This window comes from Agelaius phoeniceus, chromosome 11, assembly GCF_051311805.1.
Source record: "Agelaius phoeniceus isolate bAgePho1 chromosome 11, bAgePho1.hap1, whole genome shotgun sequence".
Lineage (NCBI taxonomy): Eukaryota > Metazoa > Chordata > Aves > Passeriformes > Icteridae > Agelaius > Agelaius phoeniceus.
Genome location: NC_135275.1, coordinates 16,534,828 through 16,645,445, shown reverse-complemented (window position 1 = coordinate 16,645,445; position 110,618 = coordinate 16,534,828). Strand labels below are relative to the sequence as shown.

Genomic DNA, 110,618 nt, shown 5'->3' with positions numbered 1-110,618 from the left:
CAGCGTAAAGCAAATAATTCTGCTGCACTAAAGACAGCTCCAGGGAGGGGAGGGGTGATAGTAGAAAGTTACTTGTTGCTATAGCACTAGGATGTTGTGTGCAAATTGGCAGAGTCCCACCTGATTGCTTTGTTTAGCTTCAAATTGAAAGGCATTAAGTAATCACATGAACTGGGGCCATCTCCCACCCCTTTGTCAGAGAGGCTGGGGGAGCTGAGCTGAGGGGTTCCTGAGCTTGACAGCAGAGAAATACAGACCTGGGAAAAGCTGAAGCACTGTCATTTCATTTCGGAGAGCAGAAGCCTGAGGGATGAGGAGAGGGGCTGGAAAGGAGCAGGAGGGAGGGAAGGGGGCCTGTGACACTCTGCCATGCTGGCATCAGAGGCCAGGGTCCCTCCGGCACCTCAGCAATGCCCAGCCTGAGAGGGGCAGGTTCCTTTTTGAGAGGATAAGTTTTATGTATCCACTTGGCTCTGCATTTCATAGCAGGTGCTGCTCTCCACAGAGTGGGACTGGGCTCCAACTTTTTATTGGTGTGGACTCCAACTCCCAAATGCTATTTACAGGGAAATTGAAGACCGCCTTCAAAATTAACAATAGATGGCTATAAATCTTACTCAGTTACTTAGCAACTAACACAATAAAATCCTAAGGTTAAAAGGAGAAGGGTTATTTGGAGATACCTTGGGGAGCACATAATGGCCATTTGCATTCCTGGGTGGGAGGACACAAAAAAAATTCCTGGGATATTTACAAATGAGTGTACTGATGAAAGAAAAAAGGTGCAATTACTCAGTACCGTTTTAATCAAAATACCTCAGAACAGAGAAATCGAACAAAAAAAGTAATAGTCAAATGGCTGTGATAAAGAGCACTGAGAAACTGTATGATCTCCAGAACTTGTAGAAGGGCTTGTTAAGTTGCTAAGCCCACTTTGTTGCCATTTGTGACATTTGAAGTGTGTGTACTGCAAAGTATCCCTGTAAGAAACGTTCAGAGTGAATCTGACCATTACATGCCTGATGGAATATGCCCCAGAAAATCCTACGCAGCGCAAAAAAATTTTAAAACCGAAGTAACACAGCATGATTCATCCCGGCCTGGGTTCCTGTTATGCACAGCACAGATTGAAATTCCATCTCCCCACCTCAAACTGGGGTTGGTGCACAGCCTTTTCTGCCTGCAGTAATTGCAAATCTGGGAGCTGGAATGAGTGGAAACACTGAGAACTCCTAAAAGACCCTCATGGGGGCACATTTACCCAGGAAGAAGGAGGCTTGGTGGAGGAACGATGCAGTAAATTAGAGGTGTAGTCCCCATCAAACTCCTTCAGCAGCTGTGGCACTTAGAGGTATTTTTAAGCCCTCCTTTTGCTGTTCGAAAGGCTTCAGACAATAACTTCCTAATAACAGTGAGACATTTATAACCTTCACGGTACTAGATGGAGACAGGGCTCATGTTGAGCTGTAATTCACCTGCACAGGCTGCTGGCAGGAGGAACCACGAGGGGACTGACTCGGTATGTAACAGCCAAATTCACCTTGACATCACAGAGGGGAGAAATGGATGGGTCCAGCATGAAAATGAGAGCTGCTTTCTGCCTTACTACACTGCTTTCTGTTGGTGCTACCCCTGCCTTGGTGCTGATGGTCAGGGCTGGACTGTAAGAGGCAGAGGGGTGTCAGAGCTGATGGAGAGAGGATGAGAGCTTCCTGCATGTGGGTATTTTGGAGGTGATTTCCTGACATGAGGCACGGTTTGCAGGATAGAAAAGCCAGGGGCACTTTCCTGGAAAGACTAGCAAATTTTCCTGGCTTCACACTCAAAACTGTTTTGTCTGCCAGCTAACTTCCATCCAGAATTACTGGACCAGAGCTGGAAGCAGACTTTCCATGGTCTTTGGTGGCACAAGTTGTCCCCATATTTCCCATCCCCTGGTTGCAGCTACTGCTGTGGACCTGCAGCTCCTCTTCCCAGCTGGTAAGGACTGCCCACTGGGCTGGGACACAATCACTGCTGCTATTGCACATGCTGGTGTCCCACATGGGATGGAGGTCACCAGGAGAACAGAGCCCTAATGACAGCTCTGCCCTGCATCCCAGGCTGCCCTTCTGCACAGATCTATCCCATGCCAGTCCCTGTTCCACCTACCTTGTGACCAAAAGCTAACACAGGAGCTGTATTATACCTTTCCCTGAGCTCTTTGATTTTCATCGTAATTATTTCTGTAGTATCAGGTACAACAGGGAGCAGGAAGCAAAGAGCATCCCTGTCATTTCCCTCCTCTTGGCCATCCACAACTTCAAAGGGAAGGGAAATGGGTCCAACTCAGTGCATGAATGGAGCAAACTGGGTTTTAAACTGGTTTAGTCATTAGAAGGGCTGGAAGGAGAGTCAGCTCTAGGCAGGTTTGATTGAAACAGAAATGGGAGGGGAAGATCACGTATGGAACAATTTAAGTGACAGCAGAAACAATAATTTGTCAGCCAAACTGTCTAGCATGTATTATACATGTGTGTCTGTTTCTGAGCCTATTTGACAGCAGTATCTGACACCCCCCACCTCCAAGCTGAGTCTGCCTCCACTCAAGAGGAAGATCTCCATGTCTATAAAAATAATAATGCAAAATACCCTTTTGAAAGTAGCTCTTGTGGTAGCACAGGTAGGGCTGGAGCTGTGTTGCTGTCCCCTGCCTACCCAGCCATGCCAGGATGGTGCATCATCCCCTTTGCACATGGTGAGAACAAGGGAGTGGGAGTTTATTTCCTGAGAGATCTTTACTCTTGGCAGCTTTTCTGGGGGAGGAAAGAGAAGAGGAGCATTCAGGCCAATGAGATAATGTATCCCCTCCCTTTCCCAAATGCATCCAGAGATGATGTTCTGGTCTGGCTGTTTCCTTATAGAGAGGGAGCATCTGAGCATCCCTAAAAGGGGGGATGGGGTCCTCCCAAAGAGCCTTTTGTTTACCCTGGATGTCTCAGACCAGAGAGAAATTGTGGATCCCGTGAGATATTTAGGTGAGCAGGAGTCCCTAAGGACCTGACTTCACTGGGGTCTGTGCTACCTGAACATTTTTATGGCTCTGCATGGACCTGATTTCCCCAGATCCCTCTGCAGGCACAGCAGAGCAGAAGCAGTGAGCACTCCTCACCCCTCTTATCTGCATTTTCTGCACTCCCAGGCTGAGCCCTCATCTTCCCTCTTCTGAACACACTGATGCAAGCCTTGATGCTCAGAGCCTCCCCTGCCTTTTGCTTGTGTCCCCCCCTGTGCTTGCAGTATCTGCTGGCATGAGCCTGGAGGACACAAGCATGCAGGGTGACAGGGAAGTTTGGTAGCTTCATGGACAGCTTGGGAGGGGACCAGCCAGCCTTGTTTTAAGTAGCAATTTAGGACTTGCATCTTCATCAGAAGACTGGAGCTGTGATTCAGTACAGCCACACCTCCAAGGAATTTATCCTCCAACTTTGACTTACATTTGCTGTTTTAAACTCATAGCAGATGTCCTCGCCAGCCCTGTTATTGAGGGCGCACAGCATCTCTTGCAACAGCAGAGCAATTAAAGAGGATTTGCAGGTCACCTTTAAAGCATCTCCCACAGCACGTTGAATCTTGTTATAAGTCCTGTATCCAATACTGCTTTTATTTCGGCAGTTTTAATTGGAGTTTTAAATATTCTGAACCTTATGCAAGACACCCAAAGTGCTGGAGATTTTCAGGCCCTCTCTTGCATGACACCCACTCCCTGAAATCCCATTGTCCTTCTGTAGAGCTAACAGTAACTCAGCACCCTGATAATGCATTAGACACTGGATACAGGCTAGAGGCTGAGATGTTTCAATATGAGGTCAAAACCCAGTCTGCAACCAGTTGCCCACTGTGTGATGAAATGTATACTTGGAGAGATTGCCTCTTCCCTTGAGAGTTTATAATATATTCATGCACCACTGTATGAGTTGGAAACTGGGAGAGAAACCAAGAAGGAAAATGATGAGGAAATTCAGCAGAAGGGAGCAATAGAGGGAAGGTTGGAGGGATTTGGAAAGGTAAAAATAGCAACCACAGAAAAACAGAGCAGGGAGCATTCAATATTTTCTCAGTGCCATGAAGAAAGCATATGGAAAAGGAAATTTTCTCCATTATAAAATTCTCCATGTGGAGGGGTTTTCATTTTCCTTAGGTTGGGTTTGTTTGTTTTATTTGGGTTTTTGTTTGGTTGTTTGTTTGGGGGTTTTTTGGTTTTTTAAGGAAGTACAGTATTTATGGTAGGAAAGAGTGAAAATCTCCCTGAAACTTTTTGTCTGAGACTCTTCAAAAGGCCACCTCAGCTCCACAGCTTCCAGCCTCATTTCAGCCTCCCAGGGAAGAAGATATAAGAGAAGAATTGACAAAAATGAGAACTGATTAAATGGAAAAAAGAAATTATCAAAGGGTTACCATTTTAACCAGCTGTGAGGCAGCAAGGCGAGGGAACAAAGAGGCAGGGAAGGAGGGGAAGGAGCTGACAGGATCTGCAAACAACCGCAACCCTGGGTGAAGCTGTGAAATGCTAATGGCGAAGCCGCTCCAGCCCCACTGGGGAAGATTTTCCGAGGAGCCCTGTGCTCTGTGAAGCGTTTGCTGCTCCTCCTCTCCCCACGGTTCATTTTGCTCTGCCTTGTGCCAGATGTGCTGTTTGATTGCAAACCCCAGGGGCACGGGGTGGGCATTGCTTTTAGTGCACTGCATGTATGACAAGGGTGGGCTGATGCATGGGCAACCCTATGGCTCCCAGCCCCATGAATCCCAGGCTTCCAGCCCTCCTGGCTCCACAGATCCTAGGATCTCAGCTCCCAGCCCCATGGATCCCAGCTCCCAGCCCTACAGATCTCAGGATCACAGCTCCCAGCCCCTGGATCCCAGGATCACAACCCCACGAATCCCAGGCTCCCAGTCCCTGGATCCCAGGATCACAGCTCCCAGCCCCATGGATCCCAGGTTCCCAGCCCCACAGATCCCGGGATTATGGATCCCAGCCCCATGGATCCCAGGTTCCCAGCCCCACAGATCCCAGGATTATGGATCCCAGCCCCATGGATCCCAGGATCCCAGCTCCCAGCCCCTGGATCCCAGGATCACGGCCCTGCTGGCCCACACGTAGCTGCGGTAGCACCGTGAGCTCGGGGCTGTAACAGGTGCTTTGCGTCCCACTCCAGCATCTCAGGCCGCAAACATACTTCCTATGACAGTGTTTCTCCTGCACCCTGCTCGTGTTTGTGGATTAAACCTTTCCTCCTTGAGGAGGGGATCCCCGGCAGGAATCCGGGATGATCGCTCCGTGCCTGGGCCAGTGAAATCCCCTGCACAGCGCAGGTAACCTCAGCGTGCGCCCTGCCGAGCCCCAGCTCTGCCCTTGGGGAGCTAGGCTTCTTTATCGCTACCCAGCTCTGGAGCCCAACGAGGACATCGCGCTGCCCACTGCACACCCGGCCGAGCGCGGTGCTCCGAGGGCGGCCAGGGCCGGGCAGGGCCCGGGGAGCGCGGTTAACCCTGAGGGGAGCGACGGCAGCGGGGCGGGGGAGCCGGTCCGTGCCGGGGCGGTGCCTGCCGGGCTGAGGGGCGGGTGAGGGGCGGGAGCGCGGCCGAGGGGCGGCCGCCGGGGGGGCGGGACGGGCCCGGACGGGGCGGCCGCTGCTGCCGCGCACTCGGGCAGGGCTGCGCCGGGCTCCGCGCCGGGAGCGCTGCCATGTTCGGCCGCGGCTCCCGCAAGCGGCTCTCTAGCCGCTCGGTGAGTGCCAGGGGTTCCTCGCCCCTCGTTCCCCGCCCCGCTCCGCTCCCACCTGTGGCTCTGTCCCGCCGCCCGCTCCGGCTGCGCCCCGGCGCCCGGCGGGTCCCCGCCGCCCCCATGTGCCGCTTGCTTGGGGTGCGTCCCCGCTCCAGCCCTTCCCCTGCCCTCTTCCAGCCGTGAGGGTGCCTTTTCCCCCGGGCGTGCCCCTTCCCGATCCCTCCGGTGCCCGTTCCCGTCGCCCTCGTCCCGCAGCCGCCGCTGACTCTGCTGTTCCTTGCAGCTGACGGCGTCGGGGGAGCCGGAGCGGGGCCAGCCCTGCAACACCTGCGGGGACCAGTGCCCGGGCTTCGCCCTGCACAAGTGGAGGTAAGGCCCGGCCAGACCCCCGATTTTCCCCGGCCCATCGCCCCCGTCCCCCCACGCCGGGTCCCGTCGCGGCTCTCCCTTCGCGGCGCCCTCCTGGTTCCGAGCGCATCCGGGGTGCAGGTGTGGCTATTTTGGGAGGGCTTGTGTTAGTCCTGAGCGCGTTGCCCACCCGCGGTGGGGGTTTTGGGGACACGGGTGGGCGACCCCCACACAGGTATGCCCGCGGCCGCCGCCGGTGCGGGGCGCAGCAGGATCCAGATGCGGGACTGGGGTAACTGGTTTGGCGATTACCGACTCGCAGCTTCCCCAGTGCGGTCAGGAGCTCGTCCTGCTGCTCCGGGTCATGCCGGGGGCTGAAGCCGCCCTGTAGGGACAACCTGGGTGGGGTGGGGTGGGAAGGGAAAAATGGGGCTGAAGGGGTTCTTGCGGTCTGCACCAAACCGCTGCGTGAAACTCCGGCAAAAATAGTATTTTTGGTTATTTCTGTTGTCTTTACAAAGATGGTATTTCTGTCTCTTTACGAACCTGACAGTGCCGGTGCCTGATAAGCACAGCAAGCCCTGGCCTTCTCCTGGGTCAGTCCCTTCTCCCCCTCCCCATGTTCTGCTGTCTCGAAATGAGTTCCTGCTGATGTGCGATCTGGGACTCGGTGATATTAAATCTGGGCTGTGGGCCCTGGGAGCTCTACATAGTCTTAGTAGGCCAGGGAGCCCTTGGCGACCTTTTAACCTTATTTTTCAGGGTATACCCTTTTCTCCAGCATCTGCTGTGCTTGGCGTTCCTCCCAGCCTCTGCCCTACTTCTCTCAGAGCTGTGTCTCACCAGATTAAAGCTTGGATTCAGAGCAAGGATGGGGATTGATATATTCCTGTTGAATTGTATCTTAACGTTTAGCCTTGCAAATCATTGTTCCCTTTGGCATTTGCCCCAGGGTGTGGTGGGACGGGTTCCATAGGCTGAGGTCTGCCCTGAGGGATGCACAGCAGCAGGTGGGGCTTGCCCTGGTCCTCGGGCTGTCCCGGATTTCCTCGTGTCCCTGCAGAGCCACTTTGTAATACTTAAAAGTGCCAAGGAGAACTTTCAAATGCAGGATAAGAAGAAAAGCTGTGGTCACCAACAGTATTTCTCCCCTGCTCCAAGGACTTTTGAGGTGCTGTGCTTCATGTTTTTATTTCTACCCTGCCCCAAGGACTTTGGAGGTGCTGTGCTTCACGTTTCGTAATGTTACAGAGTACAACTGTACAGTAGCTTTTGAAGGATTAAGTGAATTTTTATAGGATCCCACCAGAAGCCAAATGGCCCAGCAGAAGGGGCACACAGCTGCCTGGGGAGTGTCAGATGAGAGGGATGTTGCAGCTCTTTTCAGACTGTGCCCTCTGCATTGGCACACTGTGCCTCTAGGCCACATCCTGCCAAACCCCATGTGCAGGAGGAGCCTCCACCCTGCCAGGACTACCCATAGCCCTCTCCTTTGCTGAGGACCCCCAGACCTGGGAGAGGATTTTTGCTAAAACAGTGTGGATTTTTCCAGCAGCTTTCTCTCAGGAGAGAAGTGCTTATGTCCCTCGGGGCAGGAGAAGGATGGGGACCCTTTGGGTATGGGTGGGGTCAGCTCCCAGAGGCATTGCAGCTTTTGTGCTCCAGGGTTTGCATCCCACTGAGCAGGTTAGACCTTACTCCAAGTTTCCTTACACCAGGACTCGATTAGCTGAGAGCCCTCCTGCAGACGTTCCCATTTAATTGCCTTGATGTAAGAGTAATTACACAATTAAACCAAATAAAGCAGTCTATTTGCCAGAACACAATAGAGAGGAAATTCGTTCATTTTTCACTAGGCAGTGGTCTATTAATGCCAGGAATAGGTAAGCAGACAAATTATCCCCAATAGTTTGTAGGTTGATAACATGCTGAGGAGCCTGTGCCCTCTGTGCAGGAGATGTTGCAGTCACTGACTGGTGGGGCTGCTCACCTGAACGTGCAGAATGAGACTGAAAGAAAACAAGAAAACAAGGTTTTGCAAGGAGATCCTCACATTAGGGGTATAAATCCAGATCAGTTGACCTGTAGAGATTTGTAAGGCTTTTTATAATCCTTTGACAGCAGAGTTTTGCTGATAAATGTAAATGGGGTGGTTTTGCTTCAAAGATGCAGAGTGGTGATAACACTTTAGGGAGACAGAATTTATAAACTTGCAGACACTGAAGCCATTGCTGAGGCAGGCATTGTCTATACCTAATTATGCTGGACTGTGTATTTTCTACTTACCTGTGATTTTAGGTGTGATCTGTGCAGGCACTCCCTCAAGCAAGCAGATTGCTTTGTTAGAAGAGGAAGATTCCTGTGTTCCTATGTTGCCTTAACAGCCACTTTTCTCAGAGATGGCTCTGAGCGTTTGCTGAATTTATCATTCCTGGAAGCACAGGCATGCTTCCTGAGACAGGGAAACCTCTTGAAAATAATTTATATTCTGCAGAACTGTTTTCAGAATAAGCCTTCTCTCTACTGCAGGTGATGTGCAAAAAGAAGATGAAAGGGGATTGTTAAAGAATGAAATAACATCCTTGGTTTTTGAAGTTTGTTTTAGAATCTTCGTAATATTGCTCTGAAATTATAATCCCACATTTAAGGTAGTAGGTGAAATTATCCTGTAGCAGTGTCAGTTTATTTAATGCTAATGTGGTGGAAGCAAGGAATTGAAAACACCTCAATCCAGCTAGAGCCTACATCTTACTCCATCAGAGCTCTCTTCTGCACGCCACAGATCTCTGCCTCTCGTTGTGAGGCAGAAATTCAATTTATAGCTTTAAATCATTTAACCCTAAAGAGGAAAAAGTAAGTGGTTTTTCTCAGAAGGTTTGGGGGCAAAGTCCATGAAGACACAGCTATCAAACTATAACCAGGAAAATCCTGAATTTCTCATGGGCTGAGCAGAAAAATGACTCCTTCCTCTCGTCTCATCACTTTCTGCTGTGGTGGGTTGTCAGCAAAGTGCCAAAGGACAGAGTTCATTTGTGTGGGCTCCAGTCTAGAAAATGGAAATGGCGTGTAGGTAACCAAATCCTCATTAATAAAGGTGGCTTTGCGTGGAAAAAGGGAAATCAAATTCAATAAAAATTGAACTCCTTAGGAGCCCGGTTGCTGTTTTCTAATCAGATCTGCATTACATTAAACTGTGTGCCATTCAGCTTGTTAACAAGCTTTGGCATTAAATAAAGCTGTCACTGGAGTTTGGTGAATGAATAGCCATTAGCAGTGTCTTTTGCATAATGTCTTGCAGAGAAAAGCCTTCGAGAGAGGTGGTCCAGGAGCAAGGAAGGGAATTTATAACCTAGTGCCGGTGCAATTAGTGTGAATATGCAAACCTTAAAGGTGACAAATGGTTCGCTTTTGCTGCTGTTAAGCTTACTGTGAAGAACTAATTTCAGATTTACTCCGGGTGAAGTAAAATTACAGCCTTAGTACCCTCCGTTAAAATAGCTGATCCTTCGTGTTGGGAGATTGGCATGTGTTTAGCACACGGAGCCATGGTTTGTTTGCTCCTAGAGAAAGCCAAAATACTCTTGCAGTTCAGCAGACCTTGCTGTTCCCTGCTCCCTGCCTTCTCCAAACCCACCAACTAAAAAGATAGAAGCAGGACATGCAGGTCTCAGGATGGAGTTTGAGCTTTGGTGTGAGGAAGGGGGATGTGCCACCTGGTTTGCAAAGCCTGCAGAGGCAGTGGCATACGGCTGGTTTCTGAGGGAAGGAATTTGGATGCTGTGACAGAGAAGACAATTTTAAAAATAGAGTCTGAAAACCTTTGGAGAAGTCTTTGTTGCCATAGTTATTCTTCTGGTTTGCAGAAGAATTTGAAAAGCAGTAATAAACATGACATGAAGACAAAGACTGGTTTGCCAGGGTTTTAGTTTCAGTGTGAGATTATGTCTTACATCTTTTCTTGGAGCATCTTTTTCCTTGCATACGTCACACAGTCTTTGTCCTTTGGAATCACATTTTGCTGAGGAAGAGATCTGCTTCTCTTCATGCATTGCTGTCACACATTGTGCTCTTAATATCAGTGCTGTGTGTTTGTGCAGCACACAGTGCCTGGCCCTTGCCTTTCAGGGCAAATTTATGTCACCTGATGTAGTATTCAGTAATATTCCTTATTAACAAATTTTGCTGCATACAGTTGGTTTGAGCATTTGTTTATTTATTTCCATAACTCAGCATCTTGCTGTAATCTACTGCAGTTAGTCCTGCTGAAGTCTGATCTCATCCGGCCTTTTTGGATCAGGGAGTGTCTGCAAAGACAAACTTCTCATCTTCTCAGGAGAGAGCTGCCTGGAGATCCCAGGTGATCAGCCCAAAGGGTTGTGATTGACCACTGGATCACAGAAACCTATGGACAAGGAAAAGAGATGCATGTCATGAGACTGTGACCTGAAATGGGGTAGTGGACCAGACGCCCTGTGATGTTTGATGATGTTGGGTGATGATGCACAAATTGCTTTGCAACTCCCTTCTCTGCCTTGTTGACTGTAGGCAGGGAGTTGCTTGTGGCAGTGGATGTTTGTTTTGTTTTGTAGGTTTGTTTGTTTAGTGCCCAGTGCTCTGGAGATTGCTGTGCACAAGAGCAGCAATCTGTGTGTTTGAAATGAGCGACAAATTCTGTGTGTTTGCAGCCTTTGTCTGCATTCCTAGGGCTCTGATCCTGCCCATAGGAGGTGCACCCCAGCAGGCTCATCCCTGGGTGCCTTTGGGTCTCCAGTTTGCTGCCTAGTTCCTCATCCAGAGAGCAGAAACAATAATATTTGTAACGCAGCACATGAACGAATAACACCGAATTCTAAAGCATTTGTTTCTACTTCCAAAAAAAAAAAAAAAGTACAGATTATTGCTTCCATATGTTTTCAGCATTTCTCATAGGTTATGTCTCTTGCACACACACACTCCCAGCTTTTCCCTGGCATGAATAACAGGCTTTGTGCCTCTCTTCTTTAGGATTCAGATATTCCGCACTTCCTTGCATGTTTATTGGAAAGGATTTGGAGATGTGAGAATAGCAATGCCTTATCTTGAATAGTCTGATGTTCCTATCACTGCCATGGTGAATTGTGCTAGCCTGGAAGGTTTTAGAAAATTCATCATTTTGCAGTTGGGAACCTGCTGAAATGGGCAAAATTCAGCCAGTGCAGGTCTAGCCCAGTGCAGATCCATCAAACACTCCTGAGGTGAGTCCCCAAGGGACTGCAGAGGGCTAAGGCTGCTGCTGTCCCTAGGGGACCTATGCTTGTCCCTAGGGGTGGGCAGGAGTCACCTGCTTCCCAAAGATATTGTCACCCTGGCAGAGGGGATGCAAAAAAAATCAAAGGCTGGTTTTATTTGCTGATGTTAAAGCCTCTCACAAAGCAGTTGGTACCATTAGCTTGTTTTTAATTTATTTTTTGTGTGCTTATTTGGTCACAGGTTCAGAAAGGAGAAGCCACTCCCTGCCAGGTTCTTCAGTGGCAGTCAGTGCCCTTCAGCCCCTGTGCCCAGGCTGGTTTGGTGTGGGTGGCTGTGGGCACTGGTGCTCAGCTCAGGGGGATGCTGCACTGTGCACTTGGCTTGGCATCCATGACTTCAGCTCTCCTATTTTCTTACACCTGCAAGATAAACACTTGTGTAAGTGTTTGGAAAATCAGGTCTAGTTTTTGGGAGGCTTTTCACCCCCATGGTAGTAGGGAGAGCAGGGATAATGAGTGATGGCTCGTGCTGCTCCCACTGTTCCAACAGCATCTCTACCAAGGGGTGTCCAGGCCATTGCCATGGGGGTTTGGATGGATTGTGGTGTAGGTATCAGCTTTGCCCTGCCCTGAGACTATTCTTTTCTTAAATGTTTAGTGCACAGTTACATTTAAGGAACTCTCAACAATTTTTTCTGACTTGTGGGTTCCATTTCTTTGTGCCCTGCTGCTGAAACAGCACTTGAAACAGCACTTAAGACAGCCAAGACTGATAAGGTATCCTGTTTGTGTTGGCTGGGAGACACGGTATCCACATTACCAGAGCATTACAGTGTCAGAGGCAGTGTTGTCCCTGGCAAAAAGCCTAAAATAAATTCTTTAATTTTTTGTATGCAATGTACAAAAGAGCAGGTGAGGTATGTATTTGTTTCCGGGCAAGCCCAGGGAGCCTGTTTGAAGTCCTTTACAAGCCACTCAGGATTGTATTGCAAGCACTCAAAAGCAGTTTGGACACTTGTTGATTGAATTTCAGCTGAGCACAGAGCCCTGCTCTGCAGCTGCTCTCACTGGAGCTGCTCTGCCTGGCTCCATTGCCACTGAGCTGCTGGCAAAAGCCAGAAAAGCAGAATTTCTCCTAGGGAACGGGCAGTGTGGGTAGATTTTATGTCTGTTTTGAAGTGGCCATGTGCAATTCTATTTTTATGAATGGTGTGAAAAAACACTTATAAGCTGTTGAGGGATTTGGGCTGATTTTGTGGGGTTTATTCTGTATCTGGTGTGATTGTGAATTACAGTGATGATGGATAGCTGTCGGTAGAGCAGACACACTGAATTCTGAGTTTGTATGATATTTTACTTCTAAACAAATAATTTTAAAATTTGGTCGGGATGGTTTTTTTTGGCACTAATTTTTTTTTTTTTTTGAAAATAACTACAATTGCTTCTTGGTATGCAAAAAGTAGAAATTTACCTGCCTGGCATGAGCCAGTGGGGTTTGCCATCCCAAGGGCAGAATTTGGCCAGTGAATATTTTGCTGGCGCCTCAGCCACGGGGCTGTGCTGCCGGACACTGGCAAAGCACAGTTCCCTCATGGAGCCTTTTGAGATGGATTTGCCCAGGAAAGACCCACAAAACCTGGAAGCAGGATGGATTGGCTTGCACTGGGATCTCCTAGAAGCAGACAGCTTTGGATTTGGAAGCTGTGAATTAGTGGGACATGGTGAATGATTTTATAGCCCAGTGCCGCTGGATGTGTAAGGTCCTGAGCTCCCTGTGCATCCACCCAAGCCCAGGGAAATGGATTAAATCACTTGTTGAAGCCTCTGCTGAGCTGATGAGAGGGAGGAGGTGGGAGATGAAGAGTTGCACTGGTCCTGTGACATGCAAAGCTGAGCTGTCACCCCCGCTGTCGCCACCCTCATGCCCTTCCCGAGCTGTCCCTCAGGCCGCTCAGACCCGCGCTGCGTCCCGCTGGAGCGCGGCCGTGCCGTGCTGCGTGTGGCCTGGGTCGGGCCGGCAGGAAAGCTCCTACTGCTTTATTAGAGGGTTTGCAACAGGCCTTTGTCACCAGCGTGCTGTGGCGTGGAGGAAAAAGCTGCCAGCCAGCGCTTTGGTGGGATAAAGGCTGGAAGCCGGGATTCCCGCTGGAGGGGCCGGGCGCAGCTCTTGGCTGACGCCCACGGAGCGCTGCCCTCCTCTTTGTTGCTCTCGGCTGTTGAGAGTCTGTTCAGTGTTTTCAAGAGTTTTTCTTTGTTTTTGTTCTTTTTCTGTTTGCCTTTAAAAAGTCAATCTTCAGTCTTTTAGCCTTTTTCAAAGACATTCTCCCCACCTCATTCCCCCCGCCCAGTAATCCATCCTTATTACACCAGTGAGTCACTCTTCAAATAATGAATTGCGTTTTCATTGTCTGGCTCGTAAGTCTATCACCGAGTTTAAGGATGGCCGATAGTATCAGCTGAGACCTTTGGCAGCTGGCTTTGCAATTTGTGGTGCTCATTTGGCTATTTGCTTTTTTCTCCAATGAATAATCTCCCAGCCGCGGTGGTGGAAAGCCGGACCCTTCCTGTGCTTGTAGCATCTCTGCGGTCACTATCTAATGTTGAAGGAATTTGTAACATTAGCAGAATTGTCTGATGTGAGGAAAACTAATTTCAGAGTAAATCTCATGAGCATGGCTGTAAAGAACATTTTTCTCATGCTTGCAGACCCCAGACATGCATCAGTACAGTCCCAATGGCCAGAACCTTTCTGAGTTCCCCAGTGCTTGGGTCAAGAGGTGTACAGAAAACTCAGGGTGCTCCTCTCTGCTGCTGGAGAGGCTGTGTCTTCCCACGTGTGTCTCCACTCTTCACAGGACCCTGATACCAGGGCTTATCACTTGGAGAGCTCAGCGAGACAATTACTATTCTCACTGCAGAGCGAGACACTTTGTACTGAGCCATTGCAGCAAACGTTTCATCCCCTATCCATTGCCCTTGTGTGGATGCTGCCGCTGCGGTGATAAAAAACATAATGGCTGCTCTTGCTGATAAGGGGAGTGTGTGAGTGTAATTATTGAAATCCCTATGCAGAGCTCTGAGGATGGATGGAGAGTCCCTCTCCCTCTGAGGGGTTTCTGTTGCTCTGGAGCCTGTTGGGGAGAGCGCGAGCCTGCAGCTCCTGGCAGCTGAAGTGGGAGCTGCTCGGACACAGCTGTGAGCAATTAGTAAAGGATGTCTTTTCCCCTCCCTCCACTTTCTTTCCTCCTCTTCTCTTTGAAACCAAGTCACAGGCTTCAGGGAGTCCAGAGGAGAGCTCAAGCAGTTCAGGTTTGAGATGCTCCTGGACCAGCTTGAAGGTGGCCACTGCTCAGTGCATTCACATTCCAGCAGCAAGGTGAAGGTCTAGGGATCCAACCCAACCTTGCAGGAAGCATACTGCAGCCAGGGAGCCAGAGATTATTTAGATCAAGCCAACAAAAAAACATATTTCCATGGCAGCAGTAACCATAGGAAACCTTCTCAGCATGTCTTGGGTGGTTCCTGTTCTCCTGCCTTCATCTGTTTGCTTTGCAAGCGTAGCAGTGGTTGCAAGTGCCCCTGGTGTTACCAGGAGTGGCCCATGAGCCCTGCTGTCCCCAGGGGCTTGGCAGCCACACCAGGGGTTGTGTCACTTCTCCTTGATTTCTCTTTTGCTCTAGTTGGTAAAAAGATGCTTTGAGAGGCTTCTTTAGATGCCATAAAGTCTCAAAGCCACCTCTTTACCTGGTGTCAGCTCACAAATGTGCATTTGATCCTTAAATACCCAAGGCATAAAAGCGAATTGTCTCCCAGGGTCCAATTCTTCTTCTTTTCTATAGCGTCTTAGAAAGATACTTTTATATTCCCTCTGGCTCAGCTAGTGATGCTTGGCCTTCAACCAAGACAGGGAATCTAGGACAAGAATCCCTGAATGCTCTTAGAAGAGCAAGATGAGAAGTTATAAAAAACCACAGCATTTTGTTGGCAGAAAAAATAGCTGGTAAAAGATTTTGTTTAAAAAAATAATCTGGAATATTTTTGATCAGCTTCATGTGGACACATTTACAGGAGGGCGTAAGAGGAGGCTTGTTTTCCTGGGTAGTGCCTCCTCTAGGAAATCCAAGCTGTGAAGTGAATACAAATGCTGGAAATTGAGAGGTTTTGCAGTGAGTCACTGGAAGGGATGAGGAACCAGTTGTTCTGGTGTGATTGTGCTGATGACAACCAGCTCTTTGACCTGCCAGGGACAGAGTGGCTGTGTGAAAGCACCTGGGGGTTTGGGCATCTCAAGCCAGCACCCAAGGGTGCTTGGACCCCCCTGTCCTCCTCCCACCCTCCAAGGGCAGTGTGGAGGTGTCCTCACGGAGCTCTGCAGAGCAGATGGGCCCTGCTTGCAGTGCCAAGGTATTGCACAGAGACAGGTTAAAAAAAGATGTCTCCTTCTGTGGGAGCGTGACACAGAGAGGGAGAAAATACCTCGTGGTGCCAGTAACCGGGGTTTTGGTGCTCCTGTAGCAGACAGTGCTGCTCTGACCTCTCCAGGCTGTCGGGTGCTTGTCATGGCAGGGTTTGCTCTGTGGAGAAGGACCTGGCTGCTCTTTGACCCATCTGCCTTGGAGGTGGAGCCCTGTGCAGAGAGGCTGCTGGGCTTGGTGTCCCCTGTCTTGCCCTGACTCTTAGCAGATAATTTAATCCCTATTTTTGCAAAATCCCAATTCTATCAGACTTCTGCTTGAAATTACACATTTGAAGAAGTAGCAGCAGGATGGGGACAGGCTGATTCCCTTTCTCTTCTCACCTGTCAGTGGGAGCACTCATCACATTGCTGTGGCTGGGCCCTATTATCTGCATTTGGTGCCATAAAGGCCACGTGTCTAAAGTGCAGCCCCTTTAAATGTCAGATGTGAGAAGAACTGGGACATGAGAAGACAAGAAAAGTTAATATTCTAAAGTCAGGTTTGTGCAGCGTAGCTTGGATTTTTAATATCAAGTGCATAATTTATTACAAGGTGTAGCAGTTTGAAATACATATATTTGAATATGTTTTAATATTATCTTTCCTTCCAGTAGCAGGAACAATGCTGCTTTACAATAGAAAAATGATTTCACATTGCCACGTGACAGTTTCAGCTTGTACCTCTAATAGATGTGTGATCTGCTGAAGTGTGAAGGCTATCTGATAAGTGCCTGAATAATAAAGCTATATTGTTTGTTCTGATCTCCCTTTGTCATTTTCAGGTATATAAATAAAACATTTTCACATTGGACCCTGTGCAGTTCCAGCCCAGACTTATTTACTTTCTGCTGAGGTAACTTGGAAGAGACATGAATCTTTTAGTGTAACAGGAGAAATCAGGTGGCATCATTATTGCATGTTGAGCTCAAAATGATCAAATGTAATATTAATAAATATTTTCCTAAGAAAAGTTATAAGTATTTAAAGAATATTTTTAAACAAAGAAGCATTTGTCTCATGTACAGCAGAGGGCACTCGGCATCGCTGCTGCACTACTCGGCTGCTGCTCCAGCTGCCTGAAGGGGAAAACAATCCCTGTGCTTAAATTATAGTTTGCAGAAATGAAATACTCTGTGTGTGTTTGCTTATACAGGGGTGTGAGTGTGTATATAAAAAGACACAGGGTGGCGTATATATAAAAATAATCCCAGCACATAATGTAAAACTTAAATATTCGTAGTGGTTGCTGAAGTTAGGTGAAGCACATGTTGTGTTGATTAATGCTCTGCCTGCTGTTGTGCTGAGCTTCAGAGGGGACTGAAGTGTGCTGAGAGGAGAAAATGAAGAGGCCCTGGCTAGTGAAGGGTTGCAATCCTCATCTTCTTGAAGGCACAGAGGCTGGCAACAGCCTAGGATGCTGGGAACTGCCCTAGCAAAGGAAAGATCTTGAAAGATGGATAATATTGGAGGGGGCAGAATTAAGAGTCCTTCTGTCTATAAAAGCAGCAGATCTGGGGGCTTGGGTGTTCTGTGCTGGAGTTTGTAGTGCTGAGGTCTCATTCCCAGCAGCACCAAAGCTTGTGGAGTTGCGAGGCTCTCGTGAAAGTCCCTGAGATTGTTTTTATCCTTACTGTAGGAGTTATCTGTGTAAGGAAATTTAAAATACTGAGGTTTGTGCCTGAAGCAGGAAGCAGCCCTAACCCCAAGGATGCTGTGGAAGGGCTGGATGCTGGCTGGGGTGTTGTTAGTTGGAAGATGAAGCACTTGCTTGCTGGGGAGGGACCCCATCCTGGAGGAACAGAGGTGTGTGCTTCATGGTCCAGAGATGATCACAGAGATTGATGCCATCTCACTTCTTTAATAATTTTTTTTTTCCCAACAAAAATGGACTTTTTAAATTTTTGTTCCCTTTAGCTAATTACTCAGATACTGCCAAGGTACTGCCAAGGTGTTTTTCTAGTTTAACTCTTAGTGCACCTTGTGTTTTTCTTTTAAGAGGGAATAAAGAACTCCAAAGCCAAGTCCTTGATCAGCTTTTGGCTGCATTGTAATGCTGTTGAGGTACTCTGGGTGGCTGGATTTTGTGCCATGCTTTGGTTGATGTGTTTCATGGTAAAATCATATGATGCCATGCCGAATTTTCAGATTTTAGTAATTAATTCAAGAGGAATTCAGATTTCCTCCTGTCTCCCCCAGTGAGCTGCTTGCGTTGGGCTTAATCTAAATCTCTCAAAGCAGGGCTCCTGCAAGAGTCTGGAAGTGTCAACGCTGTTGTATAAAATATGGGCCTGGTAACAAGAATGAGAGGGCATGTGGTTCAAGATAACCAGTTTATGCAAAATACACAGCTGGGTGGATTTTTCTATAGAGAATCTGTGGTGTATAATGATCAGAGAAATATGGAAATGCCGGAGGGGCTTTATAATAATGGGTGCTAATTATGATGAAATGGATTTGGGTGGTAGGGAGTAATCCAAGATTACAATAGTAAGGGTTTTTTTAAAGTAGCTCCTGCTATTTGGGAGGGCAGCAGAGCTCCTTGTTACATGGCTTAAAACAACCTCTCCATGGGATTGTCACAAGCAGCGTTTGTCCTTGGCTGGTTATTTCACAAGGGCTTGGTACAGCTCAGACATGACATATGTGAGTAATTTCAAGGATACAAGCTGGCCCACGTGCTGCAAAGCACCTTCTCACTAGGATAAAGATGCTGTTATATCATTGTGCCTGGATAATTGCTTTCCTGGAGGTGTCACTGGAGCTGGGTCTGGGATAGGGCATTTTGTCCCATTATGGTGGCTCCTGGATTGGTTCCTGGTTGTTTTGGGGCTGTGAGAGCAGTATGGTGCTGCCACCACCAGTTAGATGCTTCTGCATCTGCTGGTGGGCTGGGAAGTACTGGGAGAACGCTGCTGGGAATGAACTGTTGCAGGTCTGGGATTGGGACCAAGAGCAAGTTGTAACAGCCCAGCCTGGAGCACAGGATCCTGGTTCTGCCCTTCTGGCTACAGGTTTTTGGGCAGGAGCACATGTGTAGAGCCAGGCACTTATCTGCTTGTGCTGCTTGGCTTTTCCTTTCTTGTAAGGATTTGCTGGTCTTTTTTTCTGTGCTGACCATTCCACAAGGCACTGGACTTAGCACACAGAGTGCCTCAGGTACTTGTCTCCTTGGGAAACAGTGGTTGTGAAATGTTTTGTTATTGTTAACAGAGATGTGGCAATGCAGAGCTTGAAAAGCTGCACTCATGAATTATCCAGCCTTGTGCTGGAGACCAGCAAGCCTTATGACTCACCTTAGCCAGAGTCAATAGAAATGAAACTATTTAAATACACAATTAAAATATGTTGTTATGTTAGCATGTGGACCTCCATGCAAGCTTGCTCTCTAACTAGATCAATTAAAGGACCCCATGGAAGAGATGTAGGAGGCTGGTTAAAAAAAGAAATCCCCGTCTTAACTGCTTGTTTGCTGCCAAGTAGATTTTGGTCTGAAGTGAAAGGCATAAAGGCACCTGGGTTTGGGGAATTTATCTCCACTTTGGGACTCCAAAATCTTGTAGGCAGTGAGAAGAAATGGGTTAAAAAGATGCTGCATGCTTCCTTTCAGGGGATGAAATCCAGCTGCCCTGTGTGCTGGCACACAGTGCCCGAGCCCTGGTAGCAGAGAGGGTTGTTAGCCATGGCTAGCACATCATTGTGGTTCAGCTCCACCACCTCCCTCAGCTTTTCCAGATGATCCAGGAGCTTGAGTAGTTCATAAAAGGAGTGAGTAGCCAAATGGACCAATAAAAGGAGTTTGTGGAAAGGCCCAATATATTTTATGAAGAAAGAAATGGATCCTCTAATGCGAGGGTTGTGTCTTGTAAAATTTTGCAGGGCTGCAAGTGCTGTTAAACACTGCCTCCCTGCTCCAGCCACTCCTTGGAGCACATGCAGCAACTGCTGAAACTTTCCTTTTGACCTGAACTCTTCTGAGTTTGGAGTGAAATCCTGACCTTGGGAAAGTCATGTCATGAATTTCCCAGGGACCAAGAAAGTGGTCATCAGTGCAAGACCTGTGATAAGAGTCCTTGAATAAAATTTGTCTGGCCTTTGTGGGATTTTTTTAGGCAAAATGAAACAAAGCTTTACATCTTCTTAATGCTCTTTGATGGCAACAACAGCAGCTGGAAGGCCAAAATTTGGCCTGACCATGGTTATTGCTGGGAAATGCCTTTGTGTGATCCAGGAAAAGTGAAGCTGTTTGGAAGTGAGCAATGAGTGAATTTGCAGAGTGGGACGCTCTGTGCATGCGTGGTGCTTCCAGTGATGGTAACCCAAGGAGTGAAATTTCAGCCCAGCACAGGGGGCACACGCAAGGGTGATCAATGATTTAAATCCCATCTCCCCCAAGCTGTTTAAAGGGTTTGAAACTGGCTGTGGCACAGGGAGCTGGGGTTCCCTGCCAGCTCAGGTGGCATCATCCATAGCTGCAGAGATCTCATCTCACCATGCCACCCTGAATGCTGTAGGATGGGGAGACAGCAAGTGAGGCACAGCATCACTGGATGTGGCATTGAAAGGATGGGCAGAGAGCTGCAGGAAAGTAGAAAACAAGGATCTTGCTGCTGATTCATTGTGTTCTGTGTCTGCAGCTTTGATTTTGATGCTAGCCAACCTGTGAGATTTTCAACTAAACCTTTTTTAGTATTCTCCTTAAGTACTTTGAATTTATTCCAATGGACTGCAGTGATGTGGTGGTGTTCAAGTCAGGCTTGAGTTTCTTAAGTGATAAAAATTTGATAACATTTCTTCTGTCTTGGCCCTAAAGAGCAAAGCTTCAGAGCTCAACCAGTCTTACAAGATTCCTGTCCTTTTGATCCAACAGCTTCTGAGGATGGTTTCTGCTGCACCCAGACTTTAAAATAGGACAAATTCCCAATTTCCAACCTGCAAATTCCCAATTTCCAACCTGTAATTAAAATTTGGCTTCAAAACCAATGTCTTTGGTCCAAAATGCTGAGCAGAGACAAATTTTGGGTTGTGTCCCTCTGCAAAATGACCACAGAGACGATGCATGCAGGTGTGTGGCCTTTCACTGGGCCAGCGATGGGGTGACCCCAACTGCAACCTAAGAGAAGAGTCCGAATTTTAGGGGAATGGCATTACATTTCTCAGTCACTGGAAGTCTTTACAGTCCAGGGAGGATTACCTTTGGAGAGGATTTGGTCATTCCCAGTTTTGGGGGACTAGCTTTGCTGAGATCTCCTCACTGGGAATGCTCAGCTTCCCTTCAGCTTTATGGGAACACAGCAGCGTGTCCTCTTGAGGACAGAGATGCTCAAGAAAAGGGGCTGTGGGACTGAATGAAGTTGCCATGCTTTTGGCTACCAAGCCCCTTCCTGTGAGCCTTCTCAAAGGCAAAGGTTGGGTTTTTCTGCTGGAGCTTGGCTGCTGCTCTGACTTTCCCCACGGCCACCTCTTGAGGGGATCGATGGTTGGTTTTGGCAGGAACTGTTTTATTTCGTGCTTGGAAACACAGTGATCTCAGCTGTGTGCAGGTCTGCGTGAGGCTGGGTATTAGAGCTGCTTTGATGTCTGCACTCTGATACATCTTAAGGCAGCTCAGGATGATTTTATGCAGTAGCCCTAAGGTGCTTGCATAGAAAAAGGTGCTTTAGAAATGTAAATTCTGTTTGAGGACAGATTTTTCTCTGCTGTTCTCTTTCAATTCAGGATGAGGCGGTAAAAATGTAGCATTTAATTAAAGTTTGTAAAGGTTTGGAAATGAATTGCCATAAACATAAAGGATGTAATCAAATGTCTGCCTAATCCCCACCTTAAGGGCACATTAAATGCAGACAGAGTATAATATGTTAGAGACCAGGATTGAAAGGCGATGAGGATTTGGGAGTAGATCTTTTTTACCTGAAGCTTATAAATTATTTCACTTCAGGCTTAGGGATTTAGACATCTACGTACAATAGAAAGCCACGTAGCAGCCCAATTCTCAGTCAGCACAGCTGGCATCATTCTACTGAGTCATTTCAGCTACAAATCCTTACGGCACGGCCCTGTGACGTGGTTACAGCGCAGTGTCCTGACGGAGTGTGGCATGGGAATCATTCCTCGGTTCATCACTGAGTTGGGGGCTGCTTCTCTGAAGTCAACAGGTGATTAGATAAAAGCACCTAACAGATTTTCATTGTTGAAATAGAACAGGATGAAGAAGGGGATGTGGCATTGCACAGTGTCAGCTGGGGAGCTGGGCTTACTTGGCTGCAAGATGCCTTCTGCCGTCTCCAGCTTCAGTCTGAAATCCAAAAAATAAAATAATTGAACCAGTTTTTATCATGAAAAACTCAGCAGGAACCAAAGGCTGTTATCTCTCTGAGATATTTTTTTACCTGTGACATATTTTATTTCTCTCTAGAGAAATAAAATCAGGACACGTTGGAACTGTCTGGCTCCAATTGCCATTCCCCCCGTATCCGTGGGAGCTAGGCATCCCAAAGATTTGCTCTTCCCTGGAACTGCTGGATCCTGAGGCTACCCTTTAGCAGTACCCTATCAGCAGGACCATGCCATAATTTTGGTTTGCAGTTAGTGATATTTGGCATTGTTTGGTTTTGGGTAGAAACCAGGCTATGTTCTGTGGTCCAGCTGTGATTCCTGTTGTCATTTGTATGGAAATCAGGAATATTTCTCTTGGTGGAGAAAGAGCACAGAGGTGTCACCAAAACCCCAGCTAGACCCATGTCTTGTGACACTTTGCTGATGGCAGTAGAGCTTTGTATTCTTTGGGACCGAGGCTTGAGGGTGTGGGATGGAAAGGGCTGCAGGGAGTTGGCTCTCATGGACTGTGGTGGAGGTGGTGATGACAACCCTTAGAGGAGCAGAGGTGGTGGTAGGGAATTGCCCTCGATGGTAGGTAGCAGCAAGGAACCAGCAAAGGATTAACTCATCCTCTAAATGACCAGGAAGAAAAGAGCCTGGACTAAAGGGAAGGGGCCAAAATACTGGTGGCAGAGCTGAAAGTAGCCTAGTTAAAGGTAAAATCAGTCCCATGTCTTATACTGCAGGGCCCCATGGAAACGGGGAGGGCTTTCTTTTTCTGTTGAATTGGGCTCTATGCCAGGTGAAAGAAAACATTTTCCCAACACCAAATGGAAAAATGCAAGGCAGACATCTTAAATGAACTGTTAAAGGAATAGAGCCGTGAAAAGAATGCGTTTGCTGTGCACTGGGGTTATGGATTTAACAGATTTTTTACTATATGCGACCTTTGCAGTTTGTAAAAAGTGGAATCTGCTGCAGAAACTCAAATTGTACTCAAGGCTGAAGGCAAACCTCAGGTTTCATCGCTGTTCCTGGCTTTGCTCAGGAGGAATGGACAGTGTATCTCTGTCCTCCTCAAACCTTGCTGTGATTTTCCTTTCTCCTTTAGCCCTCTCCTTGCTCTTTCTACAGATCATTGGCAGTTTTGCTCGTGCTTTAAAATAACCCAGGCTAAAAAGTGTGATCTGCATTTCAGCGATTTTTGATTACACCCACGTCCTATATTTATTGCCGTTTAAATCATCTATGTTAGTTGGAAATGTGTTTCTTTTGAGCAAGGCAAAAAAACCATGACTCTGTTGCTAACTGTTGCTAAGGCAAAGAAGATATTTATTCATCAGGGCACTTCTTCAGTACTGCAAGGATGGTAGCCATGGAGGAGTGGAAGGAAAAGAACGGTTATGTATTTAAGCCCTTTCTGTTATTGTTGTTGGCCTCTTGCCATATCTGCTGATGGTCAGCAGATGTCTTTTTTCTCCCCTCCCAGCACTGTGCATCTTGGATTAGAGGTGCAGTTTGGGTTATGGTGCAGGGCAGCTGATCTGAGGAGCCTGGTGTGAAACCCAGAGGGTCCCTGGGATGATCCTCAGGGCTTTGGAGAGTCCACGGTCCCACAGGTGTTACGAGGCTCCCATGTTTTGTAGCTCTTTCCCCTCAGTCTCTCCAAAGACACTTTCTACTTCCTGGCTTCGGAACGTCCTTTTAAAAAATCTCATCAAATCAAAGCCACCAAGAGCCAAAAATGATGCACATGGCTGTGTTCCCTCCTGAGCTGCTGCTGGGGGATGTGCGGCAATGCTGTTAGCTGGCTCTTGCCAAGGGAAGAGGTTTTCCTTTCAGCTGTCATAGCAACAAGAAAATATTGTTTTGATGGGGATCAAATTAAAAATTAAATTTGTCTTTTTCCTAGTAAGCAAATTGCTCACTCATGAAAAATATAAATCACTTTGATCAGGGTAGATGTCTTTTTAAGCACCTCTGTGGATTTCCAAAGTGAATTCTGCAAGCGTCTCATGCCACATTATGTCTCTGCTGGGTTTATTAGAGTGTCCCATGAATCTGAGCTTTATTTAACATTAGACTTGGGTTGAAAACCTCCTTGGTAAAACTTCCTTGGTGCTTATAACCGGCCAAAGCATGTAGGGGAGAAGTGGGAAAACAGGTCTGAAAAGCTTCTGGAAGCAAAAGGAGTGACTTGTCAAATGTAGCATTTCTATGTTTTCAACTAAAAAACCAGACAAGCAGACATTAGTTTGGTGGTTTACAAGATGCTCTGTTTTTTGGAATGCAGAGGTGAGCATAACCTGAGAGTGGAGAGGAAGGGGTGAGTCAGGTAATTGGGAGTGTCTGGGACAGTGCTGGGAAGAGAACAGTGTGATGATGTCTTGCACATGTTCCCACACCCATGTATTTGCAGTCTGGGGACTTTCTAAGCCATGGTGATTTCCAGGTATCCCTGGATGCCTTTCTGTTCATAAGTTCCCTTCTTCCTTTGAGCCCACATGGACTTGTGGCACCACAGCCTCACTCGCCGTGGCTCAGTGCCCCTGCAAGAGGGATCACCTTGCTGAGGGTGCTCTGAACCCAGGTGACTTCCTTCAGCAAGGTCACACCATGCAGGTGGGGAGGCAGAGGAGGGAGAGGGAAAGACCTTCCCAGGCTGCCCACAGGTCCTTGCCAGCACCAGAGCTGCACTGATGGCCACATTTCTTCTCAAAGCAGTACTTGGAAGCTCAAGCAAATTATATCTTTTCCCCTGTTGGCTCATAGTATAGCAGCAGTTGCAAATTTATTCAGCCTATCTCATTCTCTCATCAGTTTTATCTGTAATAAAGATTCCTAACAGATAAGGAAGAAGCTTTGTGGTTGGATGAAAAGCAAAAAAAGGAAAAGGGTTTTCTTGGAAAGCATTTAAACATTACAGGCATTCTTCTGCAGAAGTGAACAACCCCCTGTCCAATGTTGTGCAAGTAATTGGGTTTGTTTTGTTCAAAAGACATCCTGGTAGCTCAGATGCTTACATGGTTTGTGAATGTAACCAGGTTTTTTGACTGCATGAATGACTCTGACCTGACATCTGCAGTGGAATACAATGTATTGAGGGCTGCAGAAGTCCGTGGTGCTTGATTGAAAATGATCTCCTAGACTGTGGTGACAGAGGGAGGCCAGGAACTTCCTACACATTACATGGGGTGTACAAAGGCCAGCTGTCTGTGAGAGGGACTGTCCTTTTGGCCGTGTCCCTTCAGCTGCTCTCAGTACAGGCTCTGGCTCTGAGTTGCCAGAAGCTGGGGAAGAGGGAGAAACCATCCAGAAAATAACCATTTTATACAAGTGACTGGTGGGCTTTGGGACATCTGAGCTCTCCAGGTGCCCAGGCCTTGGTGCAAAAGTGCTGACTTTGTGTAATGACTGTGCCACACTCACACACACTCTTGCACACTCAAATACACTCACACACACAGAGTTATGCACACACTAACACACAGACATGTTCACACACATTTTCTTCTTATATATTTGAAAAAGCAGTACTAAATTACATATATAAATGGCAACATCTGTTGCAGAAGCCTGGTCCAGGCAAATTACTGCTTTAGAGAGTCGGTGCAGATCCTCCTGTGATTCACTTCTGTGCTTGCCAGAGTCACATCATACCCACAGTGCTTTTTTCCAGCTATGATAGGTGTGTCTCTTTTCTTTTACACCCACATCAAATTCCTAAAATAAGAGGAGTGTAAAAGGGAAAAGTAACTGGAGTTTATTTTCCTCTGGAGTCCATGGGGCTCTGGAAGTTATTATTAGAGGTGAAGTCATCACAGAGGAGGCTGTAGCCCTTGGGGAGGGGTGTGGGCGATGCTGTTCTTGCAGAAAGAGGGGTGGTGGCAGCAGTGGAGTCCTGGGCCAAGGGGACACAGGCACCAGTGGGAAGGCTGGAGAAATCCCTGCCTGCACCTTGTCCATGTCCATGATTTTGGCTGGATTGGAGACACTCTCCTGCTCTGTGTCCCTCCTCCAGTGTGGTGGCACTGGCAGCAGAGCAGAACTGCCCTGGGTGCTCCAAGCTCCACCACGTCTGCAGCACCATCCCGTCACTGGCATAAAGTGCCCACACCACTACGGTAGCTGGATGGAGTTGTTCTTTATTTTTACTTCACATAAAAGAGTTGGATCCTTGTTACCTAGGAAACCAGCAGTCCTAATTATAAGGAGTTTGATTCACTGGATGTAAAATGCTATATGATTCTCCTTTTTCCCTTTAAAAAATAGGAATTAAAAATGCGTTTCATAAAATGATAAACCCGTACCTAATGTAAGGTTAATCTTGAATGTTTTCTGTATGAGTGGTGTCCTAGAAAATATAGAAAATGACAGTTCTGCTGTGTCTGTAGTGGTGAGCCAGGCTGTGATCAGCAATACCATCCTTTGCTACCTACTGCTTGTGCTGAACTATGGCTGCCTTCAGGCCAGCACTGAAAACAAATCAAAGTCATTGCATTCTCTGTGATTTTCTTGATGGGTTGGGTTTGGTTTGGTTTGATTTGATTTGGGGGGATTTTTTGTTTGGTTTTGTTTGTTTGGTTTGGGCTGTTCAGTTTCTTGGCCGTTGCATCATGTGCAGCACAGAGAGGAGATAAAGCCAGAGGGCAGAAGTGAAAATATCTCCTGCCGGGAACTCCAGATTGCAGCGAGGCAAAGAGCTCAGCACTGCTTGGTGCAAAAAGGATTTAAGTCTGTGCAGGGCTTATGAATAGCCCCATTGAGCAACTGCTGGACTGGAAGCTAAGCAGTGGCTAAAGTGTTTTGCCAGATCTGCTGGAATTTGCATTTTTCAGACAGCAGTGAAGTAATATTATGGTTTATGGCAAAACAGGATGCGAGTCAATATGTAAATGCTGAGTAAAGAATGCTGCGTGTGTGCAGAGTGGCCTTTGCAAGTGGTCTCAGAGTTCATCCTCTCCAACCCTCTGTCCTTTGAGGGTAATAGCTGAAAACTGCAAAAATTAGGGAGCGTTTTCTGCCTTGGCTTTCTGGCTTCCTTTACTTGAAGCATACACCAAGGGGACCATCCCATGCCGGTCAGAGCATTGGCTGTATTTGGGTCAGGAAGGTTACCAGGAGGGCAGAGATTTGCACATGGAATTTATTATTTTATTCCATTTTTAGAATGTGCTTACTGCAGTTTAAGGCTAGAATTCATCTTGTAACACAGATATTTAAATCCAGGCCTGGAACCATGGCTAAGAGGAGAGCATTTAATACTTGCTAAATCCCTATTTCAAATAAACATGTGAGAGAGCAGCTTTCTGGTTTATTGGTGAAGAAACAAAGCTGATATTTTAGAATGTATCCAATTAAATTCTGCAGAGTGGGCTTTCATGTGAGGATAAATACATGTCCCTTCAAGCATGAGAAGCAGGGACTGATGAAGAGGTGTTTAGCTGTAACTTCATCATGGTTTTGACAAGGACTTTTTCCAGCCCTGGGTGTGGTCACTGATGAGTTGGGAGCCTGTCTTCCACCAGGGAATGGCTGGCATGTTCTGGTTATATGGCATCATGGAAGGAGCAAGGCTCATTGTGTTAAATTTATGCTTGGAGTTGATGGTCTTAAGGGTCTTCTCCAACCTAAATGATTCTGTGATTGCCACCCTTGGTTGGGTCTGCATCATATGGGTGAGAAACCAATGTGGGAATGGGTGGGTGGGTCACAGCAGCTCAGGGACTTTGCTGGGGAAGCCTGGGCTGCCTTATGGTCTCTCTGCATGGGCTGCACCCTCTGATGCTCCAGCATCCCTCTGGCTGGGTGGCACACCCTGGTCTCTCGTCAGGATGCTCCTCTGTGGGAGAGAGTGACTGAACAACCTGGAGAGAGGGAGTGCTCTCTATCCAGGGCAGCCCAAGAGTGGTTTGATGTGTTACTGCACTTCACTGTTGTGAGGATGATCAGTACTGCCAGACACTCTTTTAAGGCCTCGGGGAATAATTTGGGAGTGGGGAGGCAAGCAGCATTCCCTGTTTGCAGGAGTGGGATGGGTGCGTGCACCATACCTGTGTGCAAATAGGATGAGAGAGCTGGAAACCCCAAGGATGCTCATTCTGCCAATGGTTTTCAGTTAATGGGGTCCTGATATCTGTGATTATGTGGCAAATTGTGTGCTTAAAGTTGTATGCATGAATGGTTTATCAAAGGCAGCAGAACTGACTCCTTTACTCAGTATTAGGTGTGTGTTTCAGTGCCTTGTTGAATTGTAGAGAAAGCAGCTGACCCCAGCCAGGACTTCAGCTGGGCTTTTTCTGAACTGAAAGAATTTTTCAGCCTTTTAAATACATCAGGATTTTCACAAGACATCCATCTCTGGTTTTAAAAACCCATCACCATAGTATAGCCTATCAATGTCTGACAGCTGTGACCAGGTAAGAATTACCATGTCTTGAAGTGAATTTATGAAGCCACAAATTACCTTTTACCTATTGAAAATTAATGCAATGCTAGTGGTTTTGAACTAACACAAAGAAACCACAGTACTTTTTTCATTTAACAGTCAGCTTGTGACTGATATAATTTTTAATGTACACCTCCCCAAATGTTTGGAATGTATAAATATATATTGCACATTAAAAAAATTATAAAAACTATTAGGCAAGAATAGCACATTAAAATGTATTTTACATGTTTTTCTTAGGCTCAGTTGGCCATATGTTAAAATAAACTTCAGCAATGGCAACAATTCTGGTTTGAGGTTGTCTTAATAAAATAGTATGTGGGTGGTAAATACAAGCAGATACAGTTCTGCACAGGAATTGGGATTCAGCTATTTTATATGATGGTTATCTAAACTATCCCCACTGAGTAGCTTCCACCTGCACCATCTAGGTTAAGAAATAGTCCTCTTCCCACTGGAGCCAGCAGGACCTCTCCAGTGGTATTGGTAGAATGTGCTATTGCCAGGGTGCCTGTGGGGTAGATGGAGCTGGGCGTCCTCAGGGGCATGGTGCAGAGCTGCTCCTCTGAGAGCTTCTTAGAGCTCCTGCATCTACTAAAATCCTTGGTAGATACAGTACTGGGACAGCAGGCAGGACCTGCAGGGCTGGGTGCCTCAGAGAGGCTTTCAGCAGGTGCAGGGGCTGGATGCAGGCACTGGGAGCATCCCACCCTGTTCTCCAGTATGACATGGAATGCTTGGAATGGGGAGGATGCCAGGCAGGCTGGATAACAATTGCATTTTCCCTTGACACTGTAGTAGTGAGGTACCATGCAGCAGAAAATGAACAGTTAAGGCTGCATTAAAGAAAGTGAGCGGTGTCCTGGTGTCACTGTCACCAGTCTAAGGGTCAGGATGGGGACTGGCTCTACCTGCAGTTAGTTTGGAGTCCATGCCATCACCTTCTCTGGTGTCCCAGCCCCTCTGGCTCCCACCTCAATGCCAGACCCATCCCTGTGCTATTTATCTTCACTGCTCATCATTTACTTAACTTTGCATTTACTCAGGATTTAACTCTGCAGCCTGTTTTAATTGGTGGGGCTGCAGCGTTGTTGTGCTAAACTCAAGACAGATGGTGCTTGATCAGGGACCACACACAGAGACCACAGAAATGGTGCTGGCCAGTCCAGCCAAGCAGGTCCTGTGTGGATACCGGTGGGTGGGAGCCAGCCCCAAGTCAGGGATGCTTTGCTGAGCTGCCTTAAACACCACATGGGGGGAGGCAAAGGGAAGGGGCCGTGCTGGATACGAGGGAGAACATCGCCTCCCAAGCTCACCCACCTCTGTTTGCCCCATGGAATGGAGTTTTTTGTGGGAGAGCCTGCCAGGTCCAGCTCCATCACCTGCATGGGGAGCTGTCATTTTTGCTGGAAGGGCCCTGCAATGCAGAAGTGCTCTCTTCCCCTTGCAGGCAGAGCAGGGAGAGAGGGCAGGGCCAGGCAGAGGCTTTCTAATGAGGTGATGTAACTGTGGCCAGCTGAGCATTAGCTCAGTGCACCAGTTGCCATAGTTGCCATGGCATCTGGCACACATTGGCACAAGGGCTGGGATAGCACTCTGCCCAAATGCTCAGTTTGTCTCATTGCTTGGAGCCCAGGAAGGGGCACAGGGATGGTTCTCTACCAGGAGATCCCAAAACTTGTGCTCTTCTGCAACACCTGCCCCAGGACCCCTCAGGGCATCACACATCAGCCCAGCCTATGTGGCTGTAGTGGTGCTCAGGCAGTCACTGTGTGTCTCTCTGCAACCCTGACAACTCTTCCTGCTGTCAAGCTGAGGGCAAGGAAGGTGTAATCCTGGCTTCAACAAGGTGAGGCTCCTCACAGGACTCTCTCAGAACTTGCTGGTAGAAATTAAAGGGAAGAACACTCCTAAGGGCTTATGAGGAGTGGTGAGTGAGCTGGGGGCACTCAGCCTGGAGAAAAGGTGGCTCAGAGAGGCTCACTCTCTGCAGCTCCCTGAAAGGATGCAGGGAAGTGAGGGTCAGCCTCTTCTCCCAGGCAGCAATCAAGAGGACAAGAGGAAATGGGCCTCAAGCTGCACTGGGAGAGCTTTGGATTAGATATTAGGAAATACTTGTTCTGAAAGGACTGTGAAGCGTTGAATAGGCTGCCCAGGGAAGTGGTTGAGTCATCATCCCTGAAGGTATTTAAAAGCAGAGTAGAAGAGGTACTCAGGGACATGTTTTAGTGGTAGGCTTGGCAGTGCTGGGTTCATGGTTGAACTTGATGATCTTGAAAGTCTTTTCTGACCTAAACAATTCTGCAATTCTATAAACCTGTTCTCTCCTCGAGATGATGACAAGCACAGTGGGCACATGTCTGTATGGTGCCTGCTTTGCAGCTGGGCTTTTTTCCCAAGGTGTGTGGGTGCCCTTTCTCCTGCCCATGCACCAGCTGTTGGAGATGTAGGACAGAGCATCCTGAAGAGATGGTCTTGCAGCTGAGAACACGTGTTGATGACCTCAGACTGTGAGAGGCCATGATTCACCAGAGCCCTCTGATGAGATTAGAGATTTAACCACTTGAATTTCTTGAGACCTCTGAAGCAGGAAGAAGCCACTAGTGATCAGACTTGTCCTCTCTTGTCCAGTCCTGCAGGCAAGCAGTGAAGCTGGTGGACAGTGGTTTTGTGACTGCCAGGAGAGCCAACAGAATGTGCTGACCATGTGAAAGTGCAGGGTGGTGCAAAGGCTTTCTCATCTCCCTTAAGGAAATTGGTTTGCAAGTAGAAACAGTTCTGCAATTAGAAGTTCATCTGTGTGTGACTTGGTTGTAATAAAACACCTTCACACCTTCCTTGGACTAAATGCAAGGTAACAAATGCTGGGATCCTGACGTCTGGATTAAGGGTGATTATCACAGGATTTCAGGAGAATTAACATGACAGTAAAATCAGAAGAAACCCTGGGAAACAGTAAGAAGTACAACAGGAGAAGACCCATCCTGTCGGTCTGCCAAATGGCTGAGTGCTTGGTGTGGTCCAGTCAAAGCCTGGGAAGGGGGAGCAGATCCAGAGCTGTGGACCTTGGACACACACTGGATGGGAAAGGCAGAATCAGATATCTGTCTTGGGGTGTAACTCCCCCAGCATGAAATAAAATGCAGTCCTGAATTGTTGGTTGTGCCACAGCCAGGGTGCTGTTATGTGCATTTTTATGAGGCATTTTATCTAGAAGTGCTTTTTCTCTCGAGGACCCTTTAAATTGATTTTCCACACCAACTTATTTTTATAATTGCATCATGTTTACTGATTCTGGCTCATGAACTTGTAACATCTGAAGGCTGTAACTGCGAGGCAGCCAGCCTTTCTGGGGGGGCTGCCTTGAATAAATACAGCACAGAGGAACAGATAAAGCCAATTAATTAGCTTACACCCAGCCTCAGTAACGAAGTGTCTCACTGGGTGTTTATCCAGGGAGTTGCACCTTGCCCTGGGCTCTGCCCAGGGACAAGCAGAGGAGAGGTTACCTTATTTCAGTCAGCTGCAAGTCTGCTGGTGCAAGATGAAAAGCAGCAGAGTGGAGCCAGTGTTCAAAGCTGAAGTCTGAAATCTCTAATAGAAATAGAAAATTGAAGTAAACAGAGTAAGGAAAAGAATCTTTATTGAAATTCTGATAAACAGCTGAAGTAATGCAGATGAAAAGTGAGAGATTTTGTTGTCATTAGTGAAGTAAACAAGGGTTAGACAGGATTTTAAATAATTTGACCTGTAGATTTTTTTCCTTTTTTTGTACTAAACTCATTTGAGTTGCCCAGTCAGTCATTCAGGGAATACCATTTTACTGGGGAATATTGGTTTTCATCACATCAGCTGCTGATCTGTGGTGCAAATCTCTTGCCATAATATTGTAACTACCATTTCACTCAATTCCTCTGGCAGGGTTCCCTCCAGCTGTGGGGTAAAATGGTGACAACAAAGCAAAAAGCTGTCCTGACCTTGCCACAGTGGACATTACCCCTCAAAAAAATGAGGCCTTTTTAGAACCTCTTGGACTTGCAGAAAATGGGTTTGCATTTAGGGCTGGCTCATGGTGCGTTAAGAGCCTTCCCTGGCATTGCAAGGTGCTCGGAGCTCCAACAGCTCCCTGGTAACAAGCTGGGGTTCCCTCTGACTTACACCCCATCAAACCTTCCCACATTTCTCAGATTTTCTGCCAGAGTGTGGGTGCAGAGTTTCACAGGCCTTGGTTCAGGTGTTGCACTCTGTGTCTGTCATTAATAAACAGGATTTACATAAGTAAGAGGGTGGAGTACTGCTCACAGCCCTCATCTGGTGTAGAGTAGCTCTCCACTGATAAACTGTTTATGTCAAAGAGGGGAATAATGTTTAAGTGAAATGGATAAGCAAATAGCTGGATTTGGCAAACAGATGTGAGAAGTGGAGTAGAAATCAAAGTGTGTAACAATAGGTAAAATATTGTCAGGATTCACTGTCTTAGTTCCCCTCTCCTCTGGTCCAGTATCTGGGCAGACAGAAGGAGGAGGCACATGGTGACCTGCCCCACAGCAACCCAAGCAGCTTCAGGGGGGAATTTCAACCCATACTGAACATTGCTTTAAAATCACTGAGAAGCAGGAAATTTTTCAACAGCTTTAAGAACAACATGTTGATGGCAACAAAGCAAGGTTTTAATAATGAGGAGTGGAGAACAGTGTTATACTCCCAGGATCTGTTGCTCTAACACACAAGTTTGTACTGGGATGCTTTCCTAATGTGATTTATTACCAGCCTTGTTATTACATGGCTTTTCTAAATGATATTTTATTAATTCCAAGTGTTTGTTTGGTGCCTTTGAAATAGAAGAGAGCCAAATCTGACAGTTCGATAGTTTGACATTATTTATTGAGATCTCTGTACTCTGGTTATCTCTCCCTCCAGCTCCACAATGAGTTTCTTTACCCTGAATAGGGGTTTATGTACTGCACATGGAAGTACTATAAAAACTAAAACAACTTTACCTTTGTTTTTCTTGCTGTCTGAGCTCCAGCCTCACAGTCCATCCCAGCCATCCACAGCTGGGAGGATTTGGAGGGGGACAAAAGCAAGGTGTGGCCATTCTCATTCAAATTCTTTTCTAAAGTAGAAGGCCCCATTTTGCATCAATAAAATACCTTATGCTTAAAAGATAAATCTTGGTACAAAAGAGACACAAATTATAGAAGAGCTATCACAAAGGCTCCTTGGAAAAATGTAAGCAAGATATATGTGTGCTATAGATATACTGTGTGTGTAGATACTATTCTTTTTATTCTGTTTTATTTAAAAAGAGAGGTTTTTTCAATCTCTCTTTACCAGTGGTGTGGTCTCATCTGGAAACCATTCTTTCAGGCCTGCATCCCTACACAACAGATCACTATTTTGTTGTTTAATATGAGCCCAGTTCCCCCGGGCATTCAGTATATCCAGGCGCTGGATGTATTTCTTATCATCTATATTGCCTCATTAATGCTGCACAAACTGACCCTGTAGCTGTGGAGCTGCTTTTGTGTGCCTGGTGTCACCTCCTGCAGCCAAATGAAGGCATGTGCCAGGGAGCCCAGGTCACAAATCTGGGCATGCAGTGTAAAAATTTACAGGGCTGTTAACCACCACGGCCTAATTAAAGTTGGACTCCCATTTTCTAACCCTCTGACCCAACAGATTGCTGGAGGTTTTTTGTTTTGCTGGGTTTTTTCTTAAAAAAAAAATCAAATTAAGCCTCAGATGAGAAGCCTGAAGTTAGGGTACATCTGTGATAGCTGCAGGGTCACTGGGTGCTGGCCATGTAGACGTACCTTGGAGGCAACTGGATGGGGACCATGTGCTTAATTTGAGGTGCTCATCTGGGGCCCTTTTTTTGGCATCCATGGCACTACACAGGTTTAAATGAACCCCAAACAATTCTCCTTAAGGTGGAATGACTTTTTTCCAGATGTAATAGAAGTGAGAACTTTTTCTGCTGATGGATAGGAGAACATGGAAAGTTCCCAGTGCAGCTCAGTGTGTCAGGGTGAACCCCACTCCTCCAAAAAGGAGGAAAGAGAAGTCAAGTCCATATGGAAAGCCCTGTTGGAACCAGGAGGAGGGGAGAGGTGTGCACGGGCTGGGCATTACTGAAATCCAGCTGGATTTGTTATCTCAGTGAAGAAGCTTTTGAGCCTTTCTCTGTGTTTGTCTGGGAGGAGTGATGTGCACCCAAAGAACCATAGAAACAACAAATAACAACGGCGGCACTAAATGGCTTGCTCTAATCAAAAGCAGACTGTTGTGGTTATATTTGAGCACTGTCATTACAAGAAACTCTATAATGAGGGGTTTTTTTCATTTTTCATTTGCATCAGATTCCCTGTATTAGCATTAACATCCTTCTGTGGAGCCCAAGGTATTTACAAATTCGATGGTGCTGCTTCAGTCTTGTGGGAAGGTTTTCAGTTCTTATTTAAATCACCCAAGACAGTTACACTAGGCAGATTGGAAGCATGAACTATGTGGATAATAGCACACATAAGCTTTGCTGTTGATGAGTGGTCTGTAGTCCTATGCCTTTGGAGACCTAAAGTACTGATACATAACATATGTAATATATATAATATGTCTATTGACTCACTGTGTTGTGGCTGTGATGCCAAATGCCCAGAGCATCTGGGAAGGTAAAAATGGACCATCCTTCTGCTAACAGCAAGTGAATCTTTGTTTTCCTCATTTGATTAAACCCCTCTTGTAGGAAACTTTGGATTTTGATAGTTGATAATTGGGGTTATTCGTAAGAGAGTGCTCTTACTAATTGAAATGTGAGTTGCCAGAAGTACTATGCTTAATCTTCTCTTTGTAGAGGGAGAAAATATATCTCAGACTCGTGTTGATGTTCTGTAAGCAGGTTCTGCTGTGGCATTAATTTTGTTTGCAAACAAGAAGCATGTTTATGGTGAAAGGAGTCTATCCCTAATTGCTTGGCATAAAAGCGTGGCTGAGGATTCATAGTGGGTTGCACATCCTCACCTCACCACAGTGCCTCTGCTTCATGATGACTTCACCTCCATCTCTGACAGCTACTTGAAAGCAAACTGTCCATCAGCCTCAGCCTCTCACCTCACCAAGGGGTGAACAGGGTTCATATCTGCTCCTGAGTCAGTTATACCACAGATAACCCCACCTTGCTGGTGCATTGCATGGATTTGCAAGCCCTAGTACTGCAGAGGTGGTGGCTGAGGGTTTGATGTTAGGTGAGTCAGCATCTAAACTTTGCCCACATCCTCTGAAAAAAGCTGTAAAAAATAAAAAAGTGTACAAAAACCCTGGGCTGGTCAGTCTGCCAAGGGGTTTCGCAGGGGGGTTTAGTTGAGGAGAAGGTAGTGGCTTGTAGAAATCCCTCCTTATTTCTAGGGACAGGTAAAATGTGGTGATCCATATTGATTTGCTGTGGGTTAAAGCCTGGAATAGCCAGGATTACTTTCTTTGGTGGAGGTCACAGCACACAGAGGGCATGTGATATCCTCCAGTAAAGCACTACAGTGAATCTTTAAAGGAACATTACTAGTATTTTAAGGACTTCTTACAAGTGTATTTGTCCATTTCCTGAGCCTAGTTATATCTGATGGACCTTTAGAAGCAAGGAGACTCAGTGAAAACATACCTGAGCAGCATGGGGCTGCCTTACAGGAAAGGACAGAGCTGCTCTGAGGTTTCCAGAAACAAAATTTAATTTAATGGCATAATTTCTAGGGATCTGTGTTGGGACCAGTCCTGATTAATACTGGCCAGTCCTGATCATCTTCATTGATGATCTAGACAAGGGGATTCAGTCCACCATCAGTAAATGCCACCAAGCTGGGAGCCTGTGTCAATCTGTTGGAGGGTAGGAGGGCTCTGCAAAAGGACCTGGACAGGAAGGGGAAGTTTAGGTTAGATGTCAGCACTGAAAGAGTGATTGGGCAATGGAATCATCTGCCCAGGGAGGTGGTGGAGTCACCATCCCTGGATGTGTTTAAAAAAAGAATGGATAGTTTAGTTATGAGAGGGTGTTAGGTTAGGTCATAGATTGGACTTGGTGATGTCAAAGGTCTTTTCCAGCTTAGTTAATTTTGTGGTTCTGTGATTCCACTTGATCATTTCCCAGAAAACAAACATCTCTTCTTGTTTCTGCATTACTGTGTGATCACTCCATCTTGCAAGGTCATCCCTCATCAGCAGAGACACGGGGTCAACACCCTGGACCAACATGTCTGTACAATTTAGCACATGCTTAAACTGAGAATGGAAGGTCTCCTTTTCAGGTCAAGATACTTCTTTAGTTTTCAAGTATCCAGAGAGTTTGCAGAGTTTTGGAATACTTGGATTTTGTGTCAGCTTTCATTCTCTTTGGCATCCAGATGTTAATTATGGATGAACCAAGCAGCGTTGCTGATGAGCCCATTCCCACACATAAATGCATGTGAAGAATAAATGAGTATCTTGGCTGGAGCAAGCACACGTTCCTGCTCTGCTTATATGACTCCACATACCTTTGAAATAGATTCAAATCCACGTGTCACCATGTCACCATATGTTCTCAATATAGTGAGCATGTGTGTCTTGGGAGAGGGAAATAATAGAATCAAAGTGCAATTCAGAGCCAGTTGTTGTTGGTCCAACTTCATTTATCGTCATCATCATCCTTATCAGTTGTGATTCTGACTGTGGGCTGCTGTTGGGCAGATACTGGCTCTTTTGTGGTTGGTGTGTTTGGTCACAGTGCAGCTATTTTGGCACAATAACATGAACTGTGAAATTCCTTTTTCATAATATTGTTTTTCTGCTGTTCATGTGTATGGCGTCTTGGAAGTAGAATGTAATTTTGCACATGATATTTTACATTGCGGAGAAGTAGTCCAAGAGTATTTGGTATTAACAAGATGTTTTTTAATGGGAAACATCTCTGTAGACACAGACTCAAGTTTTCATAGCTGTCTTTTCAGTAACTACCAGTTGTGTGCTCATTTAAGCAGATGTGTCTCCACCCATTCCCTTCCGTTTGTGTTTATTAGGATGATTTGTTTGCTTGCGAAGCTTTGAGGATTTCAGTCAACCAATTTGCAATAGGAAATAAGCGAATAATAAACTCTGCAGAAGTTGGTGCGTGATCTGTTTCAGGTACAGGGGTTGGTTGCTAACTGTTTTTTCAGACATGAGCACAGCCGAGGCTGTTGCACACAACAATATCCTGCTGCACTTGATTTTTTCCACTGCCTCTTCCTGCGTGCACAGACGTAGCCAAGGTCCAAGACGCACACGATTACTCACACAATCAATTCCCCTACCCCTTGGGCCAGCTGGTTGGACTGAGGTACCTTGCATGAACCCTTCTTTTCTCATTATTAGTTGGTCGAAACATTGACTTTGTATCCTGTGCGCACATAGTTTTGCAGCAGGCTGCCAGTTCAATACCATTCCCTGCTCTTTGAAAGATTTGCAAGGTGTTAACCATTCATCAGACATTTACTATTGAATTCTGTGCTTGTTCAAAGTTCCCAGCAGCTGTTGGCTTTGAATCTCCCAGATACACATTGCAGAAACCACTCTTTTCCACAGTAATCGTTGTAGCAGGGAATATCTTGGCTCCAGCTGCTTTCCAATGCTGTCACTGCCTCGTTTTGTGCTTTGGCACACGTGCATTTTGCCACCTGCTGATATCTCAAATACTGTTTTGCACACAGGTGGACAAAGTCCTTTTAGAAATGACTCTAGCACTGTTGTATTCATCACAAGACATGAAAATTCAGCCTTTTCCTATATTGTCCTTATACATCATAGTCTTCTGTTGGGTTTTTGAAAACCCACTGTGCAGTGCACAGTTGGGCTATCAATAAACATGCTCGACACTTTCCTGCAGTGGCTAGAGAATTGTGTTGAATGTCTCTGTAGATTTCACGTGGCTTGATAAACATGCTTAGTCTATCATCCCTCCCTCTCTGTTTCCTGCCATGATAATTGATTGTAGAAACCTTAATAAATAAATTCAGGCCAATCCATCAAATAACCAGCTTGAAATACATCGTGCCTTTCTCTCACTTGGCAAACAGATGCCAGATATTAGGGCTGCAAGTCACAAACCTGAGTGAATTTAATGGGGAGGTTCTCATCATTCCTAGGGCCTTTGCCGAGAGTTGTAAAATAAATTATCCTCATTAATTTTAATATTTCATGAAATCTCACAAAGTGATGGCATTCTGGGCAGATTAATACAAAAGCTATAAAATTCACATGTGCCATATGTTATCTGAGCACCAAATGGGATGCCTGGGCATCAATATCCTTTTAAATTTGGCTTCAGCAGTGATTCATTACATTGTCCCTGATGAGAGCCTTGATATTGCGAGTGACATTATTTCAATGTGCATTTGCTCTGTGCAACTGGTTATTGGACTGGATCTATGAAATCCCACCACACGTGGTGTTTGCTGGCTGTTCAGCTGCCTTGGTCTGCGTGGTGGCACAGTACCACCAGTGAAGTCTCATTCACTCTGGGTTAAATAGCTGGGCTCAGTTGGCCACGTAGGTGTTTTGGTCCTGAGCTCTTTGACAGCTGCTTCCACACTAATGAGCCAGCTCGGGTTTCTGCATTAAATCCACCCTTACTGTTTTGTTTTCCTGCTTGCAGCCTCCCCAGGCTCCTCACATTTAGCCCTGGCTAAAAGCAGGTTGGTGTCCTCTCTTGGTCCTCCTCACTGTAAAGTTTATTTGGGAAGTGCTCTACCCAGTCAGCATTATCAGGTGCTGTTCGTAAAGTTGCAATATTAAACACAACTATACTTTGGATATTCCTCCAGTGTCTGTGCAAATGTCTGTAAAAGCGGTCTGCCAGCTGAGTTTAGGGGGTTTTATAATTATTACTTTTTTATTCCTTCCTTGGAAACCCTGGCAGCATTGAGGCTGGACTGTGCCAGCATAGTCACAGGCAGTGCTTGCTACCTGGCTTTGCATTTTGCCTTCCCTCTCCTCGGATGCTGCATCTGTTCATTTATCTCAGAGCTGTCCATCATTTCTGAGGTCTCAGCCTGTCTCACCCAGACTACTTTTTGGAAGGGGGATGCTGTGAGGAGCCTGGTCATTTTGGCATGCTGGGCTCCCCCACAGTGCCTGCATCCTGCAGCAGCAGATCCTGGGTCCCTGTGCCAGTGCCAGCCCCACCGAGGTGGCCAGGATAACTTACTCCAGCCACTAGCAGCAAAACAATGGTGTGGTTTGATTGTGTTCACTTGCTGAGAAGTTAAACCTGTCCCTCAACAGGGATTTGAGATCCACCCTTGACAGAGATGTTTTTGATTATAATTGTCTTAATGCACTTTTAACCTGGAGGTTATTCTGCAGCTCACAGAATGGTTTTTAAAATCCTGTCCCATGGGCTTTCCTGTGTGCTGGGGATTAGTGCCATTACAAGAAGCACAAAACCATGTGGTTTTTTCTTCCTCTGTTTGCTAATATTTAACATAATGGTCTAATGTGCTAAAAATAGCCCATGCTCTTCCTAAGGCACCAATACAATTTATTTCCTAGTCAGTTTTCAGTTTTTCAGGCTGCTGCATTTTCTCTGAAGAAACAAGTTTTCAGAGAAAGAGCTGCAAAATAAAAACCAGATATAGTTACTATGTAGGAAAGAGGTGATTAGTTGGCAACATACTTAGGTTTTTGTAGAAATGAGCCATGAGGTGTCAGTCCTTAGTGGAAGTGTAGTTGCTGCTAGACAGTATTTTATACCCTTTGCATGCTGATTTCATAGCACTGTAGATGCCCAGGGATGGTGTAAGCAGACCCAAGCCTTGGCTGCTGTGTACGTACAAGAGAAAACAGAGCCCAGCACGCTGGGTTGGGCATAAACTGTGAGTTTATGCCTGTCTCTTGGATACCTCCTGAGAGAAAAGTCAAAGGTACCCAAAAGCATCTAATCAAGGCAATCCAGGAGCAATTAAAAGCCTGCAGGTGTCTGTGCTGCAGAGTGGGTGTGGGCATTGATGAGGAAAGGATTAAGAAGCTTTCTTAAGAGAAAGGCACCAGGACTGAGGTTCAAAATAGAAAAGATGTTAATGTGGGTGAGAGCATTGCCTCCTGCTGCAAAACATGCCTGAATCCCAGTGCAGCCCCTCGCTGCCTCCTGGCTCTGGGGAGAGAGGGGAGAAGCTTGTGCTGGGAGGTGAGTGGCAGCTCTATTCCTCATTAGCCATCAGAGAGGAATTAGCCATGTCTGGGATCTCACTCATCCCCTGGGCATTCCCTGAGCATCCTGCTCCCCTGGTGTCTTTACTAGGCAGTGGCTGCCCTGCAGTGATTCTCTCCTCCCCAGGCCTTCTTTGTCCCCTTCTTGGTCCAAGATGGGCAGGCAGGAGGCAAAGACTGGCAGGACAAAGGCAGGGTTAGGCTTTGTGATAGCACTGCCGTATCATTCATTGGTGCTGGGCAGGCAGCTTGCTCACAGGCAGCTCTCTGGAGGGAATAGAGTCATCTGGAAAGCTGAGGCACACATTTTTCCTGTGCTGCATGACAGTGGGGTATCACTTTAAATAGGTTTTCTTGATGCGATTTCCACTGTTCACTATCCCCTTGGGATTGTGGCGCGTGTGAGGCAGGCGGGGCAGGTTTCCTAGGAGAGAGACAGTGCAGCACTGTGCCTGCTCACCCCCCTGTGTCCCCAGGGCCACGTCACTGCTGTCTCACTCCTGGCACAGCACTGTGACATCCCTCCCTGGCATAATCCGCCCGCGGTGCTGGAAACCTCGGGAGGCTGGGAGAGTGTGGAGAGAATAAAAAGATGCAGCTCTAAAAGGGTTTTAGGGGTGTCACTGTGCCAAACCCACCAGGGCTGAGCAGGAGTTCAGCCCAGACCCTAGCACAGATCCCTGCTGTGGGATGAAGATGTGTTGTGGGGGTGTTGAGAGGAGACTCTCCAGCAAACAATGTGGTTTCAAGAAGGAGAGGGGGAGAAGCCATCCATGGGTCAGGCAGCCCTGGCTACCCCCAGAGCTGTTGGAATTTTTCATCCTTCTCCCTGTCCAGGGATGCTTGTTTGGGTTTTCTGGTGGGTCATTCCTAGCTGTCAGGACACTCGGGGGTTAATCTCAGCATTTCTCCACTCTTTCAGCAGAAGGACAGCAAGTCCTTGCTGTGTTTTGTTTTTAATCAGTTGGCCAGTTCAAGTAAAGCAATGTCAGAAAAAGCATCTTCCAGTGACAATATGATTAATTTCTTCTTATGGAAAAATAACAAAAAGAGTTGGGTATTTCCCCCGCCCCCCCTTTTTTTTTTTGCCATTACCTGGAGATGGTCTGACAGTAAAGAACCTATGATTAATTGCACCAAATGAATTATAATAGACACCATTTTTGGCACCATCTGTATTTCATATGATTTTGTTGTTATCTCATTGGCTCCATGCAGAAAAATTATCTCCAAGACCACTGTAAGGAATGTTAACTTCCTTTCCTTATTACAGATTGATCTTTGATATCTGCTTTTCTTCAGGAGCTCTTTTATTCCCACAAGTGATACAAACCTTTTGCTGTTTTCCATATATTACACTTAAATAGTTCAATAGCTTTGGAAGCCCATATGGGAACATTTAATAAAGACTCAATGATTGCTGTATTTTGAAGGTTATATGATATGAGAAAATCATATATTGTTTAATAGTTGAATATATCTGTGCTGTTGATTTCAGATAAACCAATATTTTTAATAATACTGAGAAATGATACCTTCTTTTTGTTGTTTATATCCACTAGAGTGTGAATATTTTCCCTTTTCCCTGGTTTCCAGTTAAATGGATTTTCAGTCTCTCTGAAATTTCTGCCCAAGTCTCAGCAATATTTGCTTAAGAGTAATCAGAGTATTACCCAAATCTCTGTTCAAAGCAACAGTGACCTTACCAGTGGTAAGCAATAATTGGATTCTTTTCAGAGCTGTAGTGAAGATTCACTGTAATAACAAGAGAAGAAATACCAAATGATAACACCACTTGTCTTCAGCACTGTAAGCCACAGCACTTTCCACAGGATAGTTTTAATATCTTAGCATATTATGGGTACTGAGTGAGAAAGGCAGATCTGGGGAATAGATGCTGCCTTGCAGTTTGGGGTGATGCATGTGTTTATGGCAGGGGAGTTCTTTTATTATAAAATCCTTAAGGTTGGAAAAGACCTCTAAGATCACGAGTCAAATGGTTAACTCAGCACTAAACCTTATCCCCAACAACATCCACATGCCCTTTTGTAAATTACTATTATTATTATCAGTATTGTTATTATTGAAGTACTTTTGTCAGGGTGTGATGCTCTCTATGTGTACCCAGGGCAGTGCTCACCTGCCTGCAAGGTGAGTTTCAGCAGGTGCTGCCTCACTCACACAGTCACAGCCCAAAACACCCTCCCTTGGTGGCTGGGACACCTCCATGTCCCCAGTCCCTGCTCACACAGCCTGGCCCCGGGGTGCAGGAGCAGCATTCCCAAGCAAATGCCAGTGGGGTTTCTTAGAAGACAAATTGGAAACCATTTGGGAGAGCAAATCCATCCCCACCCGGTGTGGGGTGAGCCTGATTGCCTCCCTCTCTGCTTTTAATTGTAATGAATTATCTGGCTCAGCACAGCGGGGTGCTGAGACTCTTGGCTGAAACTTGTGTAATTCACCTAAGTGTTTACATAAAAGCCAAGTAAATGTTAAGCTTCCTACAGATTCCAATATACATGAAGCCTTGTTTGTATTCAGTTTGAGAGACGGGGGAAGCAAAGCAGCCCATATGGCTGTGCACTGGAGCAGGGAATGTGTGTGTCTGTGCATACACATGCACAGGTCTCTTGTGGCACTTCAGATCAGGGTTCAGTGGTGGATGTGGTAGTACTAGTTAGTGGGTGGACTTGATGATCTTAGAGAACTTTCCCTACCTAAATGATTCTATGAATTGCACATGTTAAAATAAAAATCTTGACCTTTAATTTTCCCCTGGAGTGGGTTTTGTAGTGACTTGTCTGCTTACTCCACCAAAAAAAAAATTCTGTATAATTTTGGTTTATTAAGAGAAGCTCAAGGATACAGGGGAGTTTTTGCCTGTTGACCACTAAAAAAGAGACCTGTGCCATCAAAGCCACCAGTGTCCTTTGATGTCCTCCCATGTGCCTATATCATTCTTGTAATTACTACAAACGAGCCTCCTGCAGCCCAGGCTGCTGTGTAATTCTAGCCGAGGCTGCTCGCCAGATGGGATCCTTTCTGGGCAGCACCTTGGCAGTGTCTGTCCCCACACTGTGACAGGAAGCATGTCACACAAGCAGGATGAGATGTTGGTCCTGACCTGTGATGGCACCTGGGTGTGGAGCAGAGCTCCCTCAGCCTGGCTGTGCCCTGGTGGGCTGAGAGGTGACCCCTGGCTCTGACACAGGCTCTGCCCTGCAGAGCTCCAGCTCTCTTGGCTTCCCCTTGACGCGAGAGGAGCCGAAATTTGTGATGCTGTGCATCAGCCAAGCCCTAGTTATTGTCCTGATGAGGTCAGGTTTGCTTTGAAATAACCAAGCCAAACCAGGCTGTTAGAGATTTTGCATTAAGATAATTCCCTGGGCACGGTGCAGCCAGGAGATCTCTGTACCTGGATGTAATTTATTTTTAGAAGGCATGTTTAGGTGCATAATGACCTCATTACTGTGCCAGTTGCAGCCCTGCGTGTTTAGGAGTAGTTAATTGTTTTCATTCCCTGTGCACAGCCCTTTGAGTGGATAGGGTAAAAAAGGGAGGTTGTGTGATGGGAAATAATAAAGAATGCTGAGGCAGAAAGCAAAGTGCTTGTCTTGAAGCATCCCTGTAAGATTCCTTCCCTAAAGCATCCCAATATTCAGGCAACTTGCAGTGTTTTGGAGCCCTTTCCTCCAAAGAGGAGAGACAGCTCCTTCCATTGCCTTCTGAGGAGCCACAATTTTTTCCTCTCAGGTTTTTCTGCTGAGAAAAAAATGTTTGAAAGGCAACCTGAGCTCCCTTTCATCAAATGTCTGGAAGCTGGGGATTGAGGAGGGAGACTGAGACAGTGTGCACACTGCCACTTCCTAGCTTCTCCCCAGGGATTTCTGTCATGTCTGCTTGCCAAAATCTCGAGGTGTCTCTGCCTTTTCCCAGAGAACCCCCCCAGCAAAGAGAGTAGCCAGCTGCACCCTTCCCTCCTTCCCCCTCCCAACCTCATCTCTTGTCTCTTAAGTTATCAGTCGTTATCATCTCTTAGGCAACAAATGGGACAAAATTCCCTGAGAGAAAGGGGGAAAAAAAAAAAGGGAAAAATCCTAACATCTCCTCACTGCTCCTTTGGAGGAAAGAATGTATAAAAGCAGGTAAAATAGAGAGGAAAGGAAGGGGAAAAATACTTATGTTTCTCTGGCAGTGGTTTTCTAAGGAGCCTTGATTATTCAGCAGCAGTGGAAAAAAAAATATAGAAGATGTAAATAATCTTCAGGATTATGCTAAAGCCAAGCTTCAGTCATTTTCCTGGGAAAAAAAATGCATGAAGTCTGTGCGTTTAATAACGATCAACCAGAATTTCTCTAGGGCTTCTTATATTTTCATTAAAAGGATCAGTTGTCTTGAAGAGAAATGGTAATTCTGGTATCTACAAATACCCTTTGGTTGGGAAGCATGTGGTTCAGGTTGGTGTGCTTCTGTGATTGGACTTCTTCTTCCCCTTTTCTTTTCGTTGTACTAATGTACATTCACATCCATGGTTACACACTGAAGTGATCAAAAGCAAAGGGTTGGTTTATCATGAAATGGCAAACCAGGGCTGTACTTTGTGGTGCAGGATGTATCAAGATAAAAACACAACATGATTTTTAGCTTTCCCTGTGTTTATGTTTGCTGCCAGAGGTACTCAAGTGATTTTTCAATGTGTATACATTACAGTCAGGTTTTCAAAAAAGAATTCTAGTATCTGTTGAAATCTATACAGGATCTTACCCTGCTGGGCTTAATTTTAGACTATTGAGTTTATCGTTCAAGTAGAAAAAAATGAGTTTGTTGTGTGTATTTAATCAAGTGCAGCAAAAAAATTTCACCGGCATCGTTCATCTTCACAAGCCAATTTTGATTTCTATTTTGTAGAAAAACCCTACCCCAGTAAAATGAACTCATTTATTGTGCAGATCTGATGGCACCAAGATTACAGCTGCTGGCAGGTATCGGCTGGTTTATGGGGACACTCCCCATATGGATTTTTGTTTTTATGGGCTTTCAATGTTGAGAACTGTGTGTTTAATCACTGCAGAAATGCCGGGAGCCAAGGATTTAGGGATGCTTGAAAAAAAGGGAAAGTGCATGGCGTTCCCATTGCAGCTTCCAAAACACGAGATGTGCTGCAGATGCCTGTGGCTGCTGGATCACCAGCAACTGGCAGGGTTTAGGATGCTTATGCATCCTTAGGCAGCTTTTATCCTTCACATCCCTTTGCCCTTCTGGGAAGCCCCATCTATGGAAGAGGCACTCATCGCTTTTGTGGTGAACCCAGGTGTGGTGAAGCAGTTGACACGGGGCATGAAGGGGTTCTGTGGTCCTTCTCTGCTCAGCTCCTCTCCATTCCTCAGGCTCTGGCTGTTCCATGGAGTGCGGTACCTGAGGTGATGAGAGGAGGGTGAAGAGGGGAATTGTCCTTCATAACTCATGGCAAGGAACCACTTGGGCCAGCAATGAGTGCATCTCTTCTGAGTGGGGCACAGCCAAGGTTACGCTTCTCAGCAGACAAGGCTGCAGCTGAAGCTTCTCTGGGGGGAACCCTATTGGCTGCACTACAGAACATTTTAGTATTTAATAAATACTTGAAGAAATGTCATGATTGCCAGTTTGGTGGCGCACGGGTAGTTGAGAAGGTACTTTGGCTGTGGTAGTGGTCACACATGCAAGCAGCCAGTGAGGTGCCTGGCTGGCATGGCCTGAGCAACAGGCATCCTCATGTGGGCAAATTTTGGGCAGGCAGGCATGAAAATCCATGTCCCAGGAGTGGGGTTAGTAAAAATACTTGGCTTTGTATCAGATAGCCCTTTGTGTGTGGGAGAGGCTCTGATTTATTAGTGCAAGGGCTTGTCAAGGTGGGGCAGTGGGGCTCACATTGCTCACAAACAAATTCCGGTCATCACTACTCAAACACCTGTCTGGGGTTTGTTTCCAGCAGCCCTTAACTCAAGAAGCAGCTTCTGTCCCTCCAGGTTAAGACATAGGTAAAGAACTGGCAGGGGGAGAAAGAAGTTATGTGTCCTAAGCTGCAGGAAGGGAGCACTGGTATTTTTCATAATTTGAAGTGCTAAATCCATAATCTTCCCTAAACACCCTGGCTGTCTCATATATCATATATCTGTGGGCTGCTACAGCAATATATTCTTCAGGTCCAGATTTGCCAGGGGTGATGGCTTGTGAGCTATTGTGGCAATACAAAAAAAACCAAAACAAACCCAAACCCAAAGCTAACAAACAAAACAAACCAAACCAAAAAAAAAAAAAAAAAAAAAAAACCTTGGAAGGGGGCAGGGAGGGTATGTGATGCCAAGTGGAACAGTTCTGTCTCACCAGTCTTGAAGAGAAATGATGGAACACTGAAGGAGACAGGCTCCATAGCACAGATTAATGTGCAGTGTTTGAAAGCAGCCAAGAACATTTTATACACACACGACGAGGCTGGAAGGAGCTGGTGGCTCATCTCTGCAGAAACCATTCCTTTCCCTAAGAAAGCATTTAAAAAAAAAAAAAAAAAGGAGAGTACAAAGGTCTCCAGGAGAACTCAGCTGCTCAGGCAGTTTAATTGGCTGGAAGTAGAGCTTTACAGTTGGGATTAATATGAATATTTCTTAATAATGTGTAGTGACACATTGTCAGGAGTTCCAGGGTCAGGACTGCAAGGCTGCACAGTGGTTGCAATGAAAATTCTTACCTTTTCCTTCTGGTTTTTATTACTACAGTAGCTCCCAATAGTGTGTATTGAAAGGAAGATGTTGTTAAGTTGGTTTCTTCATTTATTCCTGTGCAACTAGTGAAAAAAGTGGAAAGATGAGAGGAAGAAATGATGATAGTGATGCAGTGATGCCTGCATTGTGGATTGGCTGGTGGATCCACACAGGTTTTGACCTGCACATGGGGATGTGCAGTGCATCAGTGTAAACCTAAGCAAAACCCACCAGAAAGCAAGTAAAAGTGATTTAGCAGTGCTTGAGGTGGCTCAGAAGGACCTGAGACCATTCGTGTTTTTACAAGCATTTTTCAGCTGGCCTTACTGCCTTTTATCTCTGTGGGTCTCCCCTGAGTGACTACCAGCAAGGGTTGCCTGCAGGGAGGAGGTGGCTGTCCTGTCCCTGCTCCCAGGCAGCCAGGGGATGTCTGTGGGTTATTTTGCTGCTTCTGCTTTTTTTCCTTTTTTCCTTCTTTCTCTCACCTTCCCTTCCCTCCTGGTAATTTCAGAGCCCGGTAATTTCAGTTCTGGGAAGCCCGCCTCCTTGATCAGCATGTGTAATTGCCACCAGCCCTAATGGGATGCACTCAGAAGAACATTTCTGTAATTTCCCTGCACTCCCACCTGCCCTTGCCCCTCTCCAGGAGTGATTGCCTCCACAGCTTTATAATCAACATCAAAACCACAGAAGAGAGGTTCCTGTGCCTGGAGCCACTGCAGAGCAGTGAGGCTGAAGCCTTCCCTGCTCTCTCTAAAGCCTGTGCCTCTCTAAATTAGTGGCACAACAGCGAACAGCGAGCACACAGCTGATAAAAGTCTCAGCGAGGCGTTTGTTCCTGTAATGGCTGTCTTTTGTGCATAGATAATTCTGATAGAGTTAGACTTCCGAAGCCCACTGTCATCAGGGTGGAGTGAGCTGACCTGTTAATCATAAGGGGAATTAATGGGAATTACAGCTGCTGGAGCCCCCCTCTCTGCAGAGCTTGGTTCAGGGGTAGCACTGGAGGGGAATTCAGAAACGAAGCAGCGTGTGTTGTCCTTAGAGCTGCAGATAAAGTGGCAGCAAGGCCATTCCCTGGGGAGGAGGGAGGTGTGGAGGAGATAAACTCCAGGAGCACAAACACCAGATTAACAGCCTAATTCTCAGAAGCATGAGCACACATGCATTTTCATTGCATCCACTTGGTAACTAACAGAGACTTTTAATTTAGCAAAGAGAGAGACCAGAGCTGCCAGGATTTGCAGCCTTTCTGGTGTCTGTATCTGAAGGACACCCAAGTGGGATGATCCTGCATTACCTCTCTTGATGGGACTTCTGTGGTGTAAGTTGATTTAGCACCATTGATCTGAAGTGAACTGAAATTCAAAGGATTCTTGCTGGTGTTTCACCCCATCTGAGGTCCTGACTATCTGCAGATATTAGCAAACAGCTACTACATAAACTCTACCAAGCATTTCCTCCAAGTTTTCTTTTTAGGATAACCTGCTTTTAAAATGCCATATATCCATGCAGCCCGCAGAGATTAAAAATGTTTATCTTATCCATGCAGAAGACTCATAAAGTCAGTAAATGTGCTTTATATTGGTGTTTCTCAAAGGAAGGGCTGATTATCTGGTCTCAAATATCCAGAATGTGGTTGTTGTGTGCCTGAGTGTGTGTACTCAAGAGCTCTCTGATGAGTAGTCAGACAGGCTGCTCAGACAGACCACACTTAGGAATTTGTGAAGAATAACACAGCAAGTTGCATTGAAATGCTGTTGTCATTGTGCATTCCAAATGCATGTGCCAGGGCGTGGAAGAGAGGACAGCAATTAGTCAGTCCTGTTAATAATGAGTATGGTGCTGGGAAGGGAAAAATGATGATAGAATGAGTTGTTTCTTTTGTAACAGTAAAAGGAAGGTAAATGGCATTTGCCCAGTTCCATGTATGCACTTCAGGAGGTTTTAAAGTCTGCTTATCAGTTTGGGTACTAATTGATAGGGAGGAGGGGCAGGTTTGATGCAGAGCTAGCAGCAGGTTTGTACTTAGGGAAGCATGATGAAGTAGTCCTCTTCCAGGTCTGCTGAAGAGAGATGCCCTGAATGAAGGTGGTGTCCTTGCCCAGCACAGGCACTGATGGGACCATGGGCACCCCTGTGCTGTTCCAGCCAAGGAGTTTCTCTGTGTGGATACAGCCTTTACTAAAGTTTTACTGTGAGGTTGCAAATGAGGGTGTGAAAGTCCCCATGCAGAATACATGCTCAGGAAAGGGTGAGCATCTTTCCAAAATAATAAATTTTGGGATCTTCAGGATGTCATTCAAGGATTTAAGACCAGGTGAAAAATTACATTACATAATCTCTGATGGTGCTGTCTCTGGCTCAGCTGAGGCTGGCACCAGGTGGCACAAGGGTGGCTTTAACTGTGTGTTTGTTATGGACATGCTCAGAAGGTCCCTGTTTGCTGTCCCATGTCTAGTGCTGAGGTGCTACTGCTCACCTACCACACAACCCAGGTTAAATGACACAGTGGGGAAAACTCAGACTTGCAGGGGAGGGTGGGGAGAATATATTTTGGGTAGTCTGTCAGTCAGCTTGACACTAATTGGTTGCAGTAAGTAATCGTTCTCCATGTAAATTAGGCTCCAATTTCCTCTGTAGTCTGTCTGTTTGCTGTGTGGGCTTCGGTCTCTAATTAGGCTCTCACGTGGCAAACCTGGTTTGTAAGCTGCTTTTGTTCCTGGAGAGCCAGGCTCAGCCCTCCCCGAGGCTGCCAGTGCTCTTCAGACCCGCTCCCCAGTGGAATGTTTCTTAGATTAACACTGCCAAGTTCTAAGTTCTTCTTTTAACGTACATTTTGATTACTTCTATATTTAAAGCTTGCAGTGGTGGTGGGGTTAGAATGCAAAGAGGCTTATTGGGCTTGCAGTGGGAATACCCCTCCGAAATGCTTCCTCTGTGTTCCTGGAAGCCCTGCTCTCTCCTCCATGAATAGACCTCATTGAATCCCCAGCCTGTGCTAGGGCTGGGGCAGCTTGCCCACATCTGGATTCTGCTGCCTGTCTGCTGGGACACCTGGAGTGCAGACCACTGGCTCCCCCCTCGCTTGGAGGAGCTGTGTGAGCGCATTCAGAGGTCACCCAGATGCCAGCCCACGCTCTGGAGCTGCTCCAGGGTTGCACATCTGTAAGTGAGTGCAGCAATGTGCAGTTGCACGAGAGGCTTTTATCCCTGCCTGTTGGTTGTTTGCAAATGAATGCAGGTTTCCAGGTCGCTGCCTGTAGCCCTGTGCTTTCTGAGACCAGAAACACAGAACCAGTGCAGCCAGAGTGTCAATCAGGGTCAAGCATCTAGGTGTGTGTATAACAGAGAGAGATGTGTCTCTACAGTCATTGTCTGTGCCAGGCTGAAAAATAAAAGGCAAACCATATGTTTTGGCCAGACAGGCTGTTTGCCAGCAGCACTTTATGATTCAGTTACCTTTATGATTCCGTTTCTTTTGTGAAATTCAGTATAACTTCAGGACCCATGTGCTGATGGTTTCTGCAAACCTCCGTACGTGTTACAGTCCTGCCCCAGATGTGACAGGAGCACTGGTAGGCTTTCTTACAAACAGTGCTTTTATTGGCATCCTGATATTTACCATACTGATTTTTGATCTGGTGATACAGGCTGAGAGTTGCCAGCTTTCTTCAATGCTCTCACATGGCTGTTAGTAAGTAAATAAGAAACTTTTTTTGTCAGAAAGAGGTGAAATAAATTTGAGCGTGGGGGTGGTTTTTTTATTGCTTCTCTTTGTGTGATTTATACATTGGCAAGGTAACTTTGCTTTCACACTGCTAGTCAAAACTGGGAAGGATGTTGCCTCTGCAGGGAGCTACATTTGGGTGAAGGGACAGGATTGGATCGGGGTTTAGGATTTTCACCAATAAGCTAAAGCTGCGGTGGGCGTCGCTCCGGCAGCGCCAGGGCCCTGCCCTCCCCAGATGACCACAGCTGCTGGCAGGGCACAGGCAGCCCCAGCTCCAGGGATGCTCCAGGGTCTGTCCTGCCGCTCCTTGCCTCTGTCCTCACCCGTTCCATGGGGCTCTTCCAGCCTGTGAATGCCTGGTTAGCCGGGGTAAGTAATCGCGCCACGTTTACAGCCTCTGAAAGTATAAGAGGCTTTAATGCTCTACAAATGTTTGCATTAGGAGATGGTTTTCTCTTTCAGCTCTGGTTCCTGCCTGCCTTTGCGAGCATCGGTTCCCTTTGCAGGCAGAGCCCAGGGGCTGTCGGGGGCCAGGCACTGGAGCAGGGCTGTGCTCTATCCTCTGCTAATATTTGGCTGAATATCCGGACACAGTAAAACTTTTCCTTGATGCAGACATGACTTCTGTCGCCAGTCCCTGAGCTGCTCCTGCGTTTTCACTCTCTTTAAAACCCATGAAGAGTAAAACCCCGCGGGAGGCTGCAGCTTATCTTCAGCTCTGAGTTTCCAGACCTGCTGTGTGTCTTCTCAGCTGTTGCAAGGATATGTGTGGAATGACAGAATGCGGATTTTTGGGTCTTTGGCAGCTGTGTTTAATACAGGATAAAGGGGTTTTTTATCTTTGGGATGTTGGATTTCTTATGCCTTTGTTAATATGAATTCAGGAGAAAAACTCCATTTTTTTTCAGGCAAAACAAAAGCTTCTTTTGAAGGAAACTAAGTGTTCTAAGTACTTAATCGACTTGCCGAATTCAGTTGCTTTAGGATAATTTAGGAATTAAACAGAAGGAGGCTGTGTTAGTAACAAACTGCGGTTTTGGTTGGAAACAAGGATTCATTCCTGCTGGAGAAGGCAGAGGAAGCCGCAGCCTGTGGGCAGAGCTCCTGGGTCTGTTTGCTAGGCGGGGGGGTGGGGGTTTAACAGCATCCTCTATTTGCCTTTGTTTAGGCAGTGCAAATTATTTGTGTACTTTAGGATTCCTTCCCTCCTTCAGCAGATGTTTTGTCTGTGCAACTGGTGGAATAATTAGTGAGAGACGTGGCACTGGTGTGCAAACACCCCTTGGGGGTGGGTAGAGAAATCCCAGAGTCCATCCTGGGAGCAGCTGGCTGAGGAGCACGATCAGCACAAGATGCCAGAAGCAAAATTCATATGGCCCAATGTATTTGAATTTATTTCTGCAGAGGGTTTGTTCTCCCCACTGCCAAAAGCAGGCGGAGGCTGCTTCTTAGGGCAGAAGACCCTGCTGCTGCTGCTTATTGCAAATTTCTCTCAACATGTGAATCATTCACTTGGGATTTTTATGGTGGTGGCTGGGGATGATTAAATGTTCAGACTGTAGGAAATTACCAGGAGATTTGAGTGTTTTCCTTAGTGGCTTTGGCCCCCATGGAGGGGTGACATGGGAAGCTCTCCCTGTGTGGATCAGGCTGACTGTGGATTTTGAAGTCTCAGGTTGAGTGAGCATGTTTTAGCTCAGCTGCCATTTAAGTAATGGCAGCAACATGCTGCTTCCTCTAATGATCTTGATTTAAGTTATCGGTTATTTCCTTAATTAGCTACTTCATCTACTTACACCTTAAATTACTCTATTTGCTCACCCAGAGAACGGGGGAAAGTTCTTTTTTTTTTTTTCTCTTTTGAAGGGTGGCAGTGGAAATGTGCCGGCATGTGCGATTCTGACTCCAGGAGATGCTGGTGCTTCTTGTGGGCTGACTCTCCTGGCAGCATGAATTAGAAATGAGGTGTAGATGTGCATTTATTCCTGGCATCTGTGTCATGCAGACAAACAAAATGAGTTGAAGTGGTCCTTTGAAAGCCCTGTTTGTGTGTATTAGCTGGACTGAGACTGGGGTTGTGTCTCAGGACCAGTTCCGATGGGGATAAAGCACCTTTTAATCGCCAGTGGTCTTTACATTTCCCATGCATTAGCACATGGCACTGTGTTGGCTGCCCAATGTCTCCTCACAGCCCTTCAAAAGCAACCTCTCCAGCTGGCACCAGTTCCTCACCAGTATTCCCCACACACCATCCTCTGCTGCGCTTTTTCCTGCATCTCAAAGAGACTCAAATGTTTCTCTTCAGAGACTCCTTGTGATACGTGTGGCAGCAGCCCGTGCTTCAGACCAGCCTTTTTGTTCCTGCTTTAGCACTGTTTATTACTTTAATGATATTCCCTTCGTTAGCCTTAGCTTCACACTCTCCCTGGTGCAGAACTCGCTGAAACACATATTGCATAATGAGCCTGCTTCCATATTTAAATCAGAGGGACAAGAGCTGGGACTCTCCCAGCTAAAATGGAACTAAAAGCTTGCCCTTCAGTTACATTGAAGCATCTGTGCCAAAAAATTATGTATTTGGGAGGAATTACCAAAAGTTCTGACGTACACAAGCTTTAGTCCTTTGATTCTTCTACATTTTTAGCCGTTTGGCATGAATTTGGACTGTACGACTTTCCTCTGTCAGAGGAAACATTTCCCATGGCCTGTGTGAAAGGCAGAGCATTGCCCTGCAAAGCAAAACCACAGGGAGCAGCACAGACGTGTCTCCAGCACCAGCACTCACTCCAGCTGGGACCTGCTTGGATGGCAGTGCTGGAAATCCCACGTGTCACGTTTGGCAGCACACACAAACCCCCAGCCCCAGTGCTGCCAACTGGGCTGATTCTGGCCTCTCAGCGTTACTATTGTGGTCTTGGGAATCCCAGGGGAATTGCAGCTTTTGGGTTGGTTTGTGAAATAGCTGAGGGTTTGGTGGGAAGGACTCAAATATGGGAATTCTAATGGTCTAGAAAACAAAATCCTAATATTTCTCTGTCGTGATTCCTAAATGATTGTCGTGATGTTGTGCAAGCAGGCATGGTGGATCTTGTGGTCAGCTGTGCTCTGGTCAGCATGGTCACTGCTATAGCAATGCCTCTGGGTGATCCATGTTCCCTGACATGTCTGTCCTGGATTGCTTGTGTAATCTTGGACAAATCATGGACACCCTCCAAGCCGCAGATGAGGGAGAACAGCAGAGTTCCTGTTGCAGCTGTTCAGGAGTTGGTGTCAGAGCAGAGCCAGCCCCAGAGCAGTACCCAGGGATTCATGTATCCACAGGATACCTGCAGTGGACCCCCAGTGTCACAAGGATCTCCAAACGCAATGGAAAAAGACAGTAAAACCAAATAAGTTAGACTCAAGAAGAAAATATATCGCAGGCTTGTCCCCTCTGCTTTTCTTCCTCTGCTGATCCTGGGAGGAGGTAGCTGAGAGGAAATATTTGCTCTTAACAGGGTTCGATTTCTCTTTGCATTCCTTGAAAATCTGTGTTTGGTTTTTGCCCTGTTGATGTTGGTTTATGCAGTGATGTTTCCAGCAGCTCGATTGTGTGGTTATAGTTCCAACTCTTGGTATTTCATGCAAAGATAAAAAAGAAAGAAAGATGGTACTGAGTAATGAGGTGGCTATTTAATCACAGCAGGACTCGCAGGAAAATGTGCATTAAGTATTTATGGGACAGTATTCATTAACATTTTCACTCTGTTGGCACTGGGCAGTTCAAGAAAGCTGCCGAGAGAATTGGAGTCTGTGTTGCACAGCCTCAGACCTGGAAAGGGCTGCAGCAGAGGCAAGGCATGAACGCTGCCTTTGTTACCAGATGTGTCCCTCGTAGCTGGCGTTGCATTTGGAGCTGCAGCAGTGAGCAGGGTTTTGGTAGTTTCACTTACCCTTCTCAAAATGCTTGCGGTGAATATTTTAGGTCTGATTTTTCTGGCTGCCGTGTCTTATGAGAGTGCAAGTGGCTGACACTGAACCCCTGATTTGCAGGCAGGCAATTAGAGAGATAAGCCTAAGTGACTTCATGTGTCTCCTTTTTAGATTGCTCTGAGTTGATGTAAAGGGCTGGGATTAGCAGAGATTGAGTTCTCAGAGTGCTGGAAACCAGCTGTGGCCAGGGGCCTCATCCAACAGGAGCTGTAGGTACCGAGTTACAGAGTGAGTTTTCTGTGGGCATGAAACGATGCCAGGAAGATTAGAACTGATGATAAAATGCTATTAATTCTTGCTTCATTAACAGCACAGAAGGTATCAAATTACTCTGGTGCTATAAATCAAAAGGGTTTCTTATATTTGTTAAGTGAAGCTATTTAAATGGTTGAAATACTTTCACTTGCTGGCCATTGCATCCTCAGATACAGGATCACAGCAAAGTGTTTTAGATTTCCCACAGTGTTAATGGAAGTATTGAGCAGTAGCAGCCTGATGGTTTAAATTTTCCTTTGAGATGACATGGGGTCTTGTGTTAGATTTTAGGATGCCTTGTTCTGGACCAGTACTGTGAGCCCAAGACTGGTCTCAGGCTCATGTCAAAAGCTGCAGTAGTTGCACAGGTCTGCCAGATTTGGGATTAGGGGCTGAAGGACCATGATGCTGGCCCTGTCCAGCCACAGTGAGTGACATGCCCAGATCAGGCTATGCCCACAGGTGCCTCCCCTGCTGGAAAGTTCCTTTTAGGATTACTGTCATCAAGTAATGATGTCCTACTTTTTAACAAGTGTAAAAGGGACATACAGAGAGAGAATTACCTCCTTTACCTGAATGCCTCTTGGATAAAATAAATGTTAATCTTGACTAATTAGCAAATGGATTCAATGTGGATGTCTCTGTGATCCATTTATGTAGTTGAAACCCCCCTTGATTTCCACTGGAACTGTTCAGCAGAGCAGCAAGTGAAAGGTCTGACTGTAGCTGTGCTCTTGGCTTCCTGATACCTTTCCCCTGTCCTTTGTATGAGAAAGGAGATCCTGATGGCAGTCAGGAGGGTGGTGTGGTTTGTGCCAGGCGTGCAGCACACAGAGCTCTCACTGGCCTCAGCCTCTGCTTTGTTCTGTTTTTCACAGGATGCCTTGTGGCACCCCACATAGATGGCTTTGATTAATTTGCCTCTGACACTGCCTAACTGGTCATTCAGGGAACATTCAGCAAACCTCCTGGTTGCAGTTATTCCTGAACTCGCCCACCCAGCCTTGGCTTTTTCCTTTCATGAGGGGCTAAATTTACTCAACATAAACATTTTCTGCTCTCCGAGCTTGTCCTTATTTGTTGTCTTCATACTCTCATCTTCTTAAGCACAACAAGAAACAGTCCCTTGCTTGAAGAGCTAGAGCTCATACCTCCAAACATATTCACAGCAGATACTTTCTGAGTGTCTTAACACCCACTAAAAATCATTGGGAATTGAATCCTTAACTACTGCCAAAATGTGCAGATACCCTGAGGATCTGACTGCTTCCCCTGACTACCTCCATTAGACCAAGGGATAGCAGAGAGGAAGTGAGAAGAGCATTCCCTCCTGGAGCTTGAGCACCAGAAATTACTCAGAATTAGTCTGGGTCTAAGCCACAGCACATTTTTGCAATTTAGGTCCTGTAGCTTGTCACATCAGCAGATTTGCAACCCTTGTGCTAACTGTGGATGTTGATCCAGACCCTAAAACTGGTGGAAGTTTTTTCTGTGCTATATGCTCACTGCCAACTTTGTTGTGCTTCAAGATGTGTAAGGAAAGAACATCAGATAAATACCCATCAGTGGACAATGGTTGTATATATCCACTGAAAATTATATTTGTCATGTTTTGCCATTTTGTGTAGAACAGCTTATCTCTGGGGCTTCAGGCACTTCAGAAAGTTGAGTATGGCAGGTTTGCCTCAACATAGAGGAAACAACGTTTTGGTCAAAGTCACAGGCAAAATCATAGTTGACATCAAAACTAAACCCAATTTCATGTCCCTTCTGTCAGCACACGGTGCTGCTCACTCAGGTGGAGGTGGAGAGGCTGGAAAAGCATGGATGTGCTCTGTTCTGTGTCTTGTGTGGAATGCAAACTATCAAAGTCAGAACTTTTTTCACGGCAGAGACGTCCAGAGTGCAGCAAGTGTCAAAATCCTTGGCCATGGTTGGTGCTGGTGCGTGCGGCAGACGCTCGGGGAGGGCAAGGCAGCTGTTGGGCTGCAATTGCTGCTTATTACACTAATTACAATCGTCTCGCTGGTATCTGAGCTCCCCTTCTCCTCCCCCATCTGTCGGGTTGGCCATCCATGGTTGCTCTTCCCTTTGAGATAGGTTTGAAGTGCTCATTACCCCAGAGAGCCTGACGGTGCTCCCTCTCTGCTTCTCTGTACTGACACAAGGGAATGGTCACAGTTTGTACAGAGAAGGGATTTGGGGGTTGAGCTGTTTGCCTTGAATTAAAGCCATGCAAAGGGGAGGTGTTGCCCTTACTCTGCAACTCCACATTTCTGAAAGTCACAGCCAGGTGAGCCACCCTGGTATGGAGCATGCCAGATTGTTTGAGATGGAGGGAAGAGGCCTTTCTTCCTACTTTTCTTTTTGCCCTGTACCAGTGCAACCAGGCTAACTGCTGGTCAGAGCAGTCCCCTCCAGTCAGGGCATGCTACAGGAAGATTCCCAGCTTTAACCCATCCACGATTTTCCAGAAATAGCTTCAACCCTCTGCTGCAGGAGCCTGGCTAATCCTGCCTTCAGTCAGCTGCTGAGCTGACCCCAAACTGCTGTTGTTTTGTTGCAAGGAGATACTGTAAGTTAAACACTCAGCAGAAAGAAAGCCCCACTCCTTGGATGCCCACCTGTTTTTTATTTCCCTGGGGAGGGGTTACGCCTTGTCACAAGGTGCTGGCTTTGCAGAACAGCCCAAAGAAGCTCAGCTTCCAAAGAAGCTGCATGAGCCACAAAACAATGGGACTCACCAAGTCTCCAGCAGCAATAGCTGCTTCTAAAAGGCTGATGTACTTAGTCTGCTTGTGTTTAGCAAACATCTCCACTTTGCCCTTTGAAGATAATGCTGCATGTTCGACACAGCTTGGTAGGAGAAAAAAGAGGAAGAAATGGCCCGTGGTTTGATCATGTTTAATGAACAGTGGCTGGTGGGAGCCATAGCATTCAATAATGCTGGTGTCCCCTGTTAATTGCCAGCAGTTGGGTTTCTCCACCCCTCCTGGTGCTTGAGCTGTGGGGCAGGATGCCCTCATGGGCTCACATAAACCCCACAGCTGAGGCTCAGGCTAGTGGAAGGCCAGCAGCAGCCTGGCAGGGTAATGTGGTCTCTCTGCAAGCCATGCCTCAGTGTGGCTATGATGGAAACAACAGCATTTTACAGGATGGCTTTGAGCCTTCCCTAGGACTGTTTCCAGGTGTGTGGGTCTGGTCTGACACAGTGAGAAGGGATGCTCTTGTGACACTGCCTGCATTGGACCCATCCAGGGGAGTGGGGACACTGTGGGACCCCGTGGAGGAGGGAGCCAGGGTAGGAATCAGTGGCCACGTTTCTGGCCAGCCCTCTCCTGATGCAGCCTTAATCCCTCCCTGCAGGTGCTGATCCCCCTGTTCCCAGAGCAGACTATATAGTTGCATTTCCCTATAGATGATGATAAGATAAAAGCCTGGCCGTGTTGTACAAGAAGAGAAGAAGGTTTAGGGGATGACAGGCTGCTGCAGGAGGAAGGGATGCAGGTTTCCAGCTGCTGCTGAGGCTGCCTTTGATGAGGGCTGTGATTGATGCTGTGTTTGGAGCAGGCAGTGACGCGCTGACCTTTCCCTGACGGGCTGAGCAGCTCTAATGATCTTGATGGAGCTGGCGATTTGTGTATTGGGTTTGATGTACAAGGCTTGACACGGCATGGAGAGATGGGACTGGAGTATGACTGACAGCCCATTCCCATTAAGGATGGTGAGGCACAGGCTGTTCTCCAGTGATTCCTTTCAGTGAGAATGCTTTGATGAATTATATTGTAGCAGAGAAGTTTTGCTGTTAAATACCGTCCTTTTAATAGCTTCAAAGCAGTTAAAAACAGATGAGATTGAAGTAACTTGCAGGCCAGAAGGCTTATCACTAAAAAGGCTGTCCAAATTACACACTTAATTAATATTTAGTGAATTATTTTTACTCTGACTTTAATGTTGAGTCCTGAGGCAGATAAAACAATGCAGTGGCTTGCATCTGGGATTCTCTTTTTCTGTAATTCAGCTGTATAAAATTTCAAACCCTGGACTTCTTGCAGGCAACATTAAAACCTTTTAATTTCCATGAGTTGAGCTGTGTATAAATCACACCCTGGTTGGCACATCTCGTGGGTGCTTGTGGCAAGAGTAATGAATTTCATGGTTTGTTATGAGCTACTAAAACCAACAGAAACACAGAAAGCCTGTTGTAATCTCAGCATATCGTTCAAGGAAGCAATTTATTCCCAAGTATGAACAAATGTCAAGCCACGATAACAAGTTGTTATTACTAATTAAAACAAAGGGAAGAATAGCAAACATCTCCTGTCATGTGTGTGCAGTTGCCAGGCTGTCTGGAGGATACTGGAGCTCTATCCAGCTTCAACCAGTGGGACAGCCAGGCTGGGAACCTTGCCATTGCCTAAGACAGGACAACCCTCTGTGCATTCCAGGAAGGGCACTGGGCCATGATCCTAAGAGGGCTGGGGCTGAGAAACCACCCAAGCTTAAACAGAGATGCCACTTTTCAGAATTTTATTGTTTTCTGTGTTTTGGAGGATTATTTTAAAATCAAGGTGGGCTCGATTGTAGAAGTCTTGTGGAATTTGGGGTGTACTGAAACAGCACATGCTAGTCCATCTGCTGGCACCAGCTGGTTTTGTATTGTCCAGGGCCACTTCTTGTTCTCAGGTGTGAAATAAAAACCCATTTGGGCACCTTTCTTCCCACTGCCCTCTTGGGAAGTGAGGAGCCAGGTGCATTCCTGGCTATGTCTGATTTCCCTGTGCTTGCAGATACACTGGGAAATTTAAGACCTGAAGACATTGCAAGCTCCTTCTTGTTCATGACCCAGCGTGCATGATTCCCTCCCTGACATCATATGAGAGAATTGACTGGATCCAAAAACATGCTGAATTTGCTACCTCCCTGTGCATTTAACGCAGTTTGGGTGCAAGCAGCAAACAGGTCTTAGTTGGCTCTGTGTCTCCTGGGTGGGAGTAGGAGCATTGCCATCTCAGACCTTTGCTGGTGTCAGGGGACAGAGGTTTGTGCAGCCCTGCAGGACCTGACTGGGAGCAGGGGCTCATGTGGTGCCAGCCAAAGTGAGGGGAAGCACTGAAATCCTGCTGGCAGCCAGGGAAGATGTGCACAGTCTGGTTTAAGGAGGTTAAAACCAGGCTTGTGTCACTTGTCGAGGACTGGGCTGGCTTTCAAGGCTGGCCTCTGAGCACGGAGATGGTCAATTCCCCTGGTCCTGGGGAATGCACAGCTTTGGTGGTAGGGCCAGGCAGTGCAGAGGAGAGATCAGTGACTTAAGGCAAGAAATCCTCAGTACATAACCACTGACCCGAAACACCCTGTTAGACAGGTTTGAAGCCAAAAAATAAAATAAAAATCATCTGATGTGACAGCGACCCTGACAGTGTCAGGCAGTGAGAAGGGCGGCAGCGAGGGAGTCCTGAGCTGCTGCCAAGGCACATGTCAGTGCAGGCTTGCAGGGTTAGTTGGTTATCCTGAAAATACATCTTCTATTTTGTGTAAATGGAAAATTAATTTGTTGCTGATCAAAGGTTTAGATCTTTGGACAACATACCACCAGATAAGCTGAAGATTTATGCATTTCCTTTGTAACGCGTTTTCAGTGAACACTTTATTGTTTGTGGAAAGGCCCCAAGAAAAAGATATGATTACAAAAATAGCTGTGTTGAGTTTATTTAGCTTAAATTACGATAGACTGCTTTAATGAGGCTTTTGTAGACATCATTAAAGGACACAATTAAAGTCTTCAGATGAGAAGCCTATCAGGCTAGCAAAGGGGAGAAAACCACGGGTGCATCTGGATTGTTCACATTCAGTTACAAATTTGATTTCAACATATAAAAGTAAAAAACATATTAGTGCCGAGTGGAAGCTGGAGGCTATGAAAGCCTTATTGTGTTAAGCTCTCTAAAGCTTCTTACATTAAGGTGATTAAAAAAAAAAAGAGAGAGGAAGAGATAGTGATTGATGAAACCCTGTTGTTGGTGTGCTGTGTGTGTCACACCGGGGTGTGCAGTGCTGGGGTAGGGACGGTCAGTGGGTGAGGATCCTTTGGGGTGCCCTGCCAGGGAGGGGATTGGGGTACCAGGCAGTGATGCTCAGGAGCATCAGCACAGTGTGCTGATCATCCCTGCATTTGTGTGGTTCAGTGCTGCCAGAGGACATGGGCAGCACAGCGTGAGCTCATGGCCACACCTCACTGTCCAGCCCTGGCTGTGCACCAGAGGGTACCAGCCAGGGCCAGACCTGTCTCTCTGGGTGAGTTGGTAGGAAACACAGAAAATTGTCTCCAGAATCAGCTGCAGTGTGTATGGGCTGTGCCTCCCCTTCTGCGTCAGCTACTGCTGGGCTCGATGGTGTTTTAAAAACTAAATTCCCCCTTGCAGACTGACAGCACAGATCCTTACCCATGGCTCTGCCAAAAATGAGTGGAAGGCAGCAGTGGTGACAGCCGGAGGACTGGCTCTGTTGTGGTTGGTCTCAGGCAGCAGCCGCGGGAAGGTACAAATGGCAACCCCGAGGAGAAGTGGAGGAGGCCAAGTTTGGGGATTCATGATCTGTGTCTGATGCTGGTCTCTCTGCCTCTCTGTCTATCCCATTTTTATTTGAGATAAGGCATCCCTGCTTCTAGCACTGAGAGCCGTGAGGAAGCGTTTGCTGCCTTGCTCAAAAAGAATAAGAAAAAGAATAAAGAAAAAACAAAGCTCATCTGCATTTGAAGTTCTGACCTGTATTTCATGACTCAGATTCTCCAAGGAGCTTTCCCCATACCTGGGGCACATGCTTGTGTGTCTCCTGAAGAGCCAGGTGTTTGGCTGGGCAGAGTGGGGCTGTACCCTGCCACATAGAGCCATTTCCCTTCCCTGTCACTAACAGCTTTTTGCAGTCATCTTGCCTTTCCCATCCAGTGTTTGCAAAGCTGTGCCCTCTCCAGCCTGTTGTTTAGCTGCTTAAAACTGCTTTGTGCCCAGGGACCACACTGGGGTCATCCTGTGCTGGCAGTGGGCTGGGAGCACTGGCTCTGCCAGTGGGGATTGCTCTGCAAATTACAGGGTGGGTATGGGAACAGTGCAGGAAAAAACCACTGTAGTGTCCAATTCTTTATTTCTGTGGTCAGAAAGAGCGATGGGAAAGAATCTATTACTATGCCTGTGGCTGTGAGCCAGGATGGACTCAGTGGTGGTGGGGACCTTCAACCCCCCTGCCTCAGGACAGTCTGTGTCCCTGTGGGCAGCATTTTGGGGTGGCAGAGTCTGAAGCCTCTTGTGACATCCCAAGGTAGCAGTGCTGTGCAGTGCCCTGGTATGCTGCAGCAGAGGATGCTCACTAAATAATTCAGAAAGGCCACTTGATCTGACATTCATCAGGTTAGGAGCCCAGTGACCTTGGGGACACCAGTCTGCTGTTGCTGCGTGTGGCTCTGCTGTGCAGCCCATTGTCATCAGGAGAGTCAACATGGTCACATGGAACTCTATTGATTGACAGACAATCAATACATCAAGGTAATAAAACACAGCATTTATGAAACATGGGCTCTGCAATGATTTGTTAAATTAGCCATGGGTCTGAGTTTGTGCAAATGGCAGAAAGTTTAGAGTTGACTGGGTTTGGCTCCTTGTCATTAAAGCTAGCAACAAAGGGAAGAAAGATGGTGCTACATTTACAGGCAGAGCTGTCTGTCTCACACCACTGCATTGAAGCAGGGGCTTCCTGCTCTTGATCTTTCTTTATTTTAGTAGCTTTTTACTTCTGGTCGTTTGCTTCATTGCTGGCAGTTGTCAGCATCCATCCTTGTAATGGTACAAGTCCTTCACCTAACCTTTGATAATATGCCCCACCAGCTCAGTATTCTCCTTGCTGCCTAATGAAACACCCATTTCACCTGCATAATGTGCAGAATCCGTCAAGAAATGTTGTGTGCCTTCTGGAGTTATTCCAACACATGACCTTTTCACAAGCCTCACAGTGGGTAACGGTAATATGGAGCAATTGCCAGCAAACCGGCAGCTTTCAAAGCAGGAAGGCTCATTTCCATTTCCCTGAGACAGTTGTGTGTCCAAACGTTACACAGCTTCTGATCTGATTTCCTGTCTCAGAAGAGGCTGTTCGTTGGATTTTGTGGATATTTAGATTTGCAAGTATTGGAACAAGAGGTCTGTCAGGAGCGATGACAGTCAGAGACGCTGTTTGGAGACACAGAGCTCTTCTGCTCACAGCTAGCCCTGCAGCTCAAGTGTTACAGGCATTGGTCTTTCACTGATCTTCTGCTTCCATTTGTGATTCTGACACCCATTTAATCTTTGTGGATGAACTTAGAGTGAAAAGCTTGCAGTTCATGGTATGATCCCTTTGTGCAGATGATCAGTTGGCCAAGAAAGCCAAGCAGAACTCACTTTTAGGGTGGTTGGTTGTGTGGGGATGGCACTGCCACATGCCCTGGGGTGGGATCCTGTCAGGCTGGTGCAGAGTGATTGAAGCTGCTGTAGATGGTGGCACAGAGGGTGTTGTACAAGAAGTGTGGGGTTGGGCACGTGCCTTGCCAACCTTTCCCCTGAGGGTGAGGCCAGCTGATGGAGACCCTTGGAGCACGAATAGAGACTTTGCTCCAAAGTGTTTGCAGCTAAAGGGCCTTTCCTCCTGGAAAGTTAATGACAATAAAGTCAGACATTTTTACTCATTTTGGGTGAAAATGAGTGTCCAGAGGACGTGTCCTATGGAGCAGGACATGTTCCTTGTGCTGTTTGTAGCCCCGAGTCACTGCTGCGTGCTTTGAGGGATATGTTTACAAGGAACACACGTAATTTCTGCTCTACATTATCATTTTATAAGCAGGCTTCTTTGTTTGCTTCTGCCCAATTCAGTTTTGTCTCATTCCCTTTGTGTTGTAATTAACATGTTCTGAGTGTAAGAGGAAAAGTAAATCGTCTTGGGGCCATGGCACATTAATCACAGAGAGGCAAGATTGACAGCCTGCCTGCAGCGCTGATTCAGGCTGGAAAGGGCAAAATGGGCCAGTTTAGGAAACTGAAGGATCAGGGAAGATTTTTCCTACAAGTTCTATTGCTCTTTGTAGTTGGAGGAGTTGAAGGAGACCATCCTTGGCTCTTCAGCCGTCTCTAGCAGAAGCCCCTGCTCTGTGAAAGGAAGGTCTGATCTGGCTGGATGCACTAAGAGTCAGTGCTCAACTCTTGAACTTGCTGCTCAAACTTAATATAAATGAAAAAAAAAAAAAAGAGAGAGTTCAGAACACTGCACATTCTTGATTTGTCCCACTTGGCTGAGTAAGTTGGGGAGGCTCTTAGAGCTGGGCTGGTTTGTCCCAGCTGCAGATCTCATCCTTGAGATTTTGAGTGTAATTCCATGTAATTAAACCTAATTTATGAGCCTTAATAATAACAATTTAAGGCATTTGAGGCTGCAGAAAGACTCACAGCTGTAGTTTCTGCATCCTTCTGTGTTCTGTAAACATAGCTAATATTGCCAAAATCAAGGACTCTGAAATCTGGAGTCAGGCATCAAAAGTCAGGAGCGTGCAAGAGAATGTTAAGGCAACTTCCCACTCTGACCATTCACAAGACTCTCTGGCAGTCACACTCCCAAGGCCAGAGACTTTGACTTCTGGGACTGAAGCCCCTTCATGGCAGCAGCTCCAGTGAGCCTAGATCCCCTCTTGGCTTCCCCTCTCACAGCCAGACCAGGTTTCCTCGCCTGTTCAGCCCCAGGTTTCCCAAAGCAGTATCAGATGTCCTGTTCCATAAAGCCATTTATTCCCGGAGCAGCAACACAGACCTAGCCCAAGCTGGTGCCTCTGGGAACCCTCCAAGAGTGAACACCTGGGCTTTTATCCTCTCCTAGTCTAGACTTTCCCTCCAGTCATTTTCCGGCTCCTGCTCTTCTTTTCCTGTCCATCCACCTCACTAACATCACTGGTCTTCAACTCCTTTGTTAGCCAAAAGGTCGGCAATTCCCAGTTCCTGCAATGTCTTTCAGTATTCATTCACCTGGCTGGTATCCCCCATCTTCATGTCCTTTGTTATCCCAAAGGTTGGCAGTTCACGGCCTCTTGTCTCGGGGTCCCACCTAAAGTGCATTTCAATCTCCATCTCAATCTGCAGTTTTCGAGCTCAGCTACCTGGACCAGGTGTATTCCTCAACAACAAATGCTGTGTGTTGGAAAAGTTTTATTTGCTTTCTATGGGTTTTTTTTGAGTCCACAGAAACGACTTTTTTGAATTTCACACACTTTTTTGCAAATGCTAGAAACTAAGAAGTACGCTGTCCTCCAGATTATTCAAATTATTCATTTGTGACCATCCAATTCCCAAACAAGGGAATTAAAGAGCAGCAGAAGGAATTTGGCAGCCTAGCTCCTTCTCTGCATTTTCTTTTCCAAGGGGAAGGAAACACAGGGGGAAGAGGCTTAGCATCCCCGTTGAGGTGCTGTATTCCTGGGGCTCGCAGTACTCACCTGAGACACACATAATAAGGTGTGAATCGTTCATCTGTCTTGGCCTTGTGAGAGAAAATGTATTCAAATATGCAGTGACCGAAATGCCATGCTAATAACTTGTTTTCCCCAGAATATTTAGCCCTGCTGGTCATAAACATGCTGCGTCTAAAAGCCAGTAGGGAATCATAGCAAACTAGTGTAGAAGATAATTGAGAGGGCATTGAAAGGCAGGAGAAAAACGATGCGTTGCTCGGAGCCAGCGGATCATTGCGTTAATAGCCCGCATACCTAAGAAGCGGTACCTGAAGTTTGACAGCAAGTTGAGGTTCGGTCAGCATCACATAAGAAGGGAAGGATAATTAATGTCTTCGCACCATTCAATTTAGGCTGCTGGTGCGCAGCCAACTCTTAGAAACACGCAAGCGAGCGAGGAGGATTTTTTTTTCCCCCTCCCATTGCCCAAGCAACCTGGAGGATGTATCGATTTGGGAGAGCGGGCTGATTTCCATGTAAATAAAGGGGCGGGTGGCCGGGCCGTGGCGGTCCGGGCGGGATGCGGTGACTTTGGCTTGCTGACATCATTGCTCATTAACATGCAGGAGAGGAGAGCAATGCAACAGCAGAGCCCCGCGCCGCTCCCGCGCCGCCAATTATTCTCCATGGGCTGCATCGCTCCTCGTTAATGCCTTGCGCTCGGCGAGCAAATTGGACATCCTCTCGCCACCTCCGAGGGTCACTCGGAGAAAGGCAGGCTGGAGGGGGGAGCTGCCGGATCCGCTCGGATTGGGAGCAGGGAGGGAGGGACCCTCCGGAGCCGGATTTCAAAGCGAGGCGATTGAGGCGAAAGCTGCAGACGCGGGGCAGGGAAGGCACGGTTTGCCAGGGCAGCTTCCCTACGGGAACGTGCCTGCTGGGAAAGGCTTCCACAGAGCCCCAGAGCCGGAGCGAGGGATGCTTTATGGCACTGCGGGGCTCCGGCTGGTCCTGCGAGCAGCCCGCAGGCACCGGGCACAGCTAGGGCAGCTGGGCAGCTCATAGATCCTTCCCTCCTGCGCTGCCATCGCCAGCAGGAACAGGTAAGGAGCTGCCTTTGGCCAGTCACTCCAGATTTGTCGTGGGTTTGTAGAAGGGATAGAAAGTAGAGGAGGAGGAATAAGGAGCATTCCGTGGATGCACGCAGTGCTAACTTTGCTCAGTGTGCTGCTGGTGGTGAGCTGCGAGGGGCTGCGCTGTTTTTCCAGCCTTTGCTGTGCTCTGTGTTTATGGATGTATAAGGTTAATTGTTAAATTGTATTTCTGCAGCTGCAGGACGTCTGGGAGAAATGCTGATGCTATTGTAATGGAGTTCTCGTTTTAAAAATAATCAGGAAGGCTCAGCTGGCTCTAATAGGAGTTTAAAAATCTTCATTTCTCGGTGTTAATTGTATTGCTCTGGTGAATGCAGCCCCTAGAAGCCTGGATTCTCTGCACATTTTCTGAGCAGACTGCGTGGAGGCTGGGGCTGTGAATGAGGACGCTGCCGTTCAGATGTTTATTTTGGTGGTTTTGCCTTCCTGAGAATAGGAAGTTTTAAAGTAATAATCTTTCTAAGCCCTTGTTGTTCATGCCAGAATGGCAAACTATAAACCAACCTAGAACTGCAACCTGGGGGTTATGTTTTTCAGTGCAATCTTTTCAAGTCCAATTTCCTTTTTTTCTTGTCCCTTGAAGGAACATTTTAAGCAGATGTGACACAGACATGACCTGTGACCGTGGAAAGATTTTAATCCAGTTATTCTTTGTTTTCTAGTCATGATTCCTTGGCGGTGCTAAACAGTGACTGAATCTTTTTGAGCAGTTGAGGATTAGCGCTGGACAGAATAATGCCAAAATAATTATTTGCACCAGATGCAGTGTCATCCTTTCAGTTTTAGCTCTCTTATCTTGTAACTTATCTGACTTATTTTCATTCGGCGATTATTTCGCCTGCTGTGGGAGCACTTACATGTCTCGCATCACTGCATTGTGTTTATAAGGGTGCCGGCTTGAGCCTGTGATAAAGATTTGTAAAGTAAAACTGTCTGCAGCTAACAAGATTATATTTTGCTTCGCGTTTTAATCTCCTCTCGTTGTGTGTTTTCTGCCAGCCAGACTCGGCTTAACAGAATGACCCAGCCTTGCGCATTTGCTGCTGGCAGCCTGGCCGGGCTCAGCCAGCACAGCCTCGGATCAGGCTGCCAGTGTTTGCTTTCACATGCGGTCGGTATTGCCTGCCTCGGGGGACACCGTCTGAGCCTTAACTTCTGAAATAAATTACCATTTTCAGCCTAGCTCATCCTGCTTCTGAGCGCCTTGCCCATCAGCCAGGTTTTTTCCTTTAGGATGTATGGCCTGTGAGATGCTTGGATTGCAGCGTGTTTACTGCTTCCCGTGGTTTCTGCTTGTCATGCTGCAAATACAAGTGAAGGTCCTTAAAATAGTGTATACAGCCCTGGGGCAGGTCAGTGGGAACTCACTTAGTTTAGCTAATCTGGAGTGATGGGCTTGGAGCCTGGAATGGGATGGGGGAAAGAGAGGGGCAGGAAGATAAATACTGCCTGTGGAGAGCCCAGAGTTATTAAAACTTGAGAAAACAGTGAAGATCTGCATGCTGAACAGAGATGGGTTTCTCAGTGGACAGCTGGGTTTGGATCCAGGGTGCTAGAACCCCAGGCTTGGAATTTTCATCTTCAGTTAAGAACAAAGCAGAAAGGACCTCCTGTGAGACAGCTCTGCATCCTGTTAGGCTAAAAAGCCACCCAATGCTATCATTAAAATCTGACAGGATAGCCCTCAGGGTAGGGCAGGGCTTTGTCACACAGACCCACACTGCTCTTGGATGGGGAGCCCAGAGGGAGAGTTCCTCAGGGCCCTGCTGTGCCTGCTCCTCCACTGTCTCCCCTCTCCCATCCCCATCAGCCAGGGGCCCCATTGCTCTCTGGGATCCGTGGGGTTGGGGTTGTCCTGCCATGGGGGACACCAAACCCTCCTGGGTGTCCACAGCCCCTGCATCTGCCCATCCTGTACCTTCTGCCTTTTATGATCATGAGCTTGGCTTCAGCATTGTTTGCCCACCAGCTTCAGGGTTATTGCTGCTGCTGCTGAGCCTGTTCTTCTCTTCAACTTGTAAACTAGTGGTTTGCATTTCTTCTCCATGACTGAGGAAAAACATGTGGTTATTAGTGTTTCTGTATGCTAAGAGCTGGACCTTTAAGGGGAAAAAAACCCAACCCTAATATAAATATGCTGAGAGTAGCGGTAAGCCTGTGAGCTGGCAGACTGCCTCCATCGTCTTGGATGTGAGGAGCAGCCTGTTGGATGCCTTTTCTCCTGGTAGCATGGCTGGGCAACAGGCTGGGGCTCACTGCAGCTTCTTTTGCCTCTTCTCTCTCTCCCCTTTGCTTGATCTGCAGCTCACATGGGTGTAGCACTTTGCCCAGTTCTGTCTAACTTCTATTATGAAAAAAAAAATTATTGAATCTTTTGCAAAATATCCTGAGAGAGCCAAGTTGAGGGTTCTTCTGAGAGCTGCTGAGTTATTAATATCCTTTAATTTAACCATCTCATCTTTATGCATCAGAATCTTCACAGTTTGTGTCAGGGGTTGTGGCTCATGGGAGCAGCCTGGCACTGTGGCTCAGGTCAAGAGGGTGTTTCTACACCCTGCTGCTCTTACCCAGCTCACAAGGAGAAACTGGAGCCCAAGCAGGGACCTGTGTTCACTGCAGAGCACTGAGATGCACCTGGGCTCTCCCAAATGGCCTGTGATGCACCCCAGATCCCCCACTGTGGTTTAGCCACAGGCTGGAAAGATTGGTCATGTTTTCATTCTCATCCTGGGGTGTTGCTGAAAAGTCTGGCCACAGCTTTGGTCTGTGGTTCTGGGACTCCTTGCTTGCCAAAGAGGGCACCAGACAGATCAGATGAGGAATCTGGGGGGTTGTGCCTTGTGTTGTGTTTTGTTCTAATTTCCTGGTCTGCCTCTGGTGTGCTGGTGGTTGTTCCCTGCCTGTGGTGCCTCAGACCACAGCAGGACTGGGAGCAGCCTGGAGGCTGCCCCAGGCTGTGCCTCAGGGAAGCAGTGCTTTGGAGACAGGGCAATGCAACCCACAGGCAGGTGTTCTACCTGCTTGGGAAAGGGATGGTCCTGATTCATGATGGAAGCAGAACAAATGGAAAATCCTCAAAGGCTGCTTTGGTCATATTTGGCTGCAACTGGCAGTACTGGGGGTAGTTCTTTTTTTATTCTTATTTTTCTTAATTAAGCAAGAATAGCTTCTGCATTGGTAAAGGATGAGTTTTAAAATTAAAATTAGTCTCCAGCCTGAGGCCAAACATGGACAAATCAGCCAGAGAGGAGAATTTTTCCAGGAGTGGAAATAGGCTTTGTCATAAAAGCTTCAATGCCATCCTGAATACCTTCACAACTGCTGCTGTGGGCACTGCAAGGGTCAGGGGGAACTACAAATAAATCAATACTGTAAAGAAAGTTGCCTTGCTTAGAGCAAAATTGAGGAGGGAGACAAGAACATGGATGGGGAAAATGGAGAAGAGTCTGATTTGCAACTCCTCCATCCTCTTAGTGTTTCCCCACCTAATGTGACCTTCATGCAGATGGGTGGCTACATGTGCTTTTCCTGTGGCCTTTGGGATCTGGGGACTTCTGTCTGTAGGATGCAACCACTTTGGTTGCTGGATTATTTCTCTCTTCCTTGGTTTCCTGGCACTACTGTTGTGCCAGCTCTGTTGCTACCACCTGATGTTGATCTGTCAAGCCAGCTGTTCCTACAACATGTTGTGTCAAGTGAATGTTGGCATCCCCTGACTGTCCTTGCGGGCCACCAAGGGCACCTTGTCCTCAGACTTTGAATTCCTGCTATTTTAGGTACCCATGTCAAATTCACCTCCTCCTGCACCACAGTAGGCAGGTAAAAGCTTTTGCTAAGCTTCCTTTTTGACCCAAGTAACACAGAGTCTTTGCAGTTCATTCCCACTGATAGGTTGGGGTTTTTTCAGCTCCAGTGACTGGAAGAGCTGAGAAGTTGCAGAAATATTTTGTCTGGGGAGATGCCCCTTTGTCACTGAGATCCATGGGTCCTGAGGCCATGGGCAGCAGCTGGATGGGGGCTGCTGGGACCATTTGGTTCAAAATACAGTGTTAGAGAAGCTGGAGAAAGAGGCAGAATTTCAGTCTGAACTGTCTGTTTCAAGCACAAAAGCTTGGGACTCCTCTGATGGTTAGGAAGTCCATGGGGGAGCCACAGCTGGGTGCTGCTTGTGGTTGCTCCGTGCCTCAGTTTCCCCATGCTGGAGGAGAACTGCTGGGCTCTCTCCCTATGGCAGTGAAGAACTGTTAATTTTTCCATTTAGGTAAATATTTGCCCTGCCTGTGGGGTCTGGAAAAACGTGTCTGTATGGCTGGAGCTCACTTGGGATGGGAAGATGCCTCATTAACTCTCAATTGAGGAGAGCAGATAACAGGCAGGGATATTAAGACAGCCTTGTTAAGAGACTGAGGGGTTATAGGAGCTGCCCCAAATTCTGAGCCTCCAGTCCCTTTTCCAAGAGGTCTTGGGGTTTTGTGATTTACTGACTGATGACCCAAAAGCCTTATTGCAGTCAGAATGATGGCAGGATGCTGGAAAGAGATCAGGCTGCCATGTGTGTCTTAAGCCAAGTGAGAAGGGAATTGTCCGTCTGCATTTACACACCCCATCTGAGCAGAGCAGACAATTGCTTTTTGAGGGATTCCAAATCTTGCATGCTAATGTGTGCACAAATGCATGCAAATCCTGTATTAGGGAGCACAGCAGAGGCGTCCATGGCCATGCAGGGCCATGGCATTCCGGCTGCTCGCTTTGTCTGGAGAGGGAGCTGCTCCCTGACACAGCCCATTTATTTCCATCCCAGAAGAAACAAGTGAGAAGCAGAGATAAGCACCCGCTGGTGGGTGATAAGGGCTGTTTACTGAGTTCCTTCTTTGTCCAGGAGGAATTTTAACATTTCTGCCACAATTTTAAACTCTGCCTTCGTTCCTGCTGTTGCTGGGAGGCGTTGGGCTCTGCCCTTTCTCAGAATATTTGTGGATCTGAGCCTGGGCAGGCTTTGCCTTGGTGCTCTTTGCTGTGTTATGTTCTGCATGCCCACCCACTGAACAGGAAGAGAAGAGCCCTGTGGCTAGGAGCTTTTCCTTCAGGCAGGGGTGTGCTGTCTTCCTAGGGAGCATCCTAGGGAGTCCCATCCCAAAAGCCAGACACACAGGCTGTTCCCTGGGAGAGGCCAGCTTACCTGGCTCCTTTGCTGGAGCTACACACTATTGGCAAGGACCCCCTTTGCCTTGGTGACAGGCTGCCCTCCATCTCTCTTCCCTGACTTTTCAGCTCTGTTCATGCTTTCCCAAATTGGAGTCTGCTGGTTTTTCACAGCAGGGAGACCTCATCTCTCTTCAGAAAGCTGGGGTCATGCTCACAGCTCTCTCCAGAGCCTCTTGCACAGCACTAGTGTTTTCAGCATGGTTTGGCTTTTTGTTGGTGCCATTGCTGAGATGAAAGGGCTGCAGGAGGCCCCAGAGATGGCAGAGGCTGTGCTTTGCTAACATGGCTGTACAACAAGGGACTGCCTCGTCCCAGAGGCCTCACAGGTCACTTGGCTTCGTGTCAAGATCCACGCAAGTGGACCAAAGCTGGGAGTGTACTTCAGCATCCCAAGCAAGAGGTACTTTGAAGCCATGTTCTGTGCTTGGTTTGTTGGGTTCCTGTTTGCTTCACATTCCCCTTGTGTACCTGTTTTCATTTATAAGAGCAAAGGCCTGGCGTGGGGTGGTGGATCTATTTGCACCTTCCTCCTGCACCAGTGTGTGGGTAGGGATATGATTGGAAGTGGGCTTAGAGCCTCCTCTGAGGAGAGGACGTGCCCACTGTGCCAGGAGCACCACGTAAAAAGCAGCCAATGCAAAATAAAACACATCCATCTTGTAACTTCACTGGCCTTGAGGAGAAGAAATTTTTCAGTCTGTTTCTGAGACATTGCTGCTTTGTACCATGTGAAGTCAATTCAAGGCAGGCTCCTTTCCAGCTAAATCTGACACCAGGAAATGTTCTTTTTCTCCTCATTTGCTTCCCGCCGCCCTGGCCCCAGCACAGGACAGCTCTGTGTGCAGCTCTGTGCAGAGCAGCCCTGCCGATGCTCCCCAGCCCGTGCCTCCTGCAGCAGAGCCTGCCTGCCGCTGGCTCCTGCTTGCCTTTCCTCCCTGTCCACAAGCTACACCAGCTTAAAAGCTCCTTTATTCACCCTCTGTGCTCAAAGCCAGTCATACTGTCAGCCATCCTTGCTCCGTTGTTTCCTCCCCGGTGCTGGTGATATCTCTGATTCTTCCCTGAGACAAGCTTGCAGACCTGGGATGGGAGCAAGATGGAAAGGCTCATGAATGAAGACGGGATTTCCAGCCAGTGATTTGTGTTAATTTATTCTTGCTAAATAAAACCTGGCTGCCTGCACTCTTCTCAAGTTGTGCAAGGCTGCACAGGCAGCAGAGGTTTTTGTTGCTGAGGCTTTGGTGGTGGTGAGGCTTGGCCAGAGCCAAGCTAATGGGTTTCCCTTTGGAGGAGGTGCCACCCCAAGGCTGCAGCTCCTTGTCCAGGGTGAGGTGTGTGACACACGGATGTGCTGAGCATCTGCAGGCTGTGCTGCACTTCCTGCAGGAGGGACTAAGGAGCTGCTGCTGGCAGGAGCAGCCAGGCAGGCTGCCAGCCATGGCCCTGCTCCTCTCCAACACCCACCAGCTCCCTCTGTGGCACCCAGATTGTCACTGTGGTCACTGCAGGCACAGGCGAGCGCTGACACGTGCGTTGTCTCGCTTTGTGCTGCTCTGCTCTGAGTGCAGCAGGGGAAAATGGTTTTTTTTCAATTTCATCTCACATTTGAAATGTACATTCTGATATTAAATTTTTGCTATGGGGAATTATTTTTAATTATAGTGAGCTGGAAGATGATAAAATAAAGTTGAGTAAGTGAGACCTATGTGAAGAAGTCATGGAAACCTGATCATAGAAGTGGAAAGACACTCCTAGGACACTGGGTATTGTTCCCATGAAACAACATATCCTAATGTAAAGAAAATTGTAATTAAAGCTGTTAATCATCTGCTTTTAATGAGCAGGAAAAAGCTGAATATCTCAGAGACAAGGTCTTGAATTTTGTACAGTTTGCCCAGGGAGGTGGCAGAAACCCCATGCCTGCAGATGGTCAAGTTTTAATGGTGCAAAGTTTTTCTGGCTTGGGGACATCACTACTGAGTAGATAGGCTACCTGTGTTGTTTTCATCCTTTGTTTTTCTGACTAGAGAAGCCACTCCCCAGCCATACTCACTTGCCTGGGATGGGGCAGGAGGGAGAGGGGGTAAACCAGCTTCCTGACCCAGTCCTCAGGCTCCTGGCTGTGTGTGGTGTGAGCTGGGGGGGTGGGAGTGATCTCTGGGGTCTGACTGATCATATATCTCACCTATTCAGTCTTTGACACTGTTATTACAAGTCCTGATTTAAATTTATTAAAAGCCAAGATGTCTGATGCTCTCCTGCCATGTCCCATCTCCTGAGGGGGATGTATCTAGAGTGGGAAGGAGGAGGAAGCCTGTGCTCTGGCTTTTCCCCCATCATAATGCTCATGCTCCCACTGGACTGCTGGGTTTGTCCCCCTTTGAAGCGCATGATCAATATCCCAAAAGTCAAAATTTGGTTAAGTCCTGAACTGCCTTAGAATAACTTAACTCCAGGACCAAATCTGGGGGTCTATGAATTATCCTTAAAATCTTGTTATCTATTAAGCTGCTTTTAATTGTATCATGAAATGAGATGGAAGCATCAATGATAGCAGTGATTTTGCTGAGGCAGAGTACCCCTTCCACGGTAGCTGATTAATTCAAATATTCACATGAAATGGTACCTTGGTTATTTTTTAAGGAAACAGCCAGAGGTGATGCCGAGACTCCCCGACTGGACGCAAACCAGACGCTGGAGTGTGTGGGGGTTGCTGTGTGGTTTAGATCTGATGAAAGGCAGGAAATGGGAAAATCTGGCAAATCTCCCTGGCTTGACTTAACGGAGCCTCTTGACTTTTGCTAGAGTGCGTTTTTTGTGCTGTAATGGCCAAATGGAAATTTAGACTTGAAGCTGGATCCGAGCACTGCTATGCTTAGCTGGCTTGTACACAGCAGTGAAAGAGAAGGAAAGGTGTTTAAAAATTCCAACCCCTGGGTTTAACTATTGCTTCCCTCTGAATTTCTTTGCTTTACTGCAGAGCAGAGAAACCTGCAATAGCAACTGCACATTTTCCCTTGATTTTGTGTGGTACCTTCTTATTTCTGAGATGTCTCCCTTCTGCTACCCAAGTGAAACCTTATCTCATTCCTCAGAAGTCAGTGGTGCTTCATTAGTGCAAATTAATTCAGAATCCTGTGTGGTTGCTCTAAAGTAGATACCATTGACCCAGCCTGTGGAAAAGCATTGAGTTTTCAGAAATAGAAGCCAATTTATCAGCATTCCCTTTAACCTCTTTTTCTTTGTCAGGAGACGTTTTCAGCCAGGTTTGTCCTTCGCTGTTACCCTGGTGAAGGGAGTGTGATGATTAGAGGGATGAAACACCTGTCCTGTGAGGAAAGGCTGAGATGGTTGGGATTGTTCAGCCTGGAGAAGAGAAGGCTCTGTGGTGACCTTATCAGCCTTTCAGTACCTGGAGGAGCCTACAGGATTGCTGGAGAGGGACTTTCTACAAGGGCATATAGTGTTAGGACAAGGGGGAATGGATTTAAACTGAGACAAAGTTTAGATTGGATATTAGGGAGGCATTCTTTACTGTGAGAGGGGTGAAGCCCTAGCACAGATTGCCTGGAGAACTTGCAGATGTCCCATCCCTTGAAGTGTTCAAGGCCAGGTGGATGGAGCCCTGAGCAGCCTGGTCTAATGGAAGGTGTCCCTGCCCATGGCAGGGGATGTTGGAACTGAATGACCTTTAAGGTTCCTTTCAACCCAGACCATTCTGTGAGTCTGTACTGTCCTTGCAGCCCTGCAGATAAAAGTTCAGGTTCAAGCCCATGAAGAAAATCTGTTACAGGCCACAAGCTGCAGGAACAGCCCCTCTAAAGAAATGTTAAGAACAGCAGATACTTGCAGTGAATTAATCAAATGGCTGTTGAATTGCAGCCTCTGTGGGCTGTTCTTTCAGCTCTTATGCTTTCCTCCCAGTGCTGCTGAGCTGTGGCATGTGCCACCAAGCCAGGTGGTTAAGATTCCACTGCAGTGTGAGTGTGGGTTTTGTAGCCTCCCTTAATTTAATTTAGATTTATATGTTCAGACTATAATCAATTTTTATGCTACTTTAATAAGCAAATTTATGCTATCAGCATGCTAAAGAGACTTGTCATTCACAGCTTCCCAGTCAATCCACCATTTCCCATTTTAGCAAAGTGCTCAGTTGTCCTAAATTCAGTAATGACTCTGCAGTTCTGGCTGGCAAGTCGACCCCCGCCAGGCATGGCCTGTGCCTGTGCTGGCCCCTGGAAATACTTACTCTGTGTGGTGCAGTAAAGGGACAAGCAATTGCATATCCCCAAACACTGGGCAGTCTGACTCAGATGGATTGCCAAGTGTTTTTGCAGTAAATAGGGACTTTTATTTCCTCCTCATAAGAGAGACAAATCCTGTGTTAGAAAATGCCTGAGGATAAGAAAGGGATGAGTTTAGTCTCGATTGGCAGGAATCACTTTCTTACTTAAAGCACTGCTCACCAGGGCTTCTCTTTTTCTCTCCTCACCTTACAGGAAGATCTGCCTTCACTGTAAGTGCTCCCAGGAGGAGCACATTGTAACAGTTATGCCTCTGGAGATGGAGAAGACAGTCACGAAGCTCATGTTTGACTTCCAGAGGAATTCAACTTCTGACGATGACTCGGGCTGTGCTTTGGAGGAGTATGCCTGGGTGCCCCCTGGCCTGAAGCCTGAGCAGGTAATGATGACACCACCCAGCTACCAGAAAATAATTGGGTTTGCATGTTCTTTTGATAGTTTACCTGATTTTTCTTCTAGGGGTGCGAGCACTTGTTGTGTGTGGTTGTTTCTGAGTGCACTAGAGAGACTTTGCAGGGTCTGAATGCTCAAATGGAACAAAACAGACACGTGATCCTTGCAGGACCTGTGGTTTTCTGCATCTGTGGATGTAATTGGTAATTGAGAGGGGGGAAACAAAATACCTCCAGGATGGGATTTCTTGTGGTTGTGCAAGGGAAAAGATGTATCTAATGTTTCACTGGGAAAGAAGCAATGGGACTCCAGTGTTTCCCAGGGGCTCAGTGCTTGTGCTCTGCCCTCCTGGACTGCTCTTCTCTGTGGTGAGTCCAGGGCAGACAGTCAAAGCTGGTAGATAACTCTGAAAAATGGGCCAAAAGCTTTGTGGTTTGGGTTTTCCAAGCATGATGTTTATGCCTTGCTGGAAGGAATAACTTAAATAAAGCTCAAGTCTCTTGGTGCAGGATTGAGTGGGATGGATTAGACCTCAGTGTGCTCTGTGGAGTGTGCATTGATTCTGCTCCTTCCAGTTTACATGATTCCTTTGATTTTTATGCTGGTCCTTTATATGTTCAAGTCAGAACATCATTTGCAGTGAAGATGGCAAAATGAGCTTAGCCTTGGTAATTGCAGTATGATATGATATGGCAATAATTTTAAACTGTAAGGAGGCTGGAAGGGGGTGGAAAGCTTTCATTCTTGCTGCCATAGTTGCTGTCCTTAAGTACTGTGTTTTCCTGTGCTTTTATTCAGACAGGCTTAGGAATTTCCTGAAATATTTTGGCACCACCCGTAGGCTGTAAATATTATCTGTCTGATTAGAGAAAATCCAGTTGTTTGGTAGCTTGTTTCTTTTTTTTTTCCTTGTCTTTATAAGCCTTGTTCAGTGCTCTCTTGAAACTCCACAGCACCATGTGTTTCATTTGGTGCCATCCAACCGTGCAAATCAGGCAGCAGCCTTATTTTCTGTCACCTTCCTTATGTCAGAAGCTCTCTTTTTGCCTCACAGGAGGTACAAGATGTGGTGTGTGGAGAAATGCAGATGGTTCTGAAGTGGCTCTGCTGGTCCTTCGTGCTGTGGCAACATGAACTGATGGGTTTGGGGGGTCCCATTGGAGGACCATACCCAAGCTGGTGCCACCTGCTCTCATTGCTGGTTTATGACCAAGCATGTCAGCAGCTTCTGGAGCTCAAGCTGGCCCATGGTCCTGTAGCTTTGGGTGGAAATACAGGTATTTAGTGACAGGTGGCACCTGACCAGGTAGACATGGTTATGGGCAGTGATTGAAACCCTCTTTCAGCATGGAGGTGACATATTCCAGGAGATCTGTGTGCTTCTTTGATCCTTTAGATGCTCTTTAAATGTGGCATCAGGGAGTTGGGCATGCTCAGGAGGAAAGAGAAATCCTTTAGCTCTACCAGTTGCTACTGACATCTCATGCATTACTCAGGTTAATGTAATTTTAGGTTCTTCCAGCATCTGTTCCTTGCAGAGGTCATGGTGCTCCTCAGTCCTAACACTTATTTTCTCAGTACACTCCTCAGTCTGCATCGCTGGGCCTTTAGGCAAATTTGCCACTTCAGTCCTGTCTCTAATCACCATGGAGATGAAGAGCAGCCATAAGCAGAGGCAGAGACAGGCCCTGAAATCCATCCAGCTGAGGATGGCTCATCTGCCAGCCCTGTCATGACTTTTCACGTGTTAGATGAGCCACTGAGATGACGAAAACGAGATGTGACTCTCCTGGGCTGTGCAGGAGCCACACTGCAGGCCTGGCCTTTGTCCCTGGTGAAGAGCAGCACCCTGAATTTCATGGAATCACAGAAAGGTTGTCCCATGGCTGGGATTGCCCCATAGTGCAGGAGGGGCCATTTACCTCCCATGGGGGTAGGAGATGCCTCTGCAGCAGCTCACTGGGGACGTGTCAGTCTGCAGGCAGATGTGGCTTTTTTGGTCCACGAGTCAGGTGTGTGCACATGGTGTGGAGCCTCTGCCAGGCTGGTGCCTGCCATGGAACAAGCTGGTGGGCTCTGCCCTGGCTGAGGGTACTGCTGTCAGGCTGGGCTGAAAATAACACATTAACAGGCAGGGAATTTCTCTCTGCCTCCTGCTGTTTCGCTGTTGCATTTTTTTTGGATGTGAAGCAGATTAAATGAAACAACTTTTTCCGCAATATTCTACTTTATTAAAATCTCAGTGCAGTATATGAACTGGGGAGGTAAGTGTTCCCCTGAAAGACTAATGCAATTTTCTTATTTTACTTGGACGACAGCCTCCCTGCCTCACTATTCTTGGGAGACAGCGCTCATGCCTCACTCAACACAGCAATTTACAGGATTTCAGTGGGGAGGAGTTGGCCTGCAAACATGACATTGTTTTTTGGCAGTGTCCAAAGGTCATTTCAGTATTTGAAGAGTCCCTTCAATCCAAAGCTTAAATTACTGTCATCTAGAGGGAAATAGACTCAAGCCTATAAGGTCTCACTGTACTCCTGGACACTAACTCGGGCCTCAGCTGCTCTGTGGGACATGTCATAGTGAAAATCATGTTGGGTACTCTCAATGCCCAGTACTGAAGACAAAAAAAGCATTGGTCCAATGTTCACAGATACTGATCCAAACATTGTAATGAGGAGTGGAGCTGGAAGTTATCCCTTATATTATGGCTCATCAGTGTGTAAGACTAAAAAGTCTTAGAGTGTGTAAGGCTAAAAAGGGCTTTACTCAAAAGCCATAAATGCAATATATTTCTAAATATAACACAGGGATTAGGATAGTAATTTAAAAATTGATAGCACCCCTCCATAAGGTATGATGAAAATTTTTCTGGTAAACCAACTAAAATGTATTACATGTCTGCTCAAGAAAGAGGGGTGTAAACTGGAAGGACACTGGAAATGTTATTTCATTGGGGAGCCTACAAGAGCTTGGTTTGTCCAGCCTTGCAAATTGCTCATTAGGATTGTTCTTTGCCCTGTTCATTAGAGGGGGCAGAGCAGTTACCCAAGCTCCAACTTTAGCCCAAGAACACAGACATAAACTGTCTCCAAATGCATTCAGGCAGGAAATTGGAAGGGGTTTGAGACCATCAGAGGTGTAAGGCTCAGCAACAACCTGCCAGCCAGGAAAGTGACAGGTAAAAACCCAGGACTGAGCTCCATAAATCACAATGTGATAAGGAAATAGAGTTTCTTGTAGTAGCAATCAGCTACACAGGATGGCCAGGAGGCTTCTGTGTGGTCTAATCCACATTGAATCCAATCCACTTGGATTGGATTCAATGAGAAGTTGTCTTATGGCAGAAGAGGGACTTCCCTTCTGGAAGATAGGCATGCAGATGGGAATGGCAGAGATGGCTGTACAGAAGCAGGGACATGGGCTTTGTGAAATGCTCTTTTTTTCTGCCTTGCAGTTCAATGGTTGGATAAAGAAATCAGTGTCAAAGTCTTGAAATGGGCAAACACCTTTAGAAGTGTGTCCTCAGCAAAGCAAAATCCCAGGCTGAGCCTGGCTGCAGAGACAGAGGAAGACATCTTTGGGAGCCAGTTTGTCTGCTGGGGCTGGCAGTGTGACAGCTGATCCTCCTTGCACTGACATAAGTTTGAGGGCAGATGCTTGAAAATAAGTCCTTCTGTGATGTGTTTTTCACATTTTTAGGCAAGGCATGTGTAAATACATGTGAATGTGCAGCCTTGAATTCCTTGGGCCTGTGGTTTGGAGAAATCCAAAGGGGTTATAACATGCCACTTTGAATTTCTGAATACAAGGGATTTTTTAGGATTTCTATCTTTATTGTGTCTCAGTATTAGGAGCAGCTGGTTATGGGCAGAAATTTCCAATTAAACAAAAGATGGGGCTCTACTTCAGCCTTGCTGTGGCTTTTTTGTATGGCTCTGGCATGCCAACATCTGAGAACCTTGCATGTGCTGTAAGAACTTAATTCCCTCTTGTTGTCAACACAGTTGCTCTGGTTGAGTCCCTTAAAAAGTTATGAAAAATCTCATCTGAGCTAAAATTAGCAGCATGAAGGTTCAGGGGACCATTTTTCTCTAAGGCAGCCGTTAGAGCTTGGACCTGAAGAGCTTTGCAGTGGTGTGAAACTTGTAGCTGTCACAGGGAATTTATCCAGGGGCTAGAATATGTGTTAATCCTTCTTCTGGATATTTTGAAAGACCTGTTGCAAGGGCTCGAGTTATAAAACCTTCAAGTTTCATCAGTTGCTGTTCAGGTCACAAAGTGAGGAAAGGAGAATGGAGATGAACCTACACTGAACATGCATTTACACCTTACATAAAGATTTTCACCATTCTGGTGAGGCAGAAAGTACATTATCTGGGCCAGGCATCCCTGGGGGACGTGTGTCTCACTTGTGCCTGTGTGTCAGGGTCATTGTATCATCTTGTCCTTTCTTGAGCCTCCTGAGTTCACCAAACTGTTTCACTCCTCGAGAGACTGAAGGCTTGCATGGGGCAAGGAAGGAGTAAAACAAACCAAAGCGACCCAAACCTGTGTAGTAGTGGGAAGCAGACAAGCTCGTTTACAACCTGGTAGAGGAAGGACAAAAGGCCCATGAAGAGCTCTTCCTTGCTGGTAGATCCTGGGAGCAGAGCAGCATGGATGGAAAGTGAGGGCCCTGAGGAGAAGCTGTTCCTGGTGTACCCTGCTCCCAGGAGCTGCAGCTGCCTCTCATTCTGCCCGCTTACACATGTGCACGCTGGAGTATTTTACCCAAAAGCTGCCTTTCAGCACGTTTTGAAAAGCTCTCCAGTTTCACTTTGAGGTAGGGTAAGTCCATCACCTCCCCGGTGAACTCTCTCAGTATCTAAATAGCCCGGCAGTTAGCGGCTCTTATTTCAAGGCTGGAGCTGTCTAAATCCAGCCTCCAGGCATCGGACTGTGCCGAATGCTTCCCAGCTGCTGGATGGAGCAGCAGTCCTGCTCACGGAATGCTTTGCTTTTTCTGCCTGTGATGCCAATGCTGCGTGACTTGGGGGCAGCTGGAGTGGGGTAGGAGGTCCTGGAGCTGCTCCCCTGCCCTGGAACAGAGTGGATGAAGTGTGGGCACATCCCATGCTGCAGAAGAGCCCATGGCAAAACTGTGTGTCTGGACATTTGCTCCATTTCTGTATCCTGGGGTGTTACCCTGATCGTGGTGAGCCAATGGAAGCTGTCTAAATTACTTAATCCTTGAACAATCTTATTACCAGGGAAGGAATCAGCTACTCTTGGTGGGTCACAGAAACAAAACCAATTGCCTGACATGGTTTGCTCGATTCTGAAATTTGAAGAATATGTGTGGAGGTCAGCAGAGGTGAGAGGCAGGGGAGGAGCAGGGAGTGGAAAAGGAAACTGAAAAACCCTGGACTACCCAACAGAAACTTCTCCTGGAGCTTTATTCCAGTGTGCAATTACAGCTTTTCTGAGTTGCAGTGTTACACAAGTGTGCTACCCCGTGCCTTAGAAATCCAAGAGCATGTTATGTGGGATGCCCAGGGGAATGATCAGTGATGATCAATGCAGAAGATGATCATTATCATTCCTGGTCCTCCAGGGGACCTTGAGCCCTGCATGGACCTCGCAGCATAGACCGCTCTTGATGCTGTTGAAAGCACTGATCTGGCTCTTTTTAATCCAAATTCAATTTCTGCTTTAAAAAAAAAAAAAAAGAAAAACCATGTCATAGGCTTTCACAAGTCTAAAACGTGCGGACGTAGAGCCTTCATTCAAACGTTCCTCTTTGATGGCAGCAGGAAGCGGCGCTTCCGAGGGATCTCTTGCAGGGAGAGCTGCTCCAGAGGCTTGGCAGGGATGGATGTCGTTCTGACTGGGAGCAGCAGCGCTCTGACGCCTCAGCTGCCGTGGGAGAGGAGCGTGCGGAAAGCCGCAGAGCGTGCCAGAGCAAATAGCACTTAGAAAAATGATTTTTCCTTTGTTCCCTGCCTTTGTCCCTCTGCCTTAGGAGCGGGTTTCCAAGAGCAGGCGCGCAGCGTTGCGGGATGCCGGACTGCCCGGCGCCAGGAGTGCATCTGCCCCCACTGCTGTGTGATGGACACTCTCAGTCTGGGAGGGACACAGGCCTGCTCCCAGCTGGGGCTCTGGGCTCTCAGGGGACACTCTGCATCCCTCCAGGGTGCCTGCCTGCCTGCCTGCATCCCCACGCTTGGCAGAGCCAGCCAGCAGTTCCCTCTCTTCAGAGCATCTGGCCCTGCTGTAAGGATTGTTTTGCTTCAAAAAAATAAATCAGTGCTTTGTATCCTAATGGCCTTGGAAAAGGAGGACGTGCCAGACTCAGGCCAAAGCACACTGAACCCGTTTTCCAGGCTCACACGTGCTGTCATCTGTGGAGCTCGTGTGTGAGTCAACGTGTACAAACACTTGCAGTGTTTCACAGACATATTGGGAAGGTTATTTGCATGTGGTTTGTTTGGGATTTTTTCCCCTTGCTTTTCCAAGGGAGGCCAGCAGAAATGAGAGACATACAAAAGCATCAGGTTTGTTTCTCTGTCAATTTTAAGTGCTCAGTGTAAAGGGTCATTAAAGCCTGGCGTGTGCTCTTCAGAAGCTGGCACTGGGGAGGAGCAGGCAAGCCACAGGAGCAGCCCTGCTCGCCCAGGCCAGCACAGGCTTGTCAGAGCCACTGTTTGCCTTCCTCCCTCAGCAGCCAAGTCCCGTGGGAGTTTGCACGCAGCAGTGAGCCAGGAGAAGGGGCCACAATGAAGCACACACACATCAATGTGCCACCAACTCCCTGTGCTACCACGGGACATCCCAGGCTGTCATGGAATGGGCTGCCAGGGCTGTGGTACCCTGGCACGTTCCCAGGGGAAATGATGCTGTGCTGGACATGGTGGGGACACTGGGGAATGCTGTATTTTCAACAGACTCCACTGTGTGTGATGCTTTACTGCACTGTGCCTGAGTGCTGGCTGACTCACCAAGGTCCCCTTCTTGGGGACATCCACGCTCAGGCACCCTACTGTGCACAGGCCAGCAGGTCCTGCCCTCACAGGGCTCTTTGCAAAAGCCTTGCAGTTGCTTTTGCAGTTGGTTTGGTTTCAGGAGAGCCAGGCAGGATTGCCCAGCTGGAGCTGTGAGGGCTGAGCAAGTCAGCACCCGTGCCAGGACACCGTGAGCTCCTTTGTAGTCCATCCCAGCCATCGAGTCATCCCAAACAGCCCGGTTTGGTGGGTGCTTTGGGAGGGGGGTTGTGCTCAGAGCGAGTACAACCAAATGCTACTTCCCAACAGCAATTTGTGGCGTAAGAAATATGATATTTCCCCTCCACCTCCTTTAATTCATTGATCAAAGAGATCCTTCACCAATAGCTTGAATTTACAGGATGTTTGCAAACTTTTCCTTCTAGGAGGTGTAAGGCTTTGCTCACAGATACGCTCATGTGGTTTTTGTCTTTGGTCACCCTGGGACCATCAGGACAAGCTGTAGTCCTGCCTTTATTTAGCAGGGCCAGGGTAGGTTTGTAAACTGTCAAAGTTAAACTGGAAACATACTCCAAACCTAAGAAGACCACAGAGCACAAAGGCATTTGTAAACTAATGTAATTACTCTCTTCAGTGCCTTTGAATAAAGTTGGCTCCAGTTTAAAGGCTTTTTCCTACCCTGTTTTTACATTATGTTCTTTCCTTTCTCCTGGTTTGTGACTTTTTTAATTTCTACCTTCCCCTCCTCCCCTTTAGCATCAAGCAGCTGTTAATTTCCAAAATGTATGTCGGTTTTTGTTAGCAAAACTTGGTGTTTGGACATTTTCCCTATAAAGGTGAGAATATCACCTTGAGAATCTGTTGTGCCAGGTTCTGGTAGCATGGAGCCTGTCCAAGTGGGACTTCCCTGGGGCAGGATGAAGCTTGCCCAGGCCCCCAGTATCCCTTGGCACCCAGCACCCACAGCTGTCCCTGTGTCCAGTGCACTGGCCAGACCATGCTCATGGCATCTGCAACCTTGAGATGTTGTGTGAAGCTTTATTTTAACTCAGTGTGATGTTTTCCAGTCTCTTTTGGGATTTCTCTCATGCAGATGTGAGCAGAAGTCAGAGTGAAGTGAGACAAGTGGGAAAACTGAGGATAAAAGCTAGTCCAGCCCCACAAGGGCCTCCTGTGTGTTAATGATGTTTGTTGGGATAACCATGGGCAGAACAGATCTGTTGTGAGGGGAAATAGGAGGATGCAGAGCTGCTGGGTTGTACAGCAGAAGTATTTAATAATAAAACAGTTACAGATACTGCATGGTTTAGAGAGGAAATGTTATCTCTCTGGGGTCATTGCCCACACTGTTATCCTTATCTGGGTGCAACTCCTGTTGCAGAGCCCGTAAGGGCAGTGAGGAGCCATCAGCAGGCACTTGGGGGTCTGGCCCTGGCCCTGCAAAGCTCACCAGCTAGAAGGCTTGTGCATGCTGCAACACAGAACTGGATGGAGGAGGAGTTACTTGAGCATAAAACAGTGACCTTTTGTACAAAAGCAAAGTGCAGAGTGAGCAGTTTTAGTTTCCCGGCAAGTTAACACTTTCTGCAGGCTTTTTCCCTGAAAAGCCAGGTTGATCTAAGAATCCCCTTTTCCTTCTCTATTTTTGAGCATCACAGAGGCCTGTGCCAGCCCAGCTGCTCCCATGCCAGGTCAGCAATGCTGTCAGCAGCCAGCTGGGCACAGAGGCAGGAACACTGGCAGCCTGTGACCCTGTCCCTCCCTTGGGTCTCCCATCCAAGGAGCTGGGTTCATGCCATGGGAACAGGTGATGGATGAGAGAGTGTAATATGCACAGGCATGGCCTAATGTCAGCCTGGGCAAGGGGTGGCCTTCTGCTCTTCATCTGCCCCCTGGGTGGATCTCTTGGGATTGAAGTGATGTCCTGGGTGAAAGGATCTGTGTTTTTCCCCAGAAGAGGATGGTGGCTGCAGAAAGTTGTTGGCAGGCAGAAGGATTTTCTCCCTATGAGATGTTCCACAGGTACTGGACAAGGATTGGCAGCTGCCTCTGCTCCATCCTCTCCATGAGCACTCCTCTAGAAGGTCCCTGTGGCTGATGCAGATCCAAAGCAAACCCTTTCAGGTTATTTCAGGCAACAGAACACAGGTTGGAGCCTGTTGTATTTATTTTGTTTTGCTTCTCAAACCAAATTGCCCATCCCTGCCAAGCTATGTTGCTGGTGTGATGGGAACCAGTTCCTGCAGTCCTGCTGGGAGTAAATGGAAAACTTCCCAGCGGAAGCAGGAGCAGAGCTGGGCACGTACATCCTGCTGGATTGTGCTCCAGGAATGCAGCACCCAGGCAGCTGAAGGAAGAGCTCCCATCCTTGTTTTTTGCCCAGGGTGAGCGTCTTGGGGCTCATTGCTGTAGTAGTTTGGCAGCTCTTCAAAAAAAAGTAATTTATGGTCTCCACCAACTTCAAGGATTGGGTGGGCAAAAAAAACTTCATTGCAAGAAATCAAAACACAAGCTAACCAATGTGAGCACAGGGCACAGTGAACAGCCTCTCTGCACATGGGGGATTTGGCAGCAGAAGCCACAGGGGTGTGTGCTGGCTGGGCACACACAGCGTGGCCATGTGGGAGCCTGGCAGCCCAGGAAAGGGTCTGCTGTGGCAGCTGGGGCATTGCTGGGGGATTTTCAACTGCAAACTCTGCTGCAGACTTGCTGCATGAACTTAGGGAGCTTATTTAACACCATGATGCTGCAATTAGGCCTTTGCAATGTGTATATTTGCTACCTTGGATAGCACGTCATAAGAATTTTAGTGTTTTTAATGTGCTTTGATGTTCCTGGATGAAGGATGCTCTATAAATGCAAAGTAAGTATTCTAATGGATGTAGTTTGTTTTCTTTTTAACATAACAAAATACTTTGCAGCCATTCTTTCTTTGACAGTTTCCATAGCTGGTGGGTCTGTTTCTGCTGTGCCTTAGCAAAACAAATTTAGGGTTTTGCAGTGGAATATGCTCAGCATGTTCCTCAGCTTTACGACACAAGCAGTTCCCTTGTCATCAGCACTGCAGACCTGCGTGTGGAAATCTGCTAAAATCTCCCTTTCTGGAAAACCTGATGATAGGGAAAGGTGGATGGTGACATCGGTTTGGGAGGAACCATAAATTGAGAAAACCACTGGAGCAGCTCTTGCTCTCAGGTAGTTCTGAATGAGAGCAGGGAGTGAGATGAATGCAGAGCAATTATTCCTGAATAAAGCTAGGTTTGGATAGTTATTCTGGAATAAAAGGATATTTCTTTCTGCAGAAGATAATTGCATGTGAGCCACCCCCATCAGCCTGTGAGCCCATGGGTGAGCTCCCCTGGCAGCCAGCCCTGTGTGACCAGCCCATGTCCCCCTTCCTCCCAGTGACCCACAGCACCCTGTCATTTGCAGATGCTGTGGGGCTGTGCAGGCAGAGGGGGCTTCTCTGGAGAGAGCTGGCCTAGGTGGTGCTTTCTAGGCCAAAGTCCAAAGCATACAGTGAGGGAAAAAGCTGATCAGAAACCATGGCAAAGGAAGTGTTATTTGGGAAAAGCCCTGTGAAAGCTGCAGGCAGTGCAGCCACTCCAAAATGAATTGCTGATAGCTGAGGGAGCATCTCGGGGCTAATCCCACCATGGCAAAGGCAGAAAGCTGTGTGCACTGGGAGAATAGCCTGCATCTCTCCAGCCAGGAGCAGATTTAGGGAAGCCAGCCAGCCTTCTGCTTCTGCCCAACCATCCAGAGACATCTGGGGCTGCAGCAAATCCCAGTCCCAGCTGAGCTTACCTTTACCTTCTCCTGGTTCTTCCCAAGCTGTTCAACATCACTGTGGCCATTTCAGAGTGGCTCCTCAGCCAGCAAGTCCCCTCCCGGTGCTGGCCCGGCCCTTGAGTGCACATCCCAGGTGTGGCAGTCGGAGCAGAGATGCTGGGGTTCAGGGTGTGCTTCCTCTCCGGGCTGCACTGCGCTCCCAGCGTCGGGCACGCCGTTCCTCAGCCTTTTTAATAGCTGATTTTAATTACACGCTCTGAGACGAAAGAGAAAAACTGAGCCTTCCAACAGATTTTATCTGCTGTTTATTTCCACAAATTGCTGCAGAAAAAAGCCCGGAGGGGTTTGATGGAGGTGGAGGCTGAGATAGCCAGCAACACGGAGACTGCTGGGGCGCAGCCTTCTTAACCTCCCTGCCGAGGCAGGTGCCGACACATCCCCGCAGCCGGCGCAATGCTCACGCTATGGAGGCTGACAGAGCAAACGGTAACGTGCCCACCTCGCCGGGGCTGCCACCCCTCTGCCTTGGAGGACAAAAGAAAACAAACCCAGAGCAGCTCCTGGCAGCGTTTCCTTGCTCAGAATCTTGGGGAAGACCCAGCACTTGCTGCCTCAGGGGGTGGCTGCTGGCCGGGCACAGGGGCATGGGCTCGGCCAGGGAACCCCACTGACAGGAGCCCCCTCTTTTGTTCCCTAGGTGCACCAGTACTACAGCTGCCTGCCCGAGGACAAGGTTCCCTATGTCAACAGCCCGGGAGAAAAATCTCGCATAAAGCAACTTCTTCACCAGCTGCCGCCACATGACAATGAGGTCAGTATCCAGAAAATGTGCTTGGACATCAGCAGGGCTGCGGGTGGGGAGTGGGTGCTCCTCCTGGGGTTGCTTGTGGGAAGCGTGGCTTTCCTTTCTCATCTCCTTTTGCTTTTCAGGGGGATATTCTTGAATTTCAGTCATGTTGTTGTTTAAGTTGCTGTATTTGCTTCCTGCTTTGATTGTTGGAGGTGGGGAGTTGTTTGTTTCAAAAGTTAAAATTTTTTTAAGTCATCTTTCCTCAGTTGTCTGAAAGAAAAGCATTTCCTCAGCCCTTGGAGGCCAAGGCTCCGTTAAAAGTGGCTTGGAATGCTGTTGAGATTATCTAGAGACAGATCCAAAGTTGCAAAAGCCTTTTCCCAGGTGCTGCTTCCGACTCACCTTGGAGTGGGAGTGAGTGTGCAAAGGAGGGGCTTTCTGGGCTGAGCCTCATGAGCTGGGAGAGCCTGCAAGGCCACAGGTTGAGTCAAAACCAGTCAGAGCAAAATAAACCTTCTTACGTCTCGCAGGAATGATGTGAGGCAGCAAAAAGGGTCTGGTCTTTGACGTCCTGATCTCACCAGTGAGAACACTGGCTTTTGGTAACCCGCAAAATTTCCCTGTGTAAACAAAAAAAATTATTTTCATGCTACTTTCTGAAGAAGCAGCTCTGGGAAATACATGCAGGTAACTTGTTTGATCTCAGTCAGATTTTAACAACTTTGCTTGCGTGTGGCTGGGTGCCATGGGCACAGCACTGTCAGCATGGGGGGAGCTCCAGGCACAAAGAAGGGATTTCTTCCTGTACACCCTTGGGTCCCAACCTGCCTGCCTGCTTCCCTGGCAGCTGCTGGAAACCCACAGCCTCTGACAGCCAAAAAACATAAGAATAAATACACACAAATGCTGCTACTGCAGCCTCTTTTCCTGCAAGTTGGACTTGCAGGTCTGTGTGTATTTTCTGCAAATTGGCAGATTTTGCATCCAGTTTCCCTTCATGCTCAGTTTTGCTCCTTTTAACATTGTGTTGCTGGTTGCTCATGTGAATAACACTGCTCAGCTCCGTGAGCCTGCTCTCCCAAATAACGGAGGGTGGATTGGGCACTGGTGCCACATTTGACCTCCCTGGCTCTTTAGTTGTATTCCCCATTGAAATGCAACCAGCCAAGAGCTAAGCCTGCAGGATGGAAATAGCCAGGAAAACCTCAGAGTTTTATAAGCTTCAGGGAAATTGCATCATTCATTGTTTATATCCTTTTATTTTACTTATTTCCTTATTACCTCGCAATGCAGAGGTTTTGCAAATGAGCAGGCTTGATCCTGTGCTGGAAAAATAGTTCACAAGTCACTGGAACTCTGTGTTTTGTGCAAAGAAAAGGGTCTGTGCTCTAGAAATGCTAGTGGAATATTATGAAGACCTCTGCCAGGAGGCAGAGGCTGATGGAGAAAGCAGGAAAACCCATCAGTCCAGTTGCTGGTCTGGGTGGGTCTCTAAGAACCCAACTTTTAAGACTTTTCTACAAATTGAGTGCTCAAAGAGCAACAATCCTCCTGCCCTTTTTTCTCATCTCAACCTCTTGAAATTCTGACCAAACCCCAGCTACCTGAAGCCCATTGTTTCTCCAGCCTCCCCACAGCCAAGGGCAGAGGTTTTGCAGTGCCCATGGAATGGTGCCTCACTGGGTGGCGAGCCAGGGACACCCCAGGCACTGAGCATCATTTGTGTTTTTTAGGTTCGCTATTGCAACTCATTGGATGAGGAGGAGAAGAGGGAGCTCAAACTCTTCAGCAACCAGAGGAAGAGGGAAAATTTAGGGAGAGGCAATGTTCGGCCATTCCCTGTAACCATGACAGGAGCCATCTGTGAGCAGGTGGGTAGTGGCTGATGAACTGGTACCTGCATCACCAAGTTAAGTGAAATATGTCTGCTCTGAAGACAGGCTGAGAGAGCTGGGGCTGTTCACCCTGGAGAAGAGAAGGTTCTGGGGTGCTTTAAAAACCTCTCTAGTACCTAAAGGGACTACATGAGAGCTGAACAGGGACTTTTTACAAGGGCATATATTGATAGAGGGGATGGCTTTAAACTGACAGAAGGCATGTTTAGTTTAGATATTAGAAAGAAATCCTTTCCTGGGAGGGTGTTGAGGCACTGGTGCAGGTTGCCTAGGGAAGTTGAGGCTACTTCATCCCTGAGAGTGTTCAGGCCAGATTAGATGAGGCTTTGAGGAACCTGGTGTGGTAGAAGGTGAGCCCGCCCATGGCAGGAGGATTGGAACTGGTTGATCTTCAGGTTCCTTCCAAGTCACACCATTCCATGATTTAATGACACTCATGAAACAAGCACCTGCCTGTGGCCCTGCCAGGTGTGAGTGCTGGGGTCTGTCAGGGCACCTTTCATGATACTTGACATGAAGTTGTGAATTCATCTCCTGGCATTATGCAGGGCAGTGACTGTGAGAGCACCTGTTGGTGATGGGTGGCAGTGGGGTCACCCACGCTCCTCCATTAATCCCTGGCTTTTCTGACAGTGCGGTGGCCAGATCAATGGAGGGGACATGGCTGTCTTCGCCTCACGAGCGGGTCACGGTGTCTGCTGGCATCCTCCCTGCTTCATCTGCAGTGTCTGCAATGAGCTGCTGGTCGACCTGATCTACTTCTACCAGGATGGGAAGATCTACTGTGGCAGGCACCACGCTGAATGCCTCAAGCCCCGCTGTGCTGCTTGTGATGAGGTAAGAGACAGCATCTGCCATGAGCGCTGCTGCCCGCTCAGGTGGCACAGAAGGGTTGGGTGGCATTTCCCCTCCATCCCTGGCTTTTTCATGGAGGCATACACACCAAACTGATGGCATGGCTTTGCCAAGGGTTTGAGCAAGCTTTTCCTGAGGTTTCAAATATTCTTAGTTTCAGTCTGCCTAGAACTGTTATGAGTTAGGGCCTCACCTACACACAGGAAGCTGGGGGGTTTCCATGACTGTTTCCAGTAGAAGCACAGCCCCCTCTCTTTGTGATTTTAGCCCAGCTGGGTGTGGTGATCTTCCCTTCTCCTCCATTTCCCCTGAAGAAGCCCCTGGTGGGATGAGTGCTGTATTTCTTACAAGTCAGTCATGTCTGAGTACACACCGAGCTGAAATAGGCTTTGAGAGAGGCGATTAACAGGCTACAGGAAGCTGAACAAATAGAATACAAAACTGAGATAGAAAACCATACAGAGTCGCCTCTGAGCACTTCTCAAGTGTCAATCTCTGTTTAAAAGGCTGGTGAAGGAAATTGTTCTGGTTTTTAAAGTTATGAAAACCATAGTGTGGAAAACCATATGTTCTATAAAATACCACGTCCCATCCTTGTAAGCATGTAATAGTAAATATCCAAGGCTATATGCACTTCAAATATAAAGAGCATTGATGTATGTGTCCAATTAAATCTGTAGTGTTACCAATGAAAGACAACCCTAACCATTCAACTGGTTCTATTTTTTTGTAGCTTAGGCTGGGTAATTTTTTTTCATGTATTTTTTATCCCTGCAAATTCTCGTTTAATTCTTTCATTCAGCTCATTTTTCAGCATGTTTTTCTTCCCCTAAAACATCAAGTACTAATTGTGAGAAACAATAATTCAGGGGTAGGAGGATCTGCAAGGGAAAAGCTTTTGGTGTACCCTGTGCCAGCACAGAGAAACAGGGAGCAGATCTGAGGCTGCTGGCTCCCTTGGCTTTGTAAGTTGAGAATGGGTGGGGATGAGAAGAAGCCACAGCAAGAAAGCATCTGCTGAAGACACTTTATATGGCTGCTTCTCCAACTCATCCTTAACAGCACTCTGTTCCTCAGTTTCCCCACTGGTACAATGACTGCTATCACCTTTATATAGACACCCAGGCTGGGGTAGCAGCAAGATGAGGAGCAAGGTACCTCCATCTTTTCTCTTCTGGAGAGCTGCCACTTTTCCTTGTGTTTTTGCTCTTCCTTTGTGGTCAGGTCCCTGTTTCAGAGATGAGTAAATGTGTTCCAGTAAGCAGCTGCTCTGTTCTTCAGAAGTCCAGCAGATCGATAGGTTGTATATAAGTGTGTTTATTACCCTGATCGACCCCTCTGTTTGATGGGTGAGCTCAAGAGCACATCACTGCAGCTCTGCCTTAACACTTTGTAGTCTGGGCACTAACACACTTCGGAGGAATTTGCATTTTAATGGATTTTCCTAAGAAATGATGGGTGCCCCTGCCACAAACCAAACTATGGGAGTTTCCCACGCAGGACTGGAGGAGTAAGCTGTAAAATTTAGAGGATGCATCAACAAAGAGGCCCAGCTGTCATGCAGGGCAGGAGACACAAAGGTTGGTGTCTGCATCCCAGGTCCCTTTTCTGACCATCTCCTCTCCACGCTTGTGTTTCCTCCCCAGATCATCTTTGCTGATGAGTGCACCGAGGCCGAGGGGCGGCACTGGCACATGAAGCATTTCTGCTGCTTCGAGTGCGAGACGGTGCTGGGCGGGCAGCGCTACATCATGAAGGATGGGAGGCCCTACTGCTGCAGCTGCTTCGAGTCCCTGTACGCCGAGTACTGCGACACCTGCGCCCAGCACATCGGTACGGGCAGGGGCCACGGCCCACGGGGCTCACAGGAGCTTTTGGATTACATCCTTGGCAGCACCGTGGGGCTGTGGGCAGGACTGTGTCACTCTTGTGCACAATAACACAGGATAACACAGGAACAGGCAGGAGGCAGTGTTGTAGAAAGTGCAGAAAAGGCTTTATTCAAGAGAACCATGCGGTTTTTATAGTGATACGATAGATTCTATTGGATTGGCTAACTAACAAAAACATCTTCCTCATGCACCATCCTTGAGAAGAGCAGAAAGACGAAGTAGAAAAACACCACCTGCAGATTGTTTATGCTTAACTAGTTATCACATCCTTACAACTCCCTAAAAATTCTCACAAGCTGCTGTGGGAAACGCTTGCCATTTCTCTCTCTCTGTCCCATGGCATCCACAGGACTGTGCATGGCTGGGGCAACCAAATGTGCTTGTGCCTCTCTCTCATCCCACCAAGGAGGTAACATGGTGATTTATTTGGTTAAACTACTGTTTATCCCTTTCTGTATTCAGAGAGGGGAGGGTTATCAGAGGGCAACTTCAGGAGCAATGGCAGCTAGTGAAAGCTTTCTCTGGCATAATAAAATTTCACTGGCACATTTTTTCCCCTTTAAATCTCATTTTCCTGTAAACAGCCTGGCTCTTCAACTCAGGTTTTTCTCATCCAAGCTTGGCAAAGGATCACATGATTTGATGAGCTACTGTCAGAAAAGATGCTTGTTCATTAGGCATCATTATTGTTTCTGGGCCTTTTTCAATCAACTTGCAGATAGATGTTCTCAGAGAGAAAGAAATAATGGATCAGGGTCAATTTATGTTTCTAGAACAGTGATTTAAAATGCACTTCAGTCAAGGGGCTAGATGTCCCCAAGCTGGGTGGGCTGGGAAGCCTCTTGCTGCTCTCCCCAGCTCCCTTTGCCACTTGGCTGAGCACAGTGAGCACGCAGACAGCCCTTCCTTTGTCCATGGAGGTGAGCTGTTCAAGTACTTCATATGCTGCAGAGGAAAAGAAACCAAACATTTTCCTGCTGTGCAGCAGCCAGATGGCACAGGGAGGGGAAACACAGGGAGGATGCATCTCCTGTGACCTGCAGCACATCCTTCCCACAAGCTCAGCTGCAGAAAGGTGAAGAAGCAGCTGGTAATGATTCTTGCATGGTCCCTTCTCTTGTGCTTCCCCCATCTGCTGTCCTTCACTCCAGCTAGCCTGCTGGAGCCTGCTGACTGTCAGGTTTTCAGGGTAAAATGTCTGATTTGGTGCATATTTGCACATTTCTAGCAGGGGAGGGACTGCAACCATTTTGCTGCAAGTCTGTCGTAGTAGTGAACTGAGCACTGTGCTGACAAGCTACCTAAATCAGGGGTAAGCATGTGATAAAGCCTTGTAAGGCTTGGGTTGGGTAGGTGAGGATGGAGTATGGAGGCTGCACTCCTTCCTCTGCAAGATGGCTTTGGGCAGTGGAAAAGGAGCTGATAAAATCCCACCCACCATCTTGTCTCTCTTCTGCTCACAAGTGTAGCACTCCCAACTGTATAAAAGCATTTTGCTCACTATAAGGGGAGGAAAATACCGATTATACTAAACCTAATTTAGCTTGGAACAAACCAGACCATTAACATAGTGTTCATTTATGAGTTACCTGGCAGCACTTGGCCCCACAGCGGGTGAGCAGGCACGTGCTGTGCACATGTGGTGCAGCACCCGCAGTGCCAGCCAGCCCACACTGTGCGTGGCAGTTCCTCAGGGAACAGGGGCAGCAGGGGCTTTGGCCAGGAACAGCAGCTTAAACAAGTGTGTAAATGTTGTAACTGAAACCTCTGGAGCTTTGCTCACGGCTCTGACTGAGAGCACTGTGCAGATGTTGCTCCCTGGGGTTTGGCTGGAGGGAGACAGACTGTCTGTGTCAATTCCTTTACTGAACCCAAGGGGGGCCTGGTGAAGCAACCCAGGAAATGTGGCTGGGTGCAAGGCAAGGGTGTGTGCTCGACCCCTGGGGCCAGCTCTTTTGAAGCCAAAATAAAGTTAGGATGGGACCACAGTAGCAGCAAGGGACAGGGGTGTCATCTGCTCTGTTACATACTTAACCAAGGCAGAACAAATTCCTCATTATGGTTTAGCTGGAGGCTTTTTTTTTTTTTTTTTTTTTTTTTTTTTAATAAGCAGCATATTGCTTTTACTTCAAGGACTTTATGGAGAACTTCTTGCATTCCTTTGCTTTATGATCGGAAATATCCCCATTTAATAGAAAATAGCTTGAGGCATGGTTCTGCTGCCTTTCCCAACACTGAGTAATTCCCAAGCAAAGGCCTGGAATTAGAATTGGGAGGAATTAAAAATGGGATTAACTTCATGCATCAGAGAAACCCTGAAAAAGGGCTTTCAAGAGCAAGGCTGAGTGCATGTCACTCATAGGGGACCATAGAGTCATAGGATAATTTGGGTTGGAATGAACCTTAAAGGTCATCTCATTCCAGCCACCCACCATCAGCAGGGACACTTTCCACCGGGCCAGATTGCTCAGAAGCCCATCCAGCCTGGTCTTGAGGCAGGTGTTGAGTGCAGTGCTAGATGACCCTGACACTGTGATCTTCTCCCAAGGCATTGACCAGGGCCAGATGACGTACGACGGCCAGCACTGGCACGCCACCGAGACCTGCTTCTGCTGCGCCCAGTGCAAGAAGTCACTGCTGGGACGGCCCTTCCTGCCCAAGCAGGGGCAGATCTTCTGCTCCAGGGCCTGCAGCATTGGCGATGACCCCAACGGCTCCGACTCCTCCGACTCGGCTTTCCAGAGCGCACGGGCCAAGGAGTCGCGGCGCAGCGCCAAGATCGGCAAGAACAAGGGGAAGGGCGAGGAGGGGGCACGCAGCCCCTGCAACCAGCTGCAGGTCACCTCCAACCGCCTCTCCACCGACGTGGACCCGCTGTCCCTGCAGATGGATCTGCTGAGCCTGGCCAGCCAGACACCCAGCCTCAACAGGGACCACCTGTGGAGGAGCCGGGATGAGCTCTATCACTACGGGGGCAAAATGGAGCAAAGCCAGTCTCAAACCCCCTTGCAGCTTCTCAGCCAGTGCAACATAAGAACCTCCTATAACCCCACCCAGGTCCCAGGCTCGCAGTCAGATTTATGGGCAAAACACTTCAGCAACCAAAAGAGGAGCTCCTCGTTGGCCATGAAGAGCCACGGTGGCAGCTTCATCCAGGACTGCAGAGAGGACTACTACTCAGGGAGGCTCCGCTCGCAGGAGAGCTACAGTGACATGTCCAACCAGAGCTTCCCAGAGACCAGAGGAAGTGTCAAAGTCCCCAAGTATGAAGAGGAAGAGGAGGGTGGGATGCCAGCGTCGCAGTGCCGCACCCGTCACCCCATCAATGCCCTCAAGTTCACAGAGGACCTGACGCCCACCGAGCAGACTCCCCGGGGCTCCATGGAGTCCCTGGCACTGTCCAATGCCACAGGTATGTCACCCCAATGCCACAGGTATGTCACCCCTGCTCCTGCCACCCTGAGACCACCCCAGCACGCCCTCCATGCAATTGAATCCCTTGTGTCCCGGTATCTTCCCAGGATGAGGGTAACCAAGCCTGGCGACCACTGCTCAGTGACACAGCCTTGTCTGCCAGGTCCTGACAAGCCTTGACAGTTCCTCTCCATTTGCTTGCTTGTTTACCAAATGCAGTGCTTTATGGATGTCTGGCCTTTCTGTGCAGCTCAAAACAAATGTTTTCAAACCCTTTAATCCTCCCTTTTGTGAAGAGAGGGGGAAAATCAAGGCCAACTGCTAACGCAGAGGCAGATTCCAGCTTTCAGCACTTGAAGGAGTGCTGTCAGCTGCCCTTGCAGGCTAAAAATATTTCTGAATGCCTTGAAATAGGCCCAGTTAACCCCTTTTGAATGTTATGCAGTCCTCAAGCATGTGACTAGTTAAAAGAAATTCCTCCCCCTCTCTGCACAGCTCTTTAATTCCTCTTCCCCAACCCCTTGGTAGAAACTGCAGGGAAAAGCCAGGCAAGATGCTTGTCCCATCAGGCTGAGCTTGTTTCTCATGAGCACATCCCAGGGTCATATTTCTCAGTCCTCTCACCCTAAACATGTTTGGGTTTCACTCGTGGCTGCAGGGATGGGTGTGTGTGTGTGTGCATAGGCTCTGGTCTGCAGCTGGGGCTGGGCAGGCTCTGTCCTCCTGCAGCCTGCTCTGCTTCGCTCGCCCACCACAGCTCCCACGTCCCTCAGCACAGAGCTACTCAGAAAAGAGAATACTGAGCCTGCTTTGCTCTGGTTTTTTCACCAGAGAAGCTGCCTTGCTTTTTCTTTGCAGCTTCTCTGGCTTTTCTCTGTTCCAGCCAATCATTGCTTGGATTTGGGCAGGTCTTGCATCTGAACCCCTACAAAATGGAGCCCTTCTGCCTTGTTGCTGGCAGGGAGTGGCCTGTGGGGTGTTTGTGCCTGGTCCCCCACAGATTGCTGGCAATGGGTGGTGAGGATTGCCAAGCCCACAGAGAGCTGAGCCCCCCTGAATCCCAGTTCTGGGCTCTGCCCTGCCTGGATGGACAGGTTTGCTCTGCTATGCCCGTGACTCCTCATCTGGGGTTTGGTGTGTTTGTTTAGGGAAGCTGCCAGCCCCATGCCAAGATGTGAAATGATCTCTGTTTCAGCCAGGATCTCCCTATCCAGCAAGTGGAAAAACAGGGGGAGAGGAGAAGCTAATGAGCTGGGAAGGGTTTTTGCTTAAACAGTCTCAGATATACACAGAGGAAAAATAGATGTGAAATGGCGAGGGAATTGGGAATTGCTCTCCAAAACAGGGTTTTCCTAAGCAAAACTCCACATTTCCAAAGCCTTTTGTGTTCCTGAAAACTTGTGTTGTGTAAACCCCATCAGTACAAAGAGTCTTGAGCAACACCAAGCTTGGATGAGCAATCCCTGAGCAGTGGAGAGGTTGTTGCATGCTTTGGGGCTGAAGTGTAACATATTATTGGGGATATAGGTCAAGGCAAGGCCTCTGTATCAGAATGAAAATCATTCTGCCTTTCATTTTAGAAACCCCTTTTTAAAATGCTGGGAGGGATTTAAAATGCTACCTCCCAAAGGCATCTGTCCACCATACAGAGCCAGTCTGACTTTCCTCAGGGGCAGTGACTGCCTTCATGGCTTGCTGTGTTCCTGCTTTCTGGAGCAGATGTTCAGCGTGATGAGGCTTGCAGTGAGTGTTCATAGTTCCTCTGCAGAGTGAGGTGATAATATTTTTATTAATGTGTAAGGTTCTAATAATTTTCCTTGCTCTGGGAGCTGGCTCAGCTGAGCTAAGGGCACTGCAGCAGCAACAGGCAGCTCCCCCAGGGCCATGTCTGCAATTATGGAGGACACAATTATCATCCCATTTAATTGGCAGTGTTTTGAGGACAGGGAGATTTGGTGACCTGGATGAGGTCTGTGAGAGAGCAGGTTTTTGGTCAAGTGATGTCAGGGCACAGCACCCCCCTGCCTGGCTTTTCCCATCCCTGCACTCACTGCAGTGGCTGATCCAGCTCCCCACAGAGCTCCCCCCAACCACAGCCTGGTGGTCTGGCTCACCCCCTATCCTCCAGTCCTGCTTTGCCAGAACCTCCCAGGCATCCACATACAAAGTCCCTTTGAGCTACCAATGCTGCAGAGTTGCCCCACCTTTCACTTTGAAATAATTAACACCGCATCCATGTCAGGTTTTATGGCATCACTGAAAACAGTCTGTTTTTTATAGGGAGCTGAAGGGCAAACAGTCCCTGACCTGGAGAGCACATGGTAAAAGCTGGTACCTCCCTGGCAGTGGGTTTTGCTGTGATGTTTCTACAACGACTTAACTGCTAATTAGCCAGGGACAGTCAGCAATGCAGATAACTCAGGGCTGTGCAGCACTAATCCCTGTCCTGTGGCCGGAAGGCTGCCTGCCGTGAGCAGATGTTGGTCCCTGTAATATTTCAGGGTCAGCCATTGTGTGGGTCAAGATCTACGTGACCCCAATCTCCTGCAAGACCCCAGGTTTCTTCCTTACCAAAGGGCTCTATTTAATCACTTTAAAGCCAATTCCCCATGGGTTAGTAAAGAGGTGAGACAGGGTGTTAATCCTGGGCATGTGCCCTTACAGTGCAGGGTTACAGTGCTCTGCTCTCACCATGGGCAGTGCTGCAACAGCAGACATGTGAGTGGCAGAGGTGGCTGTGACCCTGCTTGTGCTCTGTGTTGGAGTTGGAATTAGGTGGGAGTGTCTCTGCTGTCCTCTGGTTTGTGCTTGTGTAATTGCCACAAATGCTGATGGGATTTAAGCACATCCAGTGGCAAAGGGCAGTGTCTCCTGCTGGTGGAGGGCATCTCTCCTTCCCTTCCCTGTTTCTGTTTGAAAATCCCTATTCTGCCATCAGCTGAAGGCTACAACAGACTCCAATCTGCTACAGCTTCTTAGAGACTGTATCCTTCACTACATGGCCATCAGATGGAGAAGCAAAAAGGAAACAGTATTTCTCAGTCTGTTTTCTAAGACAGAGCTCATTTTTGCTGATTTTCTTTTATATTATTATTATTTATATTGTGCTTCCTTTGTCTACTTTTGGGGGTTTTGGGTTGTTGAGTTTTTTTAATGGCAGGAACAAGAACAAAACCAGTGGATCCTGTAGCAATGTTTGCTTTGTAGCTCCCTGCATTAAGCAATTGAGACAATGCTAAGATGGAATTTGTCCTGGAAGGTTTGCCCATGATGAGAAGCCTGATCCTACCAGAGGTTAATCACTTCCCAAAAGATACTTGGCCCATCAGCCCTGCTCCCTGTGTTTGTGTTTTCCTCCAGAAAGATGTTGCAGTTGCTGCCTGTGCCTGGCAGTGGAATTGGAAATCAGGAGCTGAACTCTGTTGATTCTAAGCAGTTATTTCCACAAAATGACAGCTGGTCAAATAGCCCATTTAAGAAAGTACCTGCAGGCTAAATGTTGTTGTCTGGGAACAGTCCCTTTGTGCTGCTTACAGAGAGCAGGAGCCTTTTGGAGGTAGAAGTCATCTTGAATGGTGACACTGCTGCATGCAAAAGGAGAAACAGATTTTAAGGATTCCTTGAGAAAATGAGTTTGGGTGGGGGAACATCTGTCACAAGCATAAATCCAGTTTATAAATATGTTAAACTGGTGCTGTTACAGGGTGGAATGTGATTTCATTTGTATGGCACACACTGTGCTTGTCATCATGTGTTGTGTGATGCCCAAAGGCCCCAAATAGTTTGTTTTTCCAGGACTAGACAAGCGTGATATAACCAGAAAGCAGAGAGCAGGGCTGATCCCTGCCTGTCTGAGCTGCAGAGTGACAGAACAGCATCATCTGTCTCCAGTCCTTTTTCTTCCTCTGCCTGCAGAGGAGCTAAAAGCTGCAGGGCAGGTGAGGGTAAGAACAAGCCCTTACTAAGGGCCAGGGTTGTATTTTCTGGAGAGATATTAATTAGCCCAGCCTCTCCTGCACTGGGGGCTTGGGAGCAGCTCCTGAACACCCTCAGGGGTGGCAGTGAGGGATCTGGATGCTGGTCTCCCTCCCTGTGTGCTCCTCTCTCCCCTGGGCGGGAGAGGGCAGCTGCCCCAAGTGCTCCAGCTGAGTTATGCAATGCAGAAAGTGACACATTTGGCTGTTCCTGAGTTTTTCTATGAAAAAAGGAGGCTCCCAGCTCTCCACCATGTTCTTATCACTCTCTTTCTCCCAGACACAGCCAGCACAAAACTGCTTCCAAGTTGGAAGATCAGATCCCTGGGGGGGAATTTTTGCAATTTTGAGGCACAGGTATAACATTTCCTAATCCAAAACAGATAACTTCTAAACTGATGTGAAGATAAAGGTTTTCCACCCCAAAGGCTCAATGCTAAAAAACTGTCAGGAACATTTCTTTTCCCCCTCACTTCCCTTTTGCCACTCAGCACTGGGAGGTTTGGTGTGCCTGCTGTGGGGCCACCCTCTTGCATGTCTTCACCCCTTCAGTGTCACACATGGACAGTGCAGAGCAGGTGGGGTAATGAAAACCAGAGAGACAACCAAAATGGACTCTGGAGGATGTTACTGGGGCAAGCAACATCCCCAGCATGGCTTGCTGGCCATCAGCTGGGAGGATGCAGCAGATGGGAGTGCTGGTAAAGGAGCTATAGTGGGGCTTCTGGGTTAAAATCCAACTCTTCTCCAAGCAGTAAGGGACTTCTTCCACCAAGCTGGAAAGGATTGGTTGGGTGGGAAATAACCAGTGACATCCGTGGGTCACACAGGGGGACATACCATGGGAGGCTGGTGGGACTGTGACCCTCTTGGTGGGGGCTGTGTCTTCCCTCAAATTGTTTATTTTCCATGATTTCCAGTTACATGAAGGTTCTGCTTTATTTCTGCATGCCCTGAGGTCGTTCAGAAGTGAGACAGAGCTGAGCTATAAACAAAGCTCTGTGCAGGCTGTTTTCTCCTTAAATTTCTTTTTAGTTCTACACATTGACCTTGAAATAAACCCTGTTTGAGGAGTGGTGAGGATGCCTGATGCTGTGTGAGAGAGAAGGGGCTGGACATAAGAGACACTGTGCTGTATCCTCCTGTGTATCTATAGCTGCATTTAAACACTGGCTGTCAGGGCTGGGTGCTGGGTTTTGGTGCTGGCAGGCACCTCTGTGGTGAGAGCTGTGATGCACAGATGTGTGTGTCTGCTGTGATAAATGTTAAGGCAAGAAGCAAGCATCAGCAAAGCCCAGGTTGTTTGCAACATCCCATGTCAGGATGTTTTGCATTCCCTGGCTGGTGCTCTCCTGCAGTGGGATGCTGGCTCACCCTGTGTTAGCACAGCTTCACGGGGAGCTTGATTTAATGGGGGCTGGGAGCTGCTTCCCCTCGTGGGGGCTCCACTGCCAGCCTCACACCCAGCCCACACACTCTGGGGCCTCTGTGCTGTCATTTGCTGAGTGCTTTAATAATTCATAATGCAACTTGCAGCCCCCATTTAGCACAGCACACAGTGGGACTGGAGCACTCCGAGTGCTTTGTTGTGGCAAGGTTGTAGAGGTGATGTTCTCCAGGGGTACCTTTGTGCTGTGGCTTTGCTTATTGGGGTGTTAATTCCCTTGGCAGTGTTTATGGGATAAACATGGTTCTCAGGAGGGGAGGGGACAGACTTCAGAGGGGGTGGTACAGGGTGTTCTTAGTGAGCCTGAATGTTACCCAGAAACCTGCTTGGTTTTCTTGGTGCTGCAGCAAGCTCCACTTCTGTATCGAGCACCCACAGCCGAGCTGCAGCTCTCCCTTGTGCTCATTGGGAAAGCACATGTTGCCATGGCTCCAGGGTGAAATATTGAGCCTGGCAGCCCCATGCAGTGGAGAGCAGCAGCAGAAAAACCTGCTGTGTCTGTGTGTGCTGTGGTGCTGGCACCAGTCTGGCTCCAGGACAGCCACTGGCTGAAGCACCATGCTGGAGGCAGCAGTGACATCCCTTCCAGTGCCTGTGCCTCTGGGACAGCCACCAGTGGATGTGCTCAGTCTCAGAGCATCATGCAGAAGTAAATTTGGGCAGGGTCAGCATGTTATACCTGGGTTTGCACCCTTGGAATGGTCTTGGTGATGTGGTAACAACCATCCCACACCATGGGCCAGAGCAGGGCTCCTGCTCCCTTGGATGACCTTGGCAAACAGAATCTCACATTTCTTCATTAGGAGAAAGTCAGGGCTGAATGGTGGGGTCTCATCTCGTGTGCTCTTCTAGACTGCAGCTCTCTGGGGTTATTAGCTGTGTGCCCAGATTAAACACTTCATTAAGCAGGAGGTGCAACAGCTGCACATTAATACTGGCAGCTCAAGAAGATGGGGCCTCATGGGTGGGTGTAGCTCTGGAATGGCAAATGACCTCAGGACACAGGGGTTGGTGCCACCTTCACTATCCAGGGCAGTGGGGGACCAGGAATCTGGAAACATCCTGCATGTGCCTGGGCACTCACTGCCTTTGGGTGCCAGGGAAACCCCCCAGTGCCAGAGCCTGCCCCAGTCACCTTCTGCTGTGATTACACAGCAAGAGTTTTCTTCCTCCCCAATTTAAAACTTTCATTGCAGGAGTCAGCAGACCTGGAGAATAATGTGTTCCCTCCTCTTTGCAAGCATTTTTTTTTGCCTTTGAAGGTTGTTACTATATCCCCTTCAGCTTTCTCTCCTTTAGACTAAACAACCTCTGCTCTTTAAAACTTTATTCCCAGGTCATGTTTTCTAGATGAAATTTTTTTTGACAAATGGTTATTGCTATCCCCTGATCTCACGGCAGTCAGACTGGAGCACTTTTGGCTCGTTCCCACTCTGCCTCCTGAGGTCTTGTGGCTCCACAGAGAGCCATAGAGAGGGACATTTTGAGACTTTAGAAAGACTAATCTGGGCCTAGCCCTGCTCATGATGCCTTGGTATAAATGTAAAATTCAGCCTGGAGACACCTTTGTGTTCTGCAAGGATTGTAGACTGAATCCTGGACCTGTAACCTGCTGTGGGCACTATAAGAGCCATGCAGAGCTCTCAGTGCCTTCAGCTGGAAAAGCACAGCTTTGCTCCTGAGCAAGTGGAATAAATCCTTCACCTGTCACCATGAGCAGCTAAAATAAAGTTTCCCTTTCCCAGCTGCACAGCTTGCTGGGTCATTTCCAAGCGTGGCTCCCAAAAAAAAGGCTTGTGCATGTGCAGCCTGCCCAGTCTACCTGGGAAGACACATCTTACCCTCAGCATAGAGCCTGTTCCACTCTGTCATATGGAGAGATGAAGCCAGTGGGTGCTGGGCTGGCTTTGCATCAGAGCCTCCTGAGCACAGGCTCCATCACTCCCCAAGTTCTGTGTGCTGGCAGTGGTGATGGACATGTTCAGTGCTGGATTCCTCTTACAATCAGCATTTTCTCAGCAAATCAAGATCTCAGAATGTTTGTGCTTAATTATAATCAAGCTGTCTGAATGATCAGCCAGAAACATCCCCACGACTGATTAAACCTTGCACTCTGAGCATGAGCCATTCACAGGATCCTTGTCTGAACTCACTGCCCCGTGCTGCCTTCTAAGGGGAAGAGACTAAAGCACTCATGGTTGTCTGCTGGAGATGTGTGAGGGGCTGCAGACTCCTGTTCTGCACAAACTTAACCAGTGAAGCTCTGGCTCTGCTCAAGTACCTCGCTTACCACAGCTTGCTTTACTCTACATAAAGGAAACAGGTTTCCCTCCTGGTTGTCCTGCTTGATCTTGGCCACATCATTCCTGTCTGTGATGTGAAGGATGCAGATATGTCTTGTTTAATTTGAAAAAACTGTTTCACTCTTGTCATGTCTCCAGAGCCTGTGCCCAGACACTCATTCTGTTCTTGTTGGATGCAGGACCACAGGAGGGAGATGGCTCTGAGGGGCACTGAGACCCATAGGTACCACCTGATATGGCTGGCTCTGGGAGCAAAGCTCGTGCACCCCCTGTGAGTGAGGCAAGGTCAGCCCCTTGTTAATGATGCTGCCAAAATCAAAGTGTTGCTGCCACAGCAGCATCCTGTGGTGTTGGAGCTGTATTTCTGCACAGCATTGCTGTTGCTCATTCTTATTGCAGAGCTGCACCAGCTCCCTTAATGAAGTGCTGCATAAATGTCACCGAGGGCTCATTTTCCTTGGTGTCAGCTATTGTGTGACAGATGTGATTAAGGCCACATTGGGCTGTCAACAGCCATGATTCTCATTGTGATCAGCTCTGCCGGCAGTCCCGCTGTTGCTCCGGCTTTTCAGGAATCTCTGTGTGAGTTCCCAAGTTGCTTTTCCCTCCCCAGGGGCTGCTGGGGACAGTGGCACAGGAGGGGACATGGGGAGCAGTGCCTGATGTGACAGATGCCTCCACTGGGTTCACAGGCACAAAATCGCAGCTCCAGCCAGGAGGAGAAACATGGGAGTGTGGAGTGTGGGTGGGCAGCTTCAAAGGGGACGGGAAGCCCATCCACAGAGCTTTTTCCAAAGGGCACGCACTGGGTGGGGTTGGGCTCGCTCACTCAAAGTCAGTGTGACTTAGGGAGGAAGAAAGAAAGCATTAAGTTGACTTGAAAAGTGTGTCCTTTTAAAAAGAAAACGTGGCTTTCCCTTGTTTTTAACCCAGCCTATCCCTCTTCCTGTGGCATTCAGGGATCCTTCACTTTACCTTTCTGTGTAATCATAAACTCCAAAAACATCCTCATTAACAACAGGAAAGCAAAGAAGCTGGGACTCACGGAGCAAAACCAAACCATGTGAGGGCCAGTAATGGCTAAAGCTCTCCCTGATGCCACCGAAAGCAGGATTTGGAAAACTCTGCCCAGCTTTGCAAGATCTGTTGATCTTTTCAAGGCTGAGCCCAAGGAAACCCTAAAGCAGCTCATGAATGGGGTTAGTGACAGCAACCCTTGTTCTTGTTCAGGTTTGCAGCAGCAGCTAATGCAAAAGGAGCCAAGCTCTTGATGAAATGCAAACAGCTTTTGTTAAAGGAAAAAAGGCTTTATTCTTGAATTGTGGGCTGGGTTGTTATTTTTTATAATTAATTTACAAAGTCACAAATTGTTGGTGATTGCATAAAGGCTGTGTGTCATGTTGGAAATTCCTGCTGACGGTGCTGTGTTGGGTCTGCATTGGGATGTTGTGGGAGAAGGGATGGAGAGAATGGTGCCAAAGCAAACATTCCACGTTTGATTTGGGATGGAACAGATTTTCTTTGAAATAACTTGCGAAACCTCTTGTCCTGAGCATGCAAGCAACCAGTGACTGCTGCCAGTTTTCAAGCCAACAGGGAGACAGTCAGAAAATAGTCAGGAAACAGCCATGAAACAGGCTAAGGACTACGGCACCGTGGGGTGCATTGAGTTTCTTGTTGACAGGCAGGTGCTGAGCAGACACCCCACTTCTTCCCTGCTGCCAGGTGAAGGCTTCTTGGGCTGAAGGAAAGCACCTTGCAGGAGTTCAGGGCTCGTTGGCACATGGGAGAGATCTAATGGGTCACCTTCCCAAGCAGAGCAGCCCATCAAGGTGGAGCTCATGTTTCTGGCTCCTGCCCATGCACAACTCCCTGGATATCTGCAGGGATAGTCTTACCCTCCCACTGTCCTGCTGCTCACAGGGAGCTCCAGCAGACCCTCTGGTGCTGGGGTGTTTCCTTGCTTCCTGGGAAACCCAACTGCAGCTTTGGTCTCTCCACGGGTGTCATTCAGGGGACCTGTGAGGTGCAGCATAGTGAGAACCCCGAATTAAGTCAGTGGCTGCATTTTCATCTGCCACTGACATTGTTTAGTCCTCCAAAATGTGTTGTCATTGCAGAAGGTGTGAGTGCTGGATCATGGCACCCTAGTTAGCTCGGCGTGCAGGAGGCCTCGGGTTACCTCTGACGCATGGTTTCTCCCTGGCATCGTTGGTTATTCCTATCAAGTCGCAGACAGTGCAGACATATGGGAAAGGAAGTCGTGAAAAGCAGCTTGGAGTCCAACTCAAAACTCCTTAAATTGGTGTGATTTCCCCAAAGGAAGAACTGCCTGCTTTTTTAAAAAAATTAAAGTCCTCCTCTTAAAAAGGGCTCTTCAGGACAGGATCAGTACCACTGAGTTACTTTTTAAAGCAAAAGTCTTGGGCCAAAACCAACCTCCACCCTGCATCTCTCCTGACAGAAAATTCTCTTTCTTAATTTTTTTTTTTTTTTTTTCCCCTTTACCCTTTTCCTGCAAAGGCCTCTCAGCAGACGGTGGAGCCAAGCGCCAGGAGCACCTCTCCAGGTTCTCCATGCCTGACCTGAGCAAAGACTCGGGCATGAACGTCTCGGAGAAGATGAGCAACATGGGCACCCTGAACTCCTCCATGCAGTTCCGCAGCGCCGAGTCCGTGCGCAGCCTGCTGTCGGCGCAGCAGTACCAGGACATGGAGCCCACCCTGCACGACCTCGCCAGCCCCCTGGGCTACCAGGAGCGGCCTTCGCACGGGCGGATGCACCAGAGCTTCGACTACGGCAGCGGGGTGCCCGGGGCCAAGCTGGGCCCGCAGGAGATCCCCCGGCACGCGCCCATGAGCGAGCGCACGCGCCGCAGAACCGTGCTCCGCGACGACGAGCGGCACTACCGCCCGCACCGGCCCCGGCGCTCGCGGCGCTCCCGCTCCGACAACGCCCTGCACCTGGCCAGCGAGCAGTGCTACCGCCTCAAGGAGAGACCCTCGCTGCGAGCCAGGGACGACTACGACCCCTTCGTGCACCAGAGGAGCTGCAGGGAGACCATGGAGCAGGGTCCCTACAGGGATGTCTACGGCCACTGTCCCCGGACGGTGTCGGATCTCGCCTTGCAGAACCACTTGGGCGAGAGATGGGGGCCCTACTTTGCCGAGTACGACTGGTGCTCCACCTGCTCCTCCTCTTCGGAGTCTGACAACGAGGGCTATTTCCTCGGGGAGCCCATCCCGCAGCCGGCCCGCCTCCGGTACGTGACCAGCGAGGAGCTGCTGCACAAGTACGGCTCGTACAGCATGCCCAAGTCTTCCACGGTGGGGGCCAGGGGACAGTTGCACAGCCGGAAAAGACAGAAGAGCAAGAACTGCATCATATCCTAATGGCATCCTTGCCAGGCACCTTGGGAGAATGTAAATTAACTCACGATCTTGCACTGTTTTAGATCATGTAAGTGCTTTTATTGTAACAAAAAAAAGGCCCGAAGAGTAGGGATTTGTTAAGGAGGTTGTAGACCGGCTTCTATAAATAGTCATAATCCTGGGCACAGTGAATATATTTTGCACATCTTACTTTGGAGATAAAAATTTTAAAAGTTCACTTTAGCCTGTAATATTTACCCAGTAGTTTCTCTTCCTTCTCCCAGATACTGCCAGCCCCTTGAGCTCTGTTTGTCCGTACGTTTTGGTTGCCACTGTTGACTCTCAGCATCAGTTTGCTGGTAAGGTTTTGCTTTCCACCACATTTTTGTTTTCCATTAGCCATGTTGGTAGGTGATTTGTCTCTTGGACAGTGTGGGAGCCTAAGTTATTTCCATGATTGTTGTAAATGCGATGTAAATGAGAGTTTGGAGAAAATATTTTTGTATTTTGTAATATCAGAGGAATTTCTATATCTTAGGAGTCACTGGGAAAATGCATGCACGTTCAGAATTGTTTTCAGTCAGAGCTAACCAAACAGTACTTTGGAACCCCCTTGCCATTTCATCATCACTTAAGTTTATCAGTGAGAGTCTGAGTTTTCATTGGTTTTGAGGGTTTTTTTTTTGTTTTAACCCTTTTTTTCTGTTTATTTGTTTTGATCCTGGTCAATAAACAGAATGGTTTTTGATTCATTAAATCTTGACAAGCCTCAGTGGCATTTTGAAGCCTATGATTTGCAGGTACACTCCATCAGTCAGATACAGGAACCCGTGACAGCTGCAAAAGGGCCTTTTTTTTAATTATTACTATTATTAAATAGGAAAGACCAGAACTACCAAATGTCTGCAACATTGTAAATTACCAAAGCTGGAGAAGGAATTTCACACCTCTGTAGAGAACGCTGAAGTTACTAAACATTGAACTATTATTTGGAGTAAATAAAGTGTAAATGGTGCAATTGTGTGATGTCAGCATGACGTTGTTTTGAATATAGACTTGTCTTATGGTGCTCTAGTCTCCTGGGTTAACTGCTGTTCATATCCAAGTGGAAGTCTCAGTATTGCCTCCTGCCTACGACATATGAGAACACCTGCAAACTGCTCCCCACGGGCCCCTCCTGCCTGGCAAGATGCCCTGGCCCCTCTGGGGCTGATTGTGGCCAGGGTTTGTCCCCTGGGGGGCTCAGCCCAGCCCCTCGCCGTGGCAGAGGGCCCCTGCATGGGGCTCAGCTGTGTTGTATTCTGGTGGATGTGAGTTTGTTCTCTGTGTGCTTTAATCCATTGGGGTTCTGCCATCCCAGCTGCAAGCCAAGGCCAGGTTGTCCCAGTGCTTCCCATAAAGGAGCAAGTTTGCAAAAAGGGGCTCTTGGCACCCAGAGCACCTGTGGGGGTTAAAATAAGGCTGGGCTTTGAGCCACAGGAGGGCTGAGAGTTTAACCAGCTGCATTGCCCTGGCCCACGTGCTGCTGGCACCTCAGGGTGTCCCTGCACCTCGAGGCCACCCCTCCCTGCACCCTGGGAATGTGGATCCCACTGCAGGGGTGGCACTGGCAGCCCTGGGCACACACAGGGACACCCCCATGCCTACTCAAAGCAGCAGATGCAGAAAAATCTAGAAGATGGATGTCTCCATACCACAGACTATTGCTAGGAATTTTTTTGTTGTTTGTAAAGGACAATGTGATAATTATTATTCCTTTAAAAAAAAAAGAAATGATACTTAAATATATTTAAAAATGTTTTTTCCAGTTGGAATAAATGGAAATATTCATCCAAAGGGAAGAGTCTTGTGTACATTTTTTGCTCTTAAAGAGTGTTGGTTAATCATGAATAAAAAAGACTTGATTTTTACTGAGCTGGTCTTGAAATAAAAGCACGAAAACCAGCTCAGCTCCATCGTTGGCATGGTTTTGGTGGGCAGGGAAAACTGGTGGAGGAGTTTCTCCTGCACACCACACACCTTCCCCAGGGTTGGAGACCTGGTGTTGTAACACCTGGACCCATTATTTGTTGTTTTAAAAGCCACATCATAGATTCATTAAGGTTGGGAAAAAACTCTAAAATCATTGAGCAAGAACAACCCAACACCACCATGTTCCCCACTCAAAGATATTCCCAAGAGCCGTATCCACACAGCTTTGGAAATCTTCACCTGGTAAAAGCCAGCACAGCTCAGCTGAAATCCCTGCTGGGCCTCTGGCATACTGGGGGAGACTATCAACCTAAAATGTACAAATAACAGCCTTTTCTTAGAAGTTCACAGATCTTTCCATGTTTTCCAAAACAGACCTGTTAAGCTGGATAGGGGTATTGCTCACAGCAACAAATATGACACTGTAACTACAGGTTATTCTATAATTGGAATTTAGTATGTGCAGTTTAATTCATTGTCAGTGATTAAAAGCACAAGAAATGTCTGTCAGCTCTGATACAGCTGAGCTGCTCTTGTGCAGCAGGAGCTTGGGTAGCTCAGCAAATGGTAAAAAACTAATCCCAGCCTTTCCCCTTTCCCTGCTTGCTGCCTCTCCCCAGGGGTAACAGAACAAGTTTAGAGACTCCTTGCAGCAGAATTGCAGCACTCTGCACATGCAGTTTGTCTACTAAAATCCTAGGCACAGTGCCTCTGCTCACACAATGATTTTGCTGCTGGAAGCAGCTCTTCTTCAAAATTTGGTTCTCACTGCAGAGCATCTCTGCATCCCTGCAATGCACCCCAGTTTTAATGCAGTGCTGGAATTGGAACAGATGGGCAACAAACAGGGGAGAAAAGAGTCTCTCAGGTGATGTTCCCCTCTGATGGACCTTTCACCTTTTCACCACCTTTCACAGAAAAGTGGCAGGTCACATTTTCTAGGAAAGTCA

At 47.5% G+C, this 110,618-nt stretch overlaps 1 protein-coding gene across 3 annotated transcripts; it reads left to right on the top strand.

Moving 5' to 3' along the window:
• The first annotated feature begins 5,631 nt into the window (after positions 1-5,631).
• PRICKLE2 (prickle planar cell polarity protein 2) lies at positions 5,632-109,533 on the top strand. Of its 3 annotated transcripts, XM_077184375.1 has the most exons (9): positions 5,632-5,767; positions 6,048-6,133; positions 76,784-76,967; positions 88,454-88,567; positions 90,280-90,417; positions 91,075-91,278; positions 92,943-93,129; positions 95,737-96,600; positions 106,850-109,533. In XM_077184375.1, exons 1-9 carry the CDS (start codon positions 5,726-5,728, stop codon positions 107,716-107,718), a joined length of 2,688 nt encoding a protein of 895 aa, XP_077040490.1. In that variant the 5' UTR covers positions 5,632-5,725; the 3' UTR covers positions 107,719-109,533. The 3 variants fall into 3 exon arrangements, with proteins under 3 accessions (XP_077040490.1, XP_077040491.1, XP_054496290.2); XM_077184376.1 differs by lacking the exons at positions 5,632-5,767; positions 6,048-6,133 and adding an exon at positions 51,452-51,608; XM_054640315.2 differs by lacking the exons at positions 5,632-5,767; positions 6,048-6,133 and adding an exon at positions 66,504-67,028.
• Positions 109,534-110,618: the final 1,085 nt, after the last annotated feature.

Excerpts from the sequence above, each read along its gene's own strand:
- PRICKLE2 (XM_077184375.1), top strand. The coding sequence starts at position 5,726 with ATGTTCGGCCGCGGCTCCCGCAAGCGGCTCTCTAGCCGCTCG. Across the intron at positions 90,418-91,074 it reads CAGGAGCCATCTGTGAGCAG|TGCGGTGGCCAGATCAATGG; the intron begins GTGGGTAGTGGC and ends CTTTTCTGACAG. Across the intron at positions 93,130-95,736 it reads CACCTGCGCCCAGCACATCG|GCATTGACCAGGGCCAGATG; the intron begins GTACGGGCAGGG and ends TCTTCTCCCAAG.